The 144,179-nt window shown below is 40.4% G+C and overlaps 4 protein-coding genes and 2 pseudogenes across 4 annotated transcripts; 2 read left to right on the top strand and 4 right to left on the bottom strand.

The window, feature by feature from the left end:
• Window positions 1-15,973: 15,973 nt before the first annotated feature.
• LOC112129927 (histone-lysine N-methyltransferase 2C-like) lies at window positions 15,974-33,020 on the bottom strand. The gene is made up of 4 exons (XM_024235942.2): window positions 32,960-33,020; window positions 31,482-31,694; window positions 18,157-18,285; window positions 15,974-16,088 (listed from the first exon to the last, which is right to left on the bottom strand). Exons 2-3 carry the CDS (start codon window positions 31,642-31,644, stop codon window positions 18,164-18,166), a joined length of 285 nt encoding a protein of 94 aa, XP_024091710.2. The 5' UTR covers window positions 31,645-31,694; window positions 32,960-33,020; the 3' UTR covers window positions 15,974-16,088; window positions 18,157-18,163.
• Window positions 33,021-52,928: 19,908 nt separating this feature from the next.
• On the top strand, window positions 52,929-55,096 carry LOC129052375 (putative uncharacterized protein FLJ44672; annotated as a pseudogene).
• A 1,163-nt stretch (window positions 55,097-56,259) lies between these two features.
• Window positions 56,260-58,130, bottom strand: LOC112129913 (protein capicua homolog; annotated as a pseudogene).
• Window positions 58,131-62,113: 3,983 nt separating this feature from the next.
• Window positions 62,114-62,788, bottom strand: LOC100457114 (small ubiquitin-related modifier 2-like). Its single transcript, XM_054561017.1, has one exon. The coding sequence runs from the start codon at window positions 62,786-62,788 to the stop codon at window positions 62,501-62,503; it is 288 nt and encodes a 95-aa protein (XP_054416992.1). The 3' UTR covers window positions 62,114-62,500.
• Window positions 62,789-71,793: 9,005 nt separating this feature from the next.
• LOC129060773 (Y-box-binding protein 1-like) lies at window positions 71,794-84,178 on the top strand. Its single transcript, XM_054561008.2, has 2 exons — window positions 71,794-74,232; window positions 83,987-84,178. The coding sequence occupies exon 1, from the start codon at window positions 73,407-73,409 to the stop codon at window positions 74,178-74,180; it is 774 nt and encodes a 257-aa protein (XP_054416983.1). The 5' UTR covers window positions 71,794-73,406; the 3' UTR covers window positions 74,181-74,232; window positions 83,987-84,178.
• LOC100432518 (histone-lysine N-methyltransferase 2C-like) lies at window positions 83,158-139,397 on the bottom strand. The gene is given in 34 exon segments (XM_063721412.1): window positions 83,158-83,287; window positions 83,571-83,644; window positions 84,060-84,176; window positions 86,657-87,782; window positions 89,532-89,638; window positions 90,072-90,211; window positions 91,432-91,681; window positions 92,732-92,868; window positions 92,992-93,170; window positions 94,526-94,673; window positions 94,821-94,962; window positions 96,371-96,535; window positions 97,459-97,668; window positions 101,645-102,853; window positions 102,856-103,350; window positions 106,370-106,602; window positions 108,408-108,471; window positions 110,489-110,551; window positions 113,340-113,455; window positions 115,404-116,276; window positions 116,279-117,220; window positions 118,935-119,229; window positions 119,813-121,696; window positions 122,077-122,102; window positions 123,668-123,824; window positions 126,208-126,281; window positions 127,912-128,121; window positions 128,356-128,493; window positions 134,674-134,793; window positions 134,894-134,926; window positions 135,103-135,231; window positions 136,565-136,669; window positions 137,256-137,298; window positions 139,254-139,397. Coding segments are annotated over 34 exon segments (10,269 nt in total). The 3' UTR covers window positions 83,158-83,166.
• Between the last annotated feature and the right edge of the window lie 4,782 nt (window positions 139,398-144,179).

Genomic DNA, 144,179 nt, shown 5'->3' with positions numbered 1-144,179 from the left:
TTAAAAATGACATTCTTTTTCTATAGCTTGTATATATTTGAACATCTCTGAGAGATTTTTTTTTTCTTGTGGTAAAATGCAAAGATAAGTTTTCATCATCATCATCATCACTATTACTTTAACATGTGTAAATCTGTAGGAAATGTTTTGAGAAAATGTAAAGAACAAAAAAACTTGTTTCAAGTAAGGGTATAGCCTAGTAAAAGTCTGTCTTTAAGGAGTGGATTATTAAAGATAGCCCAAGAATAGGACATATTTTTTTTTTTTTTTGACAATTTTTATTTTATTTTTATTTATTTATTTTTTTTATTTTTATTTATTTTTTTTCTTTTATTATTATTATTATCATTATTATACTTTAGGTTTTAGGGTACATGTGCACAATGTGCATTTAAAATGCTTAAGATAATCTATTTTCTGAAAGCAAACTTCTTTATAATCAATGAAAATGACCACATTTTTAGTAATAAACATAACCAATAAATTTCAATGTTTCTCAAGCAATTTTTAAAAATTATGTGGATCCACATGGTGTCTAATCTTGATATAATAAATTAGTTAATCAAAATGTCTGTCTTTGCCCATGTATGTGTGTGTGTGATAGAGTAGGAAGAGGAAAATAGAGAGAGAGGAACGGTGGAGAATTAAAAAAAATCAGTGTATTGAAATCAACATAAGGAAAGGTTGAACCACACATTTTAGGAAGCTAGCAATTCCTTCTCATTGATGCAAGTAGACACCTGATGTTCCTTCATGCTCATTATTCATTGACATGTCAAGGGACACACAAGAAATAATTTTTAAATGGGCCAGAGAAACATTTTCTGCAATGTGATTTGCACATTTCACACCATTTTATAATAACACTTTTAGCAAAAATAGAAGGTACTTAATATAGTCTATTAAATAAACTATTTATTTAATTAAATAAAATATTTATTTTTGTTTTTAAACAATTTTTTTAAAAAATATTTATTTAATTAAATAAAATATTTATTAAATATTAGAGTTTATTAAAATAAACTCTAATAGTTTATTTTAAATATAATTGAAAATAAAGTATATACACCATGGGAACTAGAACTTAGACTGCATTTCATTTATAATGTTTTAATGTAGAAATAAATAGAAAGGAGCTAAGAAGTGTTATTATTACTTGGGTAGAGAAAAAGGGAACTGTTGAATTTTTTAGTCTTGTCAAACACTGTGACAAAACATATAACAATGGCATGCTAATAACCTCCCTGATCATGGCGAGTAACAGCATTAATGTGTTTACTGATTAGAGAATTAGAAAAGCACATGGTTCTTATAAGATCATACCATTTAAGTATTCTGATCACTCAGTCTACCTATATATCTTACAGGGAAACAATGCAATGGCTCCACCAAAATCACTTTTATGAGATTTTAGAGTCACTAAGCGTGTTTAAAAATAATCTAGGTCAGCAATTGTGTTCAACTATAGAAACAGACTTGGCCTCTTCTTGGAAGAATCAATTACAGTTGCCACTCTGATTTTATCGTCTCCCATTTGCCCTTTCCCTCATTACATTGTGTGGATCCTTGTCATTTGGCCACATCTGTTTGCGAGAAGGTCATGGAATCAATGTCTTGCCTGATCATCAGCGTTTGACATCATTAATGTCATCTTTGATGCTTCTTCAATCTATCCTGTGATTGCTATTCAACACTCTTCTTACCTCTTCTTGGGGTATATACTTTCCATTAACAAAATTTTTCAACTAGAATCTATTTATTAACAGCTTCTAATTCACGCGTCCATGCATAACTTTATCCTTGATACATAATCCTTTGTAATTAATTGACTACTAGACATATTTTTGTTGTTTATGTTATTTTGGTTTATAGCCACAACATTCTTGATAGATCTTTTATCTCATCAACTTAACTCCTTTATTTATTTGAAGGTAATCCCCATTGCCCATTTGTGTCAGAAGCCTTGTTTTTCCTTATTCTACCAGTTACCTACTCTTATTCCTAAAATCTAGGTGGTTTATAAGGCATGCCAATTATTTCCCCTTGAATCTCTGGAACTTCATCTCCCCAAACATTACTGTCACTGTAATAGGAGTAGACTAACATTCATAAATATTTTTCCAATTTCCTACCGAAGCTTGTTTTTGGTCTTCCTTGATAAATCATATAAGTTTACTAATTTTTCTCCATATTTCTGTAGAATGATTTTTTTCAAAGTCTAATTATGATGACACTGCTTAAAATCCATATTGCCTCCCCAAAACCTTAAAGACAAAATAAAAATCATTTAGCCTGGTGCTCTAGAGCCTTCATGATCTAATTTCTGGCTAAGTTTAACAATAACAACTAAAAGTCCCATTGTTTACTTCACTACTGTCTAGTGAAGGTAGTGACAATTTGCATAAACTTAAAGAAATTACCATCTACCATACTATGAACTAATCTCCAGATTATTCTGGCTGCTGTAACAAAATACTGGGTGTCTTATAAACAACAGAATTTTATTGCTGAAATCTGTCAGCACCTTACACCAGAACTGTATGTCCTGGAGGCTGAGAAGTACAAGACCAAGGTGCTGACAGATTCAATATCTGGTCAGGACCCCCTTTCTGGTTCATAGATGACCATCTTTTTGCTGTGTCCTCACGTGGTGGAAGGGGTGAGAAATCCCATTTATGAGGGCTCTGCCCTCATGACCTATTCACTTCCCAAAGCCCACTTCCGAATACCGTCAGCTTGAGAGTTAAGATTTCAATATATGAATTTGGAGGGAACACAAATATTCAGACCATACCAAGATCTTATTCAGATTTCACCACTTTTTTCTCCTAATACATTGTTTCTCCTTTTCTGTTCTAGTGCCCAATTCAGCATTCCACATTGCTTCAATCTGTGGCAGCTCCCCCAAATTTTCTTGTCTTTCATGACCTTGACAATTTTGATGAGTATTCATTAGTCGTTTTGTGTAATCTCTCTCAATTTGAGTCTGATGTTGGTTATATCTTTTCTTGAAATACAAAATTAATTTGTCTCCATTTTTGGAGAGACAGTAATCATAAAATATATTGAATGGGCTAAGTACTCATTTTTCCAAATTCCCTGATTTTTCTACTGTGTGTACATTATAATACTATACCAATTATTCAAAATGTAAAAGTACATACAATTTTTATACATACACATTAAAATTTTAAAGAAAATCTACTAAGGTTTTGAGTGGGTATTTCTTATAAATTTTGAAATTATAGTCATTATTCCCTTATTATTGTTTTTATACCATGTGACTGTTGAAAAGATTGTGCAATCTTTTTATAACCTGTCAAAAAAAGAACAATTTAAAAATATATTGCCAAGTCTCCAATGTATCTCACACACCTGTGACGTTCAATATTGTAGCTACTAGACATGTGAGTCTTCTTTCTCTTCCTTCCTTCCTTCCATCCTTCCTTCCTTCCATCCTTCCTTCCTTCCTTTCTTTCTTTTTCCTTCTTTCCCTTTCTTTCTATTCTTTCTTTTTCTTCTCTTTCTCTATTTATTTTCTTTTTCTTTCTTTTTCTTCTCTCTTTATTTTTTCTTTAAATTTAAATTAATTAAAGTTAAAAACTGAGTTCTTTAGTTGTGCTAGCCACATTTCAAGGGCTCAAGAGCTACATGAAGCTAGTAGCCACCAAACTGGACAGTAGAGATTATAGAACATGCATGTCATCACGGGAGATCCTACTGGACAGTGCTATTCCTACGTCATGATTACTGGAGACAGTTTTTGCATATTCTCATAGACCTACATCCCAGGTTGTCTTCACAAATTAGGAAAAAATGTTAAGTTTTGTTATCTGTTGTGAATCTCTAAACTGAAAATTATTCTAGTTAGTTTTGTTATTTGTAAGTATAATTTAGTCAGCAGCCCTTTTCTGTCTTTAGCCAATAGTAGCAGAAAATATGTGTGTGTGCCCGCATGTGTATGTGGGCACACTCATATGCAGACGTTACTATTCTATGCACTTGACATTCATTATCTTGTAAAATTGTCACACCATAAATTACATATGAACATCTCTTCATTTACACAAGGGGAAACTGAAGCAAAGAATTTCCCAGAGTCATAAAAACACTAAATGGCTTACCCAAGATTTCCCCATTGTCTGCCACTTTTCCACGCTATATTACCCAGTTTGTCTTTCTCCCTTTCTTTCTTTTCTTTTTCTTTTTCCCTTCTTTCTTTCTTTCTTTCCTTCTTTCTTTCTTTTTCTTTCTTTCTTTCTTTCTTTCTTTTCTTTCTTTCTTTCTTTCTCCTTCCTTCCTTCCCTCCTTCCCTCTCTTCTTTCTTTCTCTTTCTTTCTTTTTTCTTTTTCTTCTTTCTCTCTTTCTTTTCTTTCTTTCTTTCCTTCTTTCTTTCTCTTTTCTCTTTTTATTTTTCTTCACTTTCTTTTCTTTCTTTCTTTCTTTCTTTCTTTCTTTCTTTCTTTCTTTCTTTCTTTCTTTCTTTCTTTCTTCCTTCCTTCCTTCCTTCCTTCCTTCCTTCCTTTCTTTCCCTTTCTCTTGCTTTCTTTTTGTCTTTCAGTCTTTTCTTGCTCCTCTCTCTCTCTCCCCCTCACTCTCCCTCAATCTCTCTGTCTCTCTATTTATCTTTTCTTCCTTACTTCTTTTTTTTTTTCTAAATTAAATTACTATTTCAAATTTCTGTGTATCTTCTGGGAAATTTTCTAAAACAAACGTCAAAAATAATACATTTGATTTTTCATCGGGGGATGTAGTAAACAATAAAGTTGTCAGTTATCACATTCCATTTTCTAAGAAATAATTTTTAAGTTTAGTACTATAAGACAACTATGCACTTAATTTTAACAGAATCTCAGAAGGTCCTGAGAAATTAACTTTTGAGCAGGTATTGAGGTTGTTTACGTAAGTGCTGAAGATCAATTTAAAATAGTTTTCAAGAGAAGTAAAAAATAAAAAGATATTTTTCTCCCTGACTTAAAAAGAAATAGAGAATAAGGCTTAATTCTAAACCCAAAGGAAGGGTTGTGACTTTTTAGATATTTGAGTTTATGGTTATTTCTTTATGAATGAAAATGCATTCTTGTATTTTAGATATTGGCTTGATCTGAGCATTACCCAAAGTTAAGGTGACTTTCAGGTCATTTATTTACAGTATCCAACTAGACCTTGGAAGGAAAACGTCACTGATTTATCTGCAATGTTCATTTAATGAAAGCAATGTTAGGGATCTGTGAATTGGAAAAAGATGACTAATATTAATGATGATTCACATTACTGCATATGATAAGATTTTAAAGCAGTGATAGATTAATATTTAAAAATCCCCATCTCAAAATTTTCATTTCATTAAAGCTGTAGACCTTTCAAACACTCAAAATTACTTCAGTACAGTTTCTGTCTGATGTTCTTTATGTTAGATATTTGAACAAACCGTAAGTGTTTATATTCTAAAATGTTAATTTCATCAGTTTTTGTGAGTATTTCTTAATTCACAATTCTCCATCTCCAGGAAAGTAGGATGACACTTTCCCTCTCTCTCCTGTTCTGCACTTTATTTGCACTTTGCTTACTTTGTGAATGTCCTTCTCTAGTCCCCTCTTCTATGCTAGTGATTTATTTTCTCTTTTCTCCAATTAACCTCCTGATAAACTGTAAGTCTCTAATAGTTATCTTACAAGCTCTCCACTTAGCTTGGTGCTATATACTCTGCTTTTTGCCAACAACTAATGGCCTTCACCTCCTCCTATTCTCCCCACAACCCCTCCTTTTTAAAGTAATCTAGGAGACATAAAGTACTTGGTCAGCCTCTTAACAGGACATCAATTTTTTGGCAGTCAATAATGAAACAGGCTGGGTCTGCATGGAAACCATAAAAGAACTTCTCTGCTAACTCTTGCCCTGCTCATCTACTTTTGTGGATGATGACACATTTTTATATCATTTTCTTGGAGGGGAGCACAGTAACATTGACAGTCCACTTTTTATGTGACAGAATTCCGTGTTATATAAGCTATATAAGAAGTAGTAATTTTATTATTACATTTTGTGACCCTCTCCTTCAACCCTCTCATTCCAGAAAAACAAATAATATCTAACCATTAGTGTTCAAACTGCTGCACAAGTTAATTGGAAGCATAACTTTTCATCAATAGAAACATTTCTATTACACTTTACTGTTTCTCAATTTCAGAATATTGGTAAAAAGTATAATTTGCTATTTCAGATGCTAAGAGGGATTTTAAACCTAGACTATAAATATCTATGATACTATGCATCACTTCTGAAGTTGTAAATATTTTATAAATTACTCCTTAATTTAAATAATTAGAGATAACACAATGGCCCCAAATAGTCTGTCAGTTATGCCATGGAATTTGTGACAAACACATTGCAGAGTCAACGTTTTGTTAAGATCAATATTCTTCCTCAAGAATCACCACAAATTCTTTGAATTATCCCTACCAGCCCATTACTAATCTGAAGTTTTTATAAATCCTTACAATTTTTATTGTATTTTATTTGCTTACTCATTGTGAATTAAAATACTAACATTCTTTCCCTCTCAATTTTCACCAAATGTTGAAGCCCTGGATTCAAGTTTTTAAACCATTAAATTTTCAATCTTTCTGCCTCGCATTAAGCATGCAGCTTAGTCATTACTATAGTCATTCAGTACAAGAAAAAAAACTGACGATGTTATAGTTTGGAATATATTGGAACTATCATTCCAGGCTTTTATCAAGGAGGTTATGTTGAATAACACTCTTCTTTTATAAAAAAAAGAAAAAAAATTAACTGACAAATAAAGATTGTATACATTTAAGGTGTACAAAATGATGATTTGGTATACATATACATTGCGTGGTTATTATCACAATCAAATTAGTTAACACATCCATCACCACCCACACTGTACATTAGATTCTCAGAATTTGTTGATCTTATGACTCAAAGTTTCATTAAAATCTCCCCGATTTTTCCACTTCCCACATCCTGGCAACCACTGTTCTACTCTCGATTGCTATGAGTTTGACTATTGTGCATTCCATATATAAGTAAGATCATGCAGTATTTGTCTTTCTGTGTCTGGCTTATCTGACATAGCATAACGTTCTCCAGGTTCATCCATGTCATCACAACTGACAAGATTTTCTTCTTTTTTAAGGTAGAATAGTATTCCATTGTGTATATAGATCACATTTATCCACCCATGGAAACTTAGGTTGATTTGTATCTTTGCTATTGTGAATAATACTGCAATGTCATCTTTCTTTGCTTTTCTGTACACTGTGCTCCTCTTTGGGTGACATTTGAAGTATATTTCTTCGCAGAAGAATAGTACATTTTTAGAATTTTTAGAGTGTAAGTCTGATACTCATTTCTATTTATGGCACCTTAATTTGACTTAAAAAATGTGCGTGTGTGCATGCATGCTCTATAAAACTAGAGGTATGTTCAGAACAGAATATTCTACTAAAAAGAAGTATTTGGAATACACTATCACTCTTAATTTTTAATAAGATGTTTTAAGCTTTTAACAGTGTAAAAATCAGATTAAACTCATTAATGCCAAGATAATGCAAGTAAATTCACTTATACAATAATTATTCTGTTCATAGCTATTAAGGAATAGTTGCAAATAACCTCATGTTTTCTTTTCGCCTTTTCTGACATCATCAAAAACATGAAATACTGAGGGATTATTTAACGAAATATATACAAAATCAGCACAATAAAGACTATAAATTGTTGCTAAGAGAAATTAAAGGTGACCTAAATAAATAGAGATATATACCATACTTCTGGTTTGGAAAATGTTAGGATATCATTTGTCCCTATATTTATGTATAGATTTAATGGAATTCCAATCAAAATCCCAGTAGTATTTTTTTAAATTATAAATTGGCCTTAAATAATATGTATGGATATAAAAGACATAAAATAGCCAAAACAATTTTGTAACAGTAGAACAAGTTTAGAAACATTACCTTATACTACCTTATATCAGAATTTAACAGACTACAGTAATAAAGGCAGCTAGGTTTCTAAGATCAATGGATTAGAATAAATCTAAAATGTGAATCAGGCATACATGGATGATTGATTTTTAACAAAGGTGTCAAAGTAACTCAATGGAGAAACAAAAGCTTTCCCAACAAATGGTGCCAGAACAACTGGATATCATTTGGGAGGAAACAAGTGAAGTACTATTTTTTCTTCATATCATACAAAAAAAAAAAAACAAACTAAAAAAAACCAAACTAAAAAACCAAACTAAAAACCAAACTAAAAAAAAACCAAACTAAAATAAAACTAAACCTAAAATATATATCAATACAGCAATTAGATGGACATATAGGGGATTTTTAAAGAAATTTGAGATGGGCAGAGACATCTTAGTTGGACACTAAAAGGAAGAGAAATAATAAATTACACTTTATCAATAATAATAACTTTTTCAAAAGCAAAATGTAAAAAGGCATGCTACAGAAAAGAGAAAATATTTCAATATGTACATCTGACAAAGGACTGGAATTCAGAATATACAATGTCTACTCCTTAATATAGCAGAAACTCCATTTAGAGGGGCAAGAGATATAATTGGGCACCTCCTCGCAGAAGATTTGTGACTTGATAATGAGCCACATGGATGAATCTCAAAAACGTTTTGCTGAAGGAAAGAAGCAAGACAGAAAAATACGTACTCTATGATTCCATTAATATGTAATTCTAGAAAAGCAAAGCTGATCTATACTGGCAAAAAGAAGATTAAGTGGTTGCCTGGGGTCAGGGACCTGGAGGGGCTTTACATAATCAACTTCAAAGGAGTCAAAAAAGCCGGACGGTATTTAGGAGAATGTTGGAAATATTCTCTATCTTGATTTTGAGTATGTATGTGGCAAAGGGGGGATATTACATAGTGTATATGTTTGTCAAAATGTATTAAAATGTACTCTTAAATTTTTATTTTATGTCATTACAAATTAATAAAGTTAATTCTAAAACAAGATGTGCCTATGTTTTATTGTATATAAATAATACCTCAATAAAAAGCATGTGGAAAATATAGTAAAATGTAATTCGTGGCAGGGAGGAAAAGAGAGAGAAAAAAAATCTCTTTTAAGTAAGGAAGCCCTCCTGCTGTTTCTTTAAGGATTCAGATACTGTTCATATCATAACAAATGAACAATGAGCAAATGAACTTTGACACACAGAACAGGAAGCTTTGTGTTTCAGATTTGTTGGGGTTGAGACACATCTCATTTAAAAGTCATTGTCAGAGCTGCGATCAAAAAGCTTGTGGTTTGTCATCAAATATATATTCTACATTTGTGCCCCTGCTCTAGAGAATGTGTTGAGTTTTTGAATTGGAATTCAGGCTGCCTATGTAACTTGTAAGAATGATAAAGGGAAGGTACAAGTCTAGCAATTCCCTAACTCTCCCTGGTAGCAGTAGACACCAATCCCTGGGCTGAATACAATATCTCTTATTTTAAAAAATATATATTGAACCTCTACTGAGCTCCTGACACAGTTCTTGGCAGGTTGCCATGAGATTAATCTACTATGGTTTCTTGAAAGTAAACAGATAGGGAACAGAAGCATAATCTCTTTTATAACAGGAGACTTTTCCTGATGATTTTCTTGGTCCTTGAATATAATGTAATCTATCTGGATTTTGACTGCTTTGTCTAAGGGTTTACTTCTTGCTACATTGTATTTTGTTAAAAAAAAATTTTAAGCAGTTTAACATTTGCATTTGAATAGGAGCTGTCAACACTGTAACCTTAAAAAGATACACTGTGTGATAATTTTAAAAATTTTAGAATGGCTGATAATGCACAGATTGGGGAGGCGGGGGGGAACCTTCACTACATGTAGCTTTCTCACAAGACTTCTTATACTTTCAGATTACCAGTTATTATTCAACAGTTAAAACTAAATTCAGTGAAACAATTTGCCTTGAGGACTTTCTGTGTGTACTAAGAAGTTAAGTCATCAACCTGGTGGGTAAGAAATTCATTTTTCAGAAAAATAAGCAAACAGACCAGTACAAGATAATTTTAAAATTTGGAAATAAACATGTATGGTAATTTAGTATAGGATAACAATTATACCCAAACAGTGAGCAAATTATGTAGATCATTCAGTAAGCGAATAATAGTATATCCATGTTGAAAACTCAGATTTGGAACTCCATCACACACTTTACAACACAATTATTTCCAAATTTGCTTCCAAAATTTAAATGTGAAAAATAACATTTTGAAAGCTCTGGAAGATAATTGTGTGGTGGGGAAAGCCTTTCTAAGAATAACTCATAACCCAGAAACAATAAGAAAATGATGCTGGGTGCAGTGGCTCATGCCTGTAATCCCAGCACTTTGGGAGGCCGAGGTGGGTGGATCACGAGGTCAGGAGTTCAAGACCAGCCTGGCCAATATGGGGAAACCCTGTCTCTACTAAAAAAAATACAAAAGTTAGCTGGGCGTGGTGGCATGCCCCTGTAGTCCCAGCTACTCGGGGAGGCTGAGGCAGGAGAATCACTTGAACTCAGGAGTCGGAGGTTGCAGTGAGCCGAGATCGTGCCACTGCACTCCAGCCTGGGCGACGGAGTGAGACTTTGTTTCAACAACAACAAAAAAGAAAATGATTAACACGTCTGACTGCATTAATGAACAGTAACAACAAAAATGTAAAAAGCTGCATTTCAACTAGGCAAAATTCAATAAGCAAATGTAAAAGAAAAGTCACAAGAAAAAATAAGCAAGTGTATCAGATGGGCAAGAACTCAAGAATTCAATGTTACTTTCTTTTTGGAGAGACTAGTAAATTGAGCTCTTTTATAAACTGCTAATGTGAATAAAATTTCAACCCCAATGGAGGAAATTTTCTCAGTATTTTTCAAAATAACAAATTGTGTATTTCTTAACCCAGAAATTCAATGTGTGGGAATCAATCTGACAGCTGTATTAATAGACACAATTTCAAGATGATCTTTACATATTCATTGCCAAAAATTATTTCTGATGGCAAAAGATTGAGGGAAAAATTAAATATGCATCAATATATTATTGATTTGCTTTCAATTGTAATAATTTCAATTAAAGAAAATAAATTATACTAATTCATAATAGTATATGGAATTGTTAAAAAGAATGAAGAAATCAAGAGGGAAGAATCTCCAAGATACATTAAATACAAAAAGTAGGCTGTGGAAGAGCAGTCAATATGTTTTACGGTTAAATATAGAGAATGAGAAGGTGGGAATGGGGCTGAAAGAGGTACTGAAAAATGATGTTTTTCTCTTTTTATTAGCAAATGTGTGTGAATGAGAGCTGGACGTACCTCAACCTAGCATGAAGCACCCAGGACTTCACTGCTCCCTTCAGGAGCACCATCTGCTCAGGTGCTTCCCTGTTGACTCCTTGTGATGAGAACGTTGCCCCTGGATTCTACTTCAGGACCACATAAGGCAAATATTTTCTCCCTTCTTGACAGCCAGGGCATGGGATGCTTTGCGTAAGATCAGCCAAACCTATACCACACTCTGGTTTTCAACCTTGAGGGAGCAACACAAAGTTGCAAGGGCAGATAAGGTATTATTCACGGCAACAGCGATGTACCCATTGAGTATTCAGTACTGAAGAAGCAATTGTCCAGAACTCAATGCCAGCAGCAGGGTGTGACAACTCCATCCCTAGAACTTACCATGCCTTGGCCCTTTGGATTTTACAAGCTGAAGTCCTCAGGCCTTCCTCCTGGTCTCTATGCTCCCCAGCGTTCTTCCTACAAAAGCCATTTCTTTTCAACGTAACCCAGTTTGTTTCCTTTGCTAGCCAGTTATAGTTGTATTGTTATTATGAATTATTTTTTGATCCTTTTGCCTTTGAACTACCAATTAAGAAGTGAGTCTTGTTCAACATCCGTAGAGTCTAATACTGTGCTTGCAATATGACAATAGGTGATTATCGATGGAATTGATTAATTCGATGACTTAGAGATCATTATAAAAAATAATGTTTTATATACTGACAATTAGAAAGCTTCAATGTAACAAAGAGCTTCCAAAACTTAAGCTGTGAGTTTGTGCAAATTTCTTGGTTAAATTGATTTGCTCATATTTCCAATCTATAATCAAAAAAGAGTTTGAATAATTTAACATTGTTAAAGAAGTTAATACTGAGAAGACATTATTTCTTAAAATAAAACAGCAAAAAAAACTTCTTCCTGAACATACACTTGATAATAAAATGAGTGTAAAATCATTCATAAGTCACATTCCTTTTAAAATGTTAAATTTTATATTTTAGATGGCTCTAGTTTTTAATGACTGCTACTATATACCCTATTTACTTCATTTCTCTTCTACATTAGGAGAAAGAAAAGATAATTCATGTTAGATAATTTTTCACTCAGGTAAACAACAAGAAAAATGTACTCCTAAGGAAGTATTCTTAAAAACATGATTATTTTCTGCTTCACACCTGACAACACAATGAAACACCTTACTGAAATTCTATAGTCCCAGAAACCATGTTTCACTGTGATAATTCAAAATCTAGACTGTTGTAGAAATAGATCAAAAACTTTCCACAAAATTCAATTATTTAAATAATGTATTTTACATAGCCGTAATCATCTTCAACTAGCATACTATTGGGAAATGAAAAGCAAACATGAAATCTATTTGATTAATATCTTAGAACATTACAAAATTATATTTTTTCCTCTTGACAAAAATCGTTCCCTCTGTATTTCGCTTTTCCTTGTTTTCATTAAACACTCTCATGTTGACAATATTGGCTTGACAATTTGAATAACATTCCCTAAGAGCTCTCTAAATATCTACTGTTTCACATATGTTGCCTTTATCCAGCATCCATAGGATGTTTAAAATACATCCTATGCCTCACTAAAAAGTTTTCAAAATTATATATTATATAAATACAATTCTTAACAGTTAAATTTTTCAATCTGACATGTTTAAGACAGGAACATGTTGGAGTCATACAGTCACTTCCTTAAGGATCAGGTTGGCTTCACTCAAAGGCCAGCTCTGTCATTCTTTTTTGTTGTTGTTTGTTTGTTTGAAATAGAGTCTCACTTTGCTGTCCAGGCTGGAATGCCGCGGCGCTATCTCAGCTCACTGCAACCTCTGCCTTCTGGATTCAAACTATTCTCCTGCCTCAGCCTCCCAAGTAGCTGGGATTACAGGTACCCACCACCACACCCTGCTAATTTTTTATTTTTAGTAGCCAAGATTTCTGGCCAATATTTGCCAGAGGCAACACGAATGGACCAATTTTTATTTTGTTCCATATTGTTGCTGGAGTGGTGTGACTATGGCTACGTGCCCCATGTCCTTCCTGTTCCTCAAGGGGACCTCTATGGCCGAGAGACTTAAATCCAAAATATTTGTAACCAATGTTTTAGGACAGATGGGAATGGAGGTGAGCAGACCTTCATCAACATTCAAAATCTTTTAAGCAATATAAGAGACAAAAACCAAAAGCCAAAAGGCCAGACTACAAAATTTACTTATCTATACATTTTGTGTGTTGAGCTGCCATAGTCTTGGTTTTAATTACAGACTTGTAGCAAATAGCTTTACAAAATATAATAATTTTGTTAAAATCATTTAAGCTAAAGAATTTAGAGGAAATTGTTTTGCCACAATGGTTTTGTGCAGTCTTCCTAGAAATTTGTCTTAAGGTGGCTTATAAATACATGTATTCATATCCATATCTATATCTATATATAAATCTCATAACTGGGAGCACTCTACCTAGGAAGCTTTGTCACCAGATATCTTGATATCCTCTTGGTAATTTTCTTTTAACTCTCATGGGAAGTAGGACATTTTTTATGGTTGAGATGAATGAAAATGGCCCAGGAAGCCAAGTCCCTCATTTTCCAGCTGTTTAAGCATGTGCGTGCCCGTCCTTGATTTGAAGAGTATGAACTAATTCTATCCCTCAAAATCGGCCCTTACAATCTCACATGGCCACCTCTTCTGGGATAGTCCCTGAGACTAGAGGGAAGCTCGTTACATAGCTTTAGCATTAAGGCAGTAGCAACAAAAATGGATAAAGTCTAGTGGCATTCTGAATAGTTTTGAAATTTTTAAATAGTTTTAAATCAACAAAGGTAATCTTTGTTGATTTACCTAATCTCGTAAGCTGCAAGTAGCTCAAACAAGAAACAAATACATATCACACACACACATACGCATGCACATATATATACATATATATTATAAATTTATTATAAATTAATTATTTGTAGGATATACACATTGTGAAAACATGACTATGAATGTGCTAATAAATATGCAATGAACACTCATTCTTGAAATCAGAAACGGAAATAAATTTGGGGACTATGAAACTAGCAACGAAACAAGAACACAGCTTAAATTTGACAAACAATCAAATGATATTCTCAGATGCTTCATAATGGCAGGGCAAATGGCACATCCCTTCTGAAAATCAATATGGGCACTCTACCACCAGACTACGTAAGTGAATTGACTCTTCTGAAAACTAGAAATAGACAAACATTTTTTACAACAATCTTTTTAAAGGCACCAGTAACCCAGCCAGAACATAAGGAATCCATGAAAAACAAAAATTAAGATAAATAAGGAACCACAGAAGTAAGCAAAAAAGTAAAAGCTCTCCAAAATTTGCTGAAATCCAACGACCTCAAACTCCAATTTTCAGAGCATTGTGAGGAATAGGGAATAGAAGACAAAGCTTAAGGCCTCTCTCCAAGGCAGATAGGCCAGAGGTGACTTGCATAAAGGTGAGTCCCTCAGGGACTCCACGCTCAGGGTCAGTTTAATAAGAAATACACCTTCACACAAACTATCACTCGCCACCTCCTGCTCACCACCAATAGCAAAAAAAAACCCAAAAAACCAAAAAAACAAAAAAAAACAACTCCTGGCTGGATGCAGTGGTTCACGCCTGTAATCCCAGCCACTTGGGACGCTGACGCACGAGAATTGCTTGGACTCAGGAGGCAGAGGTTGCAGTGAGCAGAGACGGCACCACAGCACTCCAGCCTGGGCAACAGAGGGAGACTGTCTCAAAAACAAAATTGTTTTTAGATATCAGCTGGGCTCACATTTGTAATCCCAGCACTTTGGAAGGCTGAGGCAGGAGGATCGCTTGAGCACAGGAGTTCTAGGCCAGCCTGGGCAACAAAGTGAGACCCTGTCTTTGCAAAAAGCCAAAAAACTAGCTAGGCATGGTTGTGTGTGCCTGTGGTCTCCAGCTACATCAGAGGCTGAGGATAGGAGAATTGCCTGAGCTCAGGAGTGAAAGGCTGGAGTGATCCATGATTGTGCCACTGCATGCCAACCTGGGTGACATAGTGAGACCCTAAGATAGATGGATAGATAGATAGATAGATAGATAGATAGATAGATACATACATACATACATACATACATACATACATACGTAGATACATAGATAGATACATAGATACATAGATACATAGATAGACAGATAAAAATTGAGGTGCACTGTCATTTGAGAATTTCAAATTATATGATAAGTAGCTAAGGCAATCAAAGAAAGGCTTTGGAGATGACCAGAAAGTACCTTATGTAACTAAGTTATTCAGTCCCTAAACCATTTATATTTAAATATAGAAAATATATTTAATAATTTGATACAGGAAAAAAGAGCTTGTCAAAAAATCTCAAAAGAATAAAGTCTATTGGATTTAAACCATTTCCTTATAAAACCTGATTGCTGTATTACAGATATGAACTCTATACGCACTCAAATCCTTTCATCAATAAAAGGCAATAAGACTCTTATTGAGTAACAATAAGAGGCAATAAGGCTCTTATTGACTGTAACATTATTTAGGATAGTTCTTTCCAATAGAAATATCAAGACCAAGGGGTTACATAAAAAAAAAAAAAAAGATTTTTTAAGTCAGTACTATACCATCATCTCTGCAAGGTAACTGCTCAGAAATAGAGCCTGAGGAATCTTTTCTGATCACAAATCTTTTGGTTTTCCCTTGCCCAGTTCGACTTCTTTGCCGCACCATAAATCCACCAATACCTATCCCAAAAAGAAATTGGGTAAACTGATAAATAATTTCTCCCTACGTTTCCACAGTACACAGGATAAAATTGCTTTATCTTGAATAGTAAGTCATTTTCCAAAATTATATCTGTGCTAATCTAAATCAAAAACCTGATTTTTAGGTAAAATAGAAGTTAAAAACAACCAAAAAAAAAGGCAAAGCCACTGTTATCACTTATCAAACAGAATACAAAAAGACCTGTGTGCACTTCCTCTTCTAAACAGTATCAGTGTAAATATCAAACACTAAATTACGCTGGCTTATCTATTTGACAAATATTAGTGCCTCATACATCAAGTAACAGTCATGCACTGCAGAATGATGTTGGTCAACAAAGGGCTGCATGTTAAGGCAGTGGTCCCATAAGATTATAATGGAGCTGAAAAATTCCCACCACATACAGACGTCACCATAGTTATAACACCGTAGCACAATTACCTTATTTTTTTAAATGAATTTAGAGTACCATACAGCCTAAGTGTGTAGTAAGCTACACCATCTAGGTCTGTGGAAGTGCACTCTATGATGTTCACACGAGGATGAAAATGCCTAATGATGTATTTCCCTGAACTTAAGTGTTGGATGACTGTGTCTGTATATTAACCGGCTAACTGGTACATTAGCTGGAGGATAGAAGACACAAACTACCTAGATGACACAAATATTCTTTGACTGATATGATTTCAGGGGGACGGTGTCTGGTACTCCAAGGTATGAGGGCATTTATACATGGGACACATAGAGCCCTGTGGTTAAGAGCATGGAATCTGGAGTCAGACTATGTAATTCTGCTTACTCACTAAATACTTCTCAATGCCTCAGTTCTTTCACTGGTTAAAAATGGGGGTAAGGCAAAGCAGCTTCTCATACATATGTTAAAAGGACAAATAACATAAGTGAAGTGCTTAGAATAGAGGTCTGGTACACAGTCAACACTATAAGCTTTTGTGAAATGATATCGCTGTCTAGCAATTTACTCAGTGACCTAATGGGTCCCCCAGTTAGAGGGTTGACTTCCATGTGAGGCAGAGGAAAAGAAAAAAAACAGTAAATACAAGTTCCTGGAAGAAATCTGCAATGTCTAAAAAAGCACACTTATAAGCCTCATGATTAGGAAGAAATGAAATCATTTTCATAAAATGATTTAGAAGCAACTCATCTTAGGTCCTTATTATAGATATGACCTATTTAAAAGACAGGTTATCTTTTAAGGTCTCATGGAATACGAATGAAGTAAGAAAGTTCTTCCTTACATATCAAAAGGGATTTAGATCACTCTTAACAATAAAATATAAGCAATAAAAAGCATAAAGATTGTACGAATCCAATTTAAAACCTCATTGGTAAACAGACATTAATAAACTGCCTGAGGAAAGCCCACTCAACACGTGTGAAAAGCGGAAAAAAAATTTTAAAAATAAATACATAAAAGCCTACAACTTCTGTATTGTGACAATTTTAATAATTTTTTCCAATAAGGCAAGTAAAACTGACAAGCAAGACCGCTTTTCTCTCCACTCCAGAGGCAGATAAGAAATGAGTGTTTAATCAGTCATGGTTTTTAACTGGGCTATAAATTCTAGGAGCCATAATAACTCTGTCTTGTGCCCCTTCACACTGTATACTTACTGGCACTCCTGCACAAACACTGAAATAAGTTTTTTCAAAAAAAGATATTAGAAAGTGAATACTGAAAATTAAAAGTGTTACAGAAGTACACATCCAGAGGAGCTATATAAATGGCCTTCAAAGTCCAAGTATGAACAAAAGCCAATCTAGTAAAGCATTTAACAAAATGGTTAACATTTCGGATAAGGCATTCAATAATGATTCATTGTGAAGTATTCACATATTCAAAATAAAGAACTCTAGAGCTAAAAAGTCGTATTCAAATAGGTTAGTTCTTTAATTTATGTGCACATATTTTTGTTTAGACAGTTCTTAATCCTGAATATTTAATTTTAATTGAAGTCTTCAGTGTTGTATTTTTCTTTAATTAACCAAGTGTTGATGATATTGAAATGTCTACCTCAGGCACTATACCTGGTCTCTATGGTTTCCTTTTTCTCTTTTTCACACCATCTGTTCCTTCCACTCCCTTAGTTTCACCATCCACAGCTTCCCGCTCAGGACTAGATTCTGGTTTTCCATCACAATCCATAAGTTCTCCTTCTGGAAAAAAGTAAATGTATACACAAAACTGGAAAAACCTATCAAATATATAATCCCTACATAATGGGGAATAAAAAGTAGGGTTGTTGCTGAGCCATTTTAATTGTACATCCCTGTTGGTAGGGAAAGTATGAAAGGAGACAGAAGAAGCCCCAAATGGTTGTAGAAATTGTGCTGCTTAGTGCAGTGTTCCCATGAAATAAAACATAAGCGGAGAAGGGGAACACAGAACTCAGAGTTCTGTTAAGTGCAATCCATTTGCACTTAACAAATTCACTTGCTTTTAATTATGTCCTCAGGTCCAGGTCTCTAGACTAGAACTCTCTTCTGAGCTTCAACCACAGCTATAATTGAATACTACCTAGTTACTGAAAACTCTATATCCAAAATGAACTACTAATTTAAAATAAACTTTCTCCTTTTTCCCATGTTACCTATCATCATTAAAAGGCATGGAAATGTAACCTGGAGAAGACAGAGGCCTGGAACACTACCTTAATCATTCCTAATCTCTTTCCTCCTACAACCAAGACTCCTCAATACCTCTGAAATGCATTTTATCACTCTCTACTACCATCTTAGTCCAACCTCAGATGACTCACTGTTAATACAACATGCTCCTATCTAGTTCCCCACCTCAAAGCTTACCTCTCTCCAATCAGTTCTTTAAATTACTGCATAAATGATCTTTCTATAAATATGTATCAATTTTCTGCTTAAAATCCTTTCAAGTCTTCCCAATGCCCTCAAAATAAACTTCAAATTGCAAGGCCCATTCCAACAGTCTCTTGTAAACTTTCCAGCTTCATCTCACTCCCACCAGTGAACTATACTCAGTTCTTTGAATGTACCAAGCTCTTTCTTCCACTATCTTCCCCAATTTCTGCCTTCTACCTAACTTATGTTTCAGGATTTATTCTAAACTTCACTGTATTAAAGAATTCCTGATATTTAGATAAGATTATGTCAAACAGTTGTATGCTCCTATGTATGAATGTCATGCTTCATTTTTATTGGTTCTTTAAAATCTGTGTCCCTGCTAGACTATATTCTCCATGAGAACAGGTACACAGATTTTCTTAGTAACAGATGTATTGTTAGTAGGATACCTAATACATGCACAATAAATACTTCACTGAATGGGGTAAATAGAATGCTTAGAGAATGCTATTTTAGAGAATGCTATTTTAACACTATGGTAATCAAACTTTTCCAAGTTATATATGCTTTACATTGTATTACAGGAAAAAGACATGTTTATCAAATACATTTTAAAATCAAGTTGTTAACTCCTTCAATATTCTCAGTATTAGAGATAACATATTTCTGTAATGGCATGAACGGGGTATTTGTCTTTTGTTTTTCATTATATTTGGTCTATATCTGAGGCCAACTCCATAACAATCTGATAATGGTTATGGACTTATGACTAAACCATGAAAAGAAAAGTTTATAGGCCAGGCACGGTGGCTCATGCCCATAATCCCAGCACTTTGGGAGGCCAAAGCAGGTGGATCACTCGAGGTCAGGAGTTCCGTACCAGCTTGACCAACATGGTGAGTCTCTACTAAAAATACAAAATTATCTGGGCGTGGTGGTACACGCCTAAAATCCCAGCTATTCAGGAGGCCGAGGCAGGAGAATTGCTTGAACCCAGGAAGTGGAGGTTTCAGTGAGCCGAGATCGTGCCATTGCACTCCAGCCTGAGCAACAAGAGTGAAATTCCATCTCTCAAAAAAAAAAAAAAAAAAAAAAAAAAGCCGGGCGTGGTGGCTCACGCCTGTAATCCCAACACTTTGGGAGGCCGAGGCAGGCGGATCACAATGTCAGGAGATTGAGACCATCCTGGCTAACACGGTGAAACCCCGTCTCTACTAAAAATACAAAAAGTTGGCCAGGTGAGGTGGCTGGTGCCTGTAGTCCCAGCTATGCGGGAGGCTGAGGCAGGAGCATGGCGTGAACCTGGGAGGCGGAGCTTGCAGTGAGCCCAGTTGGCACCACTACACTCCAGCCTGGGCGACAGCGAGACTCCGTCTCAAAAAAAAAAGAAAAGAAAAGAAAAAAGAAAATTACTGAAAAAAACAAGCACCAAAGATGACAATACCAATTGTTTACCTTCAAATAAACCCACCTAAAAGTTAATGACAGGGAATTTTGGGTTAAGGTGGCAGACTAAATTCATACATTAAAATTACATTCTCCTGAAACCCTACTAAAAACACACTCAATCTATTTTTAAAAGATAAAATCAAGCTGTGGCATGGTGGCATGCCTGTAATCCCAGCTATTTGGGAGGCTGAGGTGGGAGAAGAGAATTGCTTGAGCCCAGAAGGTTGAGGCTACAGTTAGTTATGATCACACTACTGCATTCCAGCCTGGACAAGAGAGAAAGACCCAATCTCCTTAAAAAAAAAAAAAAAAAAAAAAAAAAAGACAATAGGAAAGGAGAAAAACAACTTAACAAAGGCAAATTCTCAGTTGAGAGCAGAAAGAACTGAAAAAAAGAATCCAGTTTATAACAATCCTCAGAAGGCTGAGAAACTAGGAAAACTGGCCACCTTTGGAAATAAGTGGGAGAAAACCGAAGCAACAAGAGATTTAATTATCTGCAGAAGTCATACTCCCTACACCTGCTTCCTAGGTTTACACACTGAGAAGCTGCTACTCTCATTTGTGGGATGCAGGATTCCTAGGTGACCTTAAATGGAACAATGGGATGAAGATTGAAAATAGGACCAAGAAAATACGGGCATACCAAATGTGGACAACCCCATCCTGCTCCCGCTGCCGGACCCCACATGTTTCCCCACTGAATTCTCAGAAAGCTAGCAGCCAGATCTCTAGCCTCCAAGTATGAGGTTTGAAAAGACTGTTGTGGGGAACCTGATCAGTTCAAGAAGAACATCTAAAGATACTGAAACCAGAGGGTTCACCAAATGGTCAGCACAAATCACCCCAATAAACTTACAAATCGAGAAGCACCATCACATACTCAAAGCTTTCTAATCAACTACTTAATTCCTTTTTTTAAAAATAAAAATACTATCTATCCAGTCTCCATCTTTAGTTCTTCACTTTTAATCATGCATGTACCATAAAGATTATCTGACGATGGTCTATAACAAGCTTGTCCAACCTGCAGCCAAGATGCTTTAAATGCAGCCCAACACAAATTCATGAACTTTCATAAAACAATATGAGACTTTTTATGAGGTTTTTTTTTTTTTTAAAAAAAAGCTCATCAGCTATCATTAGTGTATTTTATGTGTGGCCCAAGACAACGCTTCTTCCAATGTAGGCCATGGAAGCCAGAAGATCTGCAACACCCCTGATCTGTAACATAAAAGACAGAGACCTGAGAACATAAAAGACAATTTGGAATTAACAGACTAAGTAGGAAAAAAAAAATCTTAAAAAAGATTAAAATCCTCTGAGGGATAATATAAGATACCCATGAGGCAAGAATAGGATGCTACAAAAGAAACATTCAAAGGGAAGAAGGAAAGCTCTTGAAATAACTGAAATAAAAACAAAACTCAGCAGAGGAAGATAAAATAAGGACATGAATTGGAAAGAAGCAGAGAAAAACTGAGTATGTTTCACATCTGAAAAGCAGAATTCTGGAAAAAGAGAGGGAATTGTTATCAATAATATAGTTCAAGAACATTTCCTACCACTGAAGGATATAAGATAGCAGACTGAAAGAGACCACTCAGTGCCTAACAAAACAGATTTTAAAAATCAAAAATAGACAAAAACAGATGTTATCCTCATCAAATTTTAGAACACTGAGGACAAAGAATTTCCTAAAATCTTAACAGCTTCCAAGAAAATACAGGTCACATAGAAAGAACCGAGTTCCTCATATAACTAGAAACTAAAAGACAGTGGATCAATTGACTAAAAATGATAAATGAAAATGTATTTCCAACCTGGAAAAGATGAGTCAGGTAGGAAAGTAAAATAATGACATTTTCAGAAGTATATAATGCTCAAAACTTACCTTCCACACATTCTCTGTCAGGGAGCTATGGAAGAAACGTTCCACCCAAATTGAGGGAAGAAATAAAGAGAAATTCATGAAATTGCAGAAAACACATGTAACACAGGAGAGAACAGAAGATGATCTCCAGGATGATGAAGAGGAAATCCCCAAATTAATCATATGTAATGGTTTGTGGCCAAGGATAGCACTGGATCTAGTACAAAGACCACCTTTCACCTGAAACAATGCACACAAGGACAGTAAAAACCAAGAGAGCACTTTTATTGATGAGGTTCATAGTGACACCAGTAAGCATACATGTTGAGACAAATGGCATAAAGTAGCACATACAGTGCCCTAACACAAGTGGTATCACTGTAGGCTAAAGTCTCTTCTAACCAACATCTTCACAAGGGCCTTCTGATTTCCCACAGGCTGAAATAAAGAAAAAGACCGTATCGGCCAGGCACGGTGGCTCATGCCTGTAATCCCAGCACCCTGGGAGGCTGAGGCGGGCAGATCACGAGGTCAGGAGATAGAGACCATCCTGGCTAACACGGTGAAAACCCGTCTCTACTAAAAATACAAAAAATTAGCCGGGTGTGGTGGTAGGCGCCTGTAGTCCCAGCTACTCCAGAGGCTGAGGCAAGACAATGGCGTGAACCTGGGAGGCAGAGCTTGCAGTGAGCCGAGATTGCGCCACTGCACTCCATCCTGGGTGACAAAGCAAGACTCCGTCGAAAGAAATGAAGAAAACAGAAGAGATGAGACGAGGACAGAAAGAAAGACAGACAGAAAGACAGACAGAAAGAAAAGAAAAGAAAAGAAAAAAAAGAAAAAAGACCATATCACCCAAATATGAGAAATTCTCCCATATATACATACTTGTATCTAGATGACTGATCTCTGGAAAGTTATAAGAAAACACTGGTTCTTTCCAAGGAAGGGATGGCCAAAAGGTAGGCTAACTTAACATTGTTCACTCTTTTTAAGACCTTTGTATTTCTTGTATCATGCACAGGTATTGCCTATTCAAAAACAAACCTACAACAGGGAAAGACTGAAAGTTTTTCTTCAATATCTGCTACAAGGCAAGGATGCCTACTCTTAACATTTATATTCAACATAGTCCTAGCCAGAGCAATCACATAAGAAAAGGAAATAAAAGGCATCAGCAGAAAAAAGGGGGTAAAATTATCCCTGTGTGCAGATGACATGATCCTGTATGTAGAAACCCCTAAAAATTCCACAGTTACTAGAATAAATGAATTCGGTCAAGTAGCAGGATACAAAATCAATATACAAAAATCAGATGCATTTCTTTATACAAATAATGATCTGAAAAAAAACAAGAAAACATTTCCACTTAAAATAACATCAAAAAGAATAAAACACTGAGGAACAAATTTAATGAAGGAAGTGAAAGCTTTATATACTAAACACTATAAAATATTGACAAAATAAACTGAAGACACACAGCCGGGCATGGTGGCTCATGCCTGTAATCCCAGCACTTTGGGAGGCCAAGGCAGGTAAATCACCTGAAGTCAGGAATTCAAGACCAGCCTGGCCAACATGGCGAAACCCTGTCTCTACTAAAAATACAAAAATTGGCCAGGCGGGCATGGTGGCAGGCACCTGTAATCCCAGCTACCTGGGGGGCTGAGGCAGCAGAATTGCTTGAACCCAGGAGGAGGCAGAGGTTGCAGTGAGCTGAGATCACACCACTGCACTTCTGCCTGGGCAACAGAGCGTGACTCTGTCTCAAAAAACAGAAAAAAACTAAAGACACAAATAAATATAACGATATCCCCATGTTTGTGGAATGGAAGAATATTGTTAAAATGTCCATACTATCCAAAGTGATCTACAGATTCAATGCAATCCCTATCAAATTTCCAAAGGCATTTTTCACAAAAATAGAAAACACAATTCTAAAATTTGTATTAAATCATAAAAGACCCTGAATAGCCAAAAGAATCTTGAGAAAGAAAAACAAAGTAGAAGGTATCACACTACCTGATTTCAAGTTATATTACAAAGTGACAGTTATCAAAACAGTATGGTACTGGCATAAAAACAGACACATGGATCAATGGAACTGAATACAGAGTCCAAAAATAAACCCAAGCATATATTATGAGCTAATTTTTGACAAGTCCCATAAGATACAATAGGGAAAAGATGGTGTCTTCAGTAAGTAGTGGTAGGAAAACTAGATATCTATATGCAAAAGAATGAAACTGGACCTGATGCCTATCTTACACATCATACATAAAAAGCAACTCAAAATAGATTAAATACCTAACACCTGAAACCATAAAACTCCTAGAAGGAAATATAGGAGAAAAACTCCTTGATATCCTCCTTGACAATGATTTTTTGGATATCACACCAAAAGCTCAGGTAGCAAAAGCAAAAATAAGCAAGTGGGACTACAAGCAAACAAGCTTCTGCATAGCAATTAAAAAAAAAAAAACAAAAATAAAACAGGGGGTAAAAAGGTAGCACAGGGATTAGGGGAAAATATTGGCAAACCACACATCTGATAAGGGGTTAAAATCCAAAACGTATAAGGAACTCACACAACTCAGTAGCAAAAAAAACCCCAAATAACTGGATTTTAAAATAGGCAAGGACCTGAATAGCCATTTTTCCAAAGTCACACAAATGGTCAAATGGTATATGAAAAGATGCTCAACTTCATAATCATGAGGAAAATGAAAATTAAAACCACAATACATATCATCTCATGTCTCTTAGAATGACTATTATCAAAAAGGCAAAGACATAAGTGTTGGTGAGGATGTGTAGAAAACGAAACCTTTGTACATGGTTGATAGGAATGTAAATTAGTATAGCCATTATTGAAAACAGTATACAGTTTCCTTAAAAAAAATACAACTACCATAAGATCCAACAATGCCTCTGCTGGGCATATATTCAAAGGTAATAAAATCAACATCTGAGAGAGACGTCTGCACTCCCACATTCATGGCGGCATTACTCCCAATAGCCAAGATACGGAAACAAACTAAGTGTCCTAATGGACAATTTACTTACCCATTCAAGGACAGATGAATGGATAAAGAAATTGTGACGTGTCTATATACATATATTAAGTCTTCCCTTAATGTCATCAATGGGTTCTTGGGAACTGAGACGTTAAGCTAAATGAACATACAGCAGGTCCTCAAGTAACACTGTTTCCTTCAATCTAATTTTGGCATAATGCAAAATGAAAAAAAAAATCAGTTTTGTCATACTTTTTTTCCCCTCTTAACCACAGTTTCTAAGAACTTACTGATGACAATGAGGACTTTATACAATGGAATAGTTAGCTTTAAGAAAGGAGATACTGCCATTTGTGACAACATGGATGAACCGGGAGGAAAGTATGCTAAATAAAGTAAGCCAGACACAGAAAAATACGTATGATCTCACTTAATAAGCAAAATGGGAGGCAGTGGGGTGAGAAGCTGAATGTATAGAGAGTAGAATGGTGGTTATCAAGGGTCTGGAGGTAGGGGATGGGTGGGATGGGCAGAAGTAGGTCGGAGGGTACAAATCTGCAGTTAGGTAAGATGAATAATTCTAGAGATCAAATTAATACACAGCATGAGAACCATAGTTAATAATATTGTGTACTGAAAATTTGCTGAAAGAGATTTTAGGTGTACACATACAGAGAGTAACTATGGAAGGTGAAGGATACAGACATTTGTTTGACCATAGTAATCATTTCACTATGTATACAAAGCATGTTGTATACCTCAGATATGTATAATAAAAAAAAAAAAACTGTATCCTACCTGCCAAAAACAGTTTCAAATGCATTATGTCTTTGGATTTAGCAAGGAATTCACCTTTGCAGGCCCACTTACATACAACATTATAAATATACCAGGTGATTCATTTTACTATTCACAGTAAAAGATTGAAAGAAGGCCGGGCGCGGTGGCTCATGCCTGTAATCCCAGCACTTTGGGAGGCTGAGGCGGGCAGATCACAAGGTCAGGAGATTGAGACCATCCTGGCTAACATGGTGAAACCCCGTCTCTACTAAAAATACAAAAAAATTAGCCGGGCGTGGTGGCGGGCGCCTGTAGTCCCAGCTACTCGGGAGGCTGAGGCAGGAGAATGGCGTGAACCCAGGAAGCGGAGCTTGCAGTGAGCGAAGATCGTGCCACTGCACTCCAGCCTGGGTGACAGAGTGAGACTCTGTCTCAAAAAAAAAAAAAAAAAGATTGAAAGAAACCCAAAGGTCTATCAACAGGGGAAGGAACAGGTAAATTAAATTGCTTATATTTCCATACAAAGGAATACTTGCAGCCATAAAAAAATGAAGGACAGTAAAAAGTAGTAAGACAAAAGGAACAAAATATATATATACACACACACACACACACACACACAAAATATATATATATATACACACACACATTTCCTTGTACATGCGTAAAACACATCTGGAAGGTTACACAAGAAACCTCTGAGGTTTCTGGAGATGTAAACTGGGGGCATGAAGGCAGGAGAAAGGGAGAGACTTCACTGTTTACCTTTTTATTATTTTCCAATTTTAAATCATTTGAATGTATAACTTGTCTAAAAATCAAGTTTTAAAAGTCGAGGGAATTAACATTACAGAAAGTAACAAACCTCAAGGAAGCAGCCAGCTTCACCAGATGGATAGTCTACCTCACTCTTCCCACTCTCCAGTAGTTACTGAATGCCAGTCCCCTCCCTCCATTCAGTCTGCCCCACCGGCTGGCCTTCTAGAGCCTCAGGGCAGTCCTATTCCCACACCTCCCAACACACCCATACACTGTGATGGTCGATCTGGGACCACCAGTTGAGAGGAAACGTGTTGTGTTTCCACTCTTGAGAAAAACAGAGTGTTATTTTATTGAGGTTTGGGATTTTTTTCTTGCATTAACAGGGTTTCTAGATCCCAGTAGGTGAATGAGAAAGAAGTATGCTTTTATTGCATAAGGAATTTGTTTCTGATACACCAAAGTGGTGATGTATGACTTTTCTTAAAGAAGTGGTTATTAGAAGAGTTAAAAATCAATAGAAACAAAAAGTCATAGGTACTGTTCCAATACTCCAGGAACATCACAGTTTGGATTCTGTAGATGTGTGTAATATAATGTGTAATGTTACATTCTGACAACCTCAAGTTGAAAACTGCACAGCTGAAGATCACTTATAGTCAATAATACTTTTCAAACTTTAATTTTAAATTCATCAAGTCTCTCCCTAATGTATTGTACTTTTTAATAAAGGAAACTGTCAGATATGCTATAATACAGAGGAAAACATTTATATACTCTTTCATTACAATTTTTCCACAACTTCCAAAATGAAGAAAAAGACATGGAAACATTAAGTTCAGAGAATAATTGTGGCAGACAATGCCCTCATCCTAGAAGTTCAATTACCCCAACACAGGCATAATTTCGTACTAACTCAAAAGGAACTGAATTCACATATAAAGACAAGCGTGGGATTCTGTTGAGTTCTGTTGGATGCAGAACACAATTGCTCAAGCACAGGTTGGGCACTTGTATTCTAATAGCTCACGGTTACTGAGCACTCCATGTGTGGGAAGAGCCAATGCTGGGTGCCTGGCATGCATCCTTGCACTTCATCAGCACAACTATCCTATGGGCTCATCCTGGTTCACCTATTTTATAAATGAGAACACTAGCATCAGAGAAGTTAAAAAATTTGCCTAAAAACATCCAGAGTAGGTTTCATCATTGCCCACTGCTTTATAATGCTTTCCCAAGGGTACTGAGACATTATCAAAACACGTTAGTGAAACAGTCTAAAACATCACAAATTTTAGGTTTAATACAAAATACCCAGAAAAGGGCAGTGTTATTAGAAATCTCAGCATAATGTAATAATAAGAACTTATGATGATTGTATTCTTTTCCTATTTTTCTCCTGTACAGGCATATGAAATACCATAAAACTTATTTTAGGGGTGTGTGTGTACATGTAGTTTCAGGATAATATAGTAATCTAAAACATTTTTAATATGGCAAAGTGTGGCAATACTAAATTTTTAAAAGGGATTTTTATTTAGCAAACAGAAAGCAAAAATGTTGTCCAAGTAACATGCATTTATTTTATCCCTAGGAACATACCTTTCCTTCTGCAAAGGATGTGAGATCCTGGCATGTAAATGAACATGGGGGACTAGTCATGAATATATTGTATATTCAATTCCTTAAATTCTAAAATTGTCTTAGCATTTAACATCCAACACACTAAAAAATCTTTTTTCATATTCAATAAAAATAAGGACAAAATCAGTAAATTCAGATGGGCTATTTTATCACATAAATTTTTAAAAAGCAAGAGTAATTTTTCAACTGATTTTATTTTACCCTGATACGAGTCAATGAGAAAATATGAAATTGAAACATATCACCATTTCTCAGTGTTTACAAGTGGTAGTAACGAGGAAAACCTTCCAAGGTCTTTTGTGTTGTTTTTAAAAGGTGTTATAATTTCATAATTTGGGAAACAATGTGTACTATTATCAAGAAACCTTTCATATTTTGTGAAATGGAGCACTTCCCAAATTTAAGAGACTATGGAAACCTTTTTCAGACATTTTTTAACATCCTCAGAAATGGAAATTCCTATTAAAGCTGATCTGATCAATTCCTCCTAAGTATATGGACTACTTCTTTGCAAACTCCAAGCCCCCAAATCAAATTACCTGTTCAATTGTATCTGAAAATCAGTTACATACAAGCATCAGAAAGTGTTTCTCCCAGCAACATAGACCCAAAACACACTACAAAACAAAAATTATCAAGAACATACAAAAGACATATCTTTTCATTTATTTATTTATTTTTTGAGATGGAGTCTCACTCTGTCACCAGGCTGGAGTGCAGTGGCTCGATCTTGGCTCACTGCAACCTCTGCCTCCTGGGTTCAAGCAATCCTCTACCTCTGCCTCCCGAATAGCTGGGATTACAGGTGCCTGCCACCACGCCCAGCTAATTTTCGTATTTTTAGTAGAGATGAGGTTTCACCATGTTGGCCAGGATGGTCTTGATCTCCTGACCTCAGGTGATCCAACTGTCTTGGCCTCCCAAAATGCTAGGATTACAGGCATGAGCCACTGAGCCTGGCCACAAAAGACATACCTTTTCAAAGCCACAATTACCTCTCACCTGGACCATTGTTTCTCACTGATCTACCTGTCATAACTCTTGCACCTAATCATCTACTTATATCATAGGAGAGTGTTCCTCTTAAAATATAAATAAGATCATGGTGTTCTTCTTTTCAGGAACATTCAATGGCCTCCCATTCCATTGCTATTAAGCACAAACTACTGACACATCACCTTATGGTTGTGTGAGATATACTGAGCCGTCCTTCTTGTCCTCACATCTCTAATCTTCTCACCTTCTGACTGTCCCCTCTGCTCACTCTGTTGGTCTCCGCAACACTCTTCAAACATGCTCAGCACACTCTCACCCAGAGCCTTTACACTGGCTTCCTCACTGTCTGGGATGCTCTTCTCTCAGGTAATCAAGTGGCTCACTCACTCACCTCTTTAAAATCTGTGCTCAAATACTGCTTTCTGTTTATATGGACCCTAAACACCCGTCTGTACTTCCAATTCCTTTTTTTTTTTTTTGGAGACAGAGCCTTGCTCTGTCACCCATGCTGGAGTACAGTGGTGCAATCTCGGCTCACTGTAACCTCCACCTCCCAGGTTCAAGCAATTCTCCTGCCTTGGCCTCCTGAGTAGCTGGGATTACAGGTGTATGCCACTGAGCCCAGCTAATTTTTATATTTTTAGCAGAGAACGGGTTTCACCATGTTGGCCAGTCTGGTCTCGAACTCCTGACCTCAAGTGTTCTACCTACCTCGGCCTCCCAAAGTGCTGAGATTACAGGCATGAGCCACTGTGCCTGGCTAGGCAATTCCTCTTTATCAAACTTTATTTTTACCATGGGACTTGCCAAACACATTATAATTAACTGATTTTTTTAAAGAGTTGGGTTACCTAACATTAAAATATAAACTCTATGCAGAGAATTCTACCTGCTTTGTATACTGATATGATTTCCAACATCTGACATACAGTAGGTATTCAATAAATTCTATTGTCTCAAAGCCAGCTGCAGTGGCGCATGCCTGTAGCACCTGCTACTTGAGAGGCTGAGGCAGGAGGATCACTTGAGCCCAGGAGTTGGAAACCAGCCTGGGCAACGTAACAAGACACTGCCCCTTAAAAAAAAAACAACAACTATGAAATAAAATATAATGGAACAGAAATAATTATCACTTCATTTCTGAATCAGTTGAAAATAAATAACCGCCTCAAAAATGAGCAAATCTACAGTAATTCTCTTTAACTCATATTGGATTTTAGGTTACTGTTAAAATATTTTGCTATCTCAAGAATTCAGCAGGCTGAGCAGAGCAGATGGCTTGAGCCCAGGAGTTCAAGACCAGTCTGGGCAACATGGCAAAACCCCATCTCTACAAAAAAAAAACATATAAAAATTAGCCAGGCGTGGTGGCCCACATCCATGGTCCCAGCTACTCAGAAGGCTGAGGTAGGAGGGTCGCAGGTTGCAACCCAGGAGGCAGAGGTTGTAGTAAGCCAAGATCGTGCCACTGCACTCTAACCTGGGCAACAGAGCAAGACCTTGTCTCCCAACCAAAAAAAAAAGAATTCAGCTAGAAAAACCTTATATTTACTTTGATCAAGAAAACGTTTACAAACCAATACTTTAAAATGCACACTGGTGAATATGAAGTTATACCTGAAGTAATATTAAATGACAGCTTTTCCATTTCTAGAATGTATGCATCAACTACCTTAACTTAAACATGCTATTATCCAAGCTCACAGTATCTGAGAAGGTTTATGTCGTTATCTAGCAAACTAAAGTCAAGCCCTCTGTATTTCCCCACCTGTGATCTTCAAAGATATGGCGCTCCTTGAGATTTCTGTAAGGTAGGTCTGTTCTAAAATGTGTGAAAGGAAGAGAACCTGAAAAGGCAAGGTCTAGAAGATCACTCCTTTGGAAATAGCAAGGGTCACATCAGGGGTTATCTAAGTCATTGTGATTTACCCTTTGGTAAATCATACACATATTTCAAAAGTTACTTCATATGCTTTAATTCTTGCACACATATTTCATGGAAAATAAATTAGTATTACCTCGACTATCATCCATTTCACCATCCCTTGAATGCTCTGACTGGATGTCTGGAGGGGTCTGAAGGACGGCCACGCTATTCTGATTTATAATCTTCAATTTCAATTTTGGTTTTGACCGTTTTCTTCTTGGAACTGTAACTGTGAGGCTCTGTAACTGAGTCATCCCTGATTCAGTCAAACACACACCATCCTGGGTATAAGTCTTGGGTGGGTCTAAAATTACAAAATCCCAAGAATACAAATTTAAACTTTCATTTTAAATTTGACTGATTACTGTTCCAAAATATCCATGTCAAGGGAATGTGACTGTAGTTCTAGAAAGCAATTACGTATCTATGAAATGCATGAATAATTTACTTCATGATACCCAATAAAAACTAGGAACAATAAGTCAAACTTCCTTGGATTATAGGCAGAAAGGTTGCATGTTTTTAAAAAATGGTCTTCCTGGGCCGGGTGTGGGGGCTCACGCCTGTAATCCCAGCACTTTGGGAGGCCGAGGCGGCAGGCAGATCACGAGGTCAGGAGATCGAGACCATCCTGGTTAACACAGTGAAACCCTGTCTCTTCTAAAAATACAAAAAATTAGCTGGGCGTGGTGGCAGGCACCTGTAATCCCAGCTATGCGGGAGGCTGAGGCAGGAGAATTGCTTGAACCCAGGAGGCAGAGGTTGCAGTGAGCCGAGATCATGCCACTGCACTCCAGCCTGGGCGACAGGATGAGACTCCATCTCAAAAAAGTCTTCCTGGCATTTCTATTTTCGTGTCCCAATAAAAAGAGTTAGAAGCACTGCAACTAAATGCAATGCTCAGCTAATCCACTATGAGCTTTTTCCTAGAAAAGATCAAAAGGCAGGGATCTATTTACATAAGAGAAGAGAGAATACTCCAGAAGCTCATCTGGAAAAATCAGAGTATCAACATAATTACTAATAAAGAGAAGTAATAAATAAGTACAAATCCTGCAGATTTAATTTTAAATGTACAAAACTGTTGTTCCTTACAACAATTCCTGTACTATCCAAATGTTTTTGTATCAGGTGCTATTAAATACAAGTATTCAAAAGAATGACTGTTTAATAAGAATATCATATTAATCACCATACTAGGCTTATTAATTATTTTAAAAATTAAGAGATTGAATTAATTCTAAAAGAAATCTGTTTGCTAACTAGGCCGTATTTTCTGCTAACTGATAATTAAGCACAGTAATATATCAATGAAACCAAAGCAAGTGTGGCATTAATGGTTATTCTAAGAGCCATTATTTTTGTTGCCAACTTGCTGAAATTTATAGGAATACTGCCCCAGTAAAGCTGGATGACATTTTACATATCATTGTGGAAATGATTACCAACATTACGAAATTTGGATAGAACACCCATATGATTGAAGCAGGTTTGACAAGTGGTAAGCCAATTATGTAAAAATTAAGCAAAGTAAATTAATTAAATTAAGTAAAGCATTTCAAATTTTACCTAGCTCTTTTACTTTTGTGACAATTTGTGCTACAAGTGAAGATTCACAGCAGTCTGAAGAAGGCACTGAAATGAAAAAAAAAAATCCAGGTAATTCTTTTCAGAAAAGGTAAAGTGTATTTAAATACTTATATATGATTAAAATTTCTGTTTCTCTACTCATTTTATTAAAATAAATGTTTGAACACTAAAGTTAAAAGTGCTTTTGAAAGCAACAGCAAAACAAGAAGTGATGAAGGAAATACTCAAGTCATGGAGGAAAACCTGGCTAAGAAAGAATCAACATATTGGATTTTGACATATTGTCAATAACTACAAGATCATGCTCCTTGGAAGCAAAATTATAGTTTACATCTAAAATATATGCTTTTTATTGTTTCATGTAAATTGTTTTATAACAAGTTGTGATAAGTCATGTATAACCAAAAATAATATTTTTCATAAAATACTTGTCAAAGTAAGTTTCACAAAGACAAAATAGAGTTGAGCTAAGCTAATTCATTGGTTATGGACAGTAAGGTGCAAGTGAGTGGTACAAGAGTGCAGACTCACAGTTTAAATTAGTAGTATAGTATAGTTTGAAGTCAGGCATGATTGATAAAATCATTGGCCATTGGTAGTTAAGTCAATCTCCAGTTCCTTTTGCCTCCTGGAGTTCAGCAGGTGAGGCTGAAAGTTCCAAGCCTTAAAAAATGTGGTTGGGGCCAGGTGTGGTGGCTCACTCCTGTAATCCTAGCAGTTTGGAAGGCTGAGGCACATGGACCACTTGAGGGCAGGAGTTTCAGACCAGCCTGACCAACATGGTGAAACCCCATTTCTACTAAAAATAACAACAATTAGCTAGGCGTTGTGGCACATCCCTATAATTCCAGCTACTCGGGAGGCTGAGGCAGGAGAATTGCTTGAACCCGGGAGGTGGAGGTTGCAGTGAGCCGAGATTGTGCCATTGCACTCCAGCCTAGGCTACAAGAGCCAAACTCTGTTTTTAAAAAAATGTGGTTGCTTTCTCTGGCAGCTAGTCCTCCTCCTGAAGCAGTCTAGGAGCTTGCAGCCACCCTGTTAGCTCAACAGCATCCCACATGCATTCTTACCATGCTGCAGATCTGAAAGACCTTAGAGGCACTTGTGTCAGGAACCTGGGACTAAGACTAAATATCAAAACAGAAAATGCTGCTATTACCTCTGTCACGAAGGGCTTTATAAGAGCTTTGGAAACTCTATGCCAGGAACCAGGGGCAGAGACCAAATGTATATTTCTTTTCTTATATTTGAGACAGAGCCTCACTCTGCCACTGAGGCTGGAGTGCAGTGATGTCATCATAGCTCACTGCAGCCTTGACCTCCTAGGCTAAAGCGATCCTCCCACCTTAGCCTCTCCAGTAGCTGGAACTACAGGCATGCATCACCATGTCCAGCTGATTTTAATTTTAATTTTGTAAAGGCAGGGTCTTCCTATTTTCCCCAGGCTGATCTCTAACTCTTGGCCTCAAGCAATCCTTCCTCTTTGGCCTCCCAAAATGTTGGGATTACAGATGGGAGCCCCCATGCCCACCAATCACAAGGATCTTTATAAAAGAAGGAGGTAGGAGAGTCAGAATTTGAGAAAGTGATGTGGTAATGGAAGAAGAGGTCAGAGAGGGAGATTTGAAGATGCTGCACTTCTGGCCTTGAATATGGAGTCACGAGGTAAGTCAAGGAATGGGGGTGTCTTCTAGAAGCTGGAAAAGGCAAAGGAGCACATTCTATCTAGAGCCTCCCCCAGAAGGAATGCAGCCCCTCTGACACCTTGACTTTAGCCTTAATAGACGTAGTTGGGCTTCTGGCCCCCAGAACTGTAAGATGGTAGATTTGTGGTGTTTGAAGCCACTAAATGTAGGGTACTTTGTTGTAGCAACAACAAAAAAATGAACATGAAGCTGGGACCTCATGTTTCAGTTGCTCATGCCTGTAATCTCAGAACTTTAGGAGGCTGAGGTAGGAGGGTCGCTTAAGCCCAGGAGCTTGAGACCAGCCTGGGCAACATAATGAGACCTCATGTCTAAAAAGAATTTTTTTAAAAATCCAGGTGCAGTGGCTCACATTTGTAACCCCAGCACTTTGGGAGGCCAAGGAGGGTGGATCACGAGGTCAGAAGTTCAAGACCAGCCTAGCCAAGATGGTGAAACCCCATCTCTACTAAAAATACAAACATTAGCCAGGTGTGGTGGGTGCCTGTAATCCCAGCTACTCGGGAAGCTGAGGCAGAGAATCACTCGAACCCAAAAGGCAGACATTGCAGTGAGCCAAGGTCGCACCCTTACACTTCAGCCTGGGTGACCGAGACTCCGTCTCAAAAAAAAAAAAAAAAAAAAAAGCCAGGTGTTGTGGCATGCAGCTGTAGTTTCAGTTCCTAGGGAGGCTGAGGCGGGAGGATTGTTTAAGCCTGGGAGGTTGAAGTTGCTGTGAGCTGTGACTGCACCAGTTTACTCCAGCCTGGGCAATAAAGCAAGACCTTGTTTCAAAAAGAAAGAAAGAAATGAGCATGGTGGGAATGGGGACAGATGGCAATGTTAAGTAGAGTGGTCAGGGTTGGCCTCATAAGTGAATATTGAGCAAAAGTTTGAAGCAGGTGATGGAGCTGGCCAAGGTGCTGAGGGAAGAGCATTGTAGGCTGAGTCAACAGGATCTTTATCCTGTTGGATAAAGGAGGAAACTCTCTGGTGTGTCTGAGGCTCTGGAAAGAGGCCAGTGCAGCAAAGAGACAGAGGGAGAAAAGTCAGTGAGGAGGCCAGGGAGTTGCTGGGCTGGGATCGGTACAGATCGTGTAAGCCCTGGGACGCTATTGCTGGGGCTTTGGCTTTTACTCTGACTAAAATGGGAACCACCAAGGGCTTCTGAGCAGAGAGGCGACATGATCTGTCTCCTGATTTAAAAGCACGACGTGGCTGCCAAGTTGAGAAAGACTATGGGAAGATTTGGGTAGAAGCATGGGGGCCAAGCTGTGGCAACATCCTGGTGGGAGATGATAGTGATCCTGACCGGGTTTACGGTGATGGTGAGAGATGGTCAGAGCCTGGATACATGTTGAAGTCAGTCAGTAGGATTTCCTGACAGACTGGATGTGAGCTGTGAGAGAAGGCAGTGGTCAAAGTTGAGTTTGATTCTAATTGAATTATTAAGTAATTTTAAAAAACACTACTGCCTTTCCCAATCCTACCAAGTAAAGGATACTAGATAAAAGAAATCTCAAGTCAGGTCAGGTGCAGTGGCTCACACCTATAGTTCCAACAGTTTGAGAGGCAGAGATGGGAGTATGTTTTAAGGCCATGAGTTTGAGAGCAGCCTGGGCAACATAGCAAGACCTCCTCTCTACAAAAATAAAAAAAATAAATTTAATAAAATAAGATAAATATAGCCAGGCATGATGGCATGTACCTATGGCCCCAGTTACTCATGTGGCTGAGATGGGCAGATCTCTTGATTCTAGGAGTTTGAGGCCAGCTTGGGCAACATAGCGAGACTTCTCTCTCTACAAAAATGAAAAAAAATGCCTAACATGGTGGTACTTGCCTGTATTCCCAGGTATGGGGGCAGCTGAGGCAGGAGCATCTCTTGAGCCCAGTTGGTCAAGGTTGCAGTGAGCTATGATTATACCACTGCACTCCATCCTGGGTGACAGAGTGGGACCCTGTCTCAAAATACAAATACAAATGAAATCTCAAGTCAGACCAGTCCCTTCTAGGCTATGTAGGCCTTGTAACCACATAGCTGCATGATTGGGTTTGTGTGGCTGTGGATAAGGAGACCCTTGTCCAATTGTTGGCTATGTAATCAGTTTATTTTTCAATATAGTAATCAAACATATTTCATCATACTTGATGGTCTCAGATATGTGTGGATTTTGGAATTCCCCTTGGAACAGGTTGTAACATCTTATTGGCTCCATAATTCCATAATTTTTTAATCTGATTTTTAATAAGATCAGAATTGATATTAGACTACCTAATCAGTTTTGTTAATGAGAAAATAAAATTGTGTTGTTTGCATTTTATTCAAGATGGGTGTAATATTGGCTGAATCTCATCAATACTTGAACAAATGCAAAATTAGAGATTCTTTATCATGAAACACGATGTAATTCTTGAAGAAGATGCCATTTCTTTTTTCTCTCTTTTTTTTAAGATAGAGTCTTTCTCTTGTCACCCAGGCTGGAGTGCAATGGTGCGATTTTGGCTCACTGCAAGCTTCACCTTCTGGGTTCAAGCAATTCTCCTGCCTCAGCCTCCCGAGTAGCTGGGATTACAGGTGCCCGCCACCACACCCAGCTAATTTTTGTATTTTTAGTAGAGATGGGGTTTCACCATGTTGGCCAGGCTCCTCTGGAGCTCCTGACCTCAGGCAATCTGCCTGCCTCAGTCTCCCAAAATGCAAGCAGTACAGATGTGAGCAACCACGCCCGGCCTCCATTTCTTTTTTGTAGTCTTTAATAAACAGCTGCTATCATTGCAGACTTGCTATTTAGGCACTTAGGAATTTTTCACTAGAAGTCCTGTAAAGAAAGACCATGGGCATTTGTAATGAATTTAGCATTCATTCTTTGACTACATGACTGTCCCCAGAGCTGTAACTTTATTAATGAATTTTTTAGAAGCCATTTAGCTAGGAACTGAGCCTAACCAGCCACTCACCCTTGTTATTCAGTGCTCTTTTATTATTGTCTATTTCTCCTCCAACTTGGCTACACTCACAAAGTGATAAAAACTTGCATTTGTTTTCTTTCCTTTTCAGAGACAGGGTCTTGCTCTGTTGCTCAGGCTACAGTACAGTGACATGATCATGGTTCACTGTAGCCTCAAACTCCTGGGCTCAAGCAGTTCTCTCACTTCAGTCTCCCAAGTAGCTGGTACTACAGACATATGCCACCAGGTCCAGCTAATGTTTTCATTTTTTATCATAGAGACGGGATCTTGCCAGGTTGCTCAGACTGGGCTCAAAACTCCTGACCTCAAGTGATCCTCCTGCCTCAGCCACCCAAAGTGCTGGGATTACAGGCAGGCATGACCACCTGTGCCCAGCCCCCTATTATCATTAGTTTAAATAATAGCTTTATTAAAATATGATTCACATACCATTCACTTTATTTATTGAAATCTGCAATTCAGTAGGTTTTAGAATATTCACAGAGCTGTGCATCGATCACCACAGTCACTTTTAGAACCTTTCATTACCCTGTAGAGAAATCCATACCCCTTAGCCACTACCTCCTACTCTCCCCACCTACCTTCGCCCCCAGCCTTAGGCAACCATTGATTAATTTTTTTGTCACTATAGATTTGCCTAATCTGGACAAATAGAATTGTACAATATGTGATCTTTTGTGGCTTTTTTTCCCTCTTAGCACACTGTTTTCAAAGTTCCTTTATGTCATAGCATGTATCACTATTTCATTCTTTCTATGGCAGTATTCCATGGTAGAGACACACTGCATTTTGTTTATCTGTTCATCAGTTGGTGGATATTTGGGTTGTTTCCATATATTCCATGTATTGGTCATTATGAATAATGCTGCTATGAAGATTGTTGTACAAGTTTTTGTGTGGACATATATTTTTATTTTTCTGGGATGTATGCCTAGGAGTGAAATTGTTGCATTATAGGATGACTGTACATTTAGCCTTTTGAGAAACTGCCAGACTGTTTTCTAAAGTGGCTACACCAGTTGGGTGCAATGGCTCACACCTGTAATCCCAGCTACTCAGGAGGCTCAGCTAGGAGGATGGCTTGAGCCCATGAATTCAAGACCAGCCTGGGCAAGATAGTAAAACCCTGTCTTGATTTTTAAAAAAATCCAATTAAAATGACAAGAAAAGAAATACCCAAACAAAATGGTTACACGATTTTGTGTTCCCACCAGTAATGTATGTGGGTTCCAATTCCTCTGCATCTTCACTGACATTTTTTTTTCTAGATAGGGGCTTGCTCTGTCTCTCAGGCTGCAGTGCAATGATGCCATGACAGTTCACTGCAGCCTTGACCTCCCAGGCACAAGTGATTCTCTCATCTCAGCCTCCTGAGTAGCTGAAAATTGCAGGTGTATGCCACCATGCCTGGCTAATTTTTATATTTTTTTTGTAGTGATGGGATTTTACCATGTTGCCCTGGCTGGTCTCATACTCCTGGCCTCAAGTGATCTGCCCACCTCAGCCTCCCTAAGTTCTGGAATTACAGGCTTCCACCATGCCCGGCCTTCACTAACATTTTCCATTATCTGTTCTTTTTTTTTTTTTCCTTTATACCTTAAAGCAGTATAAGAACAAGTGTCTTCAATTATAGGAAACAGTATAATCCCAGGGCATTGGGAGGCTAAGACAGGAAGATGTCTTGGTGCCAGGAGTTTTGTTTTTGTTTTTTGTTGTTGTTGTTGTTGTTGTTTTTGACAGAGTCTCACTCTGTCACCCAGGGTGGAGTGCAGTGATGGGGTCCACTGCAACTTCCGCCTCCCAGGTTCAAGTGATTCTCCTGCCTCAGCCTCCCGAGTAGCTGAGACTACAGGTACACACCACTACTGCCCAGCTAATTTTTGTATTTTTGGTAGAGTCAGAGTTTCACCATGTTGGCCAGGCTGGTCTTGAACTCCAGACTTCAGGTGATTTGCCTGCCTCAGCCTCCCAAAATGCTGGGATTACAAGCATGAGCCACCATGCCCAGCCTGATGCCAGCAGTTTTAGACTAGCCTGGGCAACCTAGCAAGACCTTGTCTCTACAGAATATTTAAAAATTAGCCAAATGTGGTGGTGCCTGTGTATAGTCTCTCTCCCTCTCTCTTTTTTTTTTCTTTCTAACTTTTTGTGAGATGGTCTGGCTCTGTCACCCAGGCTGAAGTGCAGTGGTGTGATCATGGCTCACTGCAGCCTGAAACTCCTGGGATCAAGTGATCAATCTTCCCACCTCATCCTACCAAATAGTAGGGACCACAGGTGTATGCCACCCAGGTCTTGCTATGTTGCCCAGGCTGGTCTTGAGCTCCTGGCCTCAAGCAATCCTCTCACCTTGGCCCCCCACAGTGCAAAGATTACAGGTATGAGCCACCATGCCTGGCCCCTACCCTGCCTATTGAGAACCAAAAGAAGGATCCAAATTCTCCTTAGCTCAACTCGAGCCATTTCCTGATTGCTTCATCAGCAAGGAGTTGGTTATTGGGCTGTCCAGGCCTCCCAAGCAGCACAGAAATGAGGTGAAGGAGTTTTCCTGCTGCTCCACTCCGTAAGGAGTTGGAGGGTGATGTTTACTCATTTGCAGAGAGAGAGATGCCTTGTAGGCACCTCAGGATGGAGAGGACCCTGATTCCAATGTCCTTTTTTTCTTTAGAAACAGGACCTTGCCTGGTCACTCAGGATGGAGTTCAGTGGTCCAATCATGGCTCATTGTAGCCTCAAAGTCCCAGGCTTGAGCAATCCTACCACGTCAGCCTTCCCAGTAGCTGGGACTACAGGCAAGCATCATGACACTCAGTGAATTTTTTTTTTTTTTTTTTTTTTTGTAGAGATGGGGCCTCAGTATGTTGCCACGGCTGACCTTGAACTCCTGCACTCAAGGGATTTTCCTGCCCTGGCCTCCCAAAGTATTGGTATTACAGGCATGAGCCATTGTGCCCACCGTCTCTGGTTCTTAACCTTCTGCCTCCCTCTTCCAGTTTTAAAGAATGCTTGTAATTACATGGGCTCCCCTAGATACTCCAGGATAATCTTGTTTTAAGGTCAGCTGATGAGCAACATTAATTTTATCTGCACTCTTAATTCCCCCTTCCTATGTAATTGTGCTGTGTAACATAGGACATGAGCAATTGGTGGGGGTGGGGGTTATTACTTTGGCCACCACAGTAACTATTTTATGCCAGGTACTCAGCTAAGCACTGGTGAATTAAGCATGAATAACACACACTCCCTAATCTCCATCCATTCATGGGAGAAGCACCTCACCTGCCATGCTCCTGAGAATCTGGGGAGTCAAAGAAGTCTTCCATGAGGAGGTGAAGCCAAAGTGGACAAGTGACAGAAGAGTCGAAGCTAGCTAGGAAGAGAGTAGAGGTTTAAGGGGAAGTGTATTATAAGCAGAGGATATCACCCACTTCAGAGACTCCCAGAGGAGAAAGAGTGTGCGTTCAAGGGGCAGAGGAGGCTCAGTTGGACTCCATAGCAGGTGAAATGGAGAGGGGCAAGCAGTGAGGCTGCCTTGCAAGGCAGGGCAGAGCAGGGGCTGTTAAGGAGTTTGGACTTAATCCCTGAGGCAAGGAGAAGTGATGTAAATGGGGGAGTAACATGATGAGATTCATGGATTAGGGACATGGCTCAGGCTGCTGTAGAGAAGGCACCAGGGAGAGCAGATGGCTCAATGGGTGTGCAGGAGACCTCTCACTGAGTTTAGGGAGAGGTTTTTAAAACAGAAGAAGTTTGAGTAATTTAAATGATGATGGGAAGGAGCTAAAAGTGGGGGATAGGTTAAAGATACAGGAAAGTGGGAGGAAGAACTGAGGAAGAAGTGAGGTTCCGAGAGGGCAGGAGAAGAGGAGATTCCCATAGGGGGATTAACACTTTCTTTTCTTTTTTCTTTCTAAGACAGGGTCTCACTCTGTCACCCAGGCTGGAGTGCAGTGGCACAATCTTGGCTCACTGTAGTGTAGACTTCCCAGGCTCAAGGGATTCTCCCACCCCAGACTCCCAAGTAGCTGGAACTATGGGTATGCACCACCACCACACCTGGCTAATGTTTCTTTTTCTGGTAGACACAGAGTCTCACTATTTTGCGCTGATTGGTCTCCAACTCCTGGCCTCAAGCGATCCTCCTGCCTAGGCTTCCCAAATTGCTGGGATTACAGGCATGACCCACAATGCCTGGCCTCTGCTAGTTCTGTATTCTCTAGAGTTGTCTTTACTTTGTGCTAGTGTGTCCCTCATTGTGCTGATCCTCTGTAAAAATAAATACCTTTTTTTTTTTTTTGAGATGGAGTTTCACTCTTGTTGCCCTGGCTGGGGTGCAATGGTGCTATCTCGGCTCAGCCCAACCTCCACCTGCCGGGTTCGAGCAATTCTCCTGCCCCAGCATCCCGAGTAGTTGGGATTACAGGCATGTGCCATCATGCCCAGCTAATTTTGGATTTTTAGTAGAGATGGGGTTTCTCCATGCTGGTCAGGCTGGTCTCGAACTCCTGACCTCAGGTGATCTGTCTGCCTTGGCCTCCCAAAGTGCTGGGATTACAGGCATGAGCCATTGTGCCTGGCCAAAATTAATACTTTTTATATTAAATTTACATATATATACATTTTTTCTTTTTGATGCCGGGTCTCAAACTGTCACCCAGGCTGGAGTACAGTGGCACAACCTCTGCTCACCACAGCCTCCACCTGCCAAACTCAAGCAATTCTCCTGCCTCAGCCTCCCGAATTGCTGGGATTACAGGTAAGTGCCACCACACCCAGCTGATTTTTGTGTTTTTTGTAGAGACGAGGTTTCGCCATGTTTCCCAGACTGTTCTCAAACTCTTGAGCTCAGAGCAGTCCACCCACCTTGGTCTCCCAAAGTGCTGGGATTACAGGTGTGAGCCACCTTGCTCATTCTAGTTTAAACTTTTGAGTGGTTGTGTCTCCTGATTGGACTCCTACAAATACAAAATTGATGCTAGGAAGGGTACCAGGAGATAGACGCACACAGATGGGATTTGGGAATAGGTTCGGTTATCCAAGGAGCAGTGCTGAGCTCCTTGCTAATGGGATGTGGGATGCTGGTGATTTCCAGGAATTGACCTCACAATGACTCAAGCTACCACATACTGTTGATTGTGAAATGCCAGTTGAAGCATATGTCCTGCGAGCTTAGGGGTGCTACAGGTTGACCACTGCAGCAGTAAAGATGACTCTGAAGAATGGCATGGGATGGATCCTTTTGAATGCACTTGAGCAGCGGTCTCCAACCACAGGGCCACAGAGCTGGAGGTGAGCAGCAGGCGAGTGAAGGGAAACTTCATTTGTATTTCTAGCCCCTCCCGTCGCTTGCATGACCACCTGAGCTCATGCCCTGTCAGATCAGCAGCAGCATTAGATTCTCATAGGAGCACAAACTCTGTTGTGAAGTGTGCATGCGAGGGATCTAGGTTGTGTACTCCTTATGAGAATCTAATGCCTGATATTCTGTTAGTGTCTCCCATCACCCCAGATGGACAGTGTAGTTGCAGGAAAACAAGCTCAGAGATCCCACTGAGTCTACTTTATAGTGAGTTGTAGAATCATTTCATTATATATTACTATGCAGTCATAATAGAAATAAAGTGCACAATATATGTAATGCACTTGAATCATCCTGAAATTATTCCCTCACTCCCAGTCTGTGGAAAAATTGTCTCCCACACATTCACTCTGTTTTTTGGTAGAGGCAGGGTCTTAATATATTGCCCAGGCTGATCTCAAACTCCAGGCTTCAAGTTATATACCTCTCTCAGCCTCCCAAAGTGCTGAGATTACAGGCATAAGCCACCACCCTCAACCAAGACTTTCTTAAACCAAATAAAAATAGTGAGATTACTTGAGCCCAGGTGGTCAAGGCTGCAGTGAGCCTGATTGCACCACTGCATTCCAGCCTAGGTGACAGAATGAGACTGTCTCATAAAATAAAATAAAATACAAATTAACCCTTTATGACATTCCCAGTAACTTTCCCTCCTAAGTGTTCCCCACAAGTCTTTGAATTCTGTTTAATTTTCACATAACACTTAAGACGTTTAAGAACTTATGTCTGTCTGTGTCATCCCTTTATGTCAAAAGATGTCTTTTTGTCACTTCCAGCTGGATCTACCATGAAAGACTTCTGAATCCAGGAAGAGAGACTGACTGGACAACATGTTATTCAGGTACAAAAAGATTTGGACTGTAACTCAAAAATGACCAAATAATAGTGCATGCATCAAGTGCAACGGGAAGGTCTTCTGGAGAGTGAGAGAAGCTTCCAGTTAAGGTGACATTGAAGCCAAGTCCTGAAAGATGAGGAAGAGTTGTATGAGAGTGGGGAGGGAAGGGGGAGGTGGAGGGATGGGGAATAGGCTGGGATGGGATGGAGCAAACTGCCCGGGAAGGGAAACCAGCACTGTACAGACCTGAACAACGAAGATGGCATATTTTGTTCAGGGAATGGTGAATTAAGTGTGGCAGGAATGCTTTGTAGAGATAGTAATTTGCTTGTATGGAATTTTGCCTGAGAGACCTCATTGCAGTTTCTGATTTTTTGATGTCATCATCCATCACTGTCCTTGTCAAATAGTTTGGAATAAGTATAATGATCACAATAACCCCAAGCATAATATTTTGTTAATTCTCACAGAATCACAGGTAGGTGCCACAGTTATCCCCATTTTATGAATGGAATGATGAAGCCTTAGGAATAATGAATGATTTGCCCAAGCTCACCTGGATATTAAGACTGAGTCAAATGTTGGGTCTGGTCTGACTTTAATGTTTGCTTTGTTCATGAGCACCACGTATTGCCTCTCCTGTGCAGTTAAGCAGGTAGACAGGTGACAGAAAAGCCCATGTTTGTCTCTACTCACACACTTCCAACTGAATGTATGTATGGAGTTTCTACACCAAATTCTTCAGTGCTCTGGATGTTAACTGGGTGTCCCATGACTTTATTCTGACACTAAATGGAGTTAGCACAGACCCCACAAGTTAGGGGCTCAGTCCCACGAGACCATCCTGACTTCAGATGCCAATGGCAAGTCCTAAGTTGTCACCTATACTTTTGACCAACCTGTTACAAATCGGGGGTTCCCATAACTGTCTTCTTGGGTTTAATAATTTGCTAGAACAGTTTACAGAACTCAGAAAAACAGTTTATTTTCTTTTTTTCTGAGAGAGAGGGTCTTATTTTGTTGCCCAGGCTGGTGTGCAATGGTGCAGTCATAGCTCATTGCAGCCTTGATTGTCTGGGCTCCAGTGGTTCTCCCACCTCAGCCTCCCTAGTAGCTGAGACTACATGCCTGCACCACCACATCTGGCTAGTTTCTTTTATTTTTTGTATAGATGGGGTCTTGTTGTGTTGGCCAGGCTGGCCACAAATTCCTGGTCTCAAGTGATCCTCCCACCTCAGCCTCTGAAAGTGCTGGGATTACAGATGTGAGCCACCACATCTGGCCAGTTCATTTCCTATTACTGGTTCATTGTGAAGGATACATCTCAGAAACAGTCAATGAAAGAGACGCGCATGCTGGATGCAGTGGCTCATGCCTGTAATCTCAGCACTTTGGGAGGCCAAGGTGGGAGGATCGCTTAAACTCAGGAGTTTGAGAGCAGCCTGGGCAACATGGTGAAAACCTGTCTCTATAAAAAATAAAAAAATAATAATAATAACCGGCGTGGTGTTGTGCACCTAGAGTTCCAACTACTGGGGAAGCTGAGATGAGAGGATGCCTTGAGCTGGGGACTGGGGAGGCTTAGGTCACAGTAAGCTGAGATTGTGCCACTGCACTCTAGGTTGGACAAAAGAGCCTGATCCTGTCTCAAAAAAAGAAAGATACCCAGGGCAAGTTAAGTTCGGAGGGGCACAGAGCTCCCATGCCCTCTGTTGAACATGCGACCCTCCCAGCATCTCCTGTGTCCAGCAACCCTGAAAGCTCTGCAAACCCCGTTCAGGGTGTTTATGGAGGCTTTATTATGCAAGCATGATTGATAAAATCTTTGGCTGTTGGTGATTAAGTCGGTCTCCAGCCCCTCTTCCTCCTGGAGTTCAGTGCATGAGGCTGAAAGTTCCAAGCCTCTTACCATGTGGTTGCATGGTAATCAGCCCTCCTCTTGAAGAAATTTAGGAGCTTGCAGTCACCCAGTCATCTCAACAGCAGCCCCAAATGCATTCTTACCGTGCTGGAGATCCCAAAGTTCTTAGAGGCTCTTGTGTTAGAAACCCGGGACCAAGACCAAATATTAAAACAAAAGATGTTCCTGTCACATCTATCACTGAGGTCTTTGTAAGAGCTTTAGAAGCTCTGTGCCAGGAACCAGGGACAGAGATTAAATATATATTTCTTTTCTTTTTTTTGAGACAGAATCTCCCTGTGTCATCCAGGCTGGAGTGCAGTGATGTGATCATAGCTCACTATAGCTTTGGCCTTCTGAGATCAAGCGATCCTCCCATCTCAACCTCCCAAGTAGCTAGGACTACACATGCGTGTCACCCATGCCCAGCTCATTTTTGTAGAGTCAGAGTTTCACCATGGTGGCCAGGTTGGCCGTTTTGGCCAGATGGGGTCTTCTTTTGTTGCCCAGGCTGGCCGCAAATTCCTGGGCTCAAGTGATCCTCCCACCTTGTCCTTGTAGAGATGGGATTTCGTTATGTCGTCCAGGCTGATCTCAAACTCCTGGGCTAAATCGATTGTCTCACCTCAGCCTCTCAAGTAGCTGGGACTACAGGCGCATACCACCATGTCAGGCTAATATTTATTTTAATTTTTTTTCTAGAGGTGGGGGTCTCACTATGTTGTTCATGCTAGTTTCAAACTTTGGGCCTCAAGTGTTCCTCCTGCCTTGACCTCCCAAAGTGTTGGGATTCTGGGTGGGAGCCACCATGCCCAGCAATCACAAGGGTCTTTATAAAAGAAAGAGAGTAGGAGATTCAGAATTGGAGCAGGAGATGTGGTGATGAAAGCAGAGGTAAGAGAGGGAGATTTGAAGATGCTTCGCTTCTGGCTTTGAAGATGGAGTCAGGGGCCATGATCCAAGGAATGGGGGTGGCTTCTAGAAGCTGGAAAAGCCAAGGGAACACTTTAGAGTCTCCAGAAGGAATGCAGCCCTGCTGACACCTTGACTTTAGCCTTAATAGACCTAGTTTGGTTTTCTGGCCCCTAGAACCATAAGATGGTAGATTTGTGGTGTTTTAAGCCACTAAATGTAGGAAACTGCAAACTATGTTGCAGCGGCAAGAAGAAATGAACATGAAGCCAGGCATGATGGCTCATGCCGGTAATCCCAGCACTTTAGGAATTTAGGCAGGAGGATCACTTGAGGCCAGGAGTTCAAGACCAGTCTGGGCAACATAGTAAGACCTTGTCTCTATAAAAAATGAAAAAATTGGCCAGGCGTGGTGGCTCACGCCTGTAATTCCAGCACTTTGGGAGGCCGAAGCGGGCAGATTACCTGAGGTCAGGAGTTCGAGACCAGCCTGGCCAACATTGTGAAACCCTGGCTCTACTAAAAATACAAAAATTAGCTGGGTGTGGTGGCCTGCACCTGTAATCCCAGCTACTTGGAAGGCTGAGGCAGGAGAATCACTTGAATCTGGGAGGTGGAGGTTGCAGTAAGCCGGGATCGCACCATTACACTACAGCCTGGGCAAGAAGAGTGAAACTCTGTCTCAAAATAAAATAAAATAAAATACTAAAAAATTTAGCCAGGCATGATGGCATGAACCTGGAGTCCCAGCTACTCGGGAGGCTGAGGTGGGAGGATCGCTTGAGCCTGGAAATTTGAGGTTGCAGTGAGCTGTGATTGCGCCACTGCACTCCAGCCTTGGTGACAGTGAGATCTTGAAAAAAAGAAAGAAGAAAGTAAAGAGAGAAGAAATGAGCATGGTGGGCATGGGGACAGACGGCAATGTTAAATAGAATGGTCAGGAGTGGCCTCCTAAGTGAAAATTGAGTAAAGACTTGAAGGAGGGGAAGGAGCTGGCCAAGGTGCTGAGGGAAGAGGCCTGTAGGCAGAAACAATAGAATAAAGTGTCTGAGGTGTGTCTGAGGCTCTGGAAGGAGGCCCGTGGAGCAGACGGAGAGAGGGAGAGAATTAGGGGAGGGGGCCAGGGAGTTGCTGGGTGGGGATCAGTACAGATCACATAAGCCCCGGGAGGTTATTGCTGGGGCTTTGGCTTTTACTCTGACTCAGATGGGAACTGCGGGAGGGTTCTGAGCAGAGAGGCGACATGATCTGCCTCCTGATTTAAAAGCATTCTCTGGCTGCTGAGTTGAGAAAGACTATGGGAAGATGTGGGTAGAAGCATGGGGGCCAAGCTTTGGCAACATCCAGGCGGGAGATGATGGTGGTCCTGACCAGGGTCATGTGGTGTTGAGAGATGGTCAGAGGGGAGAGGTAAGGGAGGAGGCCAGGGAGTTGCTGGGTGGGGATCTTTAGTACATGTCGAAGACAGTCAACAGGATTTCCTGACAGACTGGATATGGGGTGTGAGAGAAGGCAGGGGTCAAGGTTGAGTTTGATTGTTACTGACATTATGAAGTAATTTTAAAAAACACTACTGCCTTTCCCAATCCTACCAAGTATGGGATGCTAGATTAAAGAAATCTCTTCAGGCTTATTGCAGTGGCTCATGCCTGTAGTCCCAGCTGTTTGGTAAGCAGAGGTGGCAGTATCTTTTAAGGGCAGGTGTTCAAGACCAGCCTGGACAACACAGCAAGATCTGCTCTTTACAAAAATATTTTTCAAAATTAAATAAATGTAGCTAGGCATGGTGATGTGTACTTGTAGTTTCAGCTACTCAGGAGGCTGAAGTGGGCAGATCTCTTGAGGTCAGGAGTTTGAGGCCAGTTTGGTCAACATAGCAAGACCCCTCACTCTACAAAAAAATTAAAAAAATAACCAGGCATGGTGGCACTCAACTGTACTACCAGCTACTGGGGAGCTGAGGCAGGAAGATGGCTTGAGCCCAGGAGGTCGAGGCTGCAGTGAGCTGTAAGTGCACAGCTGCACTCCAGTCTGGGTGACAGAGCAGGACCTGTCTCACAATACAAATAAAAATACAAGTAAAATAATGAAATCTCAAGTCAGAGCCTTTTGGCTCTGCAGCCCTTGCAACCCCTCAGCCGTGCAGTGGGGTTTGCATCGCTGGGAATGAGGAGACCCCTGCCCGGTGTTGTTGCCTGACTAATCAGTGTTTTAAAACATATATTAATCGGGGTGGGCGCGGTGACTCACACCTGTAATCCCAGCACTTAGGGAGACCCAGGCAGGTGGATCACCTGAGGTAAAGAGTTCAAGACCAGCCTTGCCAACATGGCGAAACTCCTTCTCTACTAGGAAAATACAATAATTAGCTGCACATGGTAGTGGGCCCCTGTAATCCCAGCTACTTGGGAGGCTGAGGTAGAAGAATCGCTTGAACCTGCGGGGCGGAGGTTGCAATGAGCTGAGATTGCACCGCTTCACTCCAGCCTGGGCAAAAGAACAAGATTTTGTCTCAAAGAAAAAAAAAAGTATTATATCAACATGTAATGGTTCTAATACGTAATGCATAGTATTCAAAAACTTGTGTCTTATTTTCTAGTTTTAATATAATTATCTACAGAAAGAAATAGTCTTAGAGATCTTCAATAAAGTTAAAAAATGTAAAAGGATGTTAGACCCCAAAAGACTGAGAATTTCTAGTTTAGAAATATTCAGAGTAAGCCACATACTACTTGCTACTTGAACTATTTTTTTTCTTTGTTTTTTATTTTAGGAGATGGGGTCTCACCCTGTCACCCAGGCTTGAGTACAGTAGTGCTATCACAGCTCGCTGCAGCCTTGAACTCCTGGGCTAAGGATCCTCCTACATGAGCCTCCTGAGTAGCTGGGACTGTAGGTATACATGACGATACTTGGCTAATTTTTAAATTGTTTTGTAGACATGGGGTCTCACTTTGTTGGCCAGGCTGGTGTCAAACTCATGGCCTCAAGTGACCCTTCCACCCCTGCCTCCTGTCCTAGAGGTATGTGTCACCACAAGGAGCACTTGTTCAATTTTCTGAAAAAAAACATTTCTAAAGTAAGGCTGTGGGATGATGGCAGGAAGATAAAAGAAAAACAGAAGAATAAGTTAAAATGACTTATTCACACATATTCTTTTGACAGCAAGAACTTTTAGTATATACATTCCTTCAAACAAACAAAAGGCAGATAAACAACGTTGTATAGGAACTTCAACACACACCATACAATATTCCCATTTTGCTGACATAAGTTATGGAAATTTCGTGGTTTACTTGAGTGTCGCTACCAGTATTTTGCTTCTCTGATGATTTTTATCAACTTCCTCATCTGTTAACTTCTCTCCAAGGTATGTCATATCATGACATACTGCTCCTGCACGAACATGGCCAGTGTCTTCCTGTTAAACATGTAGAATGCTTTCCTAATTTCTCCTTTTACCTTCTGTCTTTGTGTTTTGCATTTTTCTTACTTTTATTGTCAGAAACTCCAGAAAGTCAATCGTACTAATTTATCACCATTTGCTTTATTAATTTATACTTTGCTTATATGGAATTTTGCCCAACAGACCTCATTACAATTTCTAACCTGTTTTATTTTGTTTTTTTTTCTGAGACAGGGTCTCCCTCTGTTGTCCAAGGCTGGAGTGTAGTAGTGCTATCACAGCTGACTGCAGCCTCAACCTTCCAGGCTGAAGCGATCCTCCCATCTCAACCTCCCACGTGGCTGAGACTATAGGTGCTTGCCACTATGCCCAACTAATATTTGGAATTTTCCTATACGTGGATTCCAGAGGGGTGACAGTGAAACGTGAGTAAGCATGGATTTTGGTATATGCAGAGATGGGGGGGCTGGAATTAATTCTGTATACTGGGGGACGACTGTATGTTTTTACAATTATGCTGTAGGATACATACTGTTGCATAGCCTTAAAAATAATAATTTTTAATCAAGTGGAATAATAATAATATTGATAAAACTAGCAGCTGGCCAGGTGTGGTGGCTCACACTGGTAATCACAACACTTTGGGAGGCTGAGGCAAGAGGATGGCTTGAGGCCAAGAGTTTGCGATAGGCCTTGGAAACAAAGGGATTCACCATCCCTACAGAAAAATACATGAATTAGCCTAGTGTGGTGGCATGTTCCTGTAGTCCCAGCTACTTGGGAGGCTGAGGTGGGAGGATCTCTTGAGCCCAGGGAGGCTGAGACTGCAGTGAGTCATGATCAGGCCTCTGCACTCCAGCCTGGGTGACAGAGTGAGACCCTGTCTCAAAACAACAAAAAAGTAGCAGCTAACATCAACTGACCTTTTACCAGGTGCCTATTAATACCATAGTTTAATTTCTTATAACTTTTTCTTATTTCACTTCCCAACTCTGTCTTCAGTTACTCCCAGATTTTTACTGTGTTTGTACAGATGACCTTTTGTTTAGATTGAATTGTCTCCCCAGAAGTAAGATTACTGTGAGTCATGGTGAATGGACATTCTCATTACTCTTGATGTAAATTGACAAGGTTTTGGGTGCCTCCCAGCTATAATCTTAGCACTTTGGGAGGCTAACACAGGAGGATTGCTTGAGGCCAAGAGTTGGAGGAGGCAGTTAGGGTTAGTATGGTGAGACCGTGTCTCTATTATTTTAAAAAATTGACAAGCTTTACCCTGGAAGGCTTATACACAATTTAAACACCCCTCATAGTATAAGAAAGTGCCCATTTCACTGCACCTTTGCCAGCACAGGGTATTATAATTTAGTAAGTCATTTTTTGTTTGATTATTTTAAATAGATAGAAGACCTCATATTAGTTTACTTGTCACATTTCAACATCTTTCCTTAGCTTATTAACTCTATTTCTTTTCTGTCTGTAAATGGTTGTTGTTTTGTTCTTTGAGACAGGGTCTTGCTCTGTCACCAGGCTGGACTGTAGTGGCATAATCATGCCTCACTGCAGCCTTGACCTCCCAGGCTCAAACTTCAGCATTCCTGAGAGGTCCTCCCTCACACTGGCCTGTTGAGGCCCAACTCATGCCTCTGGCACCTTGCCCAGAGGTGTGAGCCCCTGCCTCACACTGGCCTCTCTCATGCTGGGAGAAGTCCTCTCTCATGCTAGGACTTCTCTCAGCGTGAGAGAGGACCTCTCTCAGCGTGAGACAGGACCTGTCAGAGGACCTCTGTCAGCGTGAGAGAGGTCCTCCCTCACGCTGGCCTGTTGAGGCCCAGCTCATGAGTCTGGTGGCCTCTCCAGGCCCAGCCCCTGCCTGTTGGCTGGCGGCCTCTAGAGGCCCAGCCTCTACCTCAAGAGTGGGCCCTCCAGGCCCACCTGTTGCCTCGCCGTGGCCTCCTCGGGCCAGGCTCCCGCCTTGGGGCAGCCTCGGCAGGCCCAGCTCCTGCCTCGCGGAGGCCCTCCGGAGGCCAAGCTCATGCTTCACGGCGGCCTCTCCCGGCCTGGTGTTTGCTTCTTTGCATGCGCTCCAGGCCCCGCACTTCCTCCAGTTGGTCTCTCCAGGCCCAGCTCTTCCTCCCGGCGGCCTCTGCAGGCCCAGACTGTCATCAAGTCGGCCGGTCCAGGGCCAGCTCCTGCCTCCCGGTGGCCTCTGCAGGCCCAGGGTGGCCGACTTGAGGATGACTTGGGCCTGTAGAGGCCGCTGGGAGGAAGAGCTGGGCCTGGAGAGGCCGACTGGAGGAAGTGCAGGGCCTGGAGCGCATGCAAAGAAGCAAACGCCAGGCCGGGAGAGGCCGCCGTGACGCATGAGCTTGGCCTCCAGAGGGCCTCCGTGAGGCAGGGGCTGGGCCCAGAGAGGCCACCAGAGTCATGAGCTGGGCCTCAACAGGCCAGCGTGACAGAGGACCTCTCTCAGCGTGAGAGAGGCCAGTGTGAGGCAGGGGCTCACGCCTCTGGGCAGGGTGCCAGAGGCATGAGTTGGGCCTGAACAGGCCACCGTGAGGGAGGAGCTGGGCCGCATGCGGGCTGCTGGGAGGCAGGCAGGGACTTGGTCCCGGGAGGCTGCCGTGGGGCGAGAGCTGGGCCTGGAGAGGCCCCTGGGAGGCAACAGCGGGGCCTGCAGTGGCTCTTCTCCAGTCAGAGCTGGGCCTGTACAGGCCACCGGGAGGCAGGACGTGGGCCTCAAGAGCTTGGCTACAGAAACTTTGGGGCCTACAAACGCCCACGGGAGCTGAGCCAAAAGAGCTTGCTTGCTGGGAGGCAGGAGCTGGGCCGGGAGATGCAGCCAGGAGGAACAGCTGGGCCTGTAGAGGCCGCCATGCAGGAGGCAGAGGCTGGGACTGCAGAGGCTGCCATGCGGGAGGCAGAGGCTGGGCCTCCTCAAGTCGGCCTCTCCAGACCCACTTGCAGCCTCCCGGCATCCTCTCCGGGCCCAGTTCTTCCTCTCGGCTGCATCTCCAGGCCCGACTCCGGCCTCCCAACAACCTCTTTGGACTCAGCTCCTGCCCAGTTCCCGGTGGCCCTGGAAGGCCCACAACTTCCTGAAGCCAAGCTCCCCAGGCCCAGCTCAGGCCTTACAGTGGCCTCTCCAGGCTCAGCTCCTGCCCCGCGATGGTGTCTCCAGGCCCCAAATGGCCTCCAGTTGGTGGGCTCCTCTAGGCCCAGCTTGGGCCTCCTGGCGGCCTCTGCAGGCCCAAATCGTCTTGAAGTCGGCCTCTCCAGGGCCAGCTCTGGCCTCCCGGTGGCCTCTCCAGGCACAATGCGTCCTCAACGAGGACCCCTCCGGGGCCAGCTCCTGCCTCCTGTCGGCCTCTAGAGGCCCGGCCTCTACCTCACAGTGGGCCCTCCAGGCCCACCTCTTGCCTGGCGCCGTGGCCTCTTCGGGTCAGGCTCCTGCCTCTGGGTGGCCTCCGAAGGCCCAGCTCCTGTCTCCCGGAGGCCAAGCTGGGATGTCACAGCGGCGTTTGGAGGCCTAGCGTTTGCTCCTTTGCATCCGCTCCAGGCCCTGGTCTTCTTCCAGTCGGCCTCTCCAGGCCCAGCTCTTCCTCCTGGCGGCCTCTGCAGGCCAAGACTGCCCTTGAGTCGGTCTCTCCAGGGCCAACTCCAGCCTCCCGGCGGCCTCTGCAGGCCCAAGTGGTCCTCAAGTTGGCCTGGAAGTGGGCCTGGAAGAGCTGCAAGTCAGCCTCCCTGGGCCCAGCTCCGTCCTCTCGGCGGCCTCTCCAGGTGCAAAACTTCCTTGAGTCAGCCTCTCCAGGCCCAGCTCCTCCTGCCTCCCAGTGGCCTCTTTCAGCCTAGCCCAGCTCATGGCTCTCGGCGGCCTTCCCAGGCCCTGCTTTTGACTTCCGGCGGCCCCTTCAGTCCCAGAACTCAACTTCCAGTTGGCCTTTGCAGGCCCAGCCTCCTGCCTCCCGAAGGCCTGCACGGGCCCGGCCTCGGCCTCACAGCGGACTCTCCATGCCCAGCTAGCTCTCGCTTCACCGCGGCCTCCCCAGTCCAATGCTCCTGCCTTTCAGCCGCTTCGGCAGGCCCAGCTCCCGCCTGCCAGTGGCCTCTTTAGGCCCAGCTCATTCCTCACAACGGCCTTTCCAGGCCCCGTTTTTCCCTTCCGGCAGCCTCTTGGCCTCTAATTGTTTTATCTTTTGTGTATAAATCCCAAAATATGGAATTTTGGAATATTTCCACCATTATATAAATATTTTGGTAGGTAATTTATTTGGAGTGAGTTTCTGCACCAAGCCCGAATTTTTTATTTTATTTTCCTTATTATTTGGTGTTAAACAGGTTTAATGACGGTCATGGCAACTTTTTGGCACAATAAGAAATATCGACCATGATCAACGTGTTCTGTTCTGGGGAAGGGGGCAAAGGCAGGGTGAATCACTTTCTTAAAAAGTACAACTCAAGTTGGGAGTGCGGAGGGAATGGGGAGAAAACCCTCCCACTGCCTGTGTCGAAGTGCAGGAGCCCCCAACCCCATACTCACCTGAGTCCAGCCCCTCTGAGGAAAGAAGGGGTGCATGAACTCCCCCTATTCCACAGGTGCCTCCCTGTGGCCCAAGGTCCTCTTCACACTCCATCTTGTAGCCCCAGCAGGAGCTATTTTCCAAAAAGTGAAAAGCTCTGAAGGTCCCACACTTCATGGTATGTACAGGGGCTCAGAGGAGGGAAACTGTCCAGCTTTCCCCCGGCACAGCTGCAGGGGTAGGGGGTATATATAAGAGGAGCAGGCCTTGGCCAGGCGTGGTGGCTCACGCCTGTAATCCCAGCACTTTGGGAGGTGGAGACAGGTGGATCACGATGTCAGGAGATCAAAATCAGCCTGGCCAAGATGGTGAAGCCCCGTCTGTACTAAAAATACAAAAATTAGCCAGACGTGGTAGCATGCACCTGTAATCCCAGCTACCCGGAAGGCTGAGGCAGGAGAATGGCGTGAATCCGGCAGGAAGAGGTTGCAGTGAGCCAAGATCGCACCACTGCACTCCAGCCTGGGCGACAGAGCAAGACTCCGTCTCAAAAATAAAATAAAATAAAATAAAATATAAAGAGAAGCAGGACTTATTCCATCCCAAACTGAAAGGATTAAATGGCTTTACCCGGGAGAAGATAACCATCCTGCCCTCCATTGCTATCCCCACATACTGTCCATGTTCTCAGGGGGTACTGTGAGTCCTGGGATCTTCTTTGGGGTCGCCCACCTGCCTGTGGCAGTTATGGAGGGACCCAGGTGTTGAGGCAGGGCTGGGGTGTCCCCTTACAGCCAGGCTGTCGAGGCCCCAACTCTGGGGCAGAGGCAGTGGCAGGGCAGCCAGGGTTGTGCCAGAACCTGAGCAGGGTGAGGTGGGGTCAGGCAGGGCTGGAAGTCAGGGCAGGGGCAGCAGCAGTGGACCCGCTATGCACACATCATCTTCTCCAAGGTTTGTGTGCAGAACATCCTGCCCATGCTGCCCCAGCAGCTTCAGTTGGCACCTGCCCCAGTCCAGCCTCTGGGACCCATGCAGCGCCTCCCAGCGGCCCTGCACCCACCACCAGCATCCGTTTCACCTGCAGTTGAAGATCCGTGAGGTGCCCAGAAGATCACGCAGTCATCAGTCTCACGGAGCAGCCCGCGAGGCTGAGGCTCCTCCCACTGGACCACCCCCCAACTGGCACCACTGCTGCCCCTGTCCCTACTCTCAGCCTCACGTGACTCTCGGGCAGATGAAGTGGTGGGGCAGCCAGGGCAGCGTCAGAGTCTGAGCCAGGTGAGGTGGGGTCAGGACCCCCGCAGGGCTGGGAGTCAGGGCAGGGGCAGAACAAACCTTGGAGGGGAAGATGCGTGCATAGTGGGCCTGGAGGGCGGCTGTGGCTTAGTGGACAGGAAGAAGCAGTGGGCCTGGAAGAGCTGCATCATCAGGGCCGGCACTGGTCCAGGGCGCATGCAGTGAAGAGGACAGCGCCTTCTTGGTCTCCGGTTCCCTGAGCCCGTCCTCGGCTTCTCCACCTGTACAGGCAAAGGGGAAGCTGTCCCCATTACACATGGCACACTTGGGGATGTTGGGCTTTGGGCTGCAGCTGGAGCATCTTCTCATCTTGCATTTGGGCATGGTGGGGTCCTCCAGTGCGGGATCCATGTCCGTGGGGTTCCCTCTGCCCCGACCCCCAAAGCCCAGTCAGTTTCTCCTCTTCAGGCTCTGCCCCCTGGGTAGCTCAGCCCAGCTCCTGCCTAGGAAAGCCTTAGTGTTGGGAGGGACCGCGATGACTAAGGGGCCTGGTAGCTCCAGGTTGCCCACACTTTCAGGTCTCTTGCACCAGAAGGTGGCAGGATCCATTGGGAAGAAACAGGTCACCTTGGAAGGCGTGCCTGGGCCCCCATCCCCAGGGGTAGGGGCCATAGGGGGCCCGCTCTGCTGCCCTGACCAGACTCCTGGGCTTTGAAGGCTCCTGGGCCCAGTAAGAAGGAGGTGGGTGCCAAGGTTGAGGAGGAAGCATCCGAGTGTGTGTAGGAGGAGGACGGGGTGGGACCATAGACTTTGCCAAAAACTGCAGGTGGATCAGGGGACCCTGGGGGCTCAGGATCCAGCAAGGGGCAGCAGGAGTAAAGGAGGAAGGAATGACAGGTGCAAATACCTTCCCACCAAAGCCCTTGTTGCCCTCTGGCTCCTCCCCAGAGCCGTCCCCACTCTCAGTCGTTCACCCACTCCTTGAACTTGAGATCAGTGTCAGTGGTGCTAAAGCCATCATCAGCAATGACATCATCACCCCCTCCTCCTCATGGATGACCATGTGCTCCTCGTCACTCGCTATGTCCTCACTGGCCATGTGCTGGGAATGAGCAGCTCAGGTGGGCAGCAGCAGGGCTGCCCACTTATCACCTCCCTCACCAGGGGCTGCAAAGTGGCCTGGAGCTCCATATTGAGTAGAAGGCTTTGGGGCAGAGTAAGATGCAGTGCCAGACACCACCTGTGTCAGTTCCTGTAGTGCCTGATGGTCCATTTCCCTGCTGTCCAGGCTGTGTAACCCCCTGTGGGAGAAGGCTTGGGCCAGGCTGAGCCAGGTTCCCTGACTGTGTGCAGCCGTTCTGCCCCACAGCTCTCCTTGGTATCTGAACTCTGGAGTGTCTGGGCTGCAACTGACAGGAGTTCAGAGGACACCCCAGGGGCAGCGGCAGTGCCCGTCTCTGATATGCTCCACTCCCATGAGCCCTTGTACGCTCCTGCTAGCCCCTGGCTTGTGGGCTTGGCCTCTGAGCTGGACTTCTTTCGGTCCTTGTTGCAAGTGGGCCACCTTCACCTGGAAGGCCAGGTCGTGGTACTTCTGCGTCTCATTGGGCCCCAGGGTGTACCACCGCTCGCTCAGGATCTGGCTGATGGTCCAGTTATCCTGGTTGGGGTGACCCTGGTGCGCCCTGCCAGGGCCTGGTGCCCGTTGCTGAAGATCATGACCGCCACTCATGGGCCACCGGATGTGGTCCTTGTCCCATTTGTTGGGGCTGCGTCCATCCTTCTCAGAAGATGAGTCCTGTTCCTTGCGCAGGGCGCTGAGGGACTGGGCCTGACATCATCTGAGTGGTAGAGGCAACTGGGTGTCAGGAGACATGACGGAGAGGAAAGCATCATCGTGGTCATTCTCTGTCTCACTGTCCAGCAGGGACTCCCTTGAGGGGCCCAGGGCTCCTCCTCCATGGTGGGAGGTGGGCTTTTACCAGGTTCCACCACCCCCAAAGTGTGTGGGGTTCTGGGCCCTGGGCTTTCAGGGCAGGTGGCTCCGGGGGGCCGCCCAGGGTCAGCACTCCCTGTCCCGCCTGGTGGACACTCGGGAGCAACAGCTGCTGACTTGGCAGGTTCTTTGCTCTTGTTGGAGGCCACTGAGTGACTGGCAGGTTGCTGGGCCTCACGTGGCTGCAGGGAGGGCTCAGGAAGGGGACAGAGTACCAGGAGAACACAGCCACAGAGCAAGGTTCCACGTTCCTCCACACAAACATGCTGACGCCACTGGAAGCCTAGCTGGATGCAGACATCAGGGGCCTGTGGGCCAAGTACATGGTCTGGGCAGGGAGTTCCTGGCAGGGGCTCACACCTCCTCAGCCCCCTCCTCAGCCAAGGCAGCTTGGACCCACGGAAGGGGGGATGGGAGGGGAGCAGGAGGCCAGGCCTCAGGTGTTTTTTTTTTTTTTTTTGAGATGCAGTTTGGTGGGCTGGAGTGCAGTGGTGCGATCTCAGCTCACTGAAACCTCCACTTCCTGGGTTCAAGCAATTCTCCGGCCTCAGCCTCCCAAGCATATGCACCTTTACTGCTGAATATTATATATTTTCTTATGCTTTCATGTGATTAATTAGCATTCTTTTTTTTTTCTTTTTGAGACAGAGTGTTGCTCTGTCGCCCAGGCTGGAGGGCAGTGGTGTGATCTGGGCTCACTGCAACCTCCGCCACATGGTTTAATTGATTCTCCTGCCTCAGCCCCCTGAGTAGTTGGGATTACAGGCTCCCGCCACCACACCTGGCTAATTTTTTGTATTTTTAGAAGGCGTGGGTTTTTGCCATGTTGGCCTGGCTGGTCTTGACCTCCTGACCTCAAGTGATCCACCCTCCTCAGCCTCCCAAAATGCTGGGATTACAGGCATGAGCCACCACACCCAGCTGCTTTCTTTCATTTTTACTTGAAAAACTCCGTTAAGCATTTCTTTTAAAGTAGACCTAGTGGTGGCTTATGCCTATAATCCCAGCACTCTGGGAGGCCAAGGTTTCCGGATCGCTTGAGCCCAGGAGTTCAAGACCAGCCTGGGTAACATAATGAGACACCATCTCTACAAAAAATGCAAAAATTAGCTGAGCATGGTGGCATGCACCTGTAGTCCCAGCTGCCTGGGATGCTGAGGTGGGAGGATCACTTGAGCCCGGGAAGTCACAGCTGCAGTGAGCCATGATCGCACCACTGCACTCCAGCCTGAGCAACAGTGTGAGACCCTGTTTTTTATTTTTATTTATTTATTCTTTAAAGATATAGATAGGTGGCTAGAGTAATACAGAGATGAAAGGGAGAGTATTCACACATGCTTCTTAAAATAGAAATTACTAAATTTTATTTTACTTAAAAAGTTAACAGAAAATGACATATTTGTGAAATTAAAGAATCTTTTTTTTACTACTAGAGATATTAATTCCCAAAAGAGTCATTTAACATTAAGAAAAATGATTACGGTTATAAAAGCTACTAAATGGTCATATTTCACAGCACACACACAGACATACACACACAGCCACATACACACAACTCTAAGAGTGATTCTGTGTTTTCTAGGGGAGAAAATATATTTTATTTTCTTTCCCTCATAGGTTCTTAGGTGAAATAGCCTCCTAAAAATAAAAGTCAGCAGAAGTTTGGCTGGGCACTGTGGCTCATGCCTGTAATCCTAGCAATTTGGGAGGCTGAGATGGGTGAATCACCTGAGGTCAGGAGTTTGAGACCAGACTGGACAACATGGTGAAACCCCATCTCTACTAAAAATACAGAAAGTAGCCAGGTGTGGTGGCAGGCGCCTGTAATCCCAGCTACTCAAGAGGCTAAGGCAGGAGAATCACTTGGACCTGGGAGGCAGAGGTTGCAGTGAGCCAAGATCGTGCCTCTGCACTCCAGACTGGGCAACAGAGCAAGACTCCATGTCAAAAAAAAAAAATGTTTATTGAGTCATTGCTGTACCCATCATGCAGGAAAGGCTTCTCAGTTCAAGTGGATTTCTTTCTCAAGGCAGTGGCTTAGGGGCCTTGCTTAAATAGTATTTTAACAAAGACTCATGAATCCTATAGTGACAAGAGAGCATCTTTAGGTTTCCAAAAGGTGGGAAAATGTCGGAAGGTAAATCTATGGGAAGAGAAAAGTCTCTGGCACTTTTGTCTATGAGCTTATAAGCAAACCCTGCAAATCCTGTCTTTAGGTGGGAAAGGCAGAGAGGAGGCAGGAAGACCTTTTGTCTTTGTAAATTGCCGTCCTGCCATCAGGCAAGCGGAGGGAAGGGTAGAGTGTCCCCTGCCCTTTAATCTTCTTCAGCTCCACAATCCCTAGTATATTACAGAAGAATATTTTGGTTTCTTTCAGTTTTAACCACATATTTCCACTTTTAAAGCATCCATTGATATACTGGCACATGGTAAAACTTTCTCTTTGATAGACTGCTGCAGATATCCAATTCCAAGAATGTCTGTGAGGACTTCATCCTGTTGCACTCTCTCCCACTACTCCCTTTTGCTGACCTCTTTATTATTATTGCTTAGAATTCTTTTTCTTTTTTGGCTTATGGCTCTGATGTGGCTGGAAGGTTCACTCTCTTAGAAGAGGAGAAGGATAGCTTGAGAGTCAAGTCTCAAAAGGCCAGTATCATACATATTGTATTAGTCTATTCTCATGCTGCTATGAAGAAATACCCGAGACTGGGCAATTTATAAAGTAAAGAAGTTTAATTGCCTCACAGTTCCACAGGGCTAGGGAGGCCTCAGGAAACTTACAATCATGGGAGAAGGGGAAGCAAACACGTCCTTCTTCACATGGCGGCAGCAAGGAGAAGTGCTGAGCAATGAGGGGAAAGCCCCCTATAAAACCATCAGATCCGGTGAGAACTCACTCACTATCACCAGAACAGCATGGAGATGACAACCCTCATGATTCAATTACCTCCCACCAGGTCCCTCCCACCACACGTGGGGATTATAGGAACTACAATTCAAGATGAGATTTGGGTGGGGACACAGCCAAAGCATATCACCAAACCATATCATATTCAGCAGGTTTGAGGGAAATGTTATACATATTTATAAGGGAATTGGGAAAACACGTATGTCACATACATCCCACATTTACTTTGAGACTGAGTTTTAGCATTAAATCGAGATGGAATTGGCTCTTTACAACAAAAAGTGAACTACAGGATACACAGTTTGTGCAAATCCTCTACAAGCTGCTGAAACTGGCCAAAGGCCTACAGTAGCTTATCAGAAAAGGATGTTTGTGAGGCCCGTCCTCTGTCCAATCAGAGTTGCAGTGGTCTGGGTTGTAAATCAGAATTGATAGCTCCTATTGTTAGGGAGTTTAGCCAGAGGAATTTAGACATTTGCCATGCCAGCCAGGCCCTGAACCCTCTGCCCATAGGTGACTTCATTTCCTGAAGCTTTGAGTGCAACTTAGTCGATAAAGTGGTGTCTATTTTGTGTTTTGGTCTCTCAGATCACAAACTTTCTTTTCTTTTTCTTTCTTTTTTTTTTTTTTTGAGATTACTCAGGGATTACAGGCCTAAGCCACCTCATCTGGCTTCAGATCATACTTTCTTCCATGCCATTAATTTGCTTTCAGCCCTGTTTAGTCTGTTTCTTGTTGCATCTAGTTAATTTATTACATTTGTATTGTGGAGAAATATGAGTCAGTACAAAGAAGTAAGAAAGGAAGAAAAAGTAAAAATCAAAACCAAAAAAGCAGAACAAAGAGAAAGTCCAAAATGGTGACTATCTTCTGTCTGTGTATAAAAGACTGTGAAGTAGGGCACACCTCCATAAGAGAAGTCACAGGGAGCCACATCTACCCACTCATATTTATGTCCTTTGACTTGCTTTTTTCTTCTTTTGTGTTTATTCCTCCTCCGCAAGTAAGTCACTGCACTCAGGAGAGAGACCGTTGGATAGGAGGGGGGAACAGGTGTTGTTCCTCTGGTGATCTTGGACATCAGATTATTTTTTTGCAACCTACAAAAGTATAAAGTGAAGTTTTGGCAGTTCCTCAGAAAGTTACCAGTGGAGTTTCTTTTCTTTCTTTCTTTTCTTTTTTTTTAAACAAGAAGTTTATTTAAACAACAAGATGCTTGACTTGAAGGGAAAACTATCTAGGATTCTTTTTTTTTGTTTTAGAGTAATTTATCCCTACTTAAAGACAGATTGCCCTACATGTAACAGCTACGTACAAAAAAGTTATAAAATTGTCCTTGGTTTTACAATGATAAATGAAAAACATTAAAATTCTGCAATTGAACAAGGTATGCAAGGATTTTTGTGTCATTGTTTTTTTTTTTTTTTTGTTAAAACAGTGAGAGCAAAATAACTTACTGGAATATAAAGATAAGAGCTGAATGAGCATGCCACTAATGGAGAAAGGGGGTATTTTCACAGAATCAGTATTTTTCCCCATCCCATCTCCACTTGATGTCAATCAAAACATACCATTGGCTGTTTAGTTTTAAAAAAATGCAATATGCTTGTGCACATATACCAGCTACTTTATGTACAATAAAGGAATGGGGAAGGGGGAAATGAAAGAATAGAGAAAACTATACGGTAGTAGTCAGGATGTGGTGGAACCAAATTGCAGTTTTCTAACTGAGAATCTTGGTCTTTAAAGAACAGAGTTCTGGAATAAAGAAGCAGGTTCCCTTTTCAGTAGACACCTCCCGTCTGCTGTTGGAACACATCAATTGTATCTTCATCCTCCATTTCCAACTGTACAGGTGTGTCTGTTTCATTGATTGGCTGCCCATCGAATCGGAATCTGATCTGCCTCATTGACAATCCCTGTTGTTCACAATAGGCTTTCATTAGTTTACTAAGTGGTGTATGCCTCTTAATCTTAAACTGCACCACAGAACCATCCTGCCCCGCCACCTTCAATTTAATATGATCGTTGTTCTCCGACTTGACTCCTTCCTTGGGCTTTTCGTCAGCCATGGCGAGCACCGAAGTGTATGTTTTTCCTACCTCTGCTCGTTGTCATAGAGCATTTTAGTTCTTTACACCATTATTTGTACTTTCTAATATTATACGGAATAAATTGTGACTTACGAGCCATAGGAATTAGTTAGAAATGGCCAAGGGAAGCACTACAGAATTTCAGTTCATTCCATTCACATAATTTAATTTCAGCTCATGTATGTCTCCTAAATAATATTAAAATGGGCCTAAAAATCAGCAAATAACTTACTTCAGTTTAGAACAGTAATTTCAAACTCGTTTATGTCTGATAAAATAGCATAATGCAACAGCAGTCTAATCTCATAAATTGTAGTGTCTCATTTCTATTTTAGTGGTGGGTTGGTGTCACTCAGAAATGAAAAAAAAAAGCCACTTGGGCTTTTTGGTAAATAATGTATACTGTGAAATTTCATCAAACGTTCCACCAGAAGAGTTCACGCCCACTATCTCAGGTGATACATGTGTTGAAAATGTAGTTTAAAAGGGATTTCTGGGGCCCAGCGCAGAGGCTCATGCCTGTAATCCCAGCACTTTGGGAGGATGAGGTGGGCGGATCACAAGGTCAGGAGTTCAAGACCAGCCTGACCAACATGGTGAAACCCCATCTGTACTAAAAATACAAAAAAAATTAGCTGGGTGTGGTGGTGCGTGCCTGTAATCCCAGCTACTCAGGAGGCTGAGGCAGGGGAATTGGTTGAACCTGGGAGGCAGAGGTTGCAGTAAGCAAAGACTGTACCACTGCACTCCAGCCTGTTGACAGAGTGAGACTCTGTCTCAAAAAAAAAAAAAAAAAAAAAAAGGGGATTTTGTGCATCTTCTGGGTAGAAGAGGTGGCAATGTTGTGGAAGTATTAAAATTGCAGTGACACAATTTCAGTGCTGTAGGTCACAGTGAGATAAGAGCTGAAATTTGTTCCAGAAAATATAAGTTGGGGTGATGGAGTTATCCTATTCTAAGGATAACTTAGTTATGCTTATTGCTTAGTTATGCTTATATGCATAGTTGTGCTAATTCTGTAGCCACTAGTCACATTTCAAGTATACAATAGCTGCATGTGGCCACTAGCTCCCTTATTGACCACACAGGCTATAAGCCAATAGCAGTGTTGCAGAAAATCCTCTCACAGCTCCCTATGACTCTGATTGAGGGTCTTCACATTAGTGAACACTGCACACATCCATTTGGGTTCTATAAGTTGAAGCAATGAGTAAATAGGAGAACAGAAGAGAATAGATTCCTTTTGAGCGTAGTGATGGCGCATGTTGGAGAGTGAGTTGTTCACTGCACTTGCCATGTCACCCAGTTGTGTTCCTGAAGATCATCTGTGATTCAGCCTGTGCACTTCCTGACTGCCCCACCGATGAGGAATCGGTGAAAATGGCAGCCGTATGCCCTTCTGTCTCCAGAGGGTCAGCCAGAAGCTGTCGGGCTCCTCTGTCACCTATACAGTCCAGGAATTAAGAGAGTTATGTAATTGTTAAACTTTAAAATTGGAAAAGAGTTAATTCAGTCAAATTCAATGAACAAAATTCAGCCACTGCTTAGGTTTCTTCCCAGAATAGCACTTCACTTTCTCCTGCCTTAGCTATCTGAAGCGGAATGAACCAAGTTGAAATCTGCTTCCCTGTAAGTCTAGTGCATTGGTCTGTTTCTGCTTTGAGACCTTACAGAATCAATACGTGGAAGAATATGCAAAGTGTTGTTCACTCTTAAAATTCGTTATCTAAATTTTATTTTATTTTTCTTCTCTAGATCTGGATCTATAATGAAGAGCATGAATTGGTTTTAAATAGTCTCCTTTGTCTAGATATGTCAGAGACTCACTCATCAGACCCGCCATGGCTCATGAAATGCCACGGGTCAGGAGGATCCCAGCAGTGGACCTTTGGGGTGAGGAGTGCTAGGTGATGTTGGGAGAATGCGCAGAGGCCCACAAGGTTGAGTGAGGGGGTGTGGCAGATGAACTCATTTTCTACCCTGGGGGTGGTCTTCTCAGTCTTCAGTACAGTGGTCCCCCCAGAAACCACAGGTAGTACAAACCCTGTATATACTGTATTTTTTTCTAGAGATACACCTGTGACAAAATTTATCAATTAGGCACAGTAAGAGGTTCACAACAATAACTCAAATGAAACGGAACAGTTAGAACAGCATACCGTGGTTGCGCAGTGGCTCCCGCCTGTAATCCCAGCACTGAGAAGGCTGAGGTGGGCGGATCGCCGTAGCCCAACAGCCTGTTTGTTTTCTCTATAAAAACAAATCAATATACTATAATACAAATTGTGATTACAGTCAGAAAATATCTTATTGTACTGTGCCGCAGATAACAAACAGCAGAAAACTAACCTTTGGATAAGAGGGGACTACTGTATCCCTTAATCTGAATTCCTAAATGCTCCATATCTCCTCTGGATGTCCATGTTTTGCCAGTAATTGGCAGTATTTTTTTCTTGCTACCTTTTTTTAAGGAAAACAATCGGCTATACCAGGTGTTGGTTGGACAGTGCCTGAGAGCAGTGGATCCCCTGGGTCAGAAGGGCTCTGTCACCATGGCGATCTGCAATGGTTTCTCTTCACAGCAGTGGCATTTGGAAGGTTAAGGTGGATGCTGTGACGGGAACGTTGCTTCATCAGGCATTGCCTCCCATGTGGGGTTTGGGGCTTTAGGAAAGCCTGGGTTGGGTGGAGCAGAGCCATCTTGGAGAGGATGACAGTTCCCTGTCCTCCTGGAGATGCCTGGGTGTGTTAGCAGAGGTGACATGTGTCTGACAGAGATGGGAGCTCTGAGTGTCCACAGGTGAAGAAGTATGTTTCACCCAGACATTAAGGTCATTTTTGAGCTGCTGTTAAGGAATTTCTTGCTTATAGAGGCAAACCAGAGTATCATTTTAACCCTAGAATTGGGCTTGTACAGAAGGATAAAACCCAGGAAAATGGATATTTCTATTCAGATTTATTTATGCCTCTTTTTAATCCCCTTTAATGATGCAGTGGTTTTTATCTGATCAGGAACTTGTCATGATTTCCTTTCTTAGACTTCATAGGAGATAGTGCTTTTTTTTAAAAAAAAAAAAACTTCTATTATTTGTTTAGTATGTTGTAAGTAGATCATTTTAAAAAACTGAATCTATATTATGTTTAACTTCAGAAGGCATCATTTATAAGACAGTATGACAGTTAACTATTATAAAATTATTTTGATGAATTATGATACAATCTACATAATAAAGAATCCTTTTGATTATTTAGGTATTTTGTCTTGTATTAGGGCCTCTGGTCTGAGGTGTGTTGCATGCTCTTGGATTCAGGTGATGACCCAGTAGGCTCGGTAGAGTCCTCTGCCTCTCAAGACGCATCCCAGTTTCTTAGCTTGAGCTGTGTGACCTTAGATACTGGACATCGAAGTTGCCTGTGCAGCACCCAGGCAGAGCTGCTCAACCGGCAGTTGGATATAGAGGTCAGACTCTTGGAAGACGTAGCTCAATTAGAGAGAATACATTTGGGAATCACCTGCATATACTAAAAATTCTGAAATATAAAGTGAATTTTCCTCCCAAACCACATCTTAAGAGGAGAGATGGTCTCATATTGCAGGGGATGCACTCAGATATTTTATCTGAACCACAAAACAGTTTAAGTGCCACATCCTAAATATTTTATCTGTCATTTGACTTCAAAGGCCAGGATGGTGCATATGGAAAACAAGAGCAGCAAGATGGTAGATTGAAATCCAACAGTGTCAATAATCACATTAAGTGTAATGAATGTAAATGCCACAGTTAAAAGGCAGATTAGATAAAAATGCAAGATCCAACTATACGCTGCCTATGAGAAACTCACTTTATGAATACATTAAAAATAGAAGGATGGGAAGATATATGAAAGACATCTGGATAGATAGACAAAGTAGATCTCAGCACAGAGAATATTACTACAGATGATATAGAGGGTCATTTCATGAATAAAATGTTCAACTTATCAAGAAGAAATAATCCCAGTTTATCAGTTTTTGTGGCCTTTATTTTGAAGTTCTGTTAAAACTGCAAGAAGTACACTCATCAACAATTGTAGTAAGAGATTTCAACACACCTCTCAATAATTGATAGAACAAGTAGACAGAAAAACAACCATCTTGGCCTAATTGACACTACCCAGCAACACAGTACTTGGAAGATTTACCAAGATAGACCATATTCTGGGATATTGAGCAAGGTGTGATATACGTATAGAAATTCAAGTCATGCAAAGTAGAATAGAAATCAATAACAGACACTTGGAAAAATCTCCAAATATTATAAAAAACTAGCACACTTCCCAATACCTTATGGGTCAGAGAAAAAAATCAAAAGGCTATTTTGAACTGACCAAAAATGAAAATACAACAGTGTGTGGCATGCAGCTAAAGCAGTACTTGGAAGCTTTATAGCATTAAGCACCTATATTAGAAAAGGATACAAGTCTCAATGACTTTAGCTTCCATCTTAACAGAAAAAGAGCAAGTTAGACAAAGAGGCAGAAATGAAATATTAAATACCAGAACAGAAATGAATGAAACAGAGAAAATAAACTAAATCTGATTTGAGAGATCAATAAAATTGATAAAACTCTAGCCAAAAAAAAAAAAAAAAAAAAAAAAACCCTGAAATTACCAACATCAGGAATGAGTTGCAAGCGCACTAGAGTCTACAGATACTAAAAAGCATGCTGAACAGCAGGAGCTCTGATTCACTGCTGGTGGGAGTGCAAAGTGGTACAGCCACTCTGGCAAGTTTCTTCCTAAACATACTCTTAACCTATGATCCAGCAGTTGTGCTCTTTGGTGTTTACCCAAAGGAGCTGAAAACCACACGAAGCCTGTACATGGATTTTACAGCAGCTTTATTCATGACTGTCGAAACCTGGAAGCAAGATATCCTTCAGTACGGGAATGTTTTATAGCAGCTTTATTCATGATTGCTGAAACCTGGAAGCAAGCAAGGTGTCCTTTAGTACAGGAATATTTTATAGCGGCTTTATTCAGGACTGCCAAAACCCAGAAGCAAGATGTCCTTTAGTGCATGAATGGATGAACTATAGGATGAACCATAGTACATTCAGACGATGGAACATTCAGTGCTGAGAAGAATTAAGCCATAAACCTTGAAAAGTCATGGAGGGATGTTAAGAATATATTACTCAGTGAAAGAAGCCAATCTGAAAAAGCTACATATTGTACGATTCCAATTACATGGCATTCTGGAAAAGGCAAAGACAAAAAGATCACTGCTTGCTAGGGGTTATGGGACAGTGTGATGGTTGATTTTATGTCAACTTGACTGAGCTAAAGAACGCGCAGGTAGCTGTAAGACATGATTTCTGCGAGTGTCTGTGAGGGTGGTTCCAGAAGAGATTAGTGTTTGAATCAGCAGACTCAGTAAAGAAGATCCTCTGTCATGAATGTGGGTTGGCACCACTCAATCCAATGGGAGCCCAAATAGAACAAAAAGGTGAAGGAAGGGTGACTTGCTCTCTCCTTGGAGCTAGATGTCAGCATTCTGGCTCTCAGGCCTTTGGACTCAGACCAGGACCTGCATCATTGGCTCCCTTGGGCCTCAGGCCTTCAGCCTTGGGCTGGAACACCACCACTGCCTTTCCTGGGCTTCCAGCTTGCAGGCAGTAAATCATAGAGCATCTCAGTCCCTCATAATCTCTTTCTGTATTTCTATACATCTTGTTTGTTCTGTTTTTCTGGATAACCCAGCTAACACAGGGAGGGAGGGATGAGCAGGTAGAGCACAGAGGATTTTTATATCCTACATGAATATAGAAAAATTTCCTTACAAAAATTAGCAAATCAAATCCAGCAAACATATAAAAAGGATGATATGTTATGAACAATTTGGTTTTTGCCCAGGAATGCAAAGATGGTTTAACATTAGAGATTTGATTAAGATAATTTACAGTGTTAGTAATACAGGGGGAAAGGCATATGCAACCTTGCAGGAAAGAAATGTAGAAAAAAATTGACAGAATTCAACACCCACTTATGATAAAAACTCAGCAAACTAGGAATGGAAAGAAAATTCCTCAACTTCATAAAGTGCATCTATGGAGATATTATAGCTAGCCTCATACAATGTGAAAGATGATTGGCAACAAGATAAAGATACCTGTTCTTACCTCTCCTAGCCAGCGCAATACAGCAAGAAAAAGAAAGGCATGTACATTAGGAAGGAAGAAGTAAAAGTGTATTTGCAGACTATGATCAAGTAATGCAGAAAATCATAGGGCGTCTTCAAAACTACTACTAGACATAGTAAGGAATTTATCAGGACCACAAAAAAGTCAATATAAAAATGAATTCTTCTTCATATTGGCAACAAACAGCTCAAAACTGAAGTTCATGGTATTGTGATTGTAGTTTACAATAGCATCCAAAATATAAGAATTTAGGGTACATATGACAATATATGTGTAAGAGTTGTATGATAAAAGGAGAAAACATTGCTGAGAAAAATTAAGATTAAATAGAGAATTATGCTACATTCCTGATTGGAAGGCTCAGTGTTAATAAGATGTTAATTCTCCACAATTTGATCTATGGATTTAATGCTACTTTTAATCAAAATTCCAGTGTGCTTTTTGTGGAAACTGATAATTTAATTTTAAAATTGATATGGAAATGCATAGGACTAAGAGTGGCCAAAATAATTTTAAAGAAATAAAGTTGGAGGATTTACACTAATTCAAGACTTACTATGCTGCGGACTTAAGGATATGAATTGATTGGTGGAAAAGAAACAGACCCACACATATATGGCCAACTGATTTGCAGCAAAGGAGCCAATACAATGCAGTGGGGAGGGGTAAATTATTATAACACATGGTGCTGCAAGAATCTGATATCCCTGTGGACAGAAATTACCTGTGACACCCCTGCCACCACCTTATACCACAAATAAACATTATTTTAAGATCTAAACATAAAAACTAAAATTATAAAGCTTTTAGAAGAAAATGTAGGAGAATATCTTCATGACTTTAGGGTAGACAAAGATTCCTTAAGCACTCATTAAAGAGCCAGCCATTGGCCAGGCCTGGTGGCTCATGCCTGCAATCCCAGCACTTTGGGAGGCCAAGGCAGGAGGATCGCTTGAAGCCAGAAGTTTCCAGACCAGCCTGGTCAACATAGTGAGAACTCGTCTCTATTTGAAAAAGATAAGGCCAGGCACAGGTGGCTCGTGCCTGTAATCCAAACGCTTTGGGAGGCCAATGTAGGAGGATTGCTTGAGCTCAGGAGTTAGAGACCAGCCTGGGCAACATAGTGAGATCCTGTCTTTAATAAAACTTTTTTTTTTAAAAGAACTAGCCATAAAATATTAAAAAATTGAATTTCAGAATTAAACTTCTGCTTATCAAGACACCATTGAGAAAATGAAAAAAGCCACAACTGTATTCAAGGGTTTGTGTTTAAAATTCAATACTAAAAAGACAACCCAATTTTCAAAATGGACAAAATATTTGGATATGTCACCAAAGTATAAATAGCTCAGTATATGAAAAGGTGTTCAGTATCATGGTCATCAAAGAAATGCAAATTAAAACGACATTCAGATGCCACTTTACATCCATTAAAATGGCTGAAATAAAACAGACCAACATGGGGGCTTCTCAGGAAATTGCAGGAAAGGTTGCAGCACAGATTTCAGATTTTGCCTAGTCAACATCCACATAAAATTACAGCAACTAGAGAGGCAAACCCAAAACCCATGGACAGTATTTTCAAAGTAGGTAGGTGGCAAGGTAGCTGCAAATTCTCTAAAGCAGGTAGAAGGAGCTGGATGCCTGAGACCTGTGTGGCAGAAAGCCAGGCAAGCTCCAGGCAGACAGTGTATTGAGGAGCGGAGGACATGGAAAGGCAACGGTTGCCGCAGGAAACTAGGGAGTCAGAGCAGCAAACACTGTGGGGTCCTCTGCCTCTCCAGCATTCGGCAGCGGCAGCGGTCCCTGGGGGAGGGAGGGCTTAGGGGATGAAGCCTTCTAGTTCCTTTGAACTGATGAAACTGCCAGGGCATGGAGTCAAAATTGAGCAAGACAGGGATAATAGAGAAACAGTAGTAAGTGAATAATAATAAAGAAAAAGGACACAGCTTGGAGAAGTAGACGGAAGTGAAGCCAGGCATTGGCAGAAGGAGTGACCATAGCTTTAGCAGTGCAGGAAAACAGAAGAGGGAGCTCTGCGAGGCTGGGAAAGCCGTCTGAGCCAGGCTGCCCCGTGTGGGAAAGCCGCCTGAGCCAGGCTGCCCCGCGTGGGAAAGCCGTCTGGGCCACACTCCGCCACGTGGGAAAGCCGTCTGGGCCACGCTCCCCCGCGTGGGAAAGCCGCCTGAGCCAGGCTGCCCCGCGTGAGAAAGCCGCCTGGGCCACGCTGCCCCGCGTGGGAAAGCCGCCTGGGCCACGCTCCCCCGCGTGGGAAAGCCGCCTGGGCCACGCTCCCCCGCGTGGGAAAGCCGCCTGGGCCACGCTCCCCCGCGTGGGAAAGCCGCCTGGGCCACGCTCCCCCGCGTGGGAAAGCCGCCTGGGCCACGCTCCCCCGCGTGGGAAAGCCGCCTGGGCCACGCTCCCCCGCGTGGGAAAGCCGCCTGGGCCACGCTCCCCCGCGTGGGAAAGCCGCCTGGGCCACGCTCCCCCGCGTGGGAAAGCCGGCTGGGCCACGCTCCCCCGCGTGGGAAAGCCGCCTGGGCCACGCTCCCCCGCGTGGGAAAGCCGCCTGGGCCACGCTCCCCCGCGTGGGAAAGCCGCCTGGGCCACGCTCCCCCGCGTGGGAAAGCCGCCTGGGCCACGCTCCCCCGCGTGGGAAAGCCGCCTGGGCCACGCTCCCCCGCGTGGGAAAGCCGTCTGGGCCACGCTCCCCCGCGTGGGAAAGCCGTCTGGGCCACGCTCCCCCGCGTGGGAAAGCCGTCTGGGCCACGCTCCCCCGCGTGGGAAAGCCGTCTGGGCCACGCTCCCCCGCGTGGGAAAGCCGTCTGGGCCACGCTCCCCCGCGTGGGAAAGCCGTCTGGGCCACGCTCCCCCGCGTGGGAAAGCCGTCTGGGCCACGCTCCCCCGCGTGGGAAAGCCGTCTGGGCCACGCTCCTCCATGTTCAGAAACTCAGTTCCCACCAGATGAGCAACAGAAGACGATCAAGGCCAAGTCCCATACAAAGTATAAGAAGAAAAAGAGAGCTAAATGGCATTTGTATAATGAAAGCACTCCAGAAGGATGTGCTCACAGAACCGATCCAAACTGTAATATACTGATTCAAAAATGAGCTTAAGGTATGAGGAGAGTGACATGAGAGGACTAAATACAGCAAATCTGAAAACTCAGAATGTGGTGGCAGAACTCAAGAAGTGTGAGAAATTAAGAATAGATAAGGAGGAACACGGGGGCAAAGACATAATAAGGCCTTTAAAGAAGTAGAATTTGACAAGAAGGAAACATTTTAAACAAAAAACGCAAGTTCTACTTCTGGCCAAGAAGGAGTAACAGGATCTGGGCTTGTCCTCCTGGAGTAAAAAACTAGAGACTAGAAAGAAAAACATGCAGAACCTCTTCAGCCAGTAGTTCCCAGGGACTGGCGGGACACTAATGCCCCAGAAACGGTGAGCCCGAGACTCTCCCCACCTAGGACAGTTTCCTGACTTTGGTATAGGGAGGGGAACTTAAAAAGAGGCCCATCATCCTACAGGTCGAGATGGACGCCAGAGTCCAGGGAGGCTAAGGTGGCTAGAATTTGCATCGGAGGATGAAGGAGAGGAAGGAGCTAAGCAGAGAGAAGGGCCAGAACCGGCACAGGGGCGCCTGGAGTCTGGCTGTGTTGCAGTCTGCCCGTGGAAACTTACTCCTGAGGCTGGGAGGCTCTAAACTGAACAGCTCCCAAAGATCAGGTGGGGCTGGAAATCATTGAAGCTGCCACCAGCCAAGTAACAGGCCCCACTGAGTATTCGGGGCACCCACGGTATTCCCCGAAGGGCCAGGCCTTAGGAGTGGGGCTGGACTCGGCCAAGGGTAAAGACGCTGTCAGACTCATCGGAAAAGTGCTTCAAGAACAAGCTTCAAAAGGTAGAAACCAGCTGGGCGCTGTGGCTCACGCCTGGAATCCCAGCACTTTGAGAGGCGGAGGCAGGCAGATCACCTCGAGAGCAGCCTGGCCAACATGGGGAAAACCCGTCTCTACTAAAAATAAAAAAATTAGCCGGGCGTGGTAGCACATGCCTGTAATCCCAGCTACCTGGGGGGCTGAGGTGGGAGAATCGCTTGAACCCAGGAGGAGGAGGTTGCAGTGAGCCGAGATCACGCCACTGCACTCCAGCCTGGGCGACAGAGCGAGACTCCGTCTGAAAAATATATATAACCGTCACCGGGAGAAAAAGGTGATTTAAACAGGCCTAGAGAGTTCTATCGGGAGCGGGGAGCGGTTCCCAGAGAGCCCTGGGCAGCCCCACCGCCGCCGTGGTCTAGTTGCCATCACACCCCGGGAGGAGCCCAGGGTGCGTCACCCCCGCCGGCGGGGACAAGAAGGTCGTCACAGTGAAGGTTTGGGGAACAAACCGTTCAGGGTAAGGAACAGATATGGTTTCATCAACAGGAATGTCACCAAGGAAGATGTTTGTTCACCAGACTGCCGTGAAGGAGAACCCCAGGGAGGACCCTGGTGGCGGAGGAGCTGGGGAGGCCGTGGAGTCTGATGTTGAAGGAGAAAAGGGTGAGGCGCCAGCAGATGTTCCAGGGCCTGGTGGGGCCCAGGTCAAGGCAGTAAACCTGCGGCCACGTAACCACTACAGACGCGGGTCCTCCCCGCAATCACCAGCAGAATCACCAGAATCCTCCGTGGGGAACAGAAGGAGGGATGAGACAGCGCTGCCGCAGGCCAGGCCCCACCACGCCGGCCCCACCGCAGAGTCCCACTTTCCTCCATGGAGGCCGCAGTTCTCCAGCCTCCGGGGCGGCCGGGAGCAGCGATGCAGAGGTGACAGATGCAGGGGTGACAGCACAGGGAGCGGAGAGACCAGCGAGGCAGCGAGTGTACCAGGGACGCAGACCACGATTCCGCAGGGCCCACCTCACCCAAGACAGCCTGGAGAGGGCAGCGATGAAGAGGATAAAGACAATCCAGGAGATGAGACCCAAGGTCACCAGCCACCTCAGCACCGGGCCGCCACAACTTCAATTACCGACGCGGTCACCCAGAAAATCCTAAACCACAACATGGCAAAGACACAGAAGCAGCTGATCCACCAGCTGAGAATTCCTCGCTCCAGGCTGAGCAAATGCCGGCTGCTACCTCTACCATCACCCGGTTTAGTCATCAAACAAGAACTAGGAAATTCCAGCGATAAGAAATGAACGATAATTGGAGCTGAAGACCGTAAGTGCCTGCTTTTTTTCCGTTGACCAGGTAACTAGAACTATCTGCATTATCTGTGGGGCATGCGGTTTCTAATTATTTTTACCTAAAGACGTCTCTTTTTGGTAATAACAAAGTGTTTTTTTAAAAAGCCTGGTTTTTCTCAATACGCCTTTAAAGGTTTTAAAATTATTTCGCATCTGCTCATGTCGAGATTTTTAAGAACTTCATTTTTAATTTGTCGTAAAAGTTTACAACTTGGTTTTTTCAAAAAAGTAACAAACTGCAAGCACCTGTTAATAACAGTCTTAAAAACAAACAGGCCTAGCAATGAAAGGATGGAATTAGCACACACTGGTGTTGAAAACGGCTTTGACAAATATGCTCAATGTGCTAAAGAAAAAAAAATTATAGGAAAACTTGAAGATAATGAGGATTGAAATTGTCAAATCAGAATTGGTCAAGGTCACGAAAAATAAGGCAAATCTGAGAAACTACCAGATTACCAGTGTCCCGGAAGAGGCTAAGAGGACGTGAGGACCAAGCGCCACGTGGTGCCTGAGCCGCGTCCTGGAACAGAAAAAGGACATAATTGGAAAACCCGGTGAAACCTAAGCAGCCTGCAGGTTAAACAGCAACGGACCAATGCTCATTTCTTAGTTTTGACAAATGCGCCACAGTTAACATCAGGGGAACGGGACGAGGAGTGTATGGGAACTCTCTGTATTATTTCTGCCACTTTCCTAAAAGTAATCCCAAAGTGCTCCCAAATACTATATTATTAATATGAATATAAAGTAATTCACTTTAGAGATCTGAAAATGTTCTCCATAAAATTGACAAGAAAAAATTGTAAACTCCCTAAACATCTTTCAGTTTCCTTTTTGTCCTCCTTCCCCATTTTTTCTTTATAAATATCGATGTTTTAATCAAAAAAACATTATGTTTTACATATTATATTAACTTACACTGTCAAGAGTATGTGTTTCCAAAAATCCTTCCTTCCTGTCTGAGTCGGGTCCGCTGGGAAATGAGAAGGCGCGCATCTCTGGCATCTTGAGCTGTGAGGGAAGGGACTGTGAAGGTGTTAGCAGCCTCAGGGGCACGGCCACCTCTGAGCCCGAAGGGTGAGAAGCAGCGTCCGGAGCCGTAGGCCTAGACACAGGCAGCCGCTCCACCACCAGACAGCGGGAGCAGAAACACCCAAGTCCCTTGTCCTGCCTCCCGGCCTCCCCCCACAGCTCCCACTGGCTGAAATGAAGCAGGAGCCAGGAGACCAGAAGGGTCAGCCCTCTGGACCCGGCAGAGCAGGGGAGATTGCGGGGAGGGAGGTGACCACCTGGCACTCTGCGTTCTGCCCGCCCTCCCTCCCTTTTGTGCTGGAGAAATAGTTGCAAGCTAAAGTTCCCACCTTCAGGTGAAAAGAAAGCTTAGAAATGAAAGTGAGAAATGCTCTGATAGACTCACGCGCCAAGAAAACACAGAACGGGGCTGCGCACTCCCACAGCGGGCAAGAGGGTGGGAGAACTTCCTGGAGCAGGCCAGGCGGCCTTGGGATGGACAAGGTCCCGGCGGAACGCACAGCAGTTAGGAAGCATCGAGGCACGCGCATGCATTTCAAGGTCAGGGAGTAGCAGGTCGTTCTGTTCTGAAAGCGAAGTGTCTTCCTGGCTGGGGTTGCTGGGATAAAGCCCTGAGCCGGGCAGGCTGCAGAGCGTGAGGATGGCGCGGGGCTCTGGTGTGGGGGCCTGGAAGCGGGTAGCTGCCATTCCGAGCGAGGAGATATTGGTGGAATGGTTCTGGGGAAGAGAAAAAGGATGAAGTCTTTGCAGTGGAGCTTCTGCAGGCCGAGTGGGCAGGCTGCAGAGTCATGCTAGGGGTCTAGAGCTCAGAAGGGAGGTGTCTGGAACGCTGTTCCCACCATGTTGGGTTAAGTTGTAGGTTTGGATGAAGTCAGCGTGGCGAGAGCAGAGGATGAGAAGAGTTGAGAAAAGTGTGGGGGGTGCTAGTATTTAAAAGGTACACACAAAGTTGAGGCTGTGGGGTTGGCAGCAGTGGGAATAGCAGGGCTGGAGTGAGGGAGGGGTGGTGGAGGGAGGAGGGGTCACCTATGAGTGGGGCCTCCGCTGGGAAGTCATACACCTCGTGTGCTCCGCCTGCATCAACTTGTTCTTCAGGAAGCGAAGTTTCGTAAGATTGCCATCAAGGAAGAAGGAATACTTTTAACATTTCTGCGGTTAGGATAAAAACTAGGTTAAAAGAATTTCTGGGACCCAGGAGTAGTGTCTTCAAAAACGAGAACCCTTGCAGGAACAGAGCATCAGAAACTGCATAGGGAGCCGCGAGCAGGCCTGCTCTAGGCAAGGAGGGCGCTGGCCCCGGGACGGATGCTGGAGCATCCTCAGGATAGACAAAGTGGATGGAAAGTCTGTAGTACCAGCTGGGACATGTCACAGGCAAAACCCTGGCACCAGAGACAGGGTCCCAGTGAGATCTCGGCCCCTGAAGGGCTCGATGGACCCACCATGGGTTCTGAGGACACAGGAGCAAGCAGGGCCGGGGTGCAAGATTCCCAGAGACCTGGAGTAAGGCTGTGGCTGACCAGGGATGAGCAGACAGCTGACCCTCCTAGCAAGTAGAACATGACTTCCATTTTAGAAGATCCTGAACACTTGAAGGAGCCTCCAGGAACTACACATAAAGCTGTGCTGTCAACTGCACGGCAGGAAGAAAACGAGACTTCAGAGTGGCGCTGGACACTGAGCTGGAGCACGGAGCACATTGTGCAAACGGGCACCATCCGTCTACTCACCTCCCCACGAGAAGAACCTTGCTTTGCTGATATTTACCCAATTTCTTTAGCTATTTGGGAAAGGATTCTTCAACTCTGCCAGAAGGTGATGGGAGCGGGAGTCCTCCCAGGCATAGCTGGAAACCTGATGAAAGTGCTGAGGCCGCCTTATCTAGGAACACATTTAAGTCTAGTAAGCACAGTTAAAAACATCATTATTCTGCCTCTTGTAACCTTAAGTCTCTCTCGTTACATAGTCGTAACTGAAATATTTAAATTTTTAATGTTTTAAATGTAGCGCTTCTCATTTCAAAGCTGCTGCCAGTGTATGTGACAATGGGCCCCAGGGAACAGGCCACCAGGGGCTTTACTGCATTGCTGTGAAGCTGAGGGAGTGCTGGTGACTCTGCTGTTGCGACTGTCCTTTCCTATTACAATAGGGCAGGATGGCCCTAGGCTCAGGGCCAAAGGATAAAGTCAGACTGTGCCTTTTTTCTTTCCATGGCGTTCACAGCAAACAACCCACTCTTTGGAATTTGTCTACATTGTTCCCAGGCATTTGAAGTGGGACAGTTGCAGTGTTTGTGTCCGAGCCTACTAAAAAATGCACTAGTATCATAGAAGCCATGAATTACTGCATAGCTATGGTTTCCTGGAAGAGTTGGCTTCTGTTATTATTCTTTTAATTGAGACAAGAACTTGCTCTGTCACCCAGGTTGGAGTGCAGTGGTACAATCTCAGCTCGTTGCAGCCCTGACTTCCCAGGCTCAAGTGATCCTCCTGCCTCAGCCTCCCAAGTAGCTGGGACTACAGGTGCGCACAACCTCACCTGGCTAATGTTTTGATTTTTTGCAGAGATGGGTCTCACTATGTTGCCCAGGCTGGTCTGGAACTCCTGGCCTCAAGTGATGCTCCCGCCTTGGCCTCCCGAAGGCTGTTTTTCAGATTACTATTAAATACACACCTTAATGATGAAAAAAGAATGGGGTAGAGAACTTAGAGGGAAAAGATTAAAGCAGCAATGTGGGAAGAAAGCCAGGAAAGGGTTCTGCTCCACAAGCAGGGGCTGAAGAGAATTTCAGAGACAGTGGCTGCCACTGCCACCAGGGACAGGAAACCCTAATGGCCAGATGATCATCTACTGCATCGGACCCCACATCAGACTAAGTGTGTTTCTGCTTGGTGACTAGGACAGAGGGCAGTGCAGCCTCCAAGTGACATGGGGCCAAAGGAGGAGGATAGGAGAAGCTGAGGAAAGACTGAGACAAGGCGGTTTTGAAATGGGAAATGGTTGAGCCATCTACATGCAAAACACCTCAACTGCTGCCAGCTCCCTCCATGTCACGACCATCCGCCTAGCCCAGGGCACCCCTCGCTCCTCCTGGGACTCGTACGGAGCCCATTCAGCCTCAGCGTACACACGCTGGTGCCCACAGGCGAGCCGCCTCTTCTGGGCAGCATGTCACCTCTGTGCACAGTGGGAACTCAGCACTGTCTGGCAGCAGCTTCCTGCTGACCCAGGCAAGCTAAACCTGCGCCACTCACCCTTGCTTTTGTCTCATCTCACCTCCTGCCACTCTGTCCCAGCCACACCTGCCTTTCAGTTACTGGCAGCATCAGCCTCTTTCAGATCTCAAGGCTCCTGTATGAGTTGTCCCCTCTGCCAGGCAAGCCTCTGCCACGCTCCCAGCTCCTCTTCATCCTTCAGGTCTTGCTTAAATGTTGCCTCCTTAGGAATGCCCCCATGGGACTCCCAGCCCACCTCCCATCTAAAAAAGTCACCTGTTTTTGTCCGTGCCCCTCACTAGAAGGCAAGCTCCATGGTGGACAGGAATGCTGGCTATTTTAGTGTTAGCGAAGTCCCAGTTAAAAATCTGTCCTAGAAACTAAAGCGAATTCTGAGCAGTTTTTTTCTTAACCCCTTTATATTTAATATGTTAAATAATTCAATATGATAGAAAGAAAGTCTACCACATAGAATAAGTCTGAAAAGCTGCCTCAAAAAAAAAAAGAAAAAAAAAACAGCAACATTATAACCAAGACTAAATTTACCAATTAAACAAAAACAGGCTTTGAACAAGGCACCAAGGATATTCTAAATTTGGTAAACACCCTAAAAAGATACAGAAGTTCCCTTCTTTATTCAGTTGAAGGGAAGGAAAAAGTGTCATAATTAGAATGAATTATGAATTTACATCTAAACTTATTTGAAAATCTAAGAAAACCAAGTTGATTACGTCAGCACTCTAATTGTGAAAGATATATCAGATGGTCAGTGAACTTCAGACAATCATCAATTTAAGAGCTCAAATTTGAATATGAGGAGTTAACAGAGAAGCTCTAGGCAGCTCTTATAGATGTAAAATATTTTATTTGTAAATGGTGATCTCCTAAATCTGTGTCCACAAATTCCAAAACCCATAACACTCTGTATACTTCAAAAAATTCAATTTTTGCCAACATTAGATACTATTATACAGAACAGAAAACAACAAATCCCGATAGGACAAATACTGGTAGGATGTCAGGATATTGTACAAGAGAAGAAAAATATTCAGGAAACAAATTTCATACAGCTATTTATCAAGAGAAAAATATATACAATTGATTTATTCTGTAAGATAAAAATACATCATGCCATATACAAGTTCAGAACTGCATCACTGAATACACCAACAGTTTACAGTCCACTTGAATTGTGCACACAAAACTTCATTTTATACTTAGCCTGTGAAGTGTACCAGAATTTTAAGTACAAAATAAAAAGCTAACCTGGTTCAAAATGCTGATTGAGTTTCTACAAGCAAACACAAAACAGTGTTTTTTTATTAAAGAAATGTAAACAAACAGTTCATACAAACACATTTTAAAATTACATCTTCCAAAAACCCTATTGCCAGAGTCCTGCAGCTGTAAGCATAATCACATCTTTCTTTTTTTTTCAACTTTTTAAAATTTTTGTGTTAAATAGAAGGCTAAAGGGTTAGATTTAAGTTTCTGCTACATGATCCTATTATGTTTACATGATTGTGGCTGAAACAAAGTTCTAATCAAAACTACTTTTGCTGAAGAAAAAATTCAGCCTCCATTTGGGTGTATTTTTAAGCAGTTATTCACAGTTATCACAAATTGTAAGCACAAAAAAACCTGACTGAAGAAGTAGGGATGCAACAATATAATATGAAAAAATTAGTTTAAATTACCAAAACAGCTATAAAAGTTGTAGTTGTAGCATACGCCCCGCTCTGTCAGAAGTAAGGTGTATAAAACCATTAAGTACTAATAGACTGCAGTTTCTAAAAAACTCCAAACACTCTAGGTTGAAATTTTGGTTATTACATAATTATAATGGCATATTTTATAACACAAAATTATATTGTAACATCCCTATGAACATTTTATAAGCACCGGAGCTGCTGCAGAGCCTGGTAGCATTTGGTCAATAACTATTTTTATACTGTATTTTTTCTCAAAATATTTACGTATCTGTACAAAGTAACAGGGTTTGTTAGTTCTGCAGGTAACAGCAGCGCTTGGCTTTCTTCTAACTTTATTTAAAAATAGCTTCATTCACTTACTCAATAATAAATACAAAAGTTTCTCTTATTTTACAGAAATCAAAAACTACAATAAACTGACTCATGGAATCAAGTATTTAAACGTATTTAGTGCAAGTTATTATCCCTTAGCTCTATCGCTAAGGAAGTCATTTCAGTACATTCCTTGTTCAGTGGTGTCTACTTTATTATAAAAACATTTTGAAGTTAGAGGGCCTGCCCCTTTTTAATAAGCCATGGCCAGCACTCTCTGTCCCCTTCGCTGGTGATTTCAGTCTTACATTCATAGGAAGGCCCCTGCCCGGAGCAGGGCAGCCATCGGCTCTTTGCCCCAGTAAAAGTTTCTCCTTAGTGAGACTAAAAAGCAAAACAACGAAAACCACCCACAAGGGAAAACAAAAAACAAAAAACAAAAAAAGAAAGAAAAGGAAAAGAAAAAAAAGCAAAAGTGCTGGACCATTCTGTAATTCCGTTTAACCTCGGCCACTTCAGGAACGCTGCTTCTGTCAGCTTCCTCCTGGCACTTCTTTAACCTAAAGGACTGAGGAAATCAGAACTCCCAGAAGCTTTTTCAAAAAGTCATAAAATAGAAAACAAAAATATCTTTCTGTCTGCAAAATTCCAATGGTGTGTTGAATCGCCTCTTCCTGGGGACAAGCCGCCCGCTGAGCTAGCAAGGAATGCATTTCAGTTCATCCACTTCCGGCAGTTCACAGCTCCACAGTGACACGGAATCTTGTGCTGGTCATCTTCAAAGTCAAACTTATAGTCATAGCAGAGCTACCCACGGCAAAGACACAGGGTAAGAAAGGACAGCAAGGAAGGCAATGGCGTTTCTGCCTCCATCTCCCTTGCATTTTAAAACCAGCAAACAAAACAGACGTAAATTAAGGAAGACCTGATTTCTTGAGGTTCCATGGGACCCTGGGGGAACCCTGAAAAGAGGCACTGTGCTTGCACAGAGGAAATGAGGGAGGCAGTACTTTTAAACAGCCAGATCTGAGAACGGGGAGCCTGACCGGAGAAAGCTGTATTTCTGTGACTTCTCATAATGCTGTCCCTGCAAGTGGATGGAGGGGACTGGAGGGGCAACTGCTTTCCTACCCCTCTCCCTAAAACCCAGAAGCCCTTCACCTCCCCTGATTTACCGAATGGGGCATGCAAGTCTGGGTGAGATGAACTGCCAGCTAACACTGTTTTCCCTCTTTCATTTTTCCTCACTCAAGACTGAAAGGATGTCTATTTAGAGGTCACCAAATTAACATCTCAGACCAATCAAGGTAGGTGGGAGTCTGCGTGAGTCCCATGGTACAAGCCTCACTGCATGGCCCCTGCAACCCCCACCACCCCAGAGAGACCCGATGCTGCAAAATGAAGGGGAGGCCCAGTAATTTCTAGGTCTCTTCTGATTGAAATGATTCTAGACACTAGCTGGAAAGACCTTCTACACAGAAAGGAAGGAAACCAGTGTTTATTGAGCAGCTGTTCTTGGCAATGATTCCACTGCTTTCTTTCAGGTATCTGCTGAGTCCTTACCAGAGCCTGGTAAGGAAGTCATTTTGTCCGTCTTGCAGAAGATAAAATAGGGGCTCAGATTAAACTATTTACTCAAGAATACTCAAGTAGGAAGGAGGCAGGTGGCCCTGGGCTGAGTCTCTTCTGACCACCATGGTATCCACTGGTTACTAGCACCATGCCAGGGCTCCCATACACTGTCTTATTTACACATTACTTTGAGATGTATAACGGGCCTTGGGTCTAGTCGGATCCTTATTCTTGACTAAGAAAGGAGATTCCACAAAGACCCAAAATACAGATAGAATCCCACGAATGCCATGGCTATGTTCATGAAGGGGGAGGAGCACCAACAAAGCCAAGTCACTCAGGTGCCTCACTCCCCAAATGCGGGACGTTTCCTACAGAAACCAAGCCTGCTGCTCAGTGACAGCTTTCCAGGAAATGCCAATTCCAGAACCAAGGTACCTGAATCACAGTGGGAAAGACCAAGTTGGGAAGCAAATGCAGCAATTAAGGCCAAAGATAATCCCAATGGGTGAGACGCCGGACCAGAGTCACCTCTGAGAGCACGGAGACAAATAGCAAGCTTGGCACTCGGCATTTTGAAGACAACAACCCACACCTGAACTGCTGGAGAATGTGACGATGTGGGCACTTGGTTAAGCATGCACTGATCGTCAGCGTGAGCACACAATCCTCAGCAGCACGGCTGCCCAGATTTGCTGCCCATAGCCCAACAGTGCCATCCCAGGAGCCACAGCCCCCTTGGAGACGGACGGGGATGTTCTTCAGAGGGGACACTGCCAAACTGTGTCCAGGTTAAGGGGATAAAGAAGGATCCTATGGCACATAGAAATGATACCACCTGGGTGCCATGGGGATGCTGAACCCGTGGCACAGAAGGGAAGGGAGAGGTGACAGCAAATGCTCACAGAGCTGCCATGTGGAGGAAGGTGAACTGGAATGCCTGAAGGGTGAGATATTGCAGGGTGGGAACATCTGGCCTATTATAGACACAGTTTTTATCACAACAAAGAATTGGGAAACAAGTGAGTAAGTGACCTGTGTGAGGAGGGAACTATTCACCCAGGATCTGAACAACATGGCAGACGCAATCTCTCACACTCTTAACTCTTCTCCTTTCTGGATTCTCCGATTGGAGCTGATGATAATTTTGTGTCCTCTCTCTAAAGTCACCACTTCAGCCACACAATTAGGTGCACACGAATGGTTGATATACCTGCAAGCCACCATGTCAGAAAACTATATTGTAAAACAGCTAGAAGCAGCTTTAAAAACTTCCGATTTATTGAGAAAGCAGTTTTTGCTAATTAAATTTCTATTTGCCCATTGTTAGAAGCACAAATATAAAATTTAAATAAAAATTCTCAAAACTCATTTGCTCTGAATGTTTAGTCACTGCCAGGCTGCAGTGAGAGCCTTTCTCTTGGCTTCAGTGTTCTCTCCACCAACACTGGCCCCATGAGCAAAAGCACTCCCCGTCAGGTTCCTCGCTGTCTCACCTTGCAGGACCTCCTGTGAGCGTGGCGTCAATCACGTGGTCATTATCCATGCAGAACATGTACACACCACGGTTCTGAGGGAAAAGTCAGTCAGTAAGTCATCAATGTCGACCTGAAACTCCCCTCTGTGTTCCTATCCACACCAGGAGGACTCAGTCGAAACTGAACGGAACGGCATCCTGATCACCCTTACTGTGGATATTCTGTTAGGCACAGATGACATTTACATGGCACGAATGGAAAGCATGGAATCAGTAGGTTGTGTGTGAAGCCAGGCTCATTAATTTACAGTTGTCTATCAAAGTAAATCATAACACCAATTGAAAGAGATAAAACTGATAAAAATACAATAATATACAGATATGGCTTTTGTTTAAAGCTGAATGCAGCATGACAGATTTCATTCTGCCTTTCAGGGTGTCTGGCTGGCATGGAGAAAGGGAGAGGATGATGGTGCTGTTTATACAATCGCGGGGACCAGACACCTACCTGAGACTCATGAAGTTTCTCTTTTCTGTTTGCTACTTCATTTCAAATGATAGTCCCGATATACTCATTGACCATGGTGTGCTTCTCAATGTCTCCAGCAGCATACAGGCCCGGCCCCTAAAAAAAAAAAAAAAAAAAAAAAAAAAAGTGTTTACATACTTCCAATTTATGTGACAACAAGTCTTTTTTCTGTTTTTCATACAAAGGTTTCACCCTTGGGTCTTATTAGAAGCCATACTTAAGTTTCACTTGAACTCAAATCATTTTTGAATATGCTGTTTTCTGAAATTTAAAAAATTGGACATTTTTACTACTTAAAACTATGCCATCACTAGCTTATTCCTACATCTTTTTTAGCACTAAATTCTTAGGGTCTACGTATAAAGTAGTACTGTGGCTTGGCTGTCTTCTGTATTAGGCTATCTAACCTTCCAGATGAGATAGCTGAGTTCCCATCAACTAAATAAGCTTATTGACTTGTGGTGTTTATTTTACCCCAATACTATTTCAAAAAAGACATAATAAATTTAATAACATAGAAATTGGGCTAACTATAACCAATCACTGATACTGTAAACAGGGTTCGGACTTGGCTCTGAGTTTCCCAGGAGCCAGGGCAAAGAGCAGATGCAGGAAACGTCACTCTGCTGTAAATATCAGGAATGTTGGAAACAAATGAAGCTCTTGGGGAAGGTAAATTTTTCACTAATACAAAATTCTGAGGCTGGGAAAGAAGTTTGAACTGGCTGAAATGGAAGCAGCTCTCACTGCGCAGCTTGTACTCCCGTGCTGGTGGCCTGCTAGGTGCACTATTTTAGGTTGGTAGCACAACTTGTAGAGAAACATACTCAAAAACTATGGGTCTTTCCCATAAATAGTTGTATTTTCTTGTCCCAATTTTGGGTTTTTGCCTTTAATTCTGACTAGAAGGCAACTGAATGCAAAAGTACTAGACTAGATGTACTAGACTAGATGCAACTGAATCAGAAGTACTAGACTAGAATGCAATTCGAGAATTGAACTGAATTCTACAATGCAGAAATCAACTGCATTCTAGTCGGAATTACTAGGACCACCATGTGCTGCCCCAGCTGCATCCCCATGAAGCACATCCGGGAGCACCATGTGCTGCCCCAGCTGCGTCCTCATGAAGCACATCCGGGAGCACCATGTGCTGCCCCAGCTGCGTCCTCATGAAGCACATCCGGGAGCACCATGTGCTGCCCCAGCTGAGTCCTCATGAAGCACATCCGGGAGCACCATGTGCTGCCCCAGCTGCGTCCTCATGAAGCACATCCGGGAGCACACGGTGGGAAGGGCCACGTGAGAGACTTTAGTATGTGAACTGATTTCTCCTCTGAACAAGCATCTTTGATTATCTGTTCTACTCCAGATACAACTCACAAGTGAATGAACCAGAACACACAAAAAGTATGTATGGAGATCAATATAGTGTGGTTTGAGCATAAACAAGATCAGTGGAAATGAAGAGATTCCAAATGGGCCAGGCGTGGTGGCTCACGCCTATAATCCCAGCACTTTGGGAAGCCAAGGCAGGCGGATCCCTTGAGGTCAGGAGTTCAAGACCAGCCTGGCCAACATGGTGAAACCCCGTCTCTACAAAAAATACAAAAATTAGCTGGGCGTGGTGGCGTGTGCCTGTAATCCCAGCTACTAGGGAGGCTGAGCCAAGAGAATTGCTTAAGCCCCAGAGGCAGAGGTTGCAGTGAGCTGAGATCATGCCACTTCACTCCAGCCTGGGCAACAGAGCGAGACTCCAGAGGCTGAGGCATGAGAATCACTTTAATCTGGGAGGCAGAGGTTGCAGTGAGCCGAGATGGCACCACTGCACTCCAGTCTGGCTGACAGAGTGACACTCCATCTCAGAAAAGAGAAATAGATCCCTGCATGTATGAAAATCTAATGTATAGTAGTAACTGGTATTAAAATTCAGTTTATAGTCAAGATTTCGTGGGGTTAAAAGAAGAAAAAGGCTAGGTGCGGTGGCTCACACCTGTAATACCAGCACTTTGGGAGGCAGAGGTGGGCGGGTCACAAGGTCAGGAGTTTGAGGACCAACCTGGCCAATATGGTGAAACCCCATCTCTACTTAAAAAAAAAAAAAATTAGCCGGGCATGGTAGTGCACACCTGTAGTCCTAGTTACTTGGGAGGCTGAGGCAGAAGAATCACTTGAACCTGGGAGGCAGAGGTTGCAGGGAACTGAGATCGCGCCATTGCAGTCCAGCCTGTGCAACAAAAGAGAAACTCCATCTCCAAAAAAAAAAAAATAAATAAAGAAGAAGAAAAAGAAAAAGGAGGTCCCCAATGCAAATGACAGGCAACCTTTATATACAAATCATTCTCGGATTTACTTCACCAACTCTTATGTTCAAAGATATATTGACTATGAAAGTGTTTAGACAACTGTATAGCAAAGAGAGCAAGGTGTGAGAACACAAAGATTGGCATTTGTAAATGAAAAATACACATTATAAAATATAAAATGAACATGAGACAAACATGGAAAATTGACAAAATACATTCATTAGCCTGACATCAGAGTAAGTAGCTCTGCACAGCATGTGAATGGGAGACGTTACCTTTAGGTGAGATGTCACTTAGAACCAGGTCTTCATGGCCTTGTCCCACAATCCTGATGACAAACACTGGGCGCCCATCCTTCTCCTCGAGGGAGCACAGGTAGTGGCAGCGCCTGTTGGCATAGCGCATGCTCCAGTACAGCCGGCTGGCTTCATAGCCCACAGGGAAGAGTGCTTTAGGAGAATGGAATGCTTGCATCTGCTGTGGAAGCAGCTGAACGATTGTGTGGAAGATGAGGCTACCCACATGAAAGGTATGGTCCCGTTCTCCTCGTTGCACGATGCTAGCAATCTGTCGCACCTCATTGTGCTGAACATAGACCCTCCTGAAGACTGCAAAGTAACTTAATTCTTGCTCATGAATTCCCTTTGGTTTGTGCATGGGGCAAAGCATAGTTTTGTCCTTAAAAAACATGCATTGTGCTTTAATGGCGCAAGTAAAGTGATAAAGGTTGGTGCATCGAAATCTGTGGCATCCACTAGCGGCAACTGTCTTGTGACAGAAGACACATTTCATTTGTAGGCCTCTCCTAAGAGCTAGCTCCACATTTATTAAGGCACCAGCCTGAGTCTCGTAGACCTCCGTGGACCACAGAGCGCAGTTCAAGTGGACCCACAGATCCAAGTCAAGGTTGAGTAGCCTTGCTGGTCCATCTGTCAATCCATCACCTTCTTCATGACAAAAGCAACACTTCCGATAGTCTTTGGGCACAGGAACAGGTTTAAGGGAAGTGCCCAATTTCTTTAGAAATTCATCTATTTCATCCTCACAAGGTGGTTTAAATGTCCCCTTAGCGATTACAATATGAATGCTCCACTTCTTCCATTTCATTCCTCTCCATTTTTTATTGAGCGGCCTGCAATCTTCAAACCCACCATGGACAGCTCTTAGCCGAGGCTTCAGCTTGACTGTCACCTTCAGCTCATCTGGCTTGGCCTCGACTTGGACTGCTTCAAAAGCAGGAGGGAAGGCGATGGGTGGTGAGGCAGGGGGAGAAGCTTTCTCCGGGAGCTGGGGGAGACAGTGCACATCCAAAGTGGAGATGTTGTTGCTGTACTGATGAAATGCTTTGGAAGGCATTTCTCTCATAGGTGATTGTGGCAATGAAGGAATGGATTCCCGGGCAATATAAAGAAACCATGACAAAGAAAAATAATTCACAAGCCCGAAAAGCAATTCTTGTTAAGACAAGAAGCTGAGCAGTATGACTGAAGAGGATGGGTGACCTGAGGGGCAGAGGGAGAGTCAGCAGTAAGTGCTGGGGCTCATGCACTGCAGAAGCTGACCATGCTCTAAGGTGCACAGGGATACAGAGCGGGTGATGGCAGCTGTGCCGCATCCTTTCGAGGCCTTTTCCACAAAGCCATAATTCTGGAGAATATTCTGCTCTTACACTTTCTGGGACAATCCCCTTTCTAACTATATTAAAACCAGAAAAAGAAAACACACACACACACACACACACAATGCTGTCAGAAGAGCTAATATAATTTGTACAATGGAACAGTGTTTTTTGTTTAACCAAATAAGAACGCTGAAGCATCATTTCTTGAGAGCCTATCTCCACTCTAAAATTCACATCTGTTAATCTCAGGCTTAATCAATTGGTGTAAATGTTAGAGAAAGGGAAGGAGCCCCTGTCAACAAATGAATCATACTAACTTTTCTCTGAGGCTTCTTAGCTCTGATCCGGCTGCTGAAACAGTTGAGCTGAGGGGAAATCTCCAATAGCTTATTTACTTTATGGTACAGAGTATCATAAACTAATAAACACCAACCCACAGGCTGCCCTCTTTTCACATGCCCCAATCCTGACAAGGTATCTGAAAAAAGACATGCCTTATACCAAATCAGGCAGGGACTGCACACCAACTTAAACTATCTGGTGAAAAAAAATCCTTCTTGCATTTAGGCTGATGTATTTTAAGGTCTAAATTTATTTGTCATCTAGCTTGGATTTTACTACAGGCATACTACAGACAACTACCTGTTAAAAATAAGTCTTCAGAATGTTCTTCTGTGAAAGACATACCAGAGCAATAACCTGGATGGAGGAATGACTGGCAGTATTACTGTACAGGAAAAGCTTCCTTCAAAACATGATTACAAACATATCATTTGTATCAACTATTAGTTGGACACACTCAAATTACATAAAATCAAGTAAAGCAGACCTCTTTCACCATACTGTGAGCAAAGTGTTTTCTCTTAAAATGCACAAATAGTCTTAAATTTTATCTTTAAACAGGTTTTCCTATTGGGGTAACATCAATAAAAATAATTTTAAAATATTAAGATATTTACGGCCGGGTGCAGTGGCTCACACCTGTAATCCCAGCACTTTGGGAGGCTGAGGTGGGCAGATCACGAGGTCAGGAGTTTGAGAGCAGCCTGGCCAACATGGTGAAACCCCATCTCTACTAAACTACAAAAATTAGCTGGGCGTGGTGGCGCGCACCTCTAATCCTAGCTACTCAGGAGGCTGAGGCAGGAGAATTGCTTGAATTGGGAGGCGGAGTCTGCAGTGAGCCAAGATGTGCCAATGCCCTTCAGCCTGTGGGACCAGAATGAGACTAGATCTCAAAAAAAAAATTAAACTGGTAAAATTAAAGATTTTAATATTAGTGTTCTGTTTACTGAACTTTTAAAACATAACTCTGCCCACTTTTGTCAAATAACTAAGTTGAAAGGGTAGCACGACTCAAGGCTCCCTACACCCTCTCCTCCTCTGCCGGGTCAGCACCTGCTTTGGATTCGCCACACAGAGCTCCATGAAGGCAGGGACACATCTTTATTCACTCCCATATGCCCAGAACACAGAAGTCACTCGTTATACATTGTTATCAGCTGAGATTATCCTAATCTCACCTTGTTTTCTGGGTTTTTCGCTTGTGCAGTTGATGAATAAAGAATAAAGCAGTTATTACTACAGAAGACAATGTCCTTCTCTACCCTCTTGGTGCTTTCTCGGGAATCCTGAAAAGCAAAGAGAAATGTGTGGGAATCTCAACAAGTCAAAATTCAATAAAAAAGGATGTATACATTGTTTTTATGTTATATTCAAAAGTGACAGTGGTTCTTTATCTTAATAGTAGAAAGGAAACTATGTTCCAATATTTAGCATGTGATAATTTAGCTAGGGAAAAAATACATGTACAAAACCAAACTATGTGGTTCACGGTTAACTCTATTTAAAAATAGGTAGTCCTCATAATATTCCCTTTAACAGCCTGTTGTAGCTCTTTGGTGTTCAGCCCAAGCACGTCTGATATACGCTGGTGCCATCACCAGGAAAATGTGTCCATCACACCACCGTAAGTGGTGTCTCTCTCCGATGTTAGAAGAGACACTGCCAAGGACATTTTCACTGGAGGTAGGAGGTGGGGTCATAAAAGGAATAGCAAAGTACCTTGTTCAAAAGGGTCAGATCTTTGAAAGATTTCCGCACACCACTTCCAAGAATAACCACTTTACAATGACAACACCACTGTGGTCTGAGTGCTGCGCTTTCTGCAATAACATGACTAGAATCCTTATATCCAGAAAGACCTAAAGGCAATCAACTTTTGTTAGCAATTAAAACTGACTGATGACACAAGGTGGCACATGGTGAAAAATTATGCAGTATCGACTCATTACAACATGGTTCATTAACTTTATATTATTCTTTAACTAATAAAAAAATTTATCTTCTAAGCAATGGTTACAGAGTCGATTATCCGACATTAGGGCAGAAATAAAGAAACATGCCTATTCTCAAATAGCTGGGAAAGCAATGGCAGTATAAAAGAAGAATCTAATAAAACTAAGTCACCAAGAGAGATTACTACTCAGTCTAAGCACAAAGTAAGACGGAGAAGGAAACAGAGATTGCTACTCAGTCTAAGCACAAAGTAAGACGGAGAGGGAAACAGAGATTGCTACTTAGTCTAAGCACAAAGTAAGACGGAGAGGGAAACAGATACTACCTTTGCTTGTGGGTTAAGAAGGTAAAAAAACATCTTCTGAAAGATACAATGACATACGTATAAGAGTCTTAAATAAGTGTGACTTGCAGAGTCAGAAATGAGGAAACAGCCAAGGCCAAGGATAAGAAGGTAAATAAGGACTCAGGAATTAGAAAGCATCATTCAGGTGCAGTGTGAAGGCAAAAAGGAGCAGGGAAAAAGTGACAGAAACAGCTAGAAGCCAAGAGGAGGAAGCCAGGGCCTGGACTGAGCACGCTCGTAAGATTGCCAGTGAGGCAGGAAGGAAAGCGACATCATGGTCGGTCTAAGGAAGTTGTTCCATCTCAGAGATGGGGGGCATGAACACCTCTGTGGGAAGAGAAGGGCCCTATAGAGCTGGTGCAGAGGTAAAACAAGAGGTAGGTGAGGATGGAAAGCAGAGGAGAACAGGAAACAGAACCCACGTCAGGTCACCAGCCCCATCTGTACCAGGTGGCCCAGGCGCATTGGGATGGGGGTTGGGAGACAGGAAGAACAAAAGCTGCTCAAGGGCAAGCCCGTCACGGGCTTCTTCTGGCAGCCTGCACAGATGGCTGGCACTCACACAGCCCCTGGTGACAGCATGACAGAATACACAGGCCAAAGCACTAGAGGTCAAATCACAGCACAGAAAACAGAACACCCACACATGGTGAGTTCACCAAGGACTATATGCCAGCATGTTACCTGTCCGTTGTTAAAAGATAATCAGTACCTCAAAGAGTAAGGTTAACTTTTGAATCAGGAATGGATTTGGGGTTAACAAAAAGCTCACTAGCTCACCATTGCTTGTTGGAGGAAATGGTACATTAGGCTGCTTCAGCTGGTAAGAGCTCACTAATCTGGGAGGGTTTGCAGATCCTGGCGGAGGCCCACGGAGAAGTAAATGCTGTCAATACTCCAAACCCGAGTTGATTCTGTGGCTACTGACCAAACCCATGGATGGGACATCGGGAGCATTGCTAACCTCATAGCTGTTAGGGATTCGGACGTGCAAAAGGTCGGAAAATGCAGCCACAACACTGCTAATGTTCTAAAACCAAATGCAAATGCTGTATTATTCACCCAGAAGGCAACAGTGAACCACTGAAGAAAAATACACACTTAGGATAAATCCTCTTTGCATGATACATAGATTCTAAGAAAATCCAACAAATTTTATTTAGACTTAAAGAATCTCAGGAAAAAAATTAGCTCTAACGAACCAATATCCAAAAAAAGAAATTTATAAACAGAAATCCTCATAAAGGGATTCCAATTAACATTAAATATCTAGTAACACATTAAACTATTTTAGATATCGTAACATCTGACAGACCCCATCAGTTCCTACAGGTGGTCAGAAAGCTTACTTCCAGGGGCTTCCCTCCAGCTCTGACACATCCCATAAGAACATACAAAGGTCTTGCTACTGCTGTATTTTGTTGATAACCAAAATATTACATCATTGGACTTTTAGTTTGGTCTCTACTGAAATGTCTTCACAGAATTCAGAGTTAAAAAAATAAAAAATCCTCAGGAAATTACTTATGTTTGATATAAGCAGATGCTACTTGAAGAACATTTCTATTGCTTCTGCAAAACTATTACTGTTGATAAAGTTCTTTTTCATTGCTTAATTTTCTTCTCTGTTAACAGTTACAATGAAGTTTTTTCTGAGATGGACACGATGGCTCACACATGTAGTCCCAGCTACTGAGGAGGCTAAAGCAGAAGGATTACTTGAGCCCAGTAAGTTTGAGGCTGCAGTGAGCTATGACTGTGCCACTGTACTCCAGCCTGGGCAACAGAAGGAGACTGTGTCTCTATTAAAAAAAAAAAAAAAGAGTTCTCTAAACTATACATCCTTTAATAAGAAAATGTGAGCTCTAATTTCCCTTTTTACTTGACGTAGGCTGAGACCAATTCAATGACAAATGATGGCACTCAAAGGCAGCTGAAAGGTCTGCAGTGAGCATCAGCCCTGCTCTCTGACCCTTTATCCTCAGTGATCCTGTTGTGTGTGTTTCATGGTAGACACCTGACCCATCTTTTAAAATTGGGGACATACTGTTTAACATTAAGAAGTCATTTACTCTTTTACCTCAGCAGCTGTAGGATGCAGAGTAATTGCTACAGATATAAGACCTGATCTGGGACCATTTGGGGAAGGACCAAAAGGTGACGCAAAATATAAAGTGCCTGGCTCAGTTTTGATGTCATTCCTTCTTGATTCTGAACCTTAAAAAAGAGAGAAAAAAAAAAAGAGGAAAAAAGTGTTAACGGATTTTCAAAATCAAAATATTTACGTTAGTAAATTGGCGTAGAGTAAAGGGAAATAATAAGGTTAAGTGTTTTTCTTACTTTTCCCAGCAGCGCTAGGAAGAATAGGAATGATGGGGGACGGCACCGGTTCTGGAGGCTCCTCCTTGACCAATGACAGATCTGGATACCTGCTCACTTCTACCCCAACCACACTCTCAGGAGAGGATGAGGGAACAAAACTGTCAGGAGTATCTCAACCACCACAGTGATTCTGTATCCTGAAAAAACATAAACACACACATCAAAGTCTGCAAATCCACCACTGGGGGCTTCCTGTATCAACCCTGCTGACATCTATGAATAGAGCTGTAAGAATACTCTGGGCAGCACCTATACGATGAGCAGCAAATGAATCAGCTCAGAGCCACACTGGGAAAAAAATACAAGAACAATATTTAGTTACAAAATAATTTAAATGGTATGTTTCCTTTTAACCAAAGCTTCAGCACCAAAGTTTGAAGACCTGCCAAAGAGGAAGATGTTCTGATTAGCATGTAACATAGAAAGCATGAAAGCACCTTTTCAAAATCCCAGATCGTTGAGCCTAGGGCAGCACTCCTGTAGCTTGAAAAGGAAAGAGCTGCTGGTTGGATTTAATAATAAAAAAGGAAAACTTTAAAAAGACCAAAAAAAGGAAAGAGAAGTCCAAGCACATATGCAACGGTCACATCTGCGTTCACTTGACTGGGAAAACAGCTGTCCTACTGCTGCTCTTTACACTGGCAAGATGGGAGAAAACTTGGTCATTGACTTCATTGGCCCTTATTTTTCTTAACTGATAAAGTGAGGTGACAAAAACAAAAGACTGGCCCCTCCTGTTGAGTTCAAGTTCGAGTCTACCAGGCCAATTGTGAGGTCTCAGACTAAATTCCACAATCCTGTGGAACTGCTGTCTCCCACTCCTCACGCAGAGAAGCAGCTGTCATGCAGGAGACCCAAGAAAGGCTGGCCTACTGAGGTACAGTAGAAAGAGGACCTGGATCCTCAATCGGGACAGATGATTCTCCACTTTGGTCCAAAGTTTCCCCATTAATAAAGTAAGGGACTTAGGTTAAATAAATGTCTCATCAAATAGAGGGTAGTGGGCGGATTTTCCAAGGAAGAGATAATTATTTGATGAAGTTGTAAGAACCCTCTGGATCTAAAGAGTTGGCTAGCGATTATCTACTAAGAGAACTTGATTCTCCCCAATTAGAATCTTACGGTTAAAGAACTGACACAAAGAGGACAAAGAGGTCAAACCCCAGACAGTTCTTAAACTCTCTTCCACGACAGTGTTCTCTGATATAGCAACTTCTGCTCTTTCATTTTAGACATCTATAAACAACAATAAACCCAATAAATCACATTAATAGCCTTTAAAGGACAATGATTTCTGAAATATGTTGCAAGGAGATATTCCCCTGCCTTAATGTCTGTTATAAACTTTAAATCCTGAAGATTATTCACCAAATTTTACTCTTTTCAAATGTTTTTACATGCTATTCCTAAAGACATTATGCCACATACATACATTTATTTTTTTTAAAAAAAGAAATAACTAAGAATTATTTGAGAAAAACATAACCTGTACCTTATTTCTTCCTGATTGTTATGAGGTGGTGTTGGGAGGGAGGCTGGCACATCAACTGTCTTGGGGCCCTGAGCAAGAGCTCGGGCCAACAAGTCGTCCTGGGGTCTGAAGGGCAGCTGAAATGGTTTAGGTCCTAGAGTTTTGGTAACTGGAAAAGCAAAAACACAAAACCATAAATACACTTAGTCAATATTGATAAATGGGTAGAACTTTACAGTTCTATTGCCATTTCACAATACACAACTGGCAGAGGCACGTTTCTCCAAGGTGTGAAATTTGGAGGCTATAATCATACCTTCATGGCTCACTAACACTCTGGCTTTTCCAGCAAGTTCTTCAGTTGTTGCAAAACCATTGGTCATCTTCTGACAAGCCATAGGAGGTGGTGTAGGAGGAAGAGAGGCAGGGGGTGTTGGAGGATTACTTAAATTATTCTGCTGCAGGAGACCAAAAAATTTAAATTATATGCTACTGAGCAAATATGCAATGACCTTGCTAAAACGTTGTTCTGTGAATTTTTTGCACATAGAAGCAAGGCTACAGAAATGTAATCAAGATGTATCTTGCACACCAAGAAAACAATACATACAAGGCCAGGAGGCTTCTTAGTGGAACAGATACTCGTGATTTTATGGACATATCAACTTGCTTACTTTACCCAGCTTGACTACTTAAGCTCTGAAATTAAGAAGCTAATTTCCTTTATACCTGATTTTATTTATGCAATTCTTCAAGTTTCGTGGTTATAGCTAGTGAAGGATAACTTTAAAATGCAATCAATAAATTGCAAAATATTATCAAAACATCCTTTAAGTTCTCATTAAGATATGCCCTAGTTCTATGAAAAACTTAAGAATTTCTGGTCTTAAACTTGTAATACAACTCACATCCGAGATATGAGAATCTGGATTGACTAAGACCTTTAAAAGAAGCAACAGTAGTAATACTACTACTAATAGAGTAACTAAATCATTAATGTAGTTCCTCTTCAGACACCTCTCCCAGCTTAACAGTTATCACCAATTTGTCATTTACTGATTAGTCTCTCAAGGAGAGACTTGGAATCTACCAATAACACCATGCAAATCAAGTGCAAAGTCAAATTACAAATTTTGCAAAGATAAAGAATTTCATGAGGATGATAAAATAAGGTTGGAGAATAGCTTATGAGTTAAGATAGGTTGTTTTTTTTTTTTTCTTTTTGGAGACAGAGACTTGCTCTGTCACCCAAGCTAGAGGTAGAGGGCAATGGCACAATCATGCTCACTGCAGCCTTGACCTCAGGGCGTGGTGATGCATGCCTGTACTCCCAGTTACTTGGTAGGTTGAGGCACTAGAATTGCTTGAATTTGGGAGGCAGAGATTGCACCACTGCAATCTGGCCTGGGTGACAGAGCAAGACCCTGTCTCAAAAAAAAAAAAAACCTACAATAGTCTAGGAATTAGTTGTAATTAATACCTAAATTATTAGATAAGATACACTTAAAATTGTTTAATTTCATTTTTCAAGGTAAACTACTACTTTTTTTAAATCCCCACCATTTACAATGATTTTTGAATTCATTTTAAGCGTTAATAAAGGTTATAAGGAAATAAGGATTTCCACTACCATGAAAGTACATAATAGATATTTCTTGCAATTTGTACTCTTACCTATAAAAACAACTTCAAATGTTTATGCTAGAAATACTTCACCAGGTAAAATTTTAACCCTGTAGCTGAACTTAAGTTTTAATAAAACTTGGAAGAGTAGATGTAAAGTAAATAAAAAACAAGACAAGCTCTATCAATTCTGACACGTTACCCAAAGATGAAGCAAGACAACACCTTGGCAGAGAAACATACCTTGTAGATCAACTGAGAATAGTAGTCCGAAACCCCTTCCAGGGTAGCACTGCCAAAAGTTCCTAGAAGTCGATTCCCACTATTAAATTGGCCACTGCCATAAGGAAGAAAGTGCGCAAAGTTCACTCCAATGATTGGTTCCATTAGAGGGAGCAGAGAGAGCTGCTATTAAAAAACACATTTAAGAGTAATGTACATGATAAAAGGAACTCAGTGTAGCTCAACTTTCTAAGACCCGAAGCAACTTTGTTGAATAAGGCTTCAGAAAAATGAGACTTAGAATTTTCAAGTATCAAAATGCTGGAATAAGTGAGAGAGACTACAGACCTTTGAGACTTAAAAATAAGCTCTGTACTAAATGAATGCTGCCAGGCATCTAACAAGAAAAACATATTTCTTATCTATGCTCAGCAAAAACCGGGGCATAAACTGAGGCTGGGTACCACCAACAGCACTATTAGCAACTGTCTCCCACCTTCTGTAACAACTACAAAGGTGTAAAACAGAATTTACAATGCATTTCTTTGGATTCAGAGTCACAACAAAGTACTGAGGACAGATTTTTTTCTTGGTACTGAGGCTACTCCTTATGAACATAAGAAAATCTTGACTATCACCTATCAACCCATTTGTATTACCGTAAATTTCAGATGTCAATAGGATACGGTGCAATTCTGCTTGGAAAAAGTCTACTAGGTTCCTTGTCCAGATGTCTTTTAGCATTTGATCTCTCGTGTCCTTGAAGTTTTTTTTTTTTTGAGACAAGAGTCTCATTCTGTCACCCAGGCTGGAGTGCAGTGGCACAGTCTCAGCTCACTGCAACCTCCGCCATCCAGGCTCAAGCAATTCTCGTGCCTCAGCCTCCCAAGTAGCTGGGATTACAGGCGTGTACCACCACGCCCAGTAAATGTCTGTATTTTTAGTAGAGATGGGGTTTTGCCATGTTAGCTAAGCTCATCTCGAACTCATGCCTCAAGTGATCCACCTGCCTCAGCCTCCCAAAGTGCTGGGATTACAGGCATGAGCCACTACCCCCAGCCTATATCCTTGACTTTTAAAAGGGGCTGCTCTAAATGACCCACCCTCACCTGTTTCAAGTGGGTAAACGTGTCAGTGCTAGAGTACATAGCTTGTTTTTCCTCTTCGTCCTTTTTCCTTTTCTTTGAGCAAGGTGCTGCTTTCTCACCCGTCCTCTGAGTCCATTTGCTTCGCTGTTTCTTGGTTTCACTTCCTCCATCTGTTTTTGGTAACTGGTTGCCACATCCAAAACCACCTTGCATTTGAGCCCCCAAAGTTTGCTAATGTAATTGGAAACGGTAAAAAATAAGTGAACAATCTGCATATTTGGTTTTTAGTTCATGCAGTGCCAAGCTATGACGCATCATCCTAACATGGCACTACAAGTTATTAAATAAGTAGGGAAGATAGAGTGGTGTCAAGTGCTGGTTTTCCAAAAACATCATCCTTTTCTTCAAACGTTATTCTCAAGTATGGAAATCAGTAAGCTGCGAAGCTTGAGGAAAGAGCAGAACTCATTAGTAAGGCCATAGCCCTTTCTGGCAAAGCGTTACCCCTCATGCTGACCTCCCTGGGGCTGGGGAACCCCTTATTCCTGCTTACTGACTGCAGAAGGGAAGGAGATGCTTGTAGATGGCTATAGGAGCCTCTGCATAGCGGTCTTGGTGAGTTATTTTTGGTTCCCCTTAGGAACTAGTGAAGTATGAGGTGTGCTGAAACAATTCACAGGCTCCAGAAAAGCTTTATAGCCTATGCATCTTAGGTGAGAGAACAGATATCACCAGACAACAATAAAAAGAAAAAACACCGGTTCTTCAAATTAGTTCACAACTGTATTTGACTGAAAAATAATGGCCACATACTTAAAGTCAATGGGAGAGAACCTAGATGATAACAAATAAACCTTTCCTTTATTTTTATCATTACAAAGTGAGAATAAGCCAAGCCCTGAAAAGGTCTTTAAGGGTAGTCCTATCAATGCCTTAAAATACAGGAATATTTTCAGGCTCCATTATTTCTAAATTTAACAGCAGTTCTTTGCTATAGACGATTACAGTAGCTGAACTTACTGTAATGAATTCTGCATTGAATCTTTGAGGGTTCTGAAAATTAGTTTCCAGTTATATTCTAAATAGTTTAGCGCATGGATGGCAACATTTTTATGTAAAGAGCCAGATGGTAAATATTGTAAGCCTTTGTGGGCCATACAGGCCCTGGCATAATTACTCAACTCTGCCCTTGTACTTCAAAAGCAGCCATAAACAATTCATAGATCAATGAGCTTGGCTGCGTTCAAATAAAACTTTTAAAATTCACGGACAAATTTGAATTTTGTATAATTTTTATGTGTCACAAAATACTACTCTTCCTTAGATTTTTTTTCAACCATTTAAAAATGTAAAAGCCATTCTTAGCTCATGGAGGGAGGCAAAAGCAGGCTCAGACTGCTCATCTCCAGGCTAGTTCTGTGGCTCTCAAGGGGAGTCTCCAGGGCGGCAGCAGCATCTAGAACTGGTTTAGAAATGCAGATTATCTGGTCCCACCCAGACCTACAGAATCAGAAATACTGGGGCTGGTGCCCAGCAGTCTTGGTTTAACAAGCCCTCCTGGTGCTCCTCACACTTTAGTTTTGAGAATCACCTGCCTAGAGCAGTACTTCTCCCCCCTTCAGATACACAGGAATCACCTGGGAATCTTGTTAAGTCTCACATTCTGAGAAGCAGGTGTGTGGCAGGAGATTCTGCGTGTGTTACAAAGCTCCCACCTGATGTGGATGCTGCGGATCCCCAAGGACTGCACTTTGAGTGGCAAGAACCTAAAAAATTTCTTAATTCTCTCTCTCTCTCTATATATATATGTTTATATATATTTTTATATATTTTTATATATTATATATATTTATATTTATATATTTATATATATTTATATTTATATATTTATATATATTTATATATTTATATATATATTTATATATTTATATATATTTATATATTTATTTATATATTTATATATATTCATATATTTATATATTTATATATATTCATATATTTATATATATTCATATATTTATATATTTATATTTTTATATATTCATATATTTATATATTTATATATTTATATATTTTTATATATATTTATATATTTATATATTTTTATATTTTTATATATTCATATATTTATATATATTTATATATATTTATATATTCATATATTTATATATATTTATATATTTACATATTTTTATTTATTTATATATTTATATATTTACATATATTTATATATTTATATATTTATATATTTATATATTTATATATTCATATATTTATATATATTTATATATTTATATATATTCATATATTTATATATTTATATTTTTATATATATATTCATATATTTATATATTTATATTTTTATATATTTATATATATTCATATATTTATATATTTATATATTTTTATATATATTTATATATTTATATATTCATATATTTATATATATTTATATATTTATATATATTTATATATTCATATATTTATATATTTATATATATTTATATATTCATATATTTATATATTTATATATATTTATATATTCATATATTTATGTATTTATATATATTTATATATTCATATATTTATATATATTTTTATATTTACATATTTTTATATATTCATATATTTATATATTTACATATATTTATATATTTATATATTTATATATTTACATATATTTATATATTTATATATTTATATATTTACATATATTTATATATTTTTATATTTTTATATATTTATATATATTTATATATTCATATATATTTAAGTCACTATATATTTATTTAAATCACACTTTAATTTGGGGGGAGGGGCTACTTTTTAAACTTGACGTGGTTGTTCCCCATGCCATTAAACATTCTTATACAGCACAAATTTTAATATAAACATGCTCAAAATGTAGCCTACCTCCTTCAAGGAGCTATTTAAATAATGTTAAGTGGTACAACAGAAAATGCTATGTGAGAACACGAGCATCAACACATATTTGAGATTGGGAGAGGTGAGAAAGGTATCTGGAAAAAGATGACTCAAGAACTGCATTTCAAAAGATAAAAATATATTGTCCAGACGTATATAAGAAGGGAGAACAGAACAGGCAGAAGCAGCAGCATGTGGTATACATAGAAAGGTAAAAAGACAGAAGGCTGCAAGTTATTCAGTACTCCTCAGCGTATAAGATGTCTTGGAGAAAGTGGATGGAGATTGTGCTGGAGAGTTGCCTATATTTACTGGTGACAACTGTAAAAGCATAACCAGTAAAATTTACAAAAATTACACAAATCTATCAAGTCAACACTCAATCTCTACTGAATGGTCAAAGACAAGAAAAAAAGCAACACTTGCAAAAAGATGAGCTTCATTAACAATCTTAAAATTAAAAAACTAGACAACTAAATATACCACTCAACCCTTAATTAAAATATGAAAATGAAATCCAACTTGAGAAGCTCTCTAGGTACAGCTTTATGAATGCACTGGTAATGGCACTGCACCTTCTGAAAGATAAACAGGCAAGAGCTATTAAGCAGACCAATTCCCATGACTCAGAAACTCCAGTTTTGGAACTATCTTAATGAAGTTAACTGAAATAAAGGGGGCGGATTCTTGTAAAGGTATATTTACAAGTTAGCTCTTCATATAAATGTAAAAAAAAAGCAAATTAAATGTTAATAACTTAAAACTGATAGAAAATTGACACATGGAAAACTACAAGATAGTATCTACATGTAACATTACATTAAGTATCAATACAACACCGTAACCACACAATAGCTTCCCAGTGTGGTATCCCTAAGAGTGCCAAGGGTATTAATAGGGGTGCATGGGCTATCCTCTACATTTTAAAGAGGTTAATGGAAATTAATCACTTATTTACAATAAAGTACATAGACATTTACTTACTTTGCTTTAGTCATATCAACTCAATGTGGTAATAACCAGTTGCTACACATCACGTTATATATGAAATGCAATACATGCCTTTGCTTTTTAAAAAATAGTAAACAAATTATTATTTAATATAGTTTAGATATAAGTAAAAACATGGGTTCCAGAGAGGTAGAAATGACAAAATAAAAAATGGTCCTTTAGAATAAAAAGATTGTAGAATAACGTGGAAATATAGTTGCTGGTACTAATCTGCTGTAAGTATAATTTAAAACAAAAGAAAAAAGTTGTCGTTTTTATGATTTACACTTACCAGTCCTTCAGCTGGGTTCTGCTTCTCAACTAGTTTATTATCCTTTGTACAGTCATCTTCCAAACAAATACTGCCCTCAGGTTTTTGATTCAAAAGAGAAGTTGACTTTTTATTTTTCAACAAGTGTTTCAGAAGTTCATTCCCTGAGTCTCCTTTGGCAGCAGGGGCCCCAGCAGAATGGGGAGGACTCTGTGCTGAGGAGACAGGACAGGCTACAGCGTTTCCTTCTACCTTACTACCATTCTGTTCCTCCAATTTAGGCTCCTCTTGGCCTGGGCAGGACTCTGTCTCAGGCTTTTCCAATTTTATCTCTTCTGTTTTGGCAGGGGTTTCCATGGAGAGCTTATCTACTTCTGAATTTGCATAAGTCTGTTGATTTGGAGTTGCTTGTGAGAAATCACTATTCTCTAATTCTGTACATAGCTGCCCTGCTGCCATATTGGGAGTGGATGGGCCGACTGGTTCCACTGACTCTCGGTCTGCTTGTTGAGGAAGCTCACTGGGTGTGCTCACTGCAGGAGTAGAGGTAGTTTCTGAGATTCCTGGAGTTGGTGGGGCAGTTATATCTGAATGGGGAGTTGACGGAGCCTTGGTGGATTCTGCATCATCATCTCTTTTTTTCTTTCTTGTTCTTTTCTTTTTCCCTTTTTCCTCTGGGATTATATCAGAATACAACTGAATAAGCGATTGGGTTGATCCCGGATAACTGTGTCCATGGGTTATAGTAGAATCTTGGCCACATGGGAGACTGCTATTAGCTACTGGAGGTGCTGCTGGTAAAGCAGGTGTAAAAGAAGGCCTCACTGGGGACTGCTGGAAGCTGGTCCCAGAAAGATTTCCATGTCCCTGCTTAACAGAAGAAAAATTTGGGCTTCCAACAGGGATTGATGGTGAATCAGGAACAAATGAAGGAGGGCCCACCTGCCTTTGCTCATTAGTCTGCATGAAAGTTTGGGTGGAGGGTGAATTAATTGATCCTTGTATATTCTGCTGCTGTAAAACCTGCCCCATTTGCTGTTGGTGTTGTGGAGACTGCTGAAGGGGTCTTGGAGGTTGCATAAAATCACAAGGTAAGTCGGAACTGTAGAAGGGAATCTGGGACACAGATGTCCTACTACTACTTATCTCAGAGCCCACCATGCCATGCTGCTCCATTTCCATCCTCTGCTGCAAAGCTCTTTGTCTATCTACCTCCTGCATGAGTTGGATCCATTAGGTCTCTCTTGCTGTTCTTGTAAACGTTCCTTACGTTCCCGTTCTTGAAAACTTTCACTAAAGGGATTGTTGTCATCAAATTCTACCCGAGGTGGTGGTCCACTCTGTGGATTTGCATTTGAGACTGTCCCTGGGGCTGGTGTACAAGTTTTTATTGGTAATTGGGCAATTGGGGGCTGAATTCTAGGAGGATTGAGGGGCAGGTGGGCAGGAGCACTGTTGGGTTGCCATCCAGGTAAACTGGGCATTCTAACAGGGCTAGTATGGCCAGAAATAACTGTTGTGTGCTGCTGGTGCTGAAGCTGCTGTGGCACCATGGGAAAGGTGGGTTGGCTCATGGTGGGTGGAGTGGCACCTGGAATTACGGGTGGCTGGGGCTGGACACTGGGCATCATGGTAGGTGGGGCCATCGCACATTGCTGCTGCTGTTGCTGCTGTTTGATCCGATAATCTTTAATCAATTCACCATGTTCTTTCTGTTGTTTACAAATCTGGAATAACAAAATGCATCATTACTCATTTCTATACAGCATAGGTACTGAAGTAAAACACTGGCTGATGACTGTGGTTGAGGTTACACAGAGGGCAGTTTGGCCCTGTAGAAGCAAACATATTTTTCTTGGGTAACTGCAAAAGTCACAAAAAATTGAATTGATAAGCGTTAACTAACGACTGTCAATCTCTTTAACAACAGGATTTTTATAAAGTTATCTGTAAAAGTGCTTCACATATGAAATACCAAAAACAGTTTTGTAAAATAAGTATTAAAATCTTATGGTGAAACTCATATATACTATTTATACTATACATAAAAAATATACAATAAAAAAAGTTACACAAGCAGCTAATTTTGATGTCCTAGAAATTACATTAATATACAATGTTAGAATAAGAGACTTAACTCAAACTTGAACCATTTAAATGTTAAGATTTCATTTCTTAAATATATAAATTGTACATTTTAAGACAAGATGAATTACCAGCACGAATATCACACCCCCCCACCCAGATTAAAAAGACTAAATTTGTTGAACACTTTCAATTTAATGGCTAACACTCAAATTATAATTTCTGAAATCTATTCAAGCTCCGAGGCAGTATTTTGAATAGTCTGTAAATAGTCTCTTAGTATAATGGCTAATATCAATTAATTAATTCATTCCAAAAACCTTTGTGTCCCAATGTGCTCAATACTACAGACCAGATATCAATCAAGACGCAATCTATGTTCTGGAGAACCTCACCATCTCATTCAGCAAGCTAGGGAAAGAAGGAATGCAAAAGGATGTGTATATCTTTCAACATCATTCAATTTTTAGATAAATATTATGGTAATATACTAAACCCAGGAGTTCTAATAGTTTTTCAAAGTATTTTCTTGGGTTCCCCAGGTAGACTAATATTTTCTGCAAATAATCGTGTTTGATCTCTTCTTCAACAGTTGTGTAACTCCTATTTTCTTATTTTTCCTGGCCAGTTTACTGGTTAGAACTGAGAAATTACCATTGGTTGGTGAAGTAGTAAGAAAGTACAGAAAGCACCTGCAACAGTATCTGGGATATATAAGGTGGTCATCCATGTCTTTCCCATGACATTTTATAATACTTTTTAAAACATTACCATCAACTGCTTATCTTAATATGATTATACTGGATCTTTGGCAACTATGTAACAGATGATGTCCCATTTTTCAAGTATTAGCTTCTAAATAGGATTTGATCCATGGATATGCAAAAATTAGGCCCTCATCAAAAGACCTTGTACAAATATGCCAGACGGCAATGAAAGTGCTAAAAAAAATATATACTTTATTAAACATATCTTTACAAGAATATTAACCTACAGTAAACATGAACCCAGAGAGTAGATTTAAAGAGAAAAGAAACCTTTCATTCTGGAATAATCCTAGTTTTAAACAATTGGAATTATAATCACCTTATTGTTGGTACGTTATGGTGGTAGCTGTGGTTTGAAGATAAGACACTTGAGTCCAAATCCCTAATCTAATAGTTATAAGCAAACATGTACAGTGGGGGTATTTTTTGGTTTTGTTTTGTTTTTGAGACAAGAGTTTTGTTCTTGTTGCCCAGGCTGGAGTGCAATGGTGCAATCTCGGCTCACTGCAGCCTCCACCTCCCAGGTTCAAGCAATTCTCCTGCCTCAACCTCCCAAGCAGCTGGGATTACAGGCACCTGCCACCATGCCTGGCTAACTTTTTGTATTTTTAGTAGAGACGGGTTTTGCCATGTTGGCCAGACTGGTCTCGAACTCCTGGCCTCAGGTGATCCGCCCGCCTTGGCTTCCCAAAGTGCTGGGATTACAGGCATTAGCCACTGCGCCTGGCCACATGTACACAGTGTTTATAACCTCTACAATGAATCAGTTTGTAAAATGGGGATAATACTAACTCCTTCAGAAAGATGTAGATAAGACAACGTAAATGGAAGTGCTTCCTACAGTGTTTATTATAGAGCACTCACATTTTTTTTTTTTTTTTTTTTTTTTTTTTTTGAGATGGAGTCTCACTTTGTCGCCAGGCTGGAGTACAGTGGTGCAAGTTCGGCTCACCACATCTGACTCCTTGGTTCAAGGGATTCTCCTGCCTCAGCCTCCCAAACAGCTGGGATTACAGGCACACGCCACCATACTTAGCTAATTTTTGTATTTTTAGTAGAGACAGGGTTTCACCATGTTGGCCAGGCTGGTCTCAAACTCCTGACCTCAAGTGATCCACCCACCTCGGCCTCCCAAAGTGCTGGAATTATAGGTATGAACCACCACGCCTGGCCTGAACCTTAAGTTTTTAATTTACTTGGGTAAATATACCTAGGAGTTGGCTCTGAACCCATTTTGTACACTACTATTGTTTTATTTTAAATACAATTTTTACATGTTCTTTTCCAGTATATTATTCAGTTTAAATATTCTGATAAACATCTGGTTTATAATAGAAGATAATGGCAAAATGATTTCATTTTTCTGGAACAGTCCTTCAGATAAGACATACTAATGTATTTTAAGACCAAAACATTAAGAAATAATAATAATATCAACTCCAAGTAAACAAAAATACTTCCTGGGCCCCCAATTCTTATTCCAAACTAAACCCAGTATCTCCCCATGAGCTCGGTCCTCAGTTGAGTTGAATACTCTCAATGATGTATAATGGAAACATGGTCTTTGCAGTGATTTCTTAGTGCAGAAAAAAAATAATGTCTCCAACTATACTAAGGTTGAAAACAGTTCTTCGAAGTCGAAATTATGAGACTCAATCTCTTTTGTGTCATTTATTTAGTATGTGCTGTGACCATCACTCTAAGTAAAAGACTGGAGCTGTTATGGCTGCAGTTACTAAGAGGTCTCAGAGCTGTCAGTTTTTGGCAATGTACTTTTAATGCCATTTAATACTAGTCAAAAAAAATCACTAGTCAAAGTCACTAATGGACGACACACCAAAACATTCTACTCATCAATTGTTGGTAGTTTCTATTTTGCAAACCTATTTATTACCTGTTCTAGCTGTTTCTGAACCATGCTTTGCTGTTCAGTAACATGCTTGAGTTGTTCTGCATCTTCCTCCGGAAATTCACGCCCAGCTTTCTTGGCAGTACGTTGTTTAGCTGAAAGGGCCTTCTTAGATTTTCTGTGAGCACCAGTTTGTTCTTCAAGATACTTCTGCTGCATTTGAAGCAGCTGTTGGTTCTCCTGGAGCCACTCTTCATACTGCTTACGCTGTGAATCATCTGAGGAAAAATTAAAATTCAGTTGTGTTAATTTTCTAAAGAGTCCAACATTATAAGTTACACAAATCCATTTTGTAAGGAAGTAGTTTCACCATGACCACATAATAGGAAATTTGAAAACACAATACTAAATATTAGACCACTATATAATGATAAAATATCAGATTTTAGAAAAATATTTAATTGAGAAAGCCAGAGAATGCACATTCTTGAGATACTGGTTAACTTAGCACTTATAAATATTACAAATCCAATCTTGGAAAAGCAGACTTATGTAATGAAATTCTTTTTTTTACTAAACAAATTCTCTAACCCACAAGCCAAGCTACATACTAAGGTATACATGCATTTTATGAATACGACTTTACAGATTTTGAAGAGACAAAGACATATCCCATCAACGTCTAGTGCATAGACTAGGAAATCACTTCCCATGTTAATTTTCCTGAGTTTATAAGTTCTTTCCTATTTCTTAATAATGAAAAAATATCCTAAACAGAGAGAAAGGGAACCCAGAATGTTTTAGAATGGAATAATTTAAAGTCTATGACTTATAAAGGAAATCCATAAGTTGAAAACATTGGTAATTATTATTCTGTAGTTTATATTTTTTAAAATAAGGGGAGGGAATAGTTAACCAAGCAAAACATTTTCTACTTTTACAACTGCCAGTAATTCTCCCCAAATGGCTATATCTCTTCATTTTGTACCAATATTCTCTTCTTTATTCTTTAAGGGCACTTTATTTCATTGATACCCAGTCCAAGGGGGGAAAAAAAAGTCATCGTATGTAGTGAAATTCTGAATATATCTTTTTGACTCACTACAAGACAAAGAAATGAATAAATACATTTCTAAGAAGGACATTCGCTGAAAATAACATCATTGATAACAGAATATTGTCATACATTAAGAATCCAATCAAAGCCAATGGGCACAATAAAGCCAGAAAAAGCCAGTTGGTATAGTTCTTTACTTGTTTTTAATGCAAATACGTATTCAAATTATAGTAACAATTAATGTAGGGGGAATTTCAAAAGGTCAGACTTTGGGTTTGTTCCTAAACCCAGAAGTTCCAGTACATGTATGAACTTGAAATCTAGTCTACTAAATTTGAAGGGCGTTTTTTAAGAACAGGCTTTTTCACAAGATTTCAGAAGTTCTGCTTCTGGTAGAATGAGACCTACCGCAAGGAAAGCCTTTCTGGTTTCTGGAACCAGGAGAGCAGAGGTAAGCAAAATGAAAAATAATGGTGAAAAAAAAGTTAGCTAAACAGTCTGAAGATTTCAGAAAGGTTCAGTTCGGGGAGAACTTTAAACACTATCCTGAACCACCTTGGGACCCCTGCAAATAACTAGAAAGGATTCAGGGGCACCTTGCACACCTGACCTTTACACCATGCTGCTAACCCAACTTATTGCTAAGTATAATCCCTTTGTTTTTCCCATTTAGTGTCCTTGTCACTTAGGAAGACAGTTCTTAGAGCAAAACGTGGTTTAATTCTATAGACTGTAAAGTGCCCAATCTGTATACAAAAACAGCAACAATATTGAGAGAATGGGGAAGATGGTTTTTCTGTATTAAAATACTTTTCTGTAACTATAATTCTTCACGCACAGTGAAAAAAGCAATGAAAACACACACCTTGAAGAAGAGTTGCCTAATAGGGCAGTGATGTTTAATAAGACAGGAGGGCACCTGGGCTTGAACTGGTGTACCTACACTCACTTCAGGTTTAGAACAGCACACATAGAGTGCAGACAAGCAATCCCCAGAAAACATTAACTTATTAGATTTATACTTACTGACAAAGCCTGGACCAAAATTTGGAGGATTAGGCCTAGAAATCTGATGTGTTATACTGCCATCCTAAAATAAGTAAAATTTACAAATATGTTTATTCCACATTTCAGTTAAAGGGGGGAAAAAACTTCAAAAGAAAGAAAGAAAAAGAAATGGAAGAAAAAACCCTTTAATTTCCTAAGATATCTTTTAAAGGTTTTTTTATAAAAAGTAGAATGAATTTAGTGGTGGCAACCTAATTCTGAATTCTTATTACTATCTCTCAACTACCACACTGTCTAGATTTTGGCTGAAAACAATTATGCTTGAGGTAAAGGATTATTCATCAGAAATATAATTCAGGGCAAATCAATTACTGCTAATACTAAGCGAGAGATCTATATAAAAAAACTCACGTTTTGATGAAGTTTACCTGGTTTCTTCTTCAATCAAACACAAGTTCCAGATTGACTAAATGCCACTCCACAGCATGGTTATTTATAACAAAAACTAATGTCTCTAACATGCACAAATATAAAAGAAAAATAAGTTAATAAAAATATTAGTCTTATTTTCTACACACATCTGTAGTCCCGGCTACTTGGGAGGCTGAGGTGGTAGGAGTGCTTGAGCCCAGGTGTTTGAGGCCAGCCTGCGCAACACAGTAAGATCCTGTTCCCAAAAAAATTAAAAAAATAAGTAAATAAAAAGTATTTAATTCGTTTTATTTTCAAGTTAAAAGTCTTATTTCTTCCAGGTAACTGAACAAGCAGTTATTAATCTTACAAGTCCCTGATAATCACCTAACAAATTAATGTTGAAAAATGTTTATCCAGTTGTCACAAGTTCTCCTTAACATGAGCTGTATACAAGGTAATAATTATAAGCTTATACTAGCAGCCAGAATGTATTATGTGCAATCTTCACAATGCTACAAAGCAGTTGGTTTAACATTTGACATGTTAAAAAACAAGAGGCTAAAGAATTCGCCCAAAGTTGCACAGTAAATTCATAGTGGAACTATAATTTCTTTAAAAAACTCAGCTATAAAGGCTATGCTTTTCCCATTATATCAAATGGCTTCTGTTTCCTCTTTTAATAATGAGAAGAATATAATTATCAGCATAATAAATCTAAAGCATAACTGGCAGGGCAAGGAAGAAAACAGGACATATATTATAGTAGGTCGCTCCCTTTATAAAAAAAAATCACTGACAAAAATACTACACGAGTTTTACTTCCCCAGATACTGCTTGAGATTATATTAAGAATATAGCATATTTTTCAACAAGGATGGGAAGAAAAAAGGAAAAAACAAATATAGCATATTGTTTTCTAGTTGCTTTGTTTGTTTTTGTTTTGGGGTGGAGTCTCTCTCTGTCACCCAAGCTGGAGTGCAGTGGCGTGATCTCGGCTCACTGCAACCTCTGCCTCCCGGGTTCAAGCGATTCTCCTGCCTCAGACTCCCAAGTAGCTGGGACTATAGGTGCGCGCCACCACGCCTGACTAATTTTTGTATTTTTAGTAGAGACGGGGTTTCATTATGTTGGTCAGGCTGGTCTCAAACTGCTGACTTCATAATTTGCCCATCTCGGCCTCCCAAAGTGCTGGGATTAGAGGCGTGAGCCACCGTGCCCCGCCGTCTTCTAGTACTTACTTACTTTTTACCTCGTTTTAAATATAATGGGTTTAATTCCAAAATGCAGGACATGAAAATGTCCTTCTGGAGTTAAAAATAAGTAAATAAAAATAAAACCAAAAGTCCTGAGCATTTGGTTTTGCCATCAAGTGACTTTTAACCCCTAAGTATATAAATCCTTTTCAGAAATCACAGCCAATTTTTTTAACCTTAATTTGTCTTTTGTTTAAAAAGCAGTAAAATGTATTTTTGGTTACTTTTGGCTGTGCTGATAATAAGGCTACTATTTAGGTTGGTGAAAAAGTAATTGTGGTTTTTGCCACTGGCAAATGGCGTATGGTGAAATCCGCAATTACTTCTGCACAAACCTAGTACTACTCTCTAGCAGGGGCCTTACTCTAAAGCATGAGTTTGCTGGGAAACAAAAGCGTGCATTCTAGAGTGACTCATTACAGGCAGTGTTACCTGAGGAATGGCCTGTGGTCCAAGGTTCTGTGTTCCAGTTACCGCCTGGCCCATAAAAGGGAACTTGTCAAAACAGGGTACACAAGTATCAAATGATGAGCGTTTAGAAATTATTAATATTAATTAAAAACTCTATTAGGTGCTTAACAGTTTTCTCTTCCAGAGTAGAATAGTGGCAATTTCTTCTTCATCAAAACACTAAAGCCCTACCTTTCATGTACTGAGCAGATGTGATCCTCACTGTAATTCTTTGAAGTGTGTGCTCTTAGCACCCTCATGTTACTTACGATGAAAGTAAGATTCAGAGATATTCCGTAACCTTCCCCACAAGGACTAGTAGGGCTGCAATAAGAAGCCAGCTAGGCTGACTCTAGAGGTTTTACTCTCTATTATGTGCCTCACTCCACCTTACAATAAAATGAATTTAAGACTTCAGAATAAAAATAAGTTGATTTAGTTTTATAACATAAACTCTAAGGAAATGTTTTCTCATTCCAGTCTTTGTTAAAAACTAATTGAGAGCTTATTTTATATTCTAAAACAAAAGACATTTCCCAATTTAATAATTTTCATACATTTTCATACATTTCTATATCTAATGTTAAAGCAAATCAAAAATAGACGACTGACCAAGATCAGTCTGCATGGTTAAATGTGTTTAGAGAAATGTTACTCATTCTAATTAAGACTATAAAAACTTCACAGAAGCATTATTACTTACATGAAAATATTTCCTCTGGCATTATCAAATGCTTTAATATATCAAGATATACATACAATTTTCAAAATGTATTCCAAATGCTGTATATTACTATTTAAGTACTATTAGGATATAGAATATGTTTTTAAATTTGTTACTCAGGTTTTTCATTCATCTGTCACCCTACCCACTGCTACAGGTCTGGTCTAAATGATCTTCTAATCTGAATATCACACATGGTCCATCATCCTAACTCAACATATCACACTACTCTAAGAAGGGACTATCACTTCCATTTCTAAAAAGCAGTCAGTAGAATAGTAAGCCATATACCTGATACATGACTAATGTATCTAACCAGCAGATGCATGATGCTAAAAGAGCATCAGATGCTGAAAGGCCTCAAATTCTGAGGTCCATGTTTAAAACTAAGTGCTGGTCGGATGCAGTGGCTCATGCCTGCAATTCCAGCACTTTGGGAGGATGAGGTGGGCGGATCACAAAGTCAGGAGTTCAAGACCAGCCTGACCAACATGGTGAAACCCTGTCTCTACTAAAAATACAAAAATTAGCTGGGCATGGTGGCATGTGCCTGTAATCCCAGCTACTCCAGAGGCTGATGCAGGAGAATCGCTTGAACCTCGGAGGTAAAGGCTTCAGTGAGCCATTGCACTCTATCCTGGGCAACAAGAGCGAAACTCCATCTCAGAAACAAAAACAAAAACAAAACTAAGTAGTAAATAAAACTCAGCATTTCCTTGTTTTGAATATACATAGAAACTACAATATTATTAGCAAGTACCACGACTATCACCAATAGAAGACAGATTATTTTCCTATCGAGTGTTGCAGGCACCTAATAGATTAGTTATGTTCATCATTACTTTCAAATTATGGTTTACTGCTAAATTTGTTAATACTTTAAGGAGCATATATACCATAAATTTAATTATATTTTAATAACTATATTTCAAGTATAATCATTTCCTTTGTAATGCTATGTTTTAAATTTTCTGCACATAAAACATTCTGAGAATTTCAAAGTCTTCACTGGAATCCAAAAAGATTCAAGACATAAAACAGTTAGGAACCTCTATGATAGAGAAATAGTGTTAATAAATATTGCTCAATAATGAAAATCATTAGAAACCACTATCTCTACTTTGATCTAAAAAATGCTTCTTAACCATGTCCAAAGTATCTCAACAACTGAAAAGAACTATACCCTTAAGAATTCAAATTTCTTTGAAATATATACATCTTAAATTCGTGCAAATTTTATATTAAATTCTATAATCATCCACATTTTTTATATAAAAGTTTTTCAACAAGATAATTAGACTAAATTGAGGCTCTATGCTTACTTTACTGACAGAGGTTCTCATATAGCAATACACATAAGACTCATTCATGATGCTTGCTAAAAATACAGACACACAGGCAACCATCTCCAGATATTCTTATTTAGTAGGTCTGCAGTAGAGCAAAATAATCTGCATTTTTTTAAAAAATTACCCCATAATTCTCATGGTGGTCCATGATCAAAATTTAAGAAAAAGTGCCCTGTGGTTAATAACCCTTAGAGGGCATAATTTCAAAAATTCAGATATTGAAATAACCCCTACTGTCTTCTTTAATGCATAATTTCTGTTTTTCTCCTAAGAGAGAAAAGACAAACTCTGTAACCCAACTTCCAATTGTCCTCTTATCTATTCCTTGTAACTTTCTTTTTCTGATTCAAAACCGGCTTGAGAACATTTTATTTTAGAACTGAATTTATAATTGCTTTAATCACTCAGTGTCTTAACTGAAAAAAATCTTAGATAACATGAACAATTCTAAAGGTATTTAAAAGAGCACAGACTTAAATACTTCGACTTGAGTAATGAGGAAATCCAATCTTCCAAATCTTTTTAAGATGTTTTACATTTACCATCCTTGAGACTAATGCTCTTAAACTGGTTCTTACACTAATTTCTTAAATTGGTATAGCATTTTATATCTGATCATATCGAGCTGATGCCATGACAACTTAAATAGTATTGTTCATTCCTAGAACAAGGGCTTTCCATTTTCTGTATGTTTTTTCTAAAAACTAGTAATGATTTCATGAATGTCTAGATGCCCAGTAAAAATAAGCAGCCACTCCACCTACCTGCTCATCACCATTGGTGGCATGCCCAGATTGTTTTGTGCCATCACTTTATTTATACCTTTAAGGGCCACCATTTTGGCTTTCATTATAGGATCTGTAATTGCATCAAAATCTAGAAAAGAAATATAAAGTTACTTATTTCATAGTAATTAGTTCAAGGTACACTAAGAAGTAATTCAAATATTACAAGCTCTTAAACTTTATTATTTAATAATCATTACAGATTTCTGAGATGGCAACCTTATCCTGGGTTTAATCGCATCTCAGTAGTCCTTAATTGAATCATGCTTTAATACCTTAGTCCTGCAGGAATTAAAACAAAAAGTCAAGTTTAAGGGAGATTATAAGCAATAATCTAAAGCAATGCAATTAATTCCCTTTCATCCAAACTTTTGCAGTGCTAATCAGAATGGCTTCTTTAGTAAATATAACATCACAAATAAGAATTTGCAATACTAAGGAATTCTACTAATTAGTTATCACTCTTAAAAGAAAAATGCACCAATTTCTTAAGGGTATACCCTCTCAGTAAGAAGCTACTAAGAAAAAACCTATTTGCATCCAAACGAAAAAAAGGGAGCAAAAAGATGAAATTGGGGATATATAAAATGGAATGTCAATTTTATTATTTAGAATAAGGCACACTGCTTAGACATGTGCCCTTTGATTGCTAATTCTTATTCTTAGAGGCACTGAGGCATTTTGACTGCATTGCTTTTGTTGTTTTTAGAATCAGTAAACCATTAGAAACAAGTTAAAGAGATTTATATAGCAAAAAATCGCCAAGCATTTGTCATACACAAAAGGACAGTAAGAAGCTTTATTTCCATCACAATTTTCTTAAATGCATCCTTCCATGACTGAAAACATATGACAACAATGGTTGGAATGTAGGAACTAAGAAGACAACTAGTTTCTATTAAACAATTCCATAAGTAATAGAATTGAGGGAAGTTTGTAACTCAGTTTTGAATCTCTTAATTTACCTGGAAAGAATCTAAAACTCCTCATTGCTTTCATTTTTTTTTTGAGACAGAGTCTCGCTCTGTCCCCCAGGCTGGAGTGCAATGGCGCGATCTCGCCTCACTGCAACTTCCGCCTCCTGGGTTCACGCCATTCTCCTGCCTCTGTCTCCCGAATAACTGGGACTACAGGCGCACGCTGCTATGCCCAGCTAATTTTTTGTAATTTTTTTTTAATTATTATACTTTAAATTCTGGGATACTTGTGCAGAATGTGCTGGTTTGTTACATAGGTATACACACGCCATGGTGGTTTGCTGCACCCATCAACCCGTCATCTACATTAGGTATTTCTCCTAATGCTATCCGTCCCCTAGCCCCCCACCCCCCGACAGGTTCTGGTGTGTGATGTTCCCCTCCCTGTGTCCATGTGTTCTCATTGCTCAACTCCCACTTATGAGTGAGAACGTGCAGTGTATGGTTTTCTGTTCCTGCATTAGTTTGCTGAGAATGATGGTTTCCAGCTTCATCCATGTCCTGTGTTGCCCAGGCTGGTCTGGAACTCCTGAGCTGAGGCAATCTGTCTGCCTCAGCCTCCCAAAGTGCTAGGATTACAGGCGTGAGCCACTGTGCCCAGCCAACTGCTTTCATTCTAAAGCTCAAGGAGGGCCAGGCAGGGTGGCTCACGCCTGTAATTCCAGCACTTTGGGAGGCCAAAACAGGCAGATCACCTGAGGTCAGGAGTTTGAGACCAGCCTGGCCAACATGGTGAAACCCCGCACCTCTACTAAAAATACAAAAATTAGCCAGGCATGGTGGCGCATGTCTGTAGTCCCAGCTACTCGGGAGGCTGAGGCAGGACAATCACTTGAACCCGGGAGGTGGAGGTTGCAGTGAGCCGAGATCGCGCCACTGCACTCCATCTTGGGTGACACAGTGAGACTCCATCTCAAACAAAACAAAAAAAACCCTCAAGGAGGAATAGAAAAACTCAGTGCTCTATTCCAACTGTAATTCTAATAATAAAATCTTATAAGCATATCGCATGCCACTCTAATACCCATAGTAATGTATGTTGAGACTCAAGAAAACTCCTACCAATATTAGGGAAGAATGGTTCTGATCTCTGACGAATCATGGCTTGCATCTGTCTTTGCTGCTGCTGTTCTTGCCTTTCTTGATCCAAAAGATCCTGTAGAAGTAGAGACTGTTCTTCTAGAAGAAGGGGCCTCTCTCTATTCTGCTGTGCTAATGTTTGAGGAATCATTAGCTGTTGGGGTCCAGACATGCTACTGGTACCAGACTGACTTGTTAGAGGTCCAGTTTGAGTTGTAGGTTTTCCTGTCCCCAGATTGTGGTTAACTGTTGATTGACCTGGAATGAATCCTGGATTTACCTGCACACCCTGAGAAAAAACATGGTTTACCCTAGAGACTACTGTTACATTAGAATTCATGATATTATCCAAAACATGGCCAGGCGGTGCTATTAAAGGAGGCAAACTTGACACATGATTGGATGTTGAGGCCGGCAGAGTTGGTGGTGGAGAGCCCAATGGCCTAATGTCTGAATTATCAGATTTCTCATTAGCAAGTGAACTTGAGAGAACTGGAGTTGATCCAGTTATGCCACAAGAGTTTATTACCTCTTGAGCAGGTAGTTGAGTGGATGCTTGAATGACATTTGCACCGGGGCCAGCAGTTTCTCGATTGGTTCTTTTCTCAAATAGATCTGGATCACAAGGATGCAAAGAAGTCTTTTCTCCATCACTTAGGTCTGAGTGAGCAGAAGCCTGTGAGCAAGGAGTGTCAACATTATCTTTATTCTCATCACTTTTTTCAGTTTCACATTTGGATTCCACCTTAGAATTTGGAGACAGTACTTCCATTTTTACCTCATTGGTAACAGTGGATTTTTTCTGTGGTGAATGTTTATCAGAGAGAACCAGAGTTTTGTCTTTTTGTTCCTTTTTTTTGGTTCAACAGATACACACTGATTATCTAACTTATCATCAATTGGAAGGTCTAGTTCCTCATTAAACATGCTTTTCTTATCTCCCATGTCAAGTTCTGGATCTGTATATGCAATGATATCAAACTCTCCTGACCTTAAGAGGTCATCCAGGTTGGGATCATTAGTTTCCAAATTATCTAAAGTATCCAATTCAACTACCTTGCCATCCTCTGTATCTAAATTTAAGTTTTCAAGATCTTCATCATCTAAGTCTTTGACTTCAACCCCGTCAAGGTCTTTAACATCCAGTTCTTTCACAGAAGGGTCATCAGAATCGAGTTTTTCTTCTAGACCATCAGAAGGTTGGGTGGCTATCTGTAAATTATCAGACGTTGTTTCAGATGGTACAGATGTTGACAAAGGAGCTTCTGAAAATTCACCACCTAGTGGATGGTTCAGAGTCCTCATGACCATAGAAGATGAATGGACAGAATGACCTTGCTCTTGTTGAGATGGTGGCACTTGTTCCAAATCTGGGTGCACAGGTAGCTGATTAGGTAGACCCTGGGGAGGTCGTCTCATGGGCTCTGTGTGTCTAGGGCCCGGAAAGTCTGGCCGGGGAATGAAGTTTCCATGTCTCAGATTAGAAGATGCCTCTACAATGCTGCCAGGTGGAGCACTGAAAGGCAGCCATTGCCTTCCGTCAAGAGCCCTATGTCTCAGTTCAATATATGCTTGGCCCCGTATGTTGTGCTGCTGAACTGGCAAGCTCTGTGGTGAAAAATGCTGAGGAAGTCCAACTGGATTATTCATCTGTGAGTTATTTAAAGGCCTAGGCATATCTACAGATATTGATCTTCTTAGCTGTGGAGAAACTCCAGATCCCTGTATTTGTTGAGGAGGCACAAGGAAGCGCTCTTGACTCGGCATGGTACCATGACTACCTCCTGGAAATCCAAATCCTTTAAAAAAAAAAAAAAAAAAAAAAAAGCAAATAGGTATTATGTTAAATTTAGAGCTAAGTTGAAAAAAAGAAAAGTCTTCAATTAAACTGTACATACAAAATGTTGCCAAATACAATGACTTACAAAAGCAAAGCTATCACCATTAAAAAGTATTTACAGGTATTCATATGCAAGTAAGATTTTGCTAAGAATCCTATAATGAACACCATATCTGAGCTCTAAAGGCTTAAGATTTAACAGATAACAAAAATGAAGACGAAAGAACAACAACCAAGCAGATGAAATCAATTGTTCAGAGATAAGAACACTACTACTGGACTTTTTCAGGAAGAGTTTCTTTTATCTACATTTAGGGAGGTTTGATGGAGGAAGCTGATTTGGGGAGGATGTTTGAATGAAGATAGGTCTTCATACCTATTGAGGGACTTACAGGCCTCAGGACATGAGACTACAAAGGCACAGGTTTGATGATGGGATAGACTAAACTTAGAGAAAAAGACGAGTAGGCCTCATCTATAAAGATTAAGTACATGAATAAATTGTTGGACTATTTTATATTGTACTTCCTTCTAGACAGGATTACAGGCAACTTACACAGAATATAAAATGTAGCAAGAGGCATAAATTACAACTAAGGTAGAAGAAAAGGAAACTAAAAGAATATAACATGGAGGTAGATATAAGACTAAAAGACATAAAACTAAAAAGCATATCCTAAAGAACTATTTCCTTATTATAACTAGGGCATAGGTTTGGCTTTGACTTTAGCCACTTTGAAAAAGGAAACATTCTTATGATTTATCACCACTAACTTACAACCCTATCTCACCATGGAAAGTTCCTAAAGGGAAAGTCCTTTCAGTTGGGAAATCTCTAAAATTTATTATTATTATTTTTTAAATTGAGACAGATCCTCGTTCTGTCTCCCAGGCTGGAGTGAGGTGGCGTGACCTCGGCTCACTGCAACCTCCGCCTCCTGGGTTCAAGCGATCCTTTTGTCTCAGCCTCCTGAGTAGATGCGAATACAGGCGCGGTGCATGCCGCCATGGCTGGCCAATTTTTGTATTTTTACTAGAGGCAGGGTTTTACCATGTTGGCCAGGTTGGTCTCGAACTCCTGACCTCAAGTGATCCGCCCACCTCGGCCTCCCAAAGTATTGGGATTACAGGCCTCAGCCACTGCATCCAGCCTAAAATTAATTTAGAATGTAAAGTTAAAAGGTAGAAATTTGGAGAGAGGACAAGTCTTATCACATCGTAGGAGGCTTTGCCTACACAGAATAGCTACATTTTGAGGATGTCATATGATAAACTACATCATTAAGGGTGCAAGGTAATGCTAACACAGTTAATACTTAAAAACAAAGGTAATGTTTTCAGAGTCTGTAGAGTTCTTAGAGGAAAAAAAGTCTATGACCTCTCATTAGCACTAAATAGCTGGTTATATATATTTCAAAGGGGAGAAAGAAGTATAAAGCAGTAACAGCTTCCTGATTAATACTAACTTCATTTGTCTATTTCTTTTTAAAAATTTTTAAATTTGTTTAAGAGGTGGGGGGGGTCTCACTATATTGCCCAGGCCGGTCTCAAACTCCTAGCCTCAAGCAATCCTCCTGCCTCAGCCAGTAGCTAGGATTACAGGCGCAAGCCACCACACCCAGCTCTGTTTCCCTCTTCTAATAGCAATTTAAATTCAGCAAGAAATTTAAAGCATTACCTAAATCCATGAGGTCTCATCCCCATACTAGCAACATCAGGAGGACAGGGTCCACGCTGATCTTTTGGGAAAACAGCATATCTAGGTCCTAAAGGAGGGGCAACAGGAGACCTAATGTTCCCAGGATAGGGAGGTGGGGGTCTGGTGAAAGCCTGGTTAACATTCTCTGGTTGCCAGTGTTGAAGAGGCCCTGGATGAGGCATTGCGGGTGAGTCCTGTGACCCCTTCTGTCGACCTGCAATGTTCTTCTGCTGTTGCTGCTGGAGAATGATTTCACGTAACTTCTGCCGCTAAATGGGAAGAAACAAAAATCACTGGGGTTTGTGATAATTAATGGCTTTTTAAAGGCTACTGGCTTTTTATTTTTAGATACGGGATCTTGCTATGTTGCCCAGGCTGGCCTCAAATTCCTGGACTCAAGTGATCCTCCTGTCTCAGCCTCTCAAGTAGCTGGGATTACAAGCATGCGCCACCATGCCTGACAGGTTAGTGGCTTTTTAAATCCTGATACTTTCATTATGTGGCCATGGTAATGTTTCAAAGTTTGATAAAATACCAGTTACATTTAACTATTCAATATATTAGGAAAAATAATTTGATGATTTGGGTCCTTTTCCTTGCCAGACAACTATCACAAAACAAAGCTTTAATACTTAAGGATTCCCCTGCGAATTCGTGAAGACTGAAATCAGATACAGAATAAATTAAACTGGTGTTAATTTCATCAATTTCATTTTTCTTTTTTGCAGTATGACAAACTCTACAGAATAAAAAAATAAAAAATTAACTCCTGTGTAGAAATTACTCAGTTTGACGAAATGAACAGCTTCCTCAAATAATACATTTAAAACCGAGAACATACAATGTGTTTACCTGTCTCAATTTCTCTGTATCTGCTTGGGCCATATTTACAGTATTCTGTGTATCAGTTACTCCTGAAGTTGGCACAGGTCCAGGAAGTTGGGAGACACCAGAGAACTGCTGGCCTTGGGAGTGCACTGGAGAGTCTGAAGATGCACAGAAGCTCCCCTCTGATCCAGGCCTTGGCTGATCAGCAACATCATGGGCAGTTTGACTTGTTCCAAAAGAGTCAGACTGAGATCTTGGAGTCATTGGAGGCTGATCATAGGGATCACAGGCAGCAGATGGGGAAACACGGCTAAATGTGTCTGAAAGACCAGGTCCAGGGGGCCTAGGTGTCTGGGAACATGTATCAGGTGGCCTTACCAACAGGCCAGGTAAAGCTGGTCCTCGGTTTTGTGCTGCTTGCAGGAAAGGATCCTGATTTGGCATGAGGACTGGTCTTGTCATTGAGGACCTAGTAAAACCCTCTGAAATCCTTGGCCTTGGTGTTGCTGGTGGCTGAGAGTAAGGGACAGAAATTCCAGGTCTTGGTGTTCCAGGAGGATGAGCATATGGATCAGAATGCCTCTGATTAGTTACAGGTGTAACAAACAAGTCAGTTTGTGTAGATGGTCTTGGGGTTGGGGGCTGCTGACTATATGAGTCAACAGTAGTCGGCCGGGGAGTTCCAGGAGGTTGAGAGTAAGGGTCTGTATTGGACCTAGCTGTTCCTGAAGATTGGGAATAAGAATCTACAACAGGTCGTGGAGTTCCTGGGGGTTGGGAGTATGGGTCCTGAGATGTTGGTCTTGATATGGTTCCAGGCTGGGAAAAAGCCCTTGAAGGATGGGCAAAAGATTCATTCATTGCTGGATGTGGGGTTAGGGGAGGCTGACTATATGGATCATTTGACTGATTATGAGAAAAATTATCTATAGGTCTTCGTGTCAAAGCAGGCCTTTCATAAGAGTCAACAGACAATCGCTTTGATGCCTGTGACACTGATCCATAAGGATCCTGAGAGGATGGAGGAGGTTGCATTGGAGTCTTAAAAGGTCCAGGACCACTATCAAGAGGTGCAGGTGTCAACAAGGGTCGTGCATATGAGTCAGGTATCCTTTGTCTTTGAAACACATCTGCCCTAGGAGATGGTTTAGTAAAGTGATCATTGGTTCCAGCTGCTACAGGGCCTTTTGCAGTTTGTTCTGAAACTACAGGAGACCGGGATAGGCCCAACGATTTGGGAAATTGATCTGTCATCACAGGCCTAGGTGTGTCTGGAGGTTTTGCATAGGGGTCATTATTTGTCGTGGAGAAAGAACATAAATCTCTGACTGGGGATGGCCTATTTGCTGTTGTATCATTCATTTGAAGGGGCCTAGATACCGATGATAAAGGTGTACAGTTTTCCACTGGTGCAGCAGAATTTCTTCTGGAAAAACTATGGCCCACAGGAGGTGGTCCAGGGGTACCAACCATTTTTGCATATGGATCCATTGGAGATGGTGGTCATAGGTTAGAGGACCCAGGTGAAAACACTTGTGGTGAAGGTGGCTGAGAAGTCTGAGCCTGAGAAAGACTACCCTGGATGGGAATCCGGGAGGGGGCTGGAGGAGGAGGTGGAGCTTGTGGTTTTACAAACACATCATCTGAAGATGTAGACGTAGGGGTACTGGGTGGCTGTTTTGTAAACAGTTCTTTATGGAATGACTGTGCAGGAGACATATTTCCATTGCCAGGCTGAGGTGTCAAAGGACTCTGTATCCCACTACTTGGGGTATCTGAACCAGACTGCACCAGAAGATGCTGAGAACCAAACTGCTGTTGTTGCTGCTGCTGCTGCTCATTTTTCACCTGTTCAAGTTTCTGTGTGGCTTCAATTTTAGCTTGCTACTTACTTTTCTGACGCATTTGCTATTAAAATAGAAAAGAAAAAGCAATCATATTTAGGTTAACGAAGAAAACTACCATCATGGGGGGAAAAAGCAACAGAAAGTTAATTTGTTTGATGTTAGCAGCTACCAGATTGCTCCCATATTAGATTATGAATTCCTGAAGAAGAGAAATTACTCATCTTGGTATGTTCCATTTGTGCCTAGGGCAGTATATTGTTTATAATATTTCGATAAACTTCCCAAATCAATTAAAATATATTTTACTGAAAAGAGAAACAAGTCTATCCTAAATCAAATTTTCGTGGTCTAAGAACTATATTCTAAAATAATAATGCAAAAACCTCCCTTCTCAAAACAAAAATGCAACTTCAAAAAGTAGATTATCCAAAAATTCCATACCTGTCTAAATTTCCATTCCTGTTCATGTTCTTTTTTTTTTCTTTTATTTATTTATTTATTATTATTATACTTTAGGATTTAGGGTACATGTGCGCAATGTGCAGGTTAGTTACATATGTATACATGTGCCATGCTGGTGCGCTGCACCCACTAACTCGTCATTTAGCATTAGGTATATCTCCCAATGCTATCCCTCCCCCCTCCCCCCACCCACAACAGTCCTCAGAGTGTGATGTTCCCCTTCCTGTGTCAATGTGTTCTCATTGTTCAATTCCCACCTATGAGTGAGAATATGCGGTGTTTGGTTTTTTGTTCTTGCGATAGTTTACTGAGAATGATGATTTCCAATTTCATCCATGTCCCTACAAAGGACATGAACTCATCATTTTTTATGGCTGCATAGTATTCCATGGTGTATATGTGCCACATTTTCTTAATCCAGTCTATCATTGTTGGACATTTGGGTTGGTTCCAAGTCTTTGCTATTGTGAATAATGCCGCAATAAACATACGTGTGCATGTGTCTTTATAGCAGCATGATTTATAGTCCTTTGGGTATATACCCAGTAATGGGACAGCTGGGTCGAATGGTATTTCTAGTTCTAGATCCCTGAGGAATCGCCACACTGACTTCCACAATGGTTGAACTAGTTTACAGTCCCACCAACAGTGTAAAAGTGTTCCTACTTCTCCACATCCTCTCCAGCACCTGTTGTTTCCTGACTTTTTAATAATTGCCATTCTAACTGGTGTGAGATGGTATCTCATTGTGGTTTTGATTTGCATTTCTCTGATGGCCAGTGATGGTGAGCATTTTTTCATGTGTTTTTTGGCTGCATAAATGTCTTCTTTTGAGAAGTGTCTGTTCATGTCCTTTGCCCACTTTTTGACGGGGTTGTTTGTTTTTTTCTTGTAAATTTGTTTGAGTTCATTGTAGATTCTGGATATTAGCCCTTTGTCAGATGAGTAGGTGGTGAAAATTTTCTCCCATTTTGTAGGTTGCCTGTTCACTCTGATGGTAGTTTCTTTTGCTGTGCAGAAGCTCTTGAGTTTAATTAGATCCCATTTGTCAATTTTGGCTTTTGTTGCCATTGCTTTTGGTGTTTTAGACATGAAGTCCTTGCCCATGCCTATGTCCTGAATGGTAATGCCTAGGTTTTCTTCTAGGGTTTTTATGGTTTTAGGTCTAACGTTTAAGTCTTTAATCCATCTTGAATTGATTTTTGTATAAGGTATAAGGAAGGGATCTAGTTTCAGCTTTCTACATATGGCTAGCCAGTTTTCCCAGCACCATTTATTAAATAGGGAATCCTTTCCCCATTGCTTGTTTTTCTCAGGTTTGTCAAATATCACTACTTTAAAGTTCATATGGAACCAAAAAAGAGCCCGCATTGCCAAGTCAATCCTAAGCCAAAAGAACAAAGCTGGAGGCATCACACTACCTGATTTCAAACTATACTACAAGGCTACAGTAACCAAAACAGCATGGTACTGGTACCAAAACAGACATATAGATCAATGGAACAGAACAGAGCCCTCAGAAATAACACCGCATATCTACAACTATCTGATATTTGACAATCCTGTTCATGTTCTGATTCTCTTTGCTTTAAAGGATCTTTGAAAAGCTCCAAATCAACACGAGAGCTGGGATCAATGCTATCTTGCTGTTGCTGCCTTTTCATGGAATCATTTGACATCTGTACTTTATTAATGCGTAAAGCAGCTCTGTTATCTCTGGCTTTTTGCTTTGACAAAAGAAGAAAAAAAATTTCCCAGATTATGTTAAATGTTTTAAGGAATAAAATAAAACGATCATGAACTTTCTCAAATAAAAGAAAAAAAAGTCAGGTAAAATACTTGAAATACTTACGGCACCTCCCAAAAAAGGATCTGGACACTAACTCATCTTCTCTCTTTACAGTACACAGTACCTATCAGTTGAGGATATATTTCTATGTATTTGAATTAAGCTTAAAGATCCTAGGTGTGATTTAATATTTTAGCTCCTAGTTTTCTTAACACATCCTTAGAAATTATGTCTCCTTCAATTTAGAAAGAAGGGGCTGGGGCCAGGCATGGTGGCTCATGCTCGTAATCCCAGCACTTCGGGAGGCCAAGGCGGGTGGATCACCTGAGGTCAGGTGTTCGAGATCAGCCTGACCAACATGGTGAAACCCCACCTCTAATAAAAATACAAAATTAGGCCTGGCGCAGTGGCTGACACCTGTAATCCCAGTACTTTGGGAGGCTGAGGCAGGCGGATCACCTGAGGTCGGGAGTTCGACACCAGCCTGACCAACATGGAGACACCCCATCTCTACTAAAAATACAAAATTAGCCAGGTGTGGTGGCACATGCCTGTAATCCCAGCTACTCGGGAGGCTGAGGCAGGAGAATCACTTGAACCTGGGAGGCGGAGGTTGTGGTGAGCCAAGATCGCACCGTTGCACTCCAGCCTGGGCAACAAGAGCAAAACTCTGTCTCAAAAAAAAAAAAAAAGAAAAAGAAAAATCAGCCAGGCATGGTGGCACATGCCTGTAATCCCAGCTACTTGGGAGGCTGAGGCAGGAGAATTGCTTGAATCTGGAAGGCAGAGGTTGCAGTGAGCCGAGATCGCACCATTGCACTCCAGCCTGGGCAACAACTGTGAAGCTCCATCTCAAAAAAAAAAAAATTTAGAAAAAAGGAAAAATATCCAATCAGTCTTTTAAAAAAAAAATCTAGATATTTGAAATGTATCATTAAAGAAATCACTTAAAAATTTTAAAAATTCTGTCATTAACTAATTCAAGTCAAGATAAAATTCAGCATATCAATACATCTATAGATATGTGATAGAGCATATATACACACATATATGCTCTATCCAAAATAATCACTGTAACTGAAAATACGTGCACTGGGGAACTAGCTGGAAAATATATATATTTTCCAACAATAATACAGATTTAATATGCTTTAAAATGAAAGCAAGGATTTGGTTCCAGCTGACAATCTTAATTTGGCTCTTTGGGAGAAAATAATTTACCATATGAATTGAGAATCTTATAAAATTACCTAATAGTTCATGGCAAAGATCATGTGTCAAAAACTCTTTAAAGATGCCTAAATATTTCTCTTTCAAGATGCACAAAGATTCTCTATGAAACCTAACAAGAAAAGAGGTGACTGTGGAAGACACTGAGGCATGCCAATCCAGTCTCCAAATTTAGTACAGTTGTCCCTCTGTATCCATGGGGTATTGGTTCCAGGATTCCCTGCAGATACCAAAATCCACAGATGCTCAAATCCGTTGTAGAAAATGTCACAGTATTTGCATATAACCTACACATATCCTCCTGTATACTTTCTCCCTTTCTATTTTCTGACCCAGCAGGGTCTTGCTCTGTCACCTAGGCTGGAATGCAGTGGTACAATTTTGGCTCACTGAAGCCTCAACCCCTCAAGTCTCTCAAGTAGCTGAGACCACAGGCATGCGCCATCGTACCCAACTAATTTTTTCATTTTTTATAGAGATGAAGTTTTGGCTCTGTTGCCCAGGCTGGTCTTGAACTCCTGGGCTCAAGCAATCTGCCCACCTTGGCCTCTCAAACTGCTGGGATTACAGGTGTGGGCCACTGTGCCTACCCCCTCCTGTATACTTTAAGTCATCTTTAGATTACTTGTAATACTTAACACAATATAAAAGCTATGTAAATCATTGTTATATTGTTTTAAAAACAATGACAAAGAAAAGAGTCTGTACAAGTTCAGTATAGATGTTTTTCCAAAATATTTTTGATCCATGGTTGGTTGAATCCACAGATATAGAACTCATGGATACAGACTGCCAACTGTACCTCTGCTGAAGAGATAAAACAATTTTAAAGTGAAATGAATTACTCCTTCCCCCCTAAAATAGCTGATTTTCAATCTTCAACATTTTGGTTCTGTTAACTTGCTTATAAAAATGTCACACTCTCAATTAAGACATAAGGAGTTAGAAAATCACTGTAAAAATAAAGTTGCTTGTTGTACAGGTACTAACAAGCATTTTCTGAAATGGAAATTTGTTTTTTATTAACCTAATACAAATAAGGTTCAAGCACTGTATTTAAATATTTAAAAGATAGGAGTTTCTTAAAATACCACATATGGTGCTCTTTCTTGTGAGCTTGCTTTTCTCCACAATTTGGCAATTTGCTTCACTCTAGTAGTCCAATCTGCAACAAAAGAACAGAGTATAACACTTTCTCAGAGCCACGCTAATGATGTGTTGTAATAAAGAATGTTGATGAACTGCTGACAGTTAATCTTATTCAGGCCGTATTCTCATGAGGTCATAGACCTATATTAAGTTTTTTACAAAGAACAAAGATCCTGGCACACTGCAGGCCAAACAAATGTTTTCTAAATGAAGTGTTGCCTTATTAACAACCTAGCTTGTAAAGTTGGGAACTTTTTAGATTCAAGGGACAAAGTAGCAAAAATGTAAGCCAAACATAATAAATTCCCTCTGGTGGTAAGATACCACCAGAACCAAAGTGCAAGTTTGTAAAACATCTGTGCTAAACAGAAATCTATCAATTTGACCTACCAGAAGTAAACAAAGTCATAAATAAGCATCTCACTAGCATTTGTGGACAACAAACACATGGAAAAATAATGAGTTCAAACCATTTATATGAAATTCAGTGTTATCACGGTATACAAAATGAAGAAGCCTGGGTAAGATCAACAGTTAATGATAAATACAGAAATTATTTATTCCACATTACAAAAAGAAAGCAAGCTTCCAAAAAGCCAATGAAAATGAAAAATCAGTTCACAGACCAACAGCTTTAACACAGTATTTCATGAGGTTCTTGAGTCACAAAGTAAAATTATTAAAGAAAATTACATTTAAAAAAGTTACAGCTCTGCTGTAAGGACAATTTGTGCTGACACAAAATGACAACATACCCATATATGTTCATAAACAGCAAATGTAAGCATGGAAAAAAAGTGGCTGAAGAATGGGACACTGCCTTCACAGGTCTCCCTGCATCAAACCACTGATTTCTATTGTTAGATAAAAAGCATTTCATTTATTACAATACATAATGAATAAAGTACCATGAAGACGCCAATCCAAAAAGGTACCTAAAAACAGGGGTCATCCAAATGAAAGTCACTTCCAGGTACCCCTCTAGTAATTTAAGAGTTTGTGTATTGATAGATAGCTGGGAAACTATTGCAAAACTGAGTTTGAATAACTTTTTCAATCTTGGTTTGTCTGACACCATGAACTCAAAATAATAAAATCGCATTGCTTGCATATATTCAATAATTGACATTTCATTAATCCAAATTTCTCATTTACTGGTTAATCAGAATTTTCACAAACTGTACTATTATCATCTGTGTTTTTCAAGAGGCAGTGGTAATAGCTGGACAGTCAGGGAAAGTGAGAGGGAAAGAAGGGAAGACAATATTGAATTCGTTTCATAAAAACACTATTTAGGATTCACTGATTTAGCCTAGCAGTATTTTTGATTAAATGATAGTTTGGGTTCTAGAAATTTTTTAAAGAATCACATAACACTGATTTCTGCATATTAATAAGTACTGCTAGGAGCTGAAAAACTGACCATTTCACTAACTGAAACTAATTTTTGGGAAATATGAGGATGGATGCAGGGTCTAGGACAAAGTAAAATGCAAAATGTTTCTAGACATCTAGGGAATCTTTATGTTGTGGGTCATCATAGATGAAAATTAGTTAAGCTACCTTTCTATTGCAGTTAAAAAAAAAGGTATTGCACATGTGAAAATGTTGGTAAAATAGAGAGAAATAATATATTCATGGCTTACCAGGGAATTCTTCCTTTAAGTTGGGGAAATTAATATTGGTGTAGAGAACTGGGGCAACTGTTGCCATTTCACCCAGAGCCTCCTCTTTCTCCCACTTAAGCGTGCTTCTCTGGGCATTTGACATTGTGTTATTTTCTCCTTCCACAGTGGGAGCTGATGATGTCCAAGAGTTGTTAGGATCACTTGCCACTGGATTAAAGGCTGAATTTTATCCCTGGGAAAAAATAAATAACTTTACTTTATAAACATAAAATAACTTTTTAATATATGTTCAAGTATAGCTTTCATTAAAACTTATTACAAAATAGTTAAAAGTAACATATTTATAGCAAAAGCCACAATAAATGCAACATACAATATCATACACAATCATTTAAGCAGACTAATTTATATATAAATCAAACAGAAATTAGTGCAATTTAAGTTTCCATAGAAAATAAGGCTTGTACCTGGCATCAGGATAAGGGGATTGTGCAATTGCAGAGAAAGCTCCCAGTCCGCTTCCAGGTGGCAAAGAATTATGTGGAAGATGAGGACTGGGTCCAATAAGGCCATTCATGACAGGCATCCGTGAAAAAACATCTTAAGAGAAAAAAATAATTCCGTTTGCATAATATTCTTAAATAACAAGGAGTTGAAGTAAAGCTGACCCTTGAACAACATGGTTTTTAACTGCATGGGTCCACATAAACACAAATTTTTTTCAACTCAGTGTGGATGGAAAACACAAGTGAAACCCATGCATAGAGAGGACCAACTTTTCTTGTATGCCAAGTTCCATAGGGCCAACATTTGACTTATGTATTCTCAGATTTTGGTTATACCTGGGGGTCCTGGAACCAAAGCCCCAAGTATAGGAGAGATGCTTGTACTTCTAAATCAAAACCTTTAATGCAATTTAAAAGTAGGATTTTTTTCAGTATTATATAATCCTTAAAGAGTGACTTTTGGCTATAAGATTTTGAAATATGATCTCTACAGCTGTGATTATTTCATTATTATGTACTAGAAATAGCAAGTGTTCCGGAGTCCAAAAGCCCAGGGTGTGAACCTCAATTTTACCTGTTAGAAGCAGAATCAATTTCTATTTCTGTAAACTGTAGGTATTCTGTTATTTGGGTTAATTGAGATAATGTATGTACAGCTCTAAACATAGTTCCTGGTATGCAGTAACTATTCGACACATATTAACTCCTAAAAAACACTAATGAATCACAGCAAATGCTAGTAAGTTTTATCAAATATTCTTTCTCTTCATTAAAAATTTACAAACAGATGTTTCTTATATTTTATTCCTGCTCCTCTTAATACCAAAAAAAAAAAAAAATCTATGATTCTTTCCTTTTTTTTTTTTTTTTTGAGATGGAGTCTCACTCTGTCACCCAAGCTGGAGTGCAGAGGCAAGATCTCAGCTCACTGCAACCTCCCTCCGCCTCCCAGGTTCAAGCAATTCCGCCTCAGCCTCCTGAGTAGTTGGAATCATAGGCACTTGCCACCATGCCCAGCTAATTTTTGTATTTTTAGTGGAGGTGGGGTTTCACCATTTTGGCCAAGCTGATCTCAAACTCCTGCCTCAAGTGATCCACCCGCCTCAGCCTCCCAAAGTGCTGGGATTACAGGTGTGAGCCACTGTGTCCACCCCCTATGATTCTTAAATTGATACTTTCTCTAAATTAGTTTTGAGTAAGCAATATATCTATCACTATCAATCAGATGATTATTGCTAAAAATATATACACTCTGGTTTTGGCCTAATTTTTATAACTTACAGTGTTCAGCCCCCAAACACATTTGAATTCTCATTTGAGCTTATTCACAAACATCAAATACCTTATCGTTTTCTTTCTGAATAGACATTAGGCAAATAAAAGGACTATCTTATGTTTCTTTACAACACTCCTTTAAGCATGTAACTCCAATCCTTATTGTGAAAGTCTACTTGTCTAAACTATTGGGAAATAAGCCAACTGTCCATATTGGAGCAGTTTCCAGAAAAAAGAAAGAACAACAACAACAAAAACTTTGTGTACCTGCAAAAAGCCCTCCCAATTAAACTTGGTGATTTGTGGAAATACACAAGGCCTCTGTTAACTGTTGCAACACTTACAGCCATACTATTACAGGAGATCCACATCACCAAATAATTACACAAATAGCAATACAGAGTTGACTAATACTTCCTAACCTGATCACCTGATTTTGTTTTTTATCTAATGTCATTCCATTTGATTAAAAAAAAAGTCTCCTACATGTACATTTTACAATATATAATGGCCTTTCACTTAAACCACATCATTTGAATGTTACAACACTAAAGCCTACATAGCTCCAGTATGTATGTGCCGATACTAAGGATGATCACTGAGAAGTTTAAAAGATTTTGTCTCAAAGACTTCCTAGAACTCTCTGACTTCCACAAATGGGCTTACCCTACTAAATGCCACAGCTGGGTCCACTGGATCAGGTTTTCACAATGACAAATATCTCATGATACTTACATTTACTCCAAGGATTAAAGGGCAAGATTTCTGCTTTTTTCAAACTAGAATGCTACATCTATTTTCAACTTCAGTGAAAAGCAGGTTCCATTAAGGCAGGGGTCCCCAACTCTGGGGCCACAGACTGGTACCAGTCCATGGCCTGTTAGGAACCCGGCCGCACAGTAGGTGAATAGCGGGCAAGTGACCATTACCGCCTGAGCTCCACCTCCTGTCAGATCAGCGGCGGTATTAGATTCTTATAGGATCGCAAACCCTACTGTGAAGTGTGCATGCGAGCATGTTCCTACGAGAATCTAATGCCTCATGATCTGAGGTGGAACAGTTTCATCGCAAAACCATTCCCCAACCCACAAACCTGGGTTTGTGAAAAAATTGTCTTCCTTGAAACTGGTCCCTAGTGCGAAAAAGGCTGGGGACTGCTGTGTTAAGGAATGTGGAATTTTAATAAACAATATCAAATGTCTTTCATGTAATTAGGAGAAACAAGAGTTTATTGACAAGGAGAATGTGATCCATACTGTAGCTAGGTATCAGTGCCATCTACTGATATTACAATAATAATCTTATAATAATCTACAATATTACCATGTTGAAACTTTTCCCAATAGTAATATTAGCTATTATTTGTTAAGTACTTTATGCTATGCTAAGCACTGTCTTAAAAGCTTTACAGCTTCATGAAAACCCATTGAAATAGGTTATTATGTTCAGCTCCATTTAAGCAAAGAGGACCCACAGAAATTAAATAATTTTTTCAAGGACAAAGAAGTAAAAGCAAAGTATTTTATTCAAGAAGTGGTCTTTTTTTTCCCAAGTCCACCATATATACCCAAACTAGTCATATTCGTTTATAAAAGTTCAAAAGTTACTTCACAACTTTTACATAAAGGTATTTCAAGTTACTCTATCTCAATCTTGAAAATTCTGTTCTCTACTTTCTGAACTTTATTACCATCAGACATTAAAGCATATTACATATTACATAATAACATATTACACTTTGCCTCCCCTTTCTCATCAATTCTATTGAAGTTACTCCACTGAAGATTAGCAACAACCTTCCCATGGTCCAATGAAACAATGTTTTTCAAGTAGTCATCTTACTTAACTGTACAACCTGTCTCTAACGATCATTCATTTCCGAGATCCTATACCTCTCACTCAATGTCTCAAATCTCTCACTACTTTTTTTACTTTCACCTAACCTTTAAAAGGAAGAAAGATAAAAAACATGTAATTGCACACCTAATATAAATCAGATGAGTTAAGCATATACTTAATTACATTTAATTAAAAAGCATTCCTCGAGATTCTATACTCTACTGGCAGTATATTCTCTTAATAAATCTCATCCTTCCCACATCTGCAATTAGCACAATTACACAGATAATTCCTACATTTTCATCCATCTCCTTGACTAACTGCAACTGCCTGTAAGTCAGAATAGTGTATATGTCCCATTTCTACCAACCTAAAAGAGGTCTAAAACTAAATTCATTGTACCTCCACTACCTTCTATCAGCACACACACTAAGTCCTCCTTTGTTTTATGTTTCATGATTATCCTCTGGGCCCCTGGTTTATACATAGTCTAATTCACTTTAATTTCCCCCTTTCCTCACACCTTATATCCATTCAGTAGCACAGTCCTACTTGTTCTAATGTCATTTTCTCTCGTATCTATTCCTTCCTTTCAATCAGCACTGAAGCATCTTTACATGGAACCTACTTTTTAACTTAGTCTCCACCACAATAACCTCATTAGTACAATTCTTCTTGCCCAAATGTATTCCCAATATTGACACCAGAGCTACCTCAGCGAAACACATAAGTGATCAGATCACACCACTGGTGTAAGGTCTTCAAAGGCTCTTGGAAGCGTCTAGGGAAAAGGCCAGCTGCCTCTGCCTATTTCTCAGAGCCCTTTACAATCAGCACCAATGTCCACTTCTAGTTTTGCTTCCTTAAACAATGCCCACTCCCTTTGCTCTAGAAAACGTTAAAGTTGCCATTCTTGAATAACTGTGTGTCACCCTATATGTAATTTGATCATGCTTTGCCCTTACATTAGAACTACTATTCTTTCAAACAAGAACAATGAAATCTTAGTGATTCATAAGGCTGTACTTGAATTATACTGCACTATAATACACATTAGTTGTATACCCGAAAGTCTACAGTATTAGAATTACAAACTCCTAAGGGTAGACAACCTGATTCACCCTGTATTACACATTAACACCTTGCAAAAAAAAAAAAGAAAAGTAAAGAAAAAGAAGTCATCCTCTCAAGACCTTTTAAAAATGAGACTGCACAATGAAGTGATTTTCATAATGATTGTAAGATTTTTTTATAAAGAAATACATCTTTGATTTTTAAAATATGCACTTTCAGTTCAGAAAACATAAAGACAGGTCATTTTTATATGTTGAAAAGAGAAATACTGAATAGTTCTTAATCGTTAAAACAGCATACGGGGGCTGGGCACGGTGGCTCACGCCTGTAATCCCAGCACTTTGGGAGGCCGAGGCAGATGGATCACAAGGTCAGGAGTTTAAGACCAGCCTGACCAAGATGGTGAAACCCCGTCTTTACTAAAAATACAAAAAATTAGCCGGGCGCAGTGGCAGGCACCTGTAATCCCAGCTACTCAGGAGGCTGAGGCAGAAGAATCGCTGAACTTGGAGGGCAGAGGTTGCAGTGAGCCGAGATCACGCCACTGCACTCCAGCCTGGGCAAAGGCGTGAGACTCTGTCTCAGAAAAAAAAGAAAAAAAAAAAGAAAAAAAAAGCATATGGGAAAAATTAAGGCAAGAAGTAGTTATGATGAGTATATTACCCAAAGGTAAATCACATGTTTAGCCTAGCAAAAATCAAGGTAAATTTATGTTTAGAGGCTAAACTGGTAAAAACTCAAATATTTCCATTATGTGCGTTATGGAATTTTCATGTATATACAAAGTTGTTAGTAAAGGTTACAAATTATTTACACACTTTGGCACTTATACAAGAAAAGGATAAGATATCCTCATGTTATTCAATTCAGGATATAGTCATGAGGCAGTGACAATAGGATATAGAGAAATGTTCCTATGCTCAAATCATCAGAAATATATACTAGCTGGGCACAGAGGTCCACGCCTGTAATCTCAGCACTTTGGGAAGCTGAGGTGGGAGGATCACTTGAACCCAGGAGTTCTAGACTGGCCTGGGCAACAAAGTGAGACCCCCACCTCTGCAAAAAATCAAAAAATTAGCCAGGCATGATGGCGTGTGTCTGTGGACACAGCTACATAGGAGGCTGAGGACAGTAGGATCGCTTGAGCCCAGGAGATCGCAGCTGACGTGAGTTGTGTTCACACCACTGCATGTCAGCCTGGGTGACAGAGCGAGACCCTGTCTCAAAACAAAACAAAAATACATATAGACAGAGTTATATACATGCCACCATGCAACTCCATAAACTCCTTCCTATAGGAGATTCCCGTACCTGTACCAATTTCCCTATCTACTCATACAGACCTTAATCCTAGGCTATCAAATTTCAGCTCTACAGAAAAGGGGAGAAATTGGTAGCTAGTTGTAAGTAGGCAGAAGAAAAATGAACAAAATAGGCAAACATTCACAAAATTTCATAGTGTCTACAGGGATAGAAAGGTCACTGATTTACTATGAAAGTATGTACTGAACACATACTCTGTGGCAGGGCATATAAGCAAGCACATGGACAACTCTAGTCTTTAAAGAGCTCACAATCTAAAGGGAAGACATAATTACCCAAACAGGTATTATATTTGTGCCATATGCTACAAATGAAAAACGTGGCGGTGGGGTGGTGACCAGCTAACCTCTGAGAGATGACAGTGAAACCAAGGGCAGATCAATGAGTACAGGCAGCCAGGTGAGCGGGGACAGTTCCATACACACACAGAAGTGCCTATGTGGGAAATGACTAGAGTGGAGTGAGCTGGGAATGGGACTTGCAGGGAGGGAAGAGGGCAGGCACTGTTACATCCTCCCCACTGCCAATGAATGAGCAAAAGAATTCTGGACATAAGGATAATTACAGAATTACAGAGAATTTCAGGGAGACCGCTATGTGAAGTCAGTATTTTTCTATAATTACAAAAGGGTTTTTCTCCCTATCAGTTTGTATATGTGGCTACTAAAGAACAGGGCAAAACTTGCTTGTGTGTGTATATGTACCTACATATATACACACGTGTGTGAATACAATGTAGAATTATAAAGTCATAACATACCCTGATTGTGTATTGGCAACAGCTGTGTTGGTGGGGGAGGCTGTGGCAATGGAGTTGGCTGAGTGTTCGCAGGACTAAGTACAGCTGTAAATAAGTCTTCAACATCTTTTCCGCCAAGCTCTAGGAGATAAAACAATAATAGTAACAAGATTAAAAGACTAGTAGGGTCATGGTATGGGGAATGCCATTTTCATAAACTAGAAAATCAAAACACATTTACCTGGAATTTTATATAATTTTCCAAGAATTGCTCCTAGAATAAATTTAAAAAAATAGAAACATTAACAGCTACTAATTCAATATACTGATATAAAATAGTATTTAACTGACAGAAATAATTAGAAGTTAAATTATAACCATGCAAAAATCTTTAAAAATCATATTTACTCAGGTCTTTTAGAAAGCCTAGATGCAGGGCAAATATTTTACCATCTGTGACCATTTTGTCTAGTTCAGGACTGAGGATCCCATCTAGCTGTTCTTCACTTAATGGTCGTGAAGTCTGATTGACACTTGGCTGAGGCAAAGAGGAAGGATCATCAGTGACAGGACCAATATCTACAAGAGTAAGGAAAATAAATTTAAAGGTGCATTCAGAATACTCACACAAAAATGTATAGCACTATTTACCTGTACTTAATATATAACAATATGATTAAAATAGAGAAATGAAGTCTGTAATTCTGAATCAGAATTCTCATATCAATTTGGAGAGGTGCTCAGTAAAAATTAGGCACAATATATTTGTATTCGGTGCCATGTAAAGTTCTATTTTAAGTAAAAACATTTCCTGAGGAATAAAAGAATACATCTGATTTTAACTTGCCAACTCCTGCCCAAAAAAAAAAAAAAAGCTTAAGATAGGAGTTTATGAGAAATAGATATGCAAATAATTGCTTTAATTTGGAAAATAGTGTTATCAAATGTACAGTTAAATTATTATGCACATATGTAAAAAGGAATATGTTTCATATGAATTAATGAAAAGCCCTAAAATTCTCAGTGTTTAATATTATCCTTTGTAAATAACTTCAATTATAGGTAATATTTTTAAAGTATTCTATAGGCACATTCTGATTATGTACATTACATTTTATAAAATTGTAACATGCTGTAGCTCACATTTGTAAGAGTCACATGTAAAAGTGGTTTATCATCTACATTTTTTTCATGCTTTCTCAATATTATTACTATCAAAAGTAAAAATTTAGTCTGTTCTTATTTGATCTTATATTAGGAACTAGCTCTACAACATTTAGGTAATATTGTAAATCACATATTAACAAAAATAAAATTATTCATTAAAGAAAAACTACTGAGAAAGTCACCCAAAGTACAGTACAGCTATACTATGCTTTAGCCACACACAAAAAGGGAAAAGCAAAGTATGGATTAGTGACAAATTAGCACTACTGATAAACAGAATGCACCTACAGGTTGTTTCAGCTGAAATCACTACAAAAAAAGAAGACTACTTCTAGTCAGCCGTCATCCATTGCTCAGTTTCTTACCAAATGGAAAAGGTGAGCTCTCAACCTGGAAAGTGCATAAATCAAGACCTATAAGACCAAACCAAATAAAATGGATGATTACCACAGGAGCGGGAAGTGAGGGAAAATACAAACAAAAGAAGAAAAAAGATACAGCAAGACTTTAAGGCAATATGCCTTAAACGTGATGCAATTAGAAAGACAACAGTAATTAACTAACTTGCTATACCCCTCCTAAAGCAGGAAAGCTGAGGTCAAAGAAAATTCTGAGTTCTTTAACAAAGCCAAAAACAAAAACAAAGTTACTGAGAAACAGACAAAAGGCTAAACTTGTTCCACACGTCACACACCTCTCGCTCACATCAGAAACCAGAAAAAGGGTAAACAGTATTCATATATACCTGAATGATCAACTGATTTTGCTAGATCATCTGAAATTATTCCAAGAATGTCATCATCTGTGTTTAAAACTTCAGAAATATCAGCTAATGGGTCATCAGCAGGACCTAAATATAGTAAATATGTTTTTTAAAATTTCAGTATTTTCTCAGATACTAAGCCATTTGCTAAATTGAGTACAGCAGATACTGAGTGAGGCAAGTGCTAGAATAAAAACCTGAGACTCGTAATTTTACAGTAAAAATTTTTCATAGCAAAGGAGATAATGTTTTGAATTACAAAAATTTACTAAAAATTCAGACTATTTTGTCTTGTGACTAATGTATATTGAGACAAAATTTAAAGACCTGTAGGCAATAAAAGTGAAACAGAATAAATGCTGTAAGAAACAAAACAAAAAAATATTTTTCATTAAGAAAGTGGCATGTCTAAAAGTGACATTGAGAAATTAAAACACAGTAGGAAAAGTTAAAATATGAAAGACAAACCTATCACTCTTTAGAAATTCCATATGGAGCACAAGCCAGGTACCATCTAGTAACTACTTGCAGCTTTGCTGTTCAATAAATGAACACTCACTCATTTATTTAAAAAAGTATTTCACTACCCACAGAACTGTGTCTATGGATCACGTATCAGGCATTGCCCACTCAGCAATGACTGAAACAAAGTGCATGCCCTCAGAGGGCTTACTTTCTCGGGGGGAGTTAGTAAATAAACGACATCGCTGTAAGTGCTATTTAAAGAAAAAACAAGGAAAAAGGATTAAAAATAAGCTGCGGGGATGCTGTAGTAGACAGAGTGGTCTATGAAGACCTTTAGGAGATAACTGAACATAAAACTAAATGAGGGAGTAAGTTATATGCACAAAGATGGAGCTAACCCTCCAAACTAAGGCAAAGCAGACATAAAGCCCCTGGGGCAAGCCGGGTTTGCCAACAAGAGAGGCCAGAGTGTTAACAGTAAGAAAAAATGGTAAGGGTTAAAAAAGAGGCAGCTAGGGCAAGATTATGTAAGATTTTAGAGATCATGGGGAAGACTGGGTTTTATTCTGACGTGTAACGAGAAGTTGCTGGGAGGCTGAAAGACAGGAGACGACTAATATTTTAAAGGGAACATACTGGCTGCTATATGTAGAGCAGATGAGGGGTGGGAATTAGAGAGGGGCTGGCAAGTTTAGAAAAGGGCACTGGTGCAGTCTGAGAGGTGAGGTGATGACAGCACCAGGGTTATAAGGAAAGTTGAGACAAGTGGTTGGCTTTGGGACGTATTTTGAAGGCAGAGACAAACGTGGATGAATGAAAGGGAAAGAAAAGTCAAGGAGGATTCTAAGGGTTTGGGGCTTAACCAAGAAACTATTGGAACTCTTGTTTGGGCTAGCTTTAATAATTATATTAGTCATTCAGTAAAGAGAAACTGAAATTTTTAATCCATCTCAAGTTTATTTTTACTTAAAAGGGGGAGGAGGGCATAAATGTAATATTCCAGGTCAAATACTTCTGTCAGACAGTCTTGGTCCCATTATATAGTTTTCAAAATGTAATTCATATGTAACATATCACATTAAGTTTTGCATGCCCAAATATCCAGGAACTTTTAGAGAAAATTATTTCAATAATGACAACACTGCAGTTCAAAGAAAAAAATTCTGGATAATTTTTTTAGGAGTCATATAGCAGTTTTTTGTTTTAAAGTAATGGAATTCTACCATACAAATATAACTAATTTTTTAAAGACTGTTTTACAAGTTTGCCCCTACCTAAAGGATTTTATATCTGAATAAATCATTAAAATTGATATAATAGGCTATAATGAATGACATGTTAAAAAAAAGCCTTTAGTCATTAATTTTCCATTATAAAGTGAAAAGAGTGGTTCAATTGCAATGAACAATTAATCTAGGTTTTGAAATGGGTATATTTTTCTAGTCCTCCAAGTTTTGGCCTTATTGTAAAACTGTTCTCTCTTCAGTATTTTTGTGGAAAAAAATAATCAAATAAAGAAAAAAAAAACTTGTATCAATATCTTTCCTATATGTTCTCTGTCCAATTTCAATCCTTTTGCTTTTAAAACTCAACAAAGAGCTCCTATTTAAGCCTTCAAGTGGCTAGTTATAAGAGTTATAAGATATACTTTATCGTAAAATATCCTTTGAAGGACCCACAGGTCTTTCATTATACATTATTTTTAACAACATACTGACAAGGACAAGAGCAGGTCAATACTTAAAACAACAGAATTAAAGTAGGAGGTAAAAAATATGTAAGATTGAACAAACAAGAAGCATGAACTCACTACCAACAGTGAGGGAGACTGGACATGCACATGTGTCCAACACGGGGTAAGATTGCTTCTAATTATTTCAAAAAGTCAAAATCAAAAATAGCTGTATTTCAATTCAGGATAATGCCAAGTTAATGAAGCATTAACTACTTAACATCAAAAGTCATTTTTCAGTGGAAGATTGCTTTAAAATTATTGTTCAAAATGAGTTTATAAAATTAACTGAGTAACAAATGCAATTAATGGTAAAAAAGGAAGCTTACCAGAAGAACAATGATTTACAATTGACAGAACCATAGGGGAGAAGTGGGAGAAACACTGATCATGACACTTACCTACCCAATGAGTTAAACTCCTAGAGCCTTGCTGACATTGCTGTAACTCTGTAAATATACCAAGTTCTCATACCTTTCTCTGATTGTTAATAGTTCCTATAGGCACTGCATTTAGGATAACGGTTCTCAACCGGGGGTGATTTTGCCCACCAAAAGATATTTGGCAATATCTGGAGATATTTTTGACCACCATGAGGCAAAAGATGCTGTTAAACATCCTTCTATACACCAGAAAGGCTCCCTCCCACAACAAAGAATTACTGGTGCAACTGTCAGTAGTAAGAAACCATGACCTAGGGCAACAGACTTCACTGTAGTAACACAGTATACCAGCAAGTTCCCAAGTACCCCCACATCCATTTTGGTTTCTCTGTTTTGAATTTAAGCTGTATGATTAACAAAAAATCTATCTTAGATTTTTAGTCAAAAAGTCACTGTTGGCCAAATTATAACCCCTCACATTGCCCTCAGCAAAGTGTAAAGCAAACATTTTCCTTCACAACTCTTGATGTTGGTACTAGTTACACAGGTAAATTAATTTGCTACATCTTATACACCTGTCCACTCAAAATAGTTCCACTTACTGAATGTAAGTTATACTTCAATGCAGTTGATTTTTCAAATGCATATGAGGCCAAACAAAAACATTTCAAAAAGATTTACCTGAAAGGAAGATGTATGTTATATGATATAAAGAAAGTATCTGTGAATAATTCTACATACGGTGAGTTCCAGATTTTGTTGGAGCCGAGGATGAACTAAGTAGTGGATCTAAGGAAGGATTCAAGAAACCTGTGTTCATGTTTGTTTTATATGAAAGCTGAGCTGCATCTTCTGATAGATTATCTAAACTTATCTTGCTTTGTCTACTTGTATCTAGAAGATCTTTTCCAAAGAAAGCTTCCTAGATGAAGATAAGCACATACAAAAATGGTTGGTTAGAAAATTCTAAAAAGACAATAGATGATTCTGTCACGGTTTTTGACAAGGAAGCAGAAATAACCGACAAGGTTTATATTTAACAATACAGAAACTGAATACAGAAGTATAAAAAAATACAAATATCCTGTCAATTATTTTATATAGATTCTCCTTATTTTAAAAATAAGATTTTTTTGGTAGCTTTACCAGAGACAAAATTATGGAAATAAAACCACACAATTATACCAAAGATTTCTAGAAACTGCAGAATAGCTTCATGAATATTATTAATTTTTATAGATTACTTGCCGAGGACAGCATAAGACTTTAAATATTTACTTCAGGTAGATTTGTAATCTATTGATTCATATAACCACACTTACACTATAAGACTACTTACACCATCAATCTGAAAGAGGGTTTTATAGTCAGTTTAGCCATACTAGGTGTGCAATATTTACAGCTACTAAAGGCTTGTGGTTTTCTATTTATTTACGCATATTAACATTTTTCCATTTCAATATACTTTGAAGCTGGGTTCCTTGCAACTCCAATACCAAAATCAATACCAAAGACAAAAGGGAAGCACAGTTCCACCCCTTTACCCTGCTTCAACCCAGGAACTCTGTTTTAGTCTATATCCTATGATGTGGTCTATCTGGAAAAAGGATCCTCCATACAGGACAATTTTGCAATACAACATTTAACACATTCTTGCCAAACATGCACAAAAAAGTTCACTGTAGCATATTTTGTAATGTCAAGAAGTAAAAATGGCCTTAATGTCTATCAACAGGCATAGAACTATCCAAATTATAGACACTTATATTACAAAATACAACAATTTTTAAAAAGTATATAGTTCTATGTTGTCAAAGAAAAAGCCCTAACATACATTACTAAAAGAAAGTAAGTTGAATTACACATACAGTAAATTATAAAATACAAGTCGGGCGCGGTAGCTCACGCCTGTAATCCCAGCATTTTGGGAGGCCGAGGTGGGTGGATCACTTAGGCCCAGGAGTTAGAGACCAGCCTGGGCAACATGGCAAAACTCTGACTCTACACAAAACACAAAAATTAGCCAGGCAGGTGCCAAGATGCCTGTAATCCCAGCTACCTGGAAGGCTGAGGCACGAGAATCACTTGAACCCAGAAGGCAGAGGTTGCAGTGAGCTGAGATCACATCACTGCATTCCAGCCTGAGTGACAGAGTGAGACTCTGTCTCAAAAAAAAAATTAGAAAATTCAAATCAAGACTATTACAAGTTTGCAAAAATAAATTATAAAAAAGTTTCTGAAGGACAAATGCCAAATTATTAACAATACTACCTTTTGAGAAAAGAGATTGGGAGTGTGTGAAGTCTGGTGGAAGTAATGATATATCTGATTTGAAATGTTCACATTTTAAATGAAAAAGTCATCTCACTATGAAAAATCTAAAAATTCACAAAACTAGAGTACCAGGTAGAAGAGGATTCATTTCTTCTAATAAGCAATGCTTTTATCGTTAGAAAAAATGATGAACAGCAGAAAGCATTTTAGAAGTTTAGAGGTCATTTATTTCATGCCTTCAGTATAAATCTGAGAAATCTTAGACTATCATCAGCAAGAATTCTGTCTAATGACTCATGACTTTCCTGGTGTTTATCAAAAACTGTGTCACCCTTATTAATTTAGTGGGTTTTACATTCCCTGTAGATAACATAAAGAGGTGGCTCCATCCACATCGTCTCTAAAAGTCCAAGAAAACAGTACCATTAAAAAGGCCTCCCTCATATCACACATACAGACACACACACACACACACACACACACACGCTGAAAGTTACTGATGTGCAACAGGGGAACAAGACAGCCCCGGAGACTAAGATCACAGCAGTAATTGGGAAATTAGACCTAATAATTTTAAAGACTCTTTTGCCAAAGTATTAAATGGCTAGTTTTCATACTTGCATAAACACCTAAAGAAAGCTTCTTAAATTTATATTACACTTTACAGAAGGATCAACAGGAGGAAAGGCAGGTTGCCATCACAATATTCCTAGAAAGGACTATTAAGAAGGGAGGTAAAGGGAATCCCAGGAGAAAACAACAACAAAGATGCAAAAAAAAAGGTAAGCCAAACTATAAATGGATTTTTTTTCTGACCAATTCAATGATTGTTTAAAAAAAAAACAAAGGTGCAAACCTAGGATATAAGAGATTGAGGGGAAAAACATCTATGAAGGATATACAAAAGGTAAGGCACAGGTTAGGCACTTTACATACATCCTCTTACTGAACTTCTGAGCATTTCTGAGGGCACCACTATGTCACAAATGAGGAAACCAAGACACAAGAGATGTTAAACAGAACAAAATCACACAGCTAACTGGTAGTGGAATGGTATTTAAATCCTCTGACTTTATAGGCTGAACTCTAACATGAACACTGCCATTAAGATGTTAGTAGCTACAAAAAAGAAAATTGAGGAATTTGTATGCTAGTTGAAAGGCAATGTATTTTAAAACCAATTAAACTAGCAACACCTAACTGGAAAATCGATGTAAAAAATAAATACAACTCAGGCAATGAAGGGTTATCTATGTAAGCCATAGTTTCTTAGGAGGAACAGATCAGATGAATAGTTGTCTACAACGAGATTAGGATGGACTCTCAATGACAGTCTGTTCCAGTTCCATTTTAACACATGAAGAAACAGAGGCCAGGGAGGATAGATAACATGCTTAGGAATTTACAATTAGTTAGATGCAGAGCCAGATGTTTAATCTCAGCACAATTTCTAATATTGAGCTGTTTCTGTATCACACGGCCTTAAACTCTGACTTAATGTTTACAAGATGAACTAGAAAAAAAATTTTTTTGCAGTCTACATCTATCAAACATAATTTATTCATACTGAAAGGTATTTTTCTGATGTGTATTTTGGAAAACAAAAAGAATACTGCTTAAATCTTTGGTTCTCCAGGCCTCTAAAAGTGGTAACAATTATTAAAGCTATAACTTTGGCTGAAAAGCCTATCTTTAATCAATGAATATAATTAATGTAACTTGTATTGGCAAAGGAAATTTCAACAGAACTTGGGTGTGGGGTATACATAGCTATCAATGACTTGGAAGATTGAGTTTTTCCTATCCCAAAGTGTCCTTGTTACATCTTATTGAATGCTTAGAAGTGAACAACTGGGATTAAAAAAGCAATTTATGACAAGTATCAAAGCACACAAAAAAGTAAATTTAATTTTTATGGACCCCTGAAAGGTAAACATGGCATTTATGATGACTAAATGAAAACAAAACAAGTAAAACATTAACAAAAACAACAAACCTATGTTTTAAAACTCAATACATTTTATTTCCTCAATTAACAAACCATGTAAAATAATGTAAAGCAAAATATTACTTGTAAATAGGCAGGGAAAGTTTCTTCAAGCTTATTTTTCCTTCTTCGGTATCTCTTCTTTATTTTTTCAGTGCTTTCAGTAACAGAAACAGATTCATCAACTAAAGTGTCTCGTAACTGCTCACTCCAGCCTGAAACAACAGTCACATTTATAAATATGTGACATTTAAAATTTCTAGACAAACCCACTGAAGGTAATTTTATACCTTACCAACATACACACAGTTTCATACAAACAAACAAGCTTTTTGAACAAAAAATCTCAAATCAAGTTTGTTACTTTTAAGTGCCATAAAATCTTGATTTCATGTCTATTTAGTATTAGCATGTTTCCTATTTTCTTAATAATCGATTTCTTTACAAAGCAAAAACGTATTTATTTAAACATATTTTGTTAAAGAGTAAAATAATAATAATAATAATAAATACCCAAAGCTCATGAGTATGAGGAAATGGCAACTTATAAACTATTAAGGGAAATTCTGTGGGTATAACTTTTTGGTAGGGTGTATTGAGAATACTCAACAAAAACCTTAAAGAAAAAGTGTGTCCTTTAATACAGCAATTCCAATAAATTTATAATATATATATATGTATATATATATATATTTATACTGGAAAACAAAGCATAAAGAATTAGCAATGTTTTGAATAAAAGGACATAAGCCTTGT

Source organism: Pongo abelii, chromosome 1, assembly GCF_028885655.2.
Source record: "Pongo abelii isolate AG06213 chromosome 1, NHGRI_mPonAbe1-v2.0_pri, whole genome shotgun sequence".
Lineage (NCBI taxonomy): Eukaryota > Metazoa > Chordata > Mammalia > Primates > Hominidae > Pongo > Pongo abelii.
This window is presented reverse-complemented; position numbering and strand designations above follow the sequence as displayed.

Coding starts and splice junctions, on each gene's coding strand:
- LOC112129927 (XM_024235942.2), bottom strand. CDS start 31,644: ATGACTCAGTTACAGAGCCTCACAGTTACAGTTCCAAGAAGAAAACGG. Junction 18,286..31,481: donor TGAAATGGATGATAGTCGAG/GTAATACTAATT, acceptor ACTTTTTTCCAG/AAGGAGAACTTATGGATTGT.
- LOC100457114 (XM_054561017.1), bottom strand. CDS start 62,788: ATGGCTGACGAAAAGCCCAAGGAAGGAGTCAAGTCGGAGAACAACGAT.
- LOC129060773 (XM_054561008.2), top strand. CDS start 73,407: ATGGTTTCATCAACAGGAATGTCACCAAGGAAGATGTTTGTTCACCAG.